General features: G+C 41.7%; 1 protein-coding gene, 1 long non-coding RNA gene and 1 pseudogene across 2 annotated transcripts; 1 reads left to right on the top strand and 2 right to left on the bottom strand.

The window, feature by feature from the left end:
• Positions 1 to 46,373: 46,373 nt before the first annotated feature.
• On the bottom strand, positions 46,374 to 75,460 carry LOC122460718. The gene is made up of 5 exons (XR_006282175.1): positions 75,449 to 75,460; positions 71,944 to 71,948; positions 66,062 to 66,211; positions 55,638 to 55,643; positions 46,374 to 46,383 (listed from the first exon to the last, which is right to left on the bottom strand). It is a non-coding gene; the product is annotated as an uncharacterized LOC122460718 (long non-coding RNA).
• A 1,949-nt stretch (positions 75,461 to 77,409) lies between these two features.
• On the bottom strand, positions 77,410 to 89,644 carry RERGL (RERG like). Its single transcript, XM_038368928.2, has 5 exons — positions 89,178 to 89,644; positions 88,629 to 88,685; positions 85,756 to 85,829; positions 81,636 to 81,784; positions 77,410 to 80,646 (listed from the first exon to the last, which is right to left on the bottom strand). The coding sequence occupies exons 1-5, from the start codon at positions 89,227 to 89,229 to the stop codon at positions 80,364 to 80,366; spliced, it is 615 nt and encodes a 204-aa protein (XP_038224856.1). The 5' UTR covers positions 89,230 to 89,644; the 3' UTR covers positions 77,410 to 80,363.
• Positions 89,645 to 104,070: 14,426 nt separating this feature from the next.
• On the top strand, positions 104,071 to 116,214 carry LOC119856144 (annotated as a pseudogene).
• Positions 116,215 to 122,821: the final 6,607 nt, after the last annotated feature.

Here is a 122,821-nt window from a genome sequence, read left to right as displayed (position 1 = left end):
GTGTGTGGATAGAATATAAAAATATAGATTGTGTATAATATATGTGTGTGTGTGTGGTATATATATATATGTGTGTATAATATGTGTGTGTGTGGGTATATAGATATGTGGATATATATGTGTGTATGTGTATATATTATAGTGTGGTATATATAGGGTGTATGTGATAGAGATATATGTGTGTAGAGATCTGTGGTGATGTGTGTATATATATGTGTGGGTATGTGGTATATGTATGTGGTGTATATATATATTTGTATATTATGTGGTGGGGTATATATGTGTGTGGTGTAGTGGGTATATAGATAGTTATATATATTTGTAATAAATGTGTGTGTTTCTGTATATAATGTGTAATATATGGTTTGTGTGTATGTGATATATAGTGGTATAATATATAGATATATATATGTATGTGTTGTGTTTTGTATATATATGTGAGTGTTTGTGTATATATATGTGTGTATATATATATGTGTGTTTGTGTATATATATATGCATTTGTGTGTATATATGTGTGTGTGTATATATGTGTGTGTATATGTATATATATGTGTGTATATATATATGTGTATATATATATATGTGTGTGTGTATATATGTGTGTGTGTATATGTGTGTATATGTATATATGTATGTATATATATGTGTGGGTATATATATTAGTGTGTATATATGTGTGTGTGTATATATATATGTGTATATATATGTTTGTGTGTGTGTGTGTGTGTATATGTGTGTGTGTATATCTGTGTTTGTATATATATATGTATATATATCATATCTGTATATATATAGATATATATAGATATATTATAGGGTGTGTATATGTGTATATATACACACATACATACAGGAGAACATTACAGATCAATATAGATTCCTAGGGAGCAGCAAACCAGAGTCCAAGGAGACACAATGAAAAGCAAGAATCTGCAAATGTGACTGTGGAGTAGACCAGGGTGAAATTTTTCAGTCAAATAGTTATTGCTGTAAAAAGAATTCAGGTGAATATGCAAATAGTTTGGCCAAAAAAAAATGAAGAAAAACAATTTGCAGAATGGAAACGGTTTGTTTTGACATTTTCAAAATGAAACATTATGACTTGTCATTTGAAACAGTCTTGTTTCAAAATTTAGATGGAAATGTATAAAAAAATTTAAAGGATTAAAAACCACCTATAAACATCAAAAACAAATAAAGAAAATAATTCATTTTGTGTGAAAAAATGTTTCATTCAATCAGATATGGTTTTTTTTCTATTTTTTGTTCAGAAAGAGAAACCAAAAGACTTCAGTTTTGGTTCAACCTAAAATAATTTTTTCAGATTTTTTCCATTCAGGCACCAAGCTGAAAAATTCATTATTGGCTTAACTCTGTTGTGGAGTGACTGAAGTACAGATAATGAAAATGCCTATAAAGTGAATATCTACTGGAGGTTAGGAGGAAGATTTCCCCCTCAACTTCTATTCTCTGGTTTGGGGAAAGGTCTGAAGTCTGTATTCTTTAACTGAACTGGTTTGCCAACCCTGGCTCTAAGGCATATGGTCCTCAAGAAACCTATCTACTCTACCTTTCATTCAGAAAGCCCTGTCAGTAAGTGTATCCTTAATAGCATGATTTCATTGCTGCTAGTGCTCTTGTACTGGTGACAAATACCACTGACCACTTTGTTGTTACACTGTACCTAGGAGCAATAATGTGTCTGGATGCATACCAGAGATGAGCCCACGCAGCAAATTTGACAGCTGAATTTGGATATGAATTTAACTAGGATGCGGAGTTTCTAACCAGGGTTTCGTTTGACCCTTTATAGAGATAGGATCTAGCCATGAAGTCCTAATTCACTTTAGGAGACAAACTCTCCAAGGTTTGAAGGATTTTGGTTTGCGTCTGTCTAGCACATTTGTAAGGTGCTTATCATTTTAGGCATTTTTCACAATATTTTCCCATACTGTGCATTGTGGTATTAAGCAGTATCTCAGGAGCATAAATGATGATTTTCATTACTGTATATCTTTTGCCAGGGGTGAATTGTTTGTCAAAGCAATGTCCAGTCATATCAATACTTCACCATAGCTAGAAAATTCTAAGGAAAAATAGCTATACAATATCAAGTGCCTCATTTCTCCTCTTGCACTGAGTGAGCCTATGAAAAGCCAGAAGATCTGCTGAGGATATAACAAGAGTTTGATGGCTTGCAGCAGGTGTTTCATATCAAAGCACTGAATATTCTGGCACTCCCTGTGCCCGACCAATTCCAGTAAATCAGTCCCTTGGGGCATTTGTTTCAAAGAGTGGAAAAATTGTATAGTGACTGCAGGATAAATTTTCAAAACTTTGCATTTCAGATGCATGTCTCAAATATACTATAAAACACAGTCTAAAACCTCTACTCAGACTGGGTTGCAGCTAAGAATGTAGATGGTTATATATTTTAATGGTCAACTATTTGTGTGGATTTTTCCTTTGGACTAGGCATTTTTTATATTATTTTGCACAAAAGGAGGTAGGGAGCGGGAGGATCTCTGTTGTGTCACCCATTGCAAGTTTTAATGGGAAAAGGGCAGCTTTCATTATACTTCAATGACTTTAGGTGAATTAAAGGGTCAGCCAAGTAATTATATTTAAGTGTATAAATCCAATGCATAAAAGCTTCCAGTCATCTACTTCAGAATTTCCAAGATTCTTATATAGGGTTTGGAATATATCAGAATTGCAATTCTAGGATCAGAAAGCAATACCCTGCAGGGGGGCAAATTTATACATAGAAATAGCCATTCCTTTTAAGGCCTGACAGATGGAAAGGGCTTTGATATGGATTGTACAAATACACCATTTTAACTCTCTGTATGGAAATTTGCTAAGTTGAACAGACGAGCCATGGTTGTCCTGCAACTAGAAAAAAGTGCATTGCCTGAAAAAGACCATAACAGTTTTAACTTTTTAAATGGCAATAGCTTATTCAAGTGGTCCTAAAAAGAAGTAATCACCATCTATTAAAGTGGAGCTCTGCTATGAAAAGTGACTATATACAAATGGCACCAATAAATCTCTGATTTGTTCAGAGAAATTTCTGCTAATTTAAGTGACTTACATAAATCTGTGCTACTACTTGCTTCTATTAGCCCAGCAGCAACAACACAGCTAAGAAAGTGTGTGCTGGATTCTGTCTTTTTTGTGTGCATCAGCAACAAAGATGGTTACTAAATTCCAGTCAGTTACACATGTACAAATAAGTAAAAGCAATGAGTTTGCACAGGTGTCATGGAAGGCATAGTTTGGCTAGTAGAAGCTCTATTACTTGTAATGATTATTATTATTCAACATTAATGTAGTAGAACCTAAACACCATAACCAAGTTGGATCCCAGGGTGATAGGTGCTGTAAAAACAAACAATTAATGACAATCCCTGCCCTAAAGAGCTCACAGTCTAAAAGACAAGATATAACAGGTGGGATGAGATAAATAAGCTGGCAAAGGTCGAAAAAGGGGAGACAGGAACAATATATGATGTATCAGAAGGAAAGACCCAGCTTGACTTTCAGATCTTACGTAGAGTATGTAGGCTGGCAAATAAATAACTATGTATCCGTTAACTGAGCAAATTTTATATGGAAACAGACAATAAATATGGACCCCCACAATGCCTTTGTCATAAAGCCACTTTTTCAGAATACCTGATTTTTTTGCTGCCTTGTATGTTTTCTATCCCTAGCAGGCCATTATCCCTTCTCTTCAAAGTGTGTATGCAGCCATAAGTGGAGGCTATGAGACAATTTGCGTAATATTCATCTGGCTCTTCTCTTCTAATCTCTGTCTTCAGAATCCTTGGTTTCCCAGTGCTTGACTAGTTAGGCATCTGGATGATAGTCATCTGACTTCAGCTCATTCAAGATAAAATGGTGTGATACTGGTGGGGAGGAATAAGAATTCTTAGGAAGTTGTGATGACCGCTCCATCCACTGAGCAGCTTTTGTCTCAGTTGCTTGCTGGGCTTCCTGCTGGGTTCTCAGCCAATGGCAGAGGCTCAAAGTTCCTTTTAACTTTCTTTGAGTCACTGGTCCAGAGATTGTGACCTTTCCTCTCTGATTCAAAACTTACCATTTATCCATCCTCCTGTCACCTCCAGCCTAGACTATTGTAATGAGCTCTAATGAAAACTATACCACTTAGAAGTTTCAGCTATAGCAGAAAGCAGCTGCTCATGTCACAGTGGGGCAGATGACTCCTTCACGACAAAACTCCAGGGCTCCATACTCTGTGCTAACTTCTACTTTGTTTCTATGTGCAGTTCAAGATGTTTGTTATCAACTACAAAGCCCTGAGTTGTTGGGGATGTGTCTGTCTTCAGGACTTGCTCTTCCCTGCTGTGTCAATTGCATTTTACTGGAAATTTCTTGGTATCTGTCTTCAGGGTGGAACTTCAGGATACAGGCAGCAGGGTATTTTCAGTGGAGAATAGCTCTGGAATTCATTTCCTCCTATGGTCCATCAGAATCCAAACATGGCTTTTGTCATAGCCATGTAAGAGGTGTTCGTTCACTGTCTTTTTTTGTAATTTAGGCTGTCAGCCATTTTCCCATTCAATGTTTGGGGATGGTAGAGGGTGGGATTCCACTATTTCTTTGCTGGTTTGGAGTTGATTGTTGGCAACATTTACTTTTATCTGAAATGCATCACAGGCCTGATTGAGCTTCCATTGAAGTCGGTGGGCATCTTCCATTGATTTTAATGGGCACTGAATCAGGTGACTGATACTCTATTGATGAGTACAGGGAAAATTAAAATCAGTCGGAGCCATGTTACCACCTGTCCTGTAGGATGACTTCCATTGAATAACAGACTTCCTTTTAAAATCCAACCCCCCACAAACAGAAATACTTGTTTCCTGCAGAACTGACAAGGCCCAAAGATCGCTGTGTAAATATCTGAGCTTCAATTTCAAATAAAAAATCATTATGAAAATAAGACTTTGGGTCTTTTTGAGCAGGACCAGCTTGAGCATTGCACCCACAGAAATCATGAAATCAAGGGTGCAAAAACAGGCCTGGGGCAAAGGGGATGCCCCAGGAAAGGGTAGGGGTGGAGTGTGAGCCCACCTCAGACTTACCCCCACAGTAGCAGTTCCTGTCACACTGGGCTAGGCCTGGCTCACCACTCTGGGCATTGCAACCTGGGGCATGGAGCTGTACCTGCATGACGGGGTGGTGGGTGCGCTGCAGGCGGTCAGTGCTGACTTGACAGTTCATTATAATGTCCTCATTGAATCAGGAAGCTACATCCACCCCCGCTTTTGAGGCGGGAATGTTGCCATAATATGGGCATGTACTTTGCATACACACTGCATAACAGTATTGAGCCATGATTGCTGATTGGAGGATGAAATTGCTACTGCAATGTAAATAGTAATATTTATTACTGAAGCTGGTTGTCATTTTTCACGAGAAGTTTTTATATTGAAAAATGATCTTTCTTCAAAGACTATATTTTGTGGGACATTATTGACATTATCGTATTTTTTTTAGAAATGCCTCATACTATTTTTACTGATTTTTTTTAAATCATTTTTAAAATCCTTATCAATTTTTTTTTTGTTCAGCAAGAGCCACATTTCATTAAGAAAACAAGTTTTAGGGTAAATGATACACTTCAAACATCATACGTAATATAAACTTCAGAAAAAAGTATAGAAGAGAATTTTGCGAGAAAATGGGTCCACTTCAAATCTTGTGAAACAAAGAACTTTGCAATCTTTCGTGAAATTGTTCCCCATTTTCCAGCCAGCTCTAATTACCTCCATTATTTAAGAACACACTATTTCAGTCCAAACATACACAAGTGTGATTCCAAATGTCCTAGAACTAGGGTAGGTTATTAAGGCAGTAGCATGCATGCTGGAACTGGGGCTGAGTTGTGCCCTGCCCAATTCAGAGCTTTGTGAAGCATTAGGAAAAAGTGTGGCATCTGTTACTACTGTGTGTTGCTTTTAAGACAGACCAGAACAGTAACAATCACTTATGTACAGTACTCATAGAGTACTCGTATCTCCCCTCTGTTGTGAGATCATCTATACCAGAGGAGCATCCCTCACTCTCCCAGCCCTCTCTTGGTGGTCTGGGTCTAGCTCTCTGTCCCTGGAGATGTCAGCTGGTAAGCTTCTCTTCTGCCTCCCCTCCCTCAGCCCTCTCCAGCCATCCAGCTCTGGCTCCAGGATATCAGCCAGCAAACCCCTCTTGCTGCTCTTCTGCCTTCAGTTTCCTACTGCATCCCAAACATATAGTCTCTGGAAGGTAGAAAGAAGATAAGCTGGGGCATAGAATGAGGACCACCTTGTTTTGATGAATAAACATATCGGGAGAAACAGAAATTACAGTGGTCATTTATCCAATCTTCTCTACAGAGGTTAGGGTTACTAAGAGAGCTGACTTCTAGAAAAAGAGGAAAAGGGAAATAGAATGCAAACATTCAAAAGGAAGGGGACCGCAGAGAGCCTACCCCGACTCCTTCTCAGGCACCTCTGAGTCACCAGGCCTCGCCCTGTCTGATTCTCCCTGATCCTGGATAGCACCCAGGTGCTGCCCCAACCTCTTACTTAGCCAAACAGGAGCTCCTGTCCTGGCACAGGAGAGCTGGACCTACTTCATTCACAAGGGCCAACCACCCCATGACAGACTGCATCCTAGGCATAAACACAGGGTACAGAATTAAGCATATATGTGAGCTGGAATGGGGAACCACTGCCCAGATCCTCAAAGGTATTTAGGTGCCTTTCAGGCACCTTGATTTTAATGGGAGTTAAGCACTACTTATCTTTTAAGGATCCGAGCCTGAGTGCTGAACGCCCTACAAATTATCGGCAGACTTTGCCATGAAAAAGAAGGAAAAAGAAGATTAATTATTTCCCTAGTTCCAGCAATCTCAACAGCCTCCTCTGCATTGTTCAACACAAAGAGGCACTACTTTCCAAAGATGGCTAAAACATGCAACTCCCCACCTAATAACTTTGTCAATGCAGTTATCCACTGATAATACAAAAATCTACAAGCATTGGAATCTAAAAATGACAAATTGTAAAAATAAACAGAATTTATTAAAAATAAATACATAAACAAACCTGAACTGAGTGCATTATTCATTTTTACATTCAATTCATTGAAATCCTCCTGCTTTCAATTCAAGTGGAGCTGCCACAGCATTCCAGTTTGTCACAGAGTTTAGCAGTGAAGTCTGCAGAAGCCTCATGCCTTAAGGTAGGTCCATCTTGCCAGAGATTCTATATGGGGCTACTTGCCTTAAAGGAATATTGTGAGGCTTAAGGCCCCAGACTTGCAAGATGCTATATGAGGAACCCCACTGAAGTGTATTGGGCTCAATGAAGGTGCAAGATCAATGTGCATTGATCTGTTTACAGGATTGGGGCCTCATTTGTTCATCTTTCTAAGGGGCTTGGAGACCATCTGGAGGAAGGTGCTGTCATTGTGCAAAGCAGGTATTTTTTTATTATAGATTCGGTACAACTGGCACATGATTTATTGATTCTACTCAATCATGTAACAGGCCTTCACACCAGTGAGCCTATAAAGAAAATAGTACTCTTGCATACACATGAGCCATTTAATGATTTAAAAAAAATGAGAACCATTGTTTCCAGATAATTTATACAGATATTGAAGTATTCTTTTTCTTTTTTTATTAATTGGATTCCTAAGAGACTTGTGAAAGTGTCTTTTGGGTCAAAGTCTAGTGGTTTACTCACTTAATCATTCATCCCTGGTTGATTAATAGACTTTTTAAACAGAGTCTCACATTAATAATGTAGGCTTTAACTGGGCATCTCAATCAAAGAGTAGATTTTAGAAGTTGATTGGTTTGTATCCTCTAGGCCTGTGATAAATGTCTGGAGATTTCACATAGTCATTTTTTCTTGTAGGTTTTTTTTTTCATTCTTGTATTCATTTCTCTCTCTAACATTGTCACATGAATATTTAAAACACAAAGTATAATCAGCTCAGTGCTTTTTCTCCAATGCCAGGATCAGAAAGAGAATAGCTGTCATTCAATGCAAAATCTCTTTATTCCAATATTTAAGGATTTTTTTCTCCTTTACCTGTTAAATAAAAAACTTTTCCTTACTGGCAAATGTGGGACAGAAATCTTCTTTGCCCAATAGTATTAAAATTTAAAAGTTGCTCCTTTGTTTAAACAAACTCAAACATAACATTACTGCAAAGATAATATAACAATACTGTACAGATAATAATCATACAAGAATATTGCATTTTAAACACACAATAACTTGCCAAATGGGCTAAACAAAATAATCATGTTCCTCATGGATTCCTCATGCTGAGCTCTTAAAACTCTGTGGGTTCTTACTTTAAGGAGCAGTTATTCAGATGAGTAATACCTCTCAAGTTGATTTTATTGGGACTATTTGCATAGGAGTAAGTGCTCACCAGTAGAAAGAAGAGTGTCACAACTTGGCACCTGCCTGGAAAGAGGGCACTTCTAATCCACAGTGTGGATCACTGCTCCAGCTTCAACATTTGTCCCACATACAAAACTTTTATAGATCTCAGTAGCATTTCCAAGCTATAATATCAGTGGTTGGACTAGGCCTGCTACATTCCTGTTCTCTTGCCACAGACAGATTCCTTGTTCAGATGGTGTTGGTGCAGGTCCCTAAGCAGTGGATCTTGAAGTCAACACACCCCACTGAGCTGCTCTCAAAACCATAATTTCAGGCTTTCTGCAGACTCTGGTAGACTATGCATCCTTTATAAATGGTTTGTATTTTCAAGATCTTCTTCACAGCCATCTTGTATATAAATGAAAGCTTAGATTCTGATGTAATCAGATTACTGCAGGAACTGGGGTCCTATGCACTGGCCTAAAGTGCCTATGTCTTAATCAGGCCCTCTCTAAATATCGGGATATATATGACAATATAGTTATGATATAAAGCCTTTATCAGCATGAATTTGGGATGATTATATTACTTCCTGATTTCTTTTTCATTTTAATTGTTTATACATAATGTGGCATGAATGCAGTTATTTCATTTAATTATGGTAGCTTGCACCGCTGCAAATATCGTTAGTGCTCATGAAGTTAGCCAGTTCTTTTTTACATCCATCCACAGATTTCTTGCGAGATGACTTCGAAGCCTGAATCCCACAGGCAGACTACAACATAAAGCTGGGGTTTCAACTGAATTGTGTTGGATGTCTTGGCATTTTAATAAGATGCTTTAATGAAAATGAAACTTGGGGAATGAAGAGCTAGAAATCAAGAAGTAAATTTCAGCTACGATTCCAGTAGCTCCTTTGTTTTGCTGTAACAACTGCTGCAATAGGAAAAAATATTTGCCAGTATCTGAATTTTGCTATGAATGGTTTTCCCAAATAAGCTGGGAGTCTCGAATTCCCTCCTCTGCCCTTTCTTCCTCTATAGCTGCTACCTCTATTTCTCTCCTGCCTACTCCCACAGCTGTTTCTTTTCCCCCAAATGACTCCCCCTTCTTGCTCTTCTCTCATCATCAGCGGCTGCTTCCTCCACTCTCCTGCCCGCCCACACAAAGGACTGTTATCTGTGTCCCATGCTGGTGTCTCTCTTGGTAGTAGCTCAGTGGTCCCCCTCCCAGGCTCCCTGCCAGCTACTTCTCTCTCTGAGCAGGAGCCAGCTCCCCTTTCCTTTTGTGAAACATCTGAGTGGTGGTGAGGAAGGATGTCCTGGAACCCTCTACTGAGAATGCAAGGCCCATGGGAGAGTAGTAGTGCAGAGAAAATGGAGCTTTTTCCCTCTGCTAAATCACTTGGGACATGGGCAGGCACAGGTTTTGAAAAGGCAGGCATGGGATTGTTGGTAGTTATGGTGGGCATTCGTAGCAGAAAAGGGCAGCACCGAAAGAATGTGTAGGCATAGCAAGTGTAACAGCAATAGCAGCACTGCAGAAACTACATTTCCTCTATCTCCTCTGAGTGTGAGTGTGAGAGCAGCAGCAGAATTACTAATCCAAGAACCAGTCCAAAAGATTCTTCTTGTCCCATTAACCCACCTCCCTCCCTCTAAGGTAGATGCTTTGCAGCTGCACTGCAAGAAAAACACAAGCCATTAAGATGGATGATATAGACATCTTCTGCTTTCTTAGGGATTATATCAAGCTGCCTTTCAAAGATCTGGAGTTAGCCCCAACTCTTGTGCTCATGCAGTCTTGTATGACTGAGAGGGTATTCTATGAGTGCTACAGGCACAGACTGTGGAGCGGTGAATTTTGAAAGCCAAGGGGGCAAAGCCGAAAGTTATCCCTCAGACCCACAGTAAGTGCCTTTGCCGCAGAAGAAACTGAAGACAATATTAAATAACTTCTCTTCACTGCTATCAAGTTAACAAAGTCTCCAGTAATAGTGGAGGCAACCTTAGGCAATGTGCATGAGAGAATACACAATGTGCTGGCTATTGTCCATTTGGGTTTTTTGGTTGCTATTGATGTTGAAGTTGCTGTTTAATCTGATAGCATTAGGATTTGTTTCAGAGACTGCTTGAAGCAATAGCATCAACACACAATTTCTTAAATTTAATGATGTTAACCTAAAGACCACAATTTTTGTTAAAGCTATGTCTTGTGGATGACCTACAGCTGCTACACACCTCAACAAGCAATAGTGAAGGTGATATGGCAGCTAGATTCTTATTTACATTGAGTTTGTCACATATCCCTCCAATCCCCTCACATGGTATGTGTGCATGTGCATGGAGTTCTATCAGTTTTACTTCTTTCCATCCACACACATAGGTGGCTCTTTGCCTCAACATGCCTGGAGCCTGAAGTCCTCTATGTATCCTCTAAAGATAGCCCACGCTACAGAGTGAGGTTCTGGAATCAACTTTCCCCTCTGTTTGGGGTGTTGACATACACAGCTAGATTCTTATTTACATTGAGTTTGTCACATATCCCTCCAATCCCCTCACATGGTATGTGTGCATGTGCATGGAGTTCTATCAGTTTTACTTCTTTCCATCCACACACATAGGTGGCTCTTTGCCTCAACATGCCTGGAGCCTGAAGTCCTCTATGTATCCTCTAAAGATAGCCCACGCTACAGAGTGAGGTTCTGGAATCAACTTTCCCCTCTGTTTGGGGTGTTGACATACACAGTTTCAATTGGAGTCTCTTGGGGCACCTGAGACACTGTCTCTGTCAAAAGAAATGAGAACAAACTCAGAGTAATGACAATTTACTTTCATTCCTGTTCTTTGTCATTATCAGCCGCTAATTTAATGGAATAGCTCTCCTCTGTAAGGGATCCATGGGACAGAAAAGTTTTTTCAGGGCCTCAGACTGCGTAGTACACATTTCAGTAAGGGACAGCAAAGTAGCAAGAACATTTCAGGCACTTCTCCTGCTGCGAAGAACAAATTCATTTTAAACATTCCCCATACCTGCTCACATTGGTCCACTGCAAAATGAGATCTATTTTATATAAAATATTTACATACTCACAACTCACTCTATCCTTGTTTCTTACTTCCTGACATAATGAGCTTCCTCTCTATGGTCCCATATCCTTCCCCCAGTCTAAAGCCCTCCTGATCTAGCTGTCTATGAGGAAACATACTATTCTATTTCTCATAGTTTTCTGATTTCCAGTTTCTCATTCACTTTTTCACTCAGTTTCTCAGCCTCTTTATTTTTGCACTCATCAAATATTCTCTTTTCTTCCCAATTCTATTTTATTTTATCTATATATAATATATAATCATACTAAGAATATTGGCTTGTTTTTTTTTTCAGATATGCTTAAAGCTAGAGCAAAATTCTACTCCTTGCTGCACTGAACAGTGGGAGATCAGACACTGGTCTGTTTGAAATGTTTCTGTGCCCCTATTACTCTTGGCATTGCTGTGGTAGGAATGCTACCTTTTGTGCACTGTGCTGTACAAACAGTGCCAGATGAGATCCGGTACTTTAAAAACAGTGAATTTACAGGCAAAGTATTCTGCTCGCATAAATCTTTATTTTTTTTTTAACCGCAGACAGCTAAGAATGCTATTTGAAGAACTTTGAAGCTTTTTCAAATTTCCTTAGTGGAGGTCTTGCTATTTAGATGGAAAGGAATCATATGGGTTTACCTATTAGACATGTATTCAGAAGCCTCTGGAGGAGAAGGAAAAAGCTTCAATATGAGCCTTGTCTTAAATGGTGATGTTCCCAATAAACAAAATTCTGCATGTATTTAAAAATGAGACTTGGGATGCTTTCTAAAGAGCCTCAGAAAAATGCTGAGTCTCATAGTGAAACTTCAAGGGCTTTTTCTTTGAATGGGAATGGAGAAGGTTCAAATTCACTCATATTTGGATGAACAAAGATTTTTTTATTAGATTGAATTACCCCTTTCTCTGTAGGGAGAGGCAGTATTTTTTGGGGGAGGGGGTTGGGGAGAGGATAAAATTCACATCCATCAATTGGGTGCAATAATGTAGGTTCAGCATTTTTCGGGTTAAAATATTTGTTTTGCTTTTTGGATAAAAATGGGCTGGGTTTATATAAAATGGAATACTTTCTCTAAAGGACTAAAAAAAGCTGAGGTAATATATTTTCTGGAGTGAACTGACATGCAGCATTATTTGCAACTAATTTTCAAACACTGTTTACAAGAAAGGGGAGAATGGAGGCTTTCGCAGTAGGAGCTTAAGTTGCCACTTTGCTGCTGTTGTGATTGGGTGGATCTGCAAACACCTGTTGAGAACAGCTGGTGTCTGATCTAAAACATACTGATGTCAACAGTCAGACTTCCACAGACTTTGGTGGCCTTTGGATCAGGTCCTTGAATTACCAACCAGCTGGCAACCAGCATACAGAAACTGAGCCATAGCCTTGTGCAAGAGGAGCAGGAAGATAACCTGGATAAGATTAGGAATTTTGTGAAACCTCAGGAAAAGAGGTAGGTTTAATCTAAAAAAACACAAAATAGAATGTTTCAGAAATAGTGCTGAACTTCAGAATAACTTTCCACAGAGAAAGCGTCCATGAACAGTAAATTAGGAAGTTTTGTTTTGTTTATCTCTTTCATTGGCCTTTACTCTCAGCTTCCTACCTGGATATCAAACTGCAGTCAAATGTGGGTATAATTTAATTGACCCCCCACTCTGTGTGTGTGTGCGCGTGCACGCAGGCGCACACAGGTCATATATGTATCATTTTAAGGATGTTTCACTCCGTTGAATGGGACTGATGTTTTGCACGCCACCAGTTATAAGGCCTTAGTTACCAAGAATCCAACTCTACAGGGATCCATAAAAACATTTTTAAAATTGTCTAAAATAGCTTTTCTATACCTAGGAATATCACCGTTGAAGTCCATTATCTCAGAACCTTCTTGGTATTATAGTGTGTCCGCAGGGATCCCATTGGAAAGCTGAGAACTTTGGTATCCAATGGAATGTAGCTCTGGTTTCTAGCCCTGCCTGGTCCAAAATATTTTAGAGTCAGTATAATAAAGCTGTCCTTGGTTCAGGACAGAAACTTGCTCAGTGAAATTATGGAGAGAGTGTATGTGATCGGTCTATACCAATACATCCCCAATTATTTAGGCTATGTCTACACTACAGCCTATGCTGGCATAATTTATGTCGCTCAGGGGTGTGAATACCCCCCCCAATGACATAAGTTACACCGACATAAGCGCTCATGTGCATAGAACGATGTCGACGGGAGAGCTTCAGGAGCTTTTTCCATCAACATAGCTTTTGCCATTCATGGAGGGCATTTTATTATGCCAAAGGGAGAGCTCTCTCCCCTTGGCATAGAGCGTCTTCACTAGACGCGTTGCAGAAGCGCAGCTGCATTGGTACAGCTGCAGTACTGTACATGTAGCCTTACCATTAGTTTTCATGGAGGATACGGAATGATTTTTGATGATCAATATTTCTTCTAATCAAGCTAACTTTCCATGTAATTAGCAGATACTGGGTGAGATTACCGTGTTTCAGATACCAGGATGTTTGTTACAACTGAAGTTAGAATAACTGAATGAACTATAAAAGTTTGTATGTGTACATAGTGGTTTGTGTGTGTGCTATATATAACACACATACATATATGTATGTACATAAAATCAATTGACTGCTGTTTGGTAGCCATTTGATAAATATTTCCTCACAATGCTACTGACAATGAGAGAACAAGACTTTTCAAATTAATTGGCATTTAATATAACACAGATGCTTGTTACTGAGCAACCAATTAATACAATTAATTTCCATATTCCTGTTGAGCTAGAAACTTAAAATATGGTGCATTCATTCATTAGGTGCTGATGAGAAAACAGGAAAAATAACCCAATTTGAACTTTCCATCAGAGGTCACCAAAAGGTCACAAGCAGTCTTTGTTTTCACATTTCAACCCTTCAAGTGCCTTTTGAGCTAGTATCTTGAAATAAGTACCCTTTTCAGCTATTATCCTGAAATCTGATGCACTCGTTCTTTATAGATCACTAATTACAGGAAAGAAATGAAAACATGACATTTCTGCCATAGGTCACCAAAAGCCTAACAATTTGCAATCATTATATTAATTTTGTCTGCAAGGTCATGCTGCTTGGTGTGAGGCCTCCTGTTTGTGGAAATGAAGATGATCCAAGATAACCGGTTCTGTTCTTTTGGAGCAGCGTCTAAGGCCTGGTCTACACTATAAATTTAGATTGACATGCCGAAGTCACACCCCTGAGCGAGATGGTGGAATGATGAAAGTCACACCCTAGAGTGACATAGCCATGTCGCTCTAAATTTTTAATGTAGACCAGGCCTCAGAAAAAATTCAAACCCCTTAGTGTAGTATCTATTCTGACCTAATGCTAGGTCAATGGAAGAATGTTTCTGCTCAGGGAGGTGGAGTTACTACAGGGACAAAAAAATATATCTGTCACTATAGGGTGTATCTACATTATGGGGATACAGTGGCATAGCTGTGGTACCACAACTGTGCTGCTGTCGCCCCATAGTGTAGTCAAGTCCTAAAACAAGTGAGCATTCTGCAGTCACAGCACGGATTAATATCTTCATCAAAAGGATGGATGGTTTTCAATTCGAACCAAAATATACATTGTATTTGACCCCTAAAGGCGTGTTACTGACCTCCAAACAGCAGAGGAAAATCTTTGGGATGGGTCATGGGGATATTCTGATGAACAGCTAAGTCCCTCCCTGAAGCAGCCAATCAAAAATCGGAAGGAATGGCAGCTGTTCAGGTAGGACAACTGCAGGCCCTGTGGTCTCAGTTAATTCAAATAGGAAAACAACAACAAGGGGGGAAAGAGGAGGGCAGAGAGCTGTTTTTCAGCCCGGTTGGAACCTAGTGATGCTCTGGAAAAGACAAAAAAATAAAAAACTAGGGGAAGCTGAGGTCTCATACAGGCCTCCAAAAGGAAGGCTTTTATTTGTTGGGGTGGGGGTGGTGGGGAGAGGGAGGTTTCAACAAGAAAGATCCCAGGAAAAGCAGTTTAAAAAGAAGTAACCACAATGCCACATGGAAGTAAGGGTCCTGTTCCCTTAAAGACTCCTAGTCACTTTAATATGGGTGAGGCTGATATGCTTGTATAGAAAATAGTCTATGGGAAACAAAGATAGAACCTATAAAAATACAGAGGTTAGATGTTTAGAAATCCTATTTCATTCAATAAATTTAAATATCTTCACTTTTTTTTTCTTGAAATCTCATTAATGGTATGAATGAAAAAAGTTTATTTTAGAAATGAGTGAATCTTTACAAATGTATGTAACATGAAATTGTCAGAAAGTAATACTGGAAAACATTCTTGAGATGTTTGCACAATTGTCCGATTTAAACTCAGGCTGGTTTACATGTAGGCCCAGGAGATGGAGCATATAAGTGAGCACTTCTTAGGATTTCTGAAACATAATTTGTTACATTAACTTCTTTGCACTCACAATTACTGCACAGGGAAAAAGAAAATTCCATCATCTAAAGTACTGGGAAAGGCAGGTCTAGGCCTGCCCAAAACGAAAAGTCTGCCCCTCAATTCAGAGGGAGGAACCACTGATCCCAGACTACAATTGATTTCTAGGGACAACAAAGGAGAAAACAGGAACAAGAGTGAGGTCAAAGGCTGAAAATTAGGGAACCAGAGGGTGGCACTGAACAGAGAATCCCAGACAGCACCTACCGCTCCTCAAAGACATCTAAAGAGTCAGTGGACACTACGCAGAGGTACACTGCCTGGAGATGTGATCGAACAAGGGAATGCAAATAAGCCCTACAGTCACAGAGCAATTCCCACCACTCCCAATCCAGCTTCCGCCTCCTGGAGTGTTGGATGGCCATCTTGACCAGTGTCAGGAAGAGATTAATGAGGAGGTCCCCCGGCTTTATGGTGTGCATAGATCAGGAGATGTGGGGGGAAAATACAGCCAGAACCTCAATAAAAGGTTACGGAAGAGCCAGAGGAGGGGGTTCCATCTGATGCACTCTACATAGATGTGATCCAGGGTCTCCCTCTCACCCCAAAAGGAACAAGTTACGGGGGGAGTTCGTGACCCATGCCAGGTATAAACTTATGCTTACGGCTCCGTGGAGGAGCTGCCAACTAATATCCTCTGTGGAGCCAGAGTGGAGTACAATCTGGCCTAACTGGGGTTCCTTGCCCTCCTCAGGTGACAGCAGGTCCTGCCAGTTGGGTCAGGAAGTGGATGGTGTGAAGCCAGGCTATGTACAGATGTTTTCTGAGCATGGCTCAGGCAGAGTGGCTGGTTGTCCTGCGGCCAGCTCAGGTGGCCAGTTGAGAGGCTTTGGGAGGGGTAGGGGGATTTAGGCCTGAAGGTGAGTTCCAGAGGATCAGGGCGGGGAGCACCCTCATACAGGGTCCACTTGAGGAAAGCGAGAGAAACAGGAGACAAAGCTGCCTCACTTTCTGAAGCACATGACAGGAGACGTGCAGGGTGGGCAGCCACATGCACTGGCCGAGCACCATGGGGTCCACCCAGTACCTCCAATCATCCTCCTACTCAGTGTCTGCTATGGATCTGGTCGCTGAGACTAGCTTCCAGGTCCTGAGAAGGTCTTGGTAAAAGAGAGGTCTTTGGGGAAACACCTTAGGTGGAGATACAAGAGTTGTCAGTCGTTAAGAAGTGGCGGAGGAAGGCATGCACTAGCACGCTTCATGCTGGACTATCTGCATTGTAAAAGAGTCTCTACAAGCTCTGAAGGCAGAAGGCATGGACCTTGGATGCAGATCAGGAAGACATGGAATCAGTGATATTTGGTGTGTTTCTTAAAGCCCAAGCTCCTGAAGACACGAGATTACTTGACAATCTCAGCTTTAATTTGTTTTAAAAGTATGTTTCTAGCCTTCCTGCTTGCAGAACAATGCATGAGGAAACCTAAAGCTTGAGACAACAGAAGATAAATTTAAGTCCCCAATTTATTTTTGTTAAAATCAGACAAGTTCTTTTTTTTTTTAATTTTGGGGGGGCCATGAATTTTGAATGCTTGAGGTTGGTGATAATACAGACCAAGCCTCTGAGGATTGGGCACTGATATCTGTGGTGGGAAGTGAAAAGAGAGAAGTTAAATCTGCCCCAGTGGTATTTCCTCAAGTTCTCTTCTTCCTCTGGAAACTGCTGGTGTGGTTAAGGAAATGACTTTTGTATCACTCCACTCCATCCAGAAACAGGCAGAATGCAGGGGTGTAGATGGCTGAACTTCCTGCCACTTCCAAAGGAAAATGTGCAGAGGGTCCATCAACCCAATGGGATTCTCCCAATGGACAACTCCCTGGTCCACATCCTCAATCAATGGAGTTATGTTGATTCACACCAGCTGAGAATCTAAAGCCATGACTAGGAACCGATTGAAAAGCGCTGTCACCTCTATAGATTGTGTTTGCATGGGGTCAATGTGGCCTTTGAATTGTACAGTTTGCCTTTTACCTACATAAAGTTCCCTTTTTTTAATGTTGTTCTTTAATTAAACACACTGCATTATAATTTTGAATGGTGGCTTTGTTAAATATCACAGAACATAAGAATGGCCATACTGGGTGAGACGAAAGGTCCATCTAGCCCAGTATCGTGTCTTCCAACAGTGGCCAATGCCAGGTGCCCCAGAGGGAAAGAACAGAACAGGTAATCATCAAATGATCCATCCCCTGTCACCTATCCCCAGCTTCACGGCAAAAATATATATGCATTTAAATGAAATGTATTGGTAGCTGCATTTGGCTAAAGGATGGATTGAGTTATATACTGTAAATGGGCTGTAATTGCAAACTCTTTAGTTCAGCACTCTCAGGGTATGCGTACACTGCAATAAAGGACCTGCAGCATGGCCACAGCTGGTGCAGGTCAGCTGACTCAGGCTTGCAAGCCTTTGGCTGTGGGGCTATAAAATTGCAGTGTAGATGTTTGGGCTTGGGCTGGCGCCTGGGTTCTGGAACCCTGCCGGGGGGGAGGGTCTTGGAATTCAGGCTCCAGCCCAAGCCTGAACATCTACATTGCTACTGTTAGATCTGCAGCCCAAGCCCTGTGAGCCTGAGCCTGAGTCTGCAGACCCGAGCTCTGAGACTCAATGCCATGGGTGTACAGATACCTTCAGTGACTTGAGAGAGAGGTCAGGATTGGGCCTGTAGTCTGTATTTTGTGTGAACACTTTGGGATCTTTCAATTAAAGATTCTGTACTAAATGGCAATTGCCTTTAGCATTGTTCATTTCTTATTATGAGTTTTGCTCAACAGGGCGATGCCTCGAAAAGTGGCATTCACTCTCCTAGATCTCAGGGACCCATGCTCTAGATACTAACATGAAAATAATAGGCTCACCTTGAAAACCACCATAGAATAGAAAAAAATGATCAAAGTCCCAGTGGTGACTCTTGGTGGCTCTCTATTGCTTTTTCCATTTCAAGGAGGGCAAGAGGAAATGGTGTAAATGACAGAATAAAGAGCAAAGATGCCTGGCCAGTGCTATTAATCATTCTAGGGGGCAAAAGAACAGATAAATCCTAATAATAATATATGTTCTCAAACTAAGTTCCCCCACCCCCTATTTTTAGACTTGTCTATTTTGTTCTGTCTATTGCAGATAAAAATCTGCCAGTCAACAATATCAATAGTTTTTATTACAGAAAGCAGATGTTATCTGCATCCTAGCTGTCCATTTAATTAGCACCTTAAGACATGTGGTATCGTCGTTAAGCTTAAGACTCCTAAAGGAAGAAAAAGAAAAACAATACATTTCAGAATTCTTAGAGATAAAGCATTAAAAAGGGGGGAAGGGGTGAATAATGTCATTTTTCTTTAGGGAATCACAGAAATTAAACACTCTTTTGAAATAATTATTGATGTTTAAGTCAACCAGTAATCCCAGAATTTCTCTGAGGGTTATTGAATTTTGTGTAATTGGGCTGCAGGAGAGGCTGAAGTGGCAAAATCATACTCATTACAAGGCCGGGGATGAGGGTTCTAGGGCCATGCAGTGGGATTACGTTGCTCTCCTTACCTCCCTTGGCAGAAAATCCTATTGAATGTAATAGAAAATGATAACCTTTCAATAAAGTACAGTTATCAGTATCAATACATTACGTTTTGAACCATCCTATAAAATTAAATAGAGAATGATTTATTCTATACGACTATTTAAAAAAAACCTGGAGAAAAGAGAAAATTCACTATTAAATTCTAAAGATTTTTAGTGCAGTTCCCTAAAACTAATATAATTTCTATAGAGCAGTACTGATTTCATTCCTATTTAATTCTAGGCACAGCTCCTAAGCTGGAGAACACTGCTGATTTCCATCAGCTGAGGATCTGGCCCTATTTTCACAAAGGTCTCCTGTAACTTTTACTTCCTCCTGTGGGATGTGATGACATTAGATTTGTGTAGTAGCAAGAACTGGTCAAAATATTTTGAATTTTTAAATTAAAAAAGTAGGATTATTTTTAACATCGATATTCCTACCTCACCTTCCTTTTTTTTCCACCACCTTTAATCATGATGGTTGCTGGGGTCCTATCTAGCCTCATTTTCAGTTCTGCCATCCAGTCTTGAAACAACTCTCTCTCCCACATTGTATAACTCTATTTCCACTCCATTAAAGCCCTAATCCTTCGAAGATGTGTCCACATGCCTACCTTAATGCACTGTGAGTAGTTCCAAATGGGTGTGCATCAGGGTGAATTTCACCCTTACTGAAATATGGTAAGTTTCACAGATTTTAAATTTTTCTCTCCCTCTGGCTTCATCAGCTACTCTATACTGGCTACTAAGAACATAAAGATTCTCTTTTGCCCTATTCTTTCTTCTCCCTCCCACACTATCATGGAAGTCCTTGGCATGCTGCAGGAACATGTCTGTTAAGCATGTCTGCAGTGTGGGGTGTAGAATTTTCCTGCAGCTGTACCTTAGTACTGTGTGTTTAAGAGGGAAAGGGGTAGCATAATTAAACCCCCAAAAACCTAGATTTTGTCTAGATCCAGGAGTGAAAATAGGCCAGTGCGGGCCGGTATGGCATACCAGTAGAAGCTGGTTCCAGCCCGTACACTGCAGCACTTTAACATCAACGGGGGGGAGGGGGCAAAAGGGGCAGCTGCCCCAGGGCCGGCAATTTAAAAGGGCACCTGGCTGCTGCCACCACCACTACCACAGCAGCAGCCGGAGCCCCGGGCCCTTTTAAATCGTTGCCGGAGCCAGGCAGCATGGATGGGCTGGCTGGGGGACGCTGACACCCAGCCTTGCCCCTTCCACTCGAGGCCCCGCCCCTTCTGGGGGCCCAGAGTGGGGCCCCTGTACTGGTAAGAGTTTTATATTACTTTGACCCCGTCTAGTTCCCAAAGAGAGATCATCCTACCTTGTTTTAGGTGTTTGTTGTTTTGTAGTTCTCTTTTGTATTGATTGTTTCCTGCAGTTTTCCTTTCTCTTAGTTGTATCATAGTGGTTTTATGTGCAGGTAGAAGTGATATCAATATTTTTAGTAGTTTATTTGGTTATAATTTTTATTCCAGCTGTAACATTTCTCTTTTAGCTTTCAATATTGTTGAAAGAACACTGGTAATTGCTTGGAACTGGTGTGTGTGCGTGTGCGTGTGCGTGTGCGTGTGCGTGTGAGAGAGAGAGAGAGAGAGAGAGAGAGTATTTAAAATACTGGTGAATTTACAATAATATAAATGAGTCGAGAATTCAAACGTCTGGTTTTTAGAACACATTGTAAATTCTTTCATTGCCTAAGGGACATAAAGAAAAAAGAACAGTCTGACACATTCTCCTTTTTGCTTTTAAGGCAGTTTGCTAAGTGAGTTAATTATGGAGTGTTTGCATGTATGCAATCATGAACTGTACACTGGGTCTGGCAATATAATTTGGCTTCTGATGTGGATTCCAATCTTGAAAACCCTTACTCCTGTAAGTAGTCCTACTGAAGTCAAGAACATAGTACCCTTGAGCGAAGATTATTCATTCTTTCTTCAGTAATGGTAATGTGAGTTTCTTTATTGAAATAATGGTGGAGCTATTGCAGGTACAACTGTTACACATGGTCTTCCAGCATATTTTTCTTAGTATGCGAGCTAATGTTCAGACTTGGAAACATATGAGTGAAATCCTGGCCCAGTCGGAGTTAGTGAGAGATTTGACATTGACTTCTCCAATGGGATCAAGATTTCACTCTGGTTGTGTTGGTGCTAGTTTTGTTCTGCAAGGTTCTGTGTAGAGGCAGAAGAGAGCACGGATTCATCAAGGGCAAGTCATGCCTGACTAATCTAATTGCCTTCTATGACAAGATAACTGGCTTTGTGGATGAGGGGAAAGCAGTGCACGTGTTGTTCCTTCACTTTAGCAAAGCTTTTGACACTGTCTCCCACAGTATTCTTGCCAGCAAGTTAAAGAAATATGGGCTGGATGAATGCATTATAAGATGGATAGAAAGTTGGCTAGATTGTCGGGCTCAACGGATAATGATCAATGGCTCCATGTCTAGTTGGCAGCTGGTATCAAGTGGAGTGCCCCAAGGGTCGGTCCTGGGGCCGGTTTTGTTCAATATCTTCATAAATGATCTGGAGCATGGTGTGGATTGCACCCTCAGCAAGTTTGCAGATGATGCTAAACTGGGAGGAGAGGTAGATACGCCGGAGATTAGGGATAGGATACAGAGGGCCCTAGACAAATTAGAGGATTGGGCCAAAAGAAATCTGATGAGGTTCAACAAGGACAAGTGCAGAGTCCTGCACTTAGAATGGAAGAATCCCATGCACCGCTACAGACTAGGGACCGAATGGCTTGGCAGCAGTTCTGCAGAAAAGGACCTAGGGGTTATAGTGGATGAGAAGCTGGATATGAGTCAACAGTGTGACCTTGTTGCCAAGAAGGCCAATGGCATTTTGGGCTGTATAAGTAGGGGCATTGCCAACAGATCGAGGGACGTGATCGTTCCCCTCTATTCGACATTAGTGAGGCCTCATCTGGAGTACTGTGTCCAGTTTTGGGCCCCACACTACAAGAAGGATGTGGAAAAATTGGAAAGAGTCCAGCGGAGGAAAACAAAAATGATTAGGGGACTGTGACACATGACTTAAGAGGAGAGGCTGAGGGAACTGGGATTGTATAGTCTGCGGAAGTGAAGAATGAGGGGGGATTTGATAGCTGCTTTCAACTGCCTGAAAGGGGGTACCAAAGAGGAAGGATCTAGACTGTTCTCAAGGGTAGCAGATGACAGAACAAGGAGTAATGGTCTCAAGTTGCAGTGGGGGAGGTTTAGGTTGGATATTAGGAAAAATGTTTTCATTAGGAGGGTGGTGAAACACTGGAATGCATTACCTAGGGAGGTGGTAGAATCTCCTTCCTTAGAAGTTTTTAAGGTCAGACTTGACAAAGCCCTGGCTGGGATGATTTAGTTGGGTATTGGTCCTGCTTTGAGCAGGGGGTTGGACTAGATGACCTCCTGAGGTCCCTTCCAACCCTGATATTCTATGATTCTATGAGAGGGAGCTGTGTGAGCAGCAGGAGAATTTGCTCTCTGCAATGGCCTCTGATGGGAGTCAATTCCAGAGGCAGAGTTGCTCTCTGGCAACCAAGCATTGGTGTTGGGCTGAGATTCCAGAAAGAACGGATTGCTCTCCATGCTGTTTGAACTCCTATGTTTCAGGATTGGCATATATGTGTAAATAAAAAATCTTACACTTAGACATTCAGCCTGACTCTTTGTCACTGGTTTCTCCTCCACACCTCGGGGCCCTGGCCATTGGCTACAGCTCAGCAGAGGAGCAGTAGCAAAAATAGGGTTGTATTTAACACATACCTCTCTCAGCATCAAGGCAGCAAACTATTCTTGGATATTCAGAACTAGCAATAAAGTACAGAGGTTAAATCATTGCTGATTCTTAGTAGGTTGAAAGGTACAGTTGTTTCCTGAGTCCACTCTGTTTAGTTACTTTCCTAAAAGAAACCATTTTGTTGGCTTATACTCCAGCTGTGGAATTCAGTCATGTGCAGGGGGCCGGCCAACAAAAGGCCTATGAACTTCAAAATACAACTTAAAGGGGACATAAGTGGTGCATTGAGTGTATTTCACAAGAAATAAGAGGAACTATTTGCTTTCTATATCCGACTTGCCTACATTATTTTTTGCGAAAGTTCCCCCATCCCTGCAGAATTTCTTTACAACATGTGTTTACATATACAAAGTTCATTTGTGTAGCTTCTGCACCCCATGAAATGCCCCAAGGAAGTCAGTGGGAGTTCTGTGTGTATAGTAGTGCTGACTGAGGGATGCTTTTTATTCCTGTGGAAAGTTTTTCAACAAAACCAAACAAAATTATTTAATCAGAATTTTTCTTTACAAGTTTTAGGTTTTTGTCAAAAACCAACAAAACAAAAAACAACAACAACCCTGGAAACCCTAATATTTTGTCTGAAAAGCAACATTTTTCAATTATTCTAAAATCAAAATATTTTCATTGTTTTGGCAAAAATCCCCACAATTTCTTTAAAAATGGACATTTTTCATGGAAATATCCTGTTGGACAAAAAAGCCATTTTGAATGAAAAAATTCAGCCTGCTCTAATGTATACTAGTGATGGAATATGGCCCTTGCTACATTAAACATACATTCTCTCCCAGCTTTTAATATTTAAAGAATATATAAATAAATTACATAAAATATATTTACTGTAAAAGTTCCTATGGATCCCACCTTTAGGTTTACTGAAAACTGCATTAATACAGGTTCCTTTAAGAGTCTATCTGAAAGCTATAAAAGTGAAGAAAATCTAGCCCGTGTAAAACTGCCACTCTATCCATAACTCATTCTGTTGTGCTAAGTATGAGCAGAGTTTTCAGAACAGTGTGTGATCCTGCATAACATATGTGTTGCGTGATATCTAAGCACGACGGGTGGTTTTTATAGCTGATGGCAAGAAAAAAGAAAAGCGGAGCAGAAGCTGTCAGTTTCCGTGTTTTATTTTAGAAAAATTACATTGCAGAAATCAAATGATTTGCTGCTTAGATGATGTCTCCCCTTTTTTTATTTCTAGTTTCATGTATACATGGGTGCCCAGTAGAATTAGAAAGCAGAATAACATCGGCAGTTCATTTCCATGGCCCAGAATTAACAAGCTTTTAAGTGATCATAGTCATTTTAAAATGTGTTTTGATCAAAATACTACTTTTAATTTTCAGTCTGAAAACCAAAACTGAACTCATCTGGCACGTCTTTGAAGGAATCAAACTGGCAAAAAAAAAAACAAAACCCACAGTATTTTCTGTTCTAACAGCAGAAATGGGACTAATTAGTGTAATAATGGCACTAGTTCTGTTGTGCTAATAAGATCTACTTCACAGTATTAATATCACAGGACAAGAGCAGAAAAATTTCAAAGAGCCCATGTCTTAGGCAAAATATATTTAGACACTTAAGAATGAATGTGTATCCCCACCTTCCCATTTAAGTGCTCTCTCATTTTCAATCTCTGTGTGTGTGTGTGTTTGTGTGTGTGTATATATATATAATAAAGTGAGACATTATTAGAAATAATTATTTTGTTGGGTCAGATCCACATCTGGGGAAAGGGAGTGTTTCAAAGACAGCTTTAAGGAATTTTTACGCCCCTTGTCATGAACTGAAGCTCACTCAGCCTGCAGCATAAGTTAGCACAGCTTGAAGGCTACTCAAACTTGCATTGGCAGCTTGTGATCCCAAGAGGCATTTCTGTCAGCCAGGACTCAGGGACCCTTTCCCCACAGCTTGTGCCAACTGTAAGTATGCCATGTTGAAAAACTGATTACATTGTATTTTCTGTCATCTAGCCAGTGTCTAGTGACTATATTTTACCTCACACCCAGAATACTTAGTTTCCTTGATGCACTCTTGTGAGGGACTTTGTCAAAAGCTTCCTGAAAGTCCAAATAAATTATGTCAACAGCTTCTTTACCACTGTTCTTCTGACATGCTCCTATGAGTCTAGTAGTTTTGAGAGGCATGGTTTTCTTTAACAGAAGCAGTGCTGGTTTGTCTTCATATTATGTTTTTAAGTATTTTTTTAACAGTCCCTCTCTCATGATCATTTCAACCAGTTTATCTGGTACTAAAGTAAGGGTCTCTGGACTGTCAGTCCCAGACATTCCTCTAGCACTATTTTTAAGTCTTTGGAATTTACATCCTTAGTCCCCAAGCCTGCAAAGACTTGTACACATGCTTAATTTTACATATGTCACTAAGATTGAAATCAGAGGGACCACTTAGATTTTTGTCCCCCCTCCCCTAAACCTAGGCACACTTAGTCTCCAGCATCCATTGAAGCAGCCTGAAGGCTGGCACTGATAGCCAGTGATCCTGGCAGAGCTTTAATGGCAGCCGGGGGGGGGAGGGGGAAGGGGTAATAAGTCTCTGGAGGATCATGACTCTAATTTTGTGTTCTGGTGCAATATTTGTTAGATGATGATAATTAGGTTAATGATCTAAATTGTATAATAAATGTATACACTTGTCCAATCTCCCCCCTCCAAATGCCATCAATGCTTTTATGACTTCATGGGTATTTTTTCTATTAATCCTAGAAATAATTCAGCGATATCTTGCATACCAATGTGTGCTCTGTAAGACATTTTAGTGAGTTTTGTCTACCGAAGTTGCTATCTCATTGACTATGCATACCTGTGTTTGTGTCTGTCACTACATCCATACATCAAAATGTTGCCATCTGAACACAATTTTGTAGTATTTTCAACATTAACAGGGGTATTAACATGCAGCTAATACAGAAAACAAATTCTGGGTTAGTTTCACATAATCCTTTGTTTAAAATACATCCTGCATGTCAGCAGAACAACAGATGAGCTATGAGCTAGTATATTCCGAATAAAGTATTACAGGTTTCGTCAATTTATAATTTTATTTATTTATTTGTTAATTACCTAAGTGCAACTCTGCTGGACAAGAAGTTGAGAGTTAGAGTATATTCTGTGAATGAAATTCATCTGTGGTGCATAGGGTCATGTAAGGATTTTTCTACTACTTAAGCCCGAGTTGAGACTGGGGAAAATGAGGGGTAGAGCAATAATTCGGAAAGCTATACAGTGATATGCTAGGCCAGTGGGGAGACCATGGGACTCAGTAAATGTAGATCCTGTGACTCAAACACTGTGCAAATTGTATGGAGTAACCACAACCGTGACTCTAAACAATGGGATACCAGCAGCAACCATATTGTGTGTGGGAAGGGAGTGCCTAGGTGTCAGTTTGGTGTGAATTTCACTTCCCCTACCCATATCCCACCTCTTGCACTTCTCCGTCTAAGGCTCAACTACTTGAGCTTTATGCTGGTGAAATTAATTTCACCCCGTCTGTGCAAATAACTCTCATTAATGTTGTGCTTGGAGTGGCAAGGCAGTATACCACAAAACCCTTGATTTGCTGCGTCAGTGATATTGTAGGGGATTGAGTTCCAGTATTTCTTGATTACTTAAAATTTTTCTGATTAAAACAATTTTTTGAGGCAAATGGAATCACTCCCACTTCATAATTCTTCTTAAGACATCCCTCCTATACAGGCAATAGGCTGCTTTTTATTCATTCATTTAACTTTCTACACTTTTCAGGACTATAGATCTAAGGCCTGGTCCACACCTAAAAATTAGATTGATCTACCTACATCACTCCAGGCTGTGGAAAAAATGTTGCACCCCCATTCAATATAGTTAGGTTGACCTAACCCCACACTGTATGAGGCTCGATCGACAGAATGATTCTTCTGTTGACCTAGCTACCACCTCTCGGAGAGTTTTCAGAGTAGCCACCGTGTTGGTCTGTATCTGCAAAAAGAACAGGAGTACTTGCGGCACCTTAGAAACTAATGCATGTATTTGAGCATAAGCTTTCGTGAGCTACAGCTCACTTCATTGGATGCAAGTGAGCTGTAGCTCACGAAAGCTTATGCTTAGATAAATTTGTTAGTCTCTTAGGGGCCACAAGTACTCCTCCTCTCGGAGAGGTGGACTAACTACATCAAAGGAAAAACTCCTTTCATCAGTGTAGGAAGCAGCTATATTCTGATACTATGGCAGCTCAGTTGCACCATTGTATCTGTGCTGCTGTAGTGTAAACATACACAAAACCAGAAAGAAATAGGGGAATTATTATATTACTTATTAGAGAAATCTGTGTTTATCAAAAAAAAAAACCCAAAAAACAGAACAAGACATGTTGCCTACCTCCTGGAGCTCAGACTAATGCTCTGATCCAGCAAGATACCCTCTGTGCAGGAGGCCCACCTGCATGCTTGTAGAGCCCCTTTGATTTCAGTGGCTCTCCCCAGGCATAGGGCTCCATCTATATGAAGTAACTTCCAGGATCTGGTCCTACAGAGGAATTTGTAGGACATGAGCAATATATGAAAATATAACTATATGTATCCATTAGGAATGACCTGAGCTATGGGTCCTGTGTCAGCTGGATCTGAGTTCAAATGCAAACTTCCCCAAAGACAACAGATTTAGATTTGGCAATCTGGATTGCACTCTTTAGCAAAACTAGGCCCAAACTGCAAAATTTGGATGGAAATTTGAATCCAAGCTTTCCCATTTCATTCTAAACTGGGTTTCTGTTTCAGGCCCATCTCTAATATAAATATATGCATAATAAGGAAGGGAAGAAACATGTTGGTAAATACAGAGGAACACATTAAACTAGGGTCAAGTCATCTGACCACAGCACAGACTAAGATTACCCTTTTTATTTTTATTTTTTTTTAATGACAGGATGAAACCCCAGCCCAACCAAAGTCAATGTTAAAACTACTATTAACATGAGTAGGGTCAGTATTTCACCTTAAGTTTCTGTCCCTTGTGATTGTGAGGAAAACTTTGAAAACATGACCCAAGAGTAACCAATGCAATGACATCTGTCTGAGTCATCAGACAGCCAGGAGTAATAGCTATGAAAGATGGGAATTGCCATGTGCATCTTAATTGAGTATTAACTCCAAGACCCAGTGTTCTGAAGGGAGCTTCTGAGGAGGCCCCATGCTACTGGTACTGCCTCTCTAGCATGGAAGAGCCCTCACCCCCACCACCAACTTTCCAATTGGGGAGGAGGGTCATGGACAGAGATGGAGCCATAGGATCTCCATGGCATGGCTAGGGCCCAGGACTGCCTGAATCCATCCCTCAACTGAACTCTAGAGTATCTCCAGTGAAGCTAATGGAGTTGCACCAGAGATGAATTTGGCCTGAGGTGATTATAAAAATATTTTCCCAGTGCATGCTGTAGTATTCATCTAAAATATTTGTATAATGAATTCTGAAAGGGCTACATGCCCATCAAACTAGATGTCAATGATACAGAACTTTCATTTGTGCTACAGTTCAGGGCCATGGTTATTGTTGCCACAGGTTATTTGTTATATACTAGAATATGAATTACATTGATGTACTTTTCATATCTCAAAAAATAGATTGGTTTACACATTTATTATTCTCTGTATGCAGCATTAGGACATACCAATTCTCTTCAATGTTTACAGAGTATTTCCTCAGTAGACACTTAGCTGTAGAGGTTATTGAAAACACTGTCTAAACATAAATCAGACAGAAGCAAAGAGGTCTGATGGCTTGGGAACAAAATTTAGAGGAGAGTTATGTCCTATGCTTATCCACATAACAGGCACAGCGATATAGTACAGGCTTCCCCTTGGTGTTTCTGAGCCCTGACTTGGAGGAGCCTTCTCTAGAAGTGGACAGTAGTTTAATCTTTGGTCCATGGGCAGGTCACCTGAACTTTCTGCCTGAGTTTTCCCATCTGTATAATGGGGGCTAATAGTACATGTTCACTTTCCTCATAGGGGGTGTTGTAAGACCTGAATTAGTCAACACAGTGCTTTGAGAATATAAAGCACTGTTCAGATGCATTTTTGTAGAATTCAGGTGTTCTGTAGTGGTATATTTTCTAGCAATTTCTCCAGGCTAGTTTTAAATGTGTCAAGGTATGGGCTCTTCTCCACTTCCCCCAATACACTATTCCAGCCTAACAAACCTGAAGAAGTTTCTCCTGATGGGGGAAAAAAATCCATCTCAAATTTTCTTCTCTTAATTCTCATCCCTTTATTATAGAATAGCTCTGGTATGGTTAAGGTTAAGACCAGCTGTTCTGTTAACTGTTGGGTTTGACTGTTCTAAGTGCTACACAGTTGAAATTTGATGTGGAGGTGCAGTCAGTGAACCAAATTTGGGGTCATTTGACCAAGGAGTTCCAGAGATACAACCGCAGAATAAAACAAACCAACATTTCATTACATTCACAAATTCCAGTAACTTTGATGTTGGAAATGCACCCTGGGCAGAAATCTGAGAATGAACTTAAACATTTGGATTTTTTTCCTATATTTTATTTTGGAGAAATGTCATCTGAGTACAGGAGAATATCCAGAAGGCAATTAAGCTATTTTTGAAAAAAAAAAAATTCACATGTGAATGCTAACTGGGAGGGGAGAGGTGATTAGGTGTACAAAAATAGGTGGTAATAGGGGAAGAGGGGCTTGAGTTTGCAGCAAGGAATGAGGTTATTATGGGGAGGGAGATAAATAGGAATGGGTAGTAGAGAAGGGAAGACGGGTTGGGAGAGTTCAGATGTGGGAAGGATTATGGGAAGTGGGAGGAGAGAAGATGTGAGGAGTTAGAATATGTGAGGGATATCAGAGAAAGTTGTGGGGGGGGCTTTCAGTCACGAATTCTCCCCTTCTCTGTGTGTGCTGGGGATCTAGGGGAGCCCTACCCCTCTGCAGGGATCTGAGCCCCTCTCCCTGCCTGCTGTGTGTTCTGGGATCTGGGAGGTTCTGCTCTTTTTGAGATATGTGAGCCCCTCTCTCTGCCTTTCCCTGTGTGCTGGGATCTGAGGTGGGAGGAATGAAAGTAACATAAATTTAAACATCTGAAATTCTGAAAATAAATAGCGAAGATACCCATCACACCTTTGTGGGGTAGACCAGAATGTGTCTGGGAGTGGCCTGGTTTGGATTGGGTGAACCTGGGACATCGCTGGGGAAGCCTGACTGAAGCTGGGGCAGGAGTCTCGGCTGGAGGTGGGAGTGCATAGCCCAGCTCAGTGTGCAGTTTAGGTTATATAATCAAGGTAGCATGCAACCCTCCAATAAGCTGATGGCTTACTAGGATGGGAAAGGGGGGAGTTGGAAATATTAGCGGGGGCTACATTTTGCTGGGAATGGTGGCGCAGTGCATGGAGAAGGAGAGAGAAACACCAATCTTCCCTTCCACATGTAAAGTTATGAAATAAACCATGTAATAAAACTGTTAAAGGTTTTGGGACATAGAAATTTAATCCACAGTCTTTACTGGCCCTGTTTACAAGTATGGTATTCTGCTACAGGAATCAGCTCAGTGTTTGAGTGTAGGGCAAGCGCAGGTAGTACCTGTCCATTACAGTAAAAAGGCTGAGTGAGCATCTCTGCATCATGGGTGTATTGGGGTATTACTCAAAGAGGGCAGAGTTAAGTTCATGTGAGCATTTACCTTAACTCTGTATCTCCTGGTTGCTGAATTTGACATTTTAGAAAGGCACAAGCTATCACTGGGCAACTTTAACTCTGCGTTAACAAAGCTTTTTGCCATTTAATATCGTAGGGTTCGAAGGGAGCCAGCATAGGAGGGAAACAGTAGCCACCATAGGGTATGGGAAGGGAACACTGGAGTGGATCAGCAGACTCCAAAAGGGGTGCGAGGAAAGCCACTAGAAAGTGAGGTAAACAGAACATAGAGTTCTACCACATTTCCAGTAGTATACTTCTAACCCTGCCCAACACCTTCAGTGTAATTAGCTCTACCAGCGTGATTGTGACATTCTGCTTTATCTTGTTCAAAGAGCTGCATTGAACTAGAGAGATCTGAGTGCACTTTTTTTACTGTTTGTTGTTGTTGTTGTTTAACAAATAATTAATAGGCCAGGAAATAAAATTAAAAGCTGTTATGTGAGATTATAGTTGAAACAACCATAAATTCCAAAAGGTCCACTGCTTGTGATATCATTTGAAAGGTACTAATTATTTCAAGCTGATTCCTCCTCCACCATCCAACATAAATGTTTATCTTTAATAGAACAAGCTTTTGAAGATGTTATTTCTTATGGATTTGCTTTTATTAAATTGTTCTCTAACAGAGCAGGAAGAGGCAATTGAGAAGCTGTAAGTTTTGCTGTATATTTTTCTGAACTACAGATACCTGACAGTGTAGATTTATTTTGGAAACCATTGCTTCAGTTTAACAAGACTTGTTCAATTTGAGCTGTTGATGGGACGACCTCAAAAAATAGTCAGTTGGCTATTGATCCCTTTTAGCCTCAGCATAGGCATAACTCCCACTGAAATCATTGAGAGCTGAGCATACTTTAGATCAGGGTTGAACTGGTCAACAAATCTGGACTGAAAATTTCACAAGACCAAGCTCTCTTTTGAGATGGCCAGTATTTTCTGCTCCTAGATGGGCAGGAAACACAGTGAGAGAAAGCCTTTCTGCACTTCTTTCTTTAGCCATACTCAAAAATGAAAAATAACAAGGAAGCAAGATTTCAAACTTATGAAAAAAATTGGTTCAGGGTTGGCTCTTGATCTTAACTGAACATATCTCTGAATTCAGACATACTCTTCTTTCACTCCTTGATCCACATTTACACTATTAATGTAGTTTCCAAGGTGAATAGTATACATACATAGAGACAGGCTTGATCTCCTGCTCAGTGTTTGAGCTTCATAGCTAGTCTCTGTTCTATAATGGGCCAAACCAAAACATCAGTTCTAGACACACTTGGTGGAAGATCAGCGCCATATTTTGTGGGCTTGTTCCGATCTGCAGAAGAAATGCATATGATCCTTCTACAGTTTGTAATGTTCTGTATGTAAAATTCTCTACATATTGTTCATATATTTAAAAATTCTTGATAAGGGGCTTGTTGGCCTACTTCAGAGTTCTTCACCATTGAGCCTGTATAATTATGTCCCAGGTAGGAGTTCTCTAAGAGCATTGGAAATGTTTGAGAAACTCTGAATATAAAGATTTCAGAGTAGCAGCCGTGTTAGTCTGTATCCACAAAAAGAAACGGAGGACTTAGACTCCAAGGTGCCACAAATCCTCCTTTTCTTTTTTCTGAATATAAAGATATTCACCCTACACCAGAAGTTAGGGAGATTATAGTCTATTTAGTCACCGTTAATTACTCTGTGAACTGGACCTGGAAATGTGTCTTGAATTAGTTTTTGCCTGCCTCAGAACATGACTTCCTGTTTCAAACTCTCTTTGCAATATCTCAGCAGCCACAATAGTTGTACTTCACCTCAGTGTAAAACACGCAATCACCAGCTCCAAGCAAAAAATAATTAAGAAAATCAGAGCTTTACAATACAGATTATTAAAACCTTTTTTAAACTAATGTTTACAGGTAGAAATGGGTGTTTGTGTGCATGCTAGAAACAGTCCTGGTTAGTACCTAGAGAGATCTCCATGGAATATCTAGGACGGTGTGGGAACTGGTGTTGATAATTCAGTATGTGACATTCTGCCCTCTGAATTGTTGTTGAATTCAGGCCTCAGTGCCATCCACCCTACAAATGGTTGCATTTACACACAGAGAAGTGATCCTTGTTTATAGATGGTAATTGATTTTGCAAAGTTTGTCAACCCTATTAGTATCATGGGATGAAAGGTGCTTTATTAATATGAATATAAATGTTAATATAATAAAGTCTGTAAATGAGCCCATCCAGGTTGATGACTTTAGGGGGTTTTCCGGCTGTGGTTTTCAACAGAGCCTAAAGGAAATTAGAGTTGGATGTCCCTTAGATACCTTTGAAAATCCCAGCCTCTGATGAGTAGGCTGCATTTATTTTGTGCCTGCATGGCAGTTTACTGAAGTGCTGAGTTCTGTAGGTCCTTCTGTGATAGCAGGAGCTAATGAAGCTGCTCTGTTTTAAAGAGCTTCTTAATCTATGTTAATACAGTGAAGATTATTATGGAAGCAATAATAATCACTGAGAAATTGATAATGACTAAAAATCAATCTCTGGCTTGTTAATTATAAAGCTTTTACTATAAAAAGAAATCATTTAACAACCGCAATTAACCAGTTAGGAAGAATTTTTATTAGAAACTCCATTTAATGGGTCTTGCAGTTTTTTAATGTAGTGGCTGGAACATAGTTATATTTTACTGTAAATCCCTTTTATATTTTGACAGTTGGAATCCAGGACCAAGTAAAGATTAACAGTTCTGAAATGTTCTGGTTCAGATTTCTGTTTAGTTTTAAAATAATTCAGTTTTGGTGCACAGCAGCATGCTAAGTCACATGGGAAGTTACTTGCCCCTCTCTGATTACTAGATGCCACCTAACAGCAGAGGTGAAGTGTTTTCCCTCTTATAGTACCTATTCTGAGGAGATCAGACCTCTTTGTGGCTCATCAGCCACTGAGAGGCAATGGCCTACTTAGTAGTGCTCAAGGGAGGCAAGATGGCATGTCATACTGCCGGTATCAGACTCAGCTAAGAGCACCAATCTCAGTCTAGTGGTGTACTCTATCATAAGATATGGCCAAGCCAGTAACAAATATGTGCTTCCAAAATACTGTACTAGTTATTGTGAACTCACAGACAGTCCCCTTCAGACCTTTTTAGCCCCTCATGCACCACCCAGACAAACGAGACTTCTTCTTCGAGTGGTGTCCCTGTTGGTGCTCCACTTTAGGTGTCATTGCACCTCTGCTTTCATGGTCAGAGGGTAGCAGTGCCCAGTTGGGTTGCACATGCGCAGTCCAGACACTTGGAACAAAAGATGGCAGACCAATTACCAGACCAATTACCAAACTCCTTAACGATTCTGACCTCCTACGTATACACAACAAAATAGGTGTTACAGCCAACAAGAGCAGAAACAGAGAACCTTGGGAGAGAGCAATCCACTCCCTTGACTATTACCACTCAGCCATCAACCTCTAGACAACAGATTTGAAGATCTGGGGCCAAGGGCCCAAGAACCCCATCTCTCTCAATGCTGGCACCACCTGCCACTGGCAAAATTTTTGGAGATTCTACTCAATCTGGCAGTTCATCACCATGGACGGATGGCTATTAGAAATCATCAGAACCGGTTACTCCATCCCCCTTACCTGCAAACCCCCTACCCACTCCCCTTTCCTGTCCCTCTTCAGGACCCCTCTCACAAACATCTACTGTGAGAAGAGGTGAACCATCTCATATCCCTAACAGTAGAACCCGTACCAACTGAGTACAGAGAGAAGAGGTTCTATTCCCACTATTTTCTCACCCAGAAAAAAACAGGAGGTTGGAGACCTATTCTCGACCTGTGGCAACTCAACAAGTTTGTAAAAACACAAAGTTTCAAAATGGTCACCCTAGGCACCATAATCTCGGCATTAGAGAGGGGAGACTGGTACTCAGCCCTCAACCTACAGGACATATATTTTCATATATCCATCCTTCGCATCGGAAATTTCTTCTGTTTACAATAGCACAGGACCACTTTCAGTACAAGGTTCTACCCTTCGGCCTTTCCACCTCACTGCAGGTGTTTTCCAAAGTACTCACCATAGTATCATATCACCTAGGCAGAGAGGGAATAATGATATTCCAATACCTGGATGACTGCCTCCTAAAAGCACCAACACTGCAGGCAGCCATAGATTCCAACCAATGTATGATACATCCATTTACCTCCTTAGGACTTCAAATAAACTTATAAAAGTCCACCCTAACACCTGTACAACATCTGAAATTCTTTGGAGTGGACCTCGATTCCCGCAAAGCAACTGCCTCCCTCCCAACAAAATGCTTTCTCACTGTAATTGCCTTAATCTTAACAGTGCGGAACAGCCCGCTGGTGTCTGCCAGAACTTGCTTACAACTAGTAGGCCACATGGCTGCCACAATCTTCATCATCCAACATGCAAAGCTACACATGTGGTGCCATCAAGCCTGGCTACGGACAAATTATGCCCCCACAGGCACAGCAAAAACAAACTCCTCACCATTCCCAATGCAGTCAAGGACTCCCTGCTATGGTGGACCAATCCAGAAAATATTTGCAAAGGCGTGCCTTTTCTACAGAATCCACCAGTGCTCACCATCACCACAGACGCATCCGTTCCTGGGGGGCACATCTACAGGTGCATTCTATACAGGCCTGCTGGTCTCCGGTGCAGTCCCAGCTTTATATCAACCTTCTGGAACTATGAGTGGTTCGAAGTGCCTGTTCCCATTTCCTACCACTAATCCAAAACAAAACTATACAAATCCTCATGGACAATGTAGCTACTATGTTCTACATAAACAGACAAGGGGGAGCATGGTCACACTCTCTATGTGCGGAATGGTGCATCAAACACAATGTCCATCTTATAGCTTCATACCTACCTGGCTGCCAGAACAACACAGCAGATGCCCTGAGCAGGAAGTTTTACCAAGACTACAAGTGGGAGCTGAACACACGGGTCATCCAAGATATTTTTCAGATGTGGCAGTTCCAAATGATAGACCCGTTCATCACCACAAAAAACTCCAAATGCCCCCAGTTCTGCTCCAGAGCAGGACTCAGTCAACCCTCTTTGGGCAACACCTTCCTCATCAAGTAGAATGCCCCCCTCCTGTACGCATTCCATCCCGCCCCACTCTTAGCCCGTGTACTCCACAAGATAAAACAAGATGGATCCAGAGTGATCCTCATAGATCCCACACGGACACAACAAATGTGCTACCTTTACCTTCTCCACATGTTGGTCTGTCCCCCACTCACGCTCCCGCCTTTGCCTTGGCTTCTATCACAGGATGCAGACCTCGTAGCCCATCGGGATCCCCAAAAACTTCATCTCAAAGCCTAGTTACTACATGGCTCTCGAGATCTGAAATGATATGCTCCACGGAAGTGCAAAACATATTATTAAACAGTCATAGGGCAACTACTTGACAGACATATGGACATAAGTGGAAACTATTTGAATTATGGTGCCACTGTAAACAGACTGCGCCTCAGTCTGTTGACTGATTCTCTATTTTCATACATCCCATCACTAAATGCTTCCTAAAGGGCCTCTCCAACTCCTATCTGGAAGTGAGAAGACCCGCTCCACCCTGGAACCTCAGCCTAGTTCTCCATGTCCTTATTGGGCCCCCTTTCGAGCCCATGGCTACAAGCACATTACTACAATAAATTACGTAGGGAAGTGGTGGAATCTCCAGCATTGGAGATTTTTAAGGTTGGATAAACACCTGCCAGGGATGGTCTAGATAATATTTAGTCCTGCCTTGAGTGCAGGGGACTGGACTATATGATCTCTCAAGGTCCCTTCCAGTTCTATGGTTCTACACCTCTCTATGAAGGTTGCGTTTCTGGTGGCCATCATATCTGCCAGATGGATTGGAGAACTAGCTGCTCTCATGACAGACCCAGCCTATGGGATTTTTTTTAAAAAAGATTAAAGTATCTCTCAGACCCCACCCCAAGTTTCTGCCTAAGATGGGTTCATCCTCCCACCTTAACCAACCTATATACTTACCTACATTTTTTCCAAAACCATATATTGACAGTAAACAATCCAGACTACATTCCTTGGACGTCCACAGGGCTCTCGCCTTTTATAGCAATAGAACAAAATATTTTCGCAAGTCTCCAAAATTATTTGTATCCATCACCGAACAATCTAAAGGGCACACCATTTCCAGACAACACCTATCCAAATGGATATCCAAATGTATCAAACTCTGTTACCTGCAGTACAAATGACAACCCGCTACGGGGAACCGTACACATTCTACTAAGAGACTCTCAACCTCCATAGCTTTTCTTAACAACATCCCTCTTGCAGAAATCTCTAGGACCACAACCTGGACCTCACCGCACACTTTTACACAACACTATGCTTTACAACAACAAGCATCTTCCAATGCCCTGTTTGGTTACACATACTTTCATCTGCTATGATTTCTACTCTGAAGTCCCCACCTTCCTCCAGAGGGCACTGCTCTGAAGTCACCTAAAGGGAGAAAGTTACTCACTTTGTGCAGTAACGGAGGTTTTTCCAGATGTGTGTCCCTGTGGTTGCTCCACTACCCTCCCTCCTCCCCTCTGCTTCAACGTTCTATTAAACACAGACTCTGCAGTAGAGAAGGAAGTGGGGGAGCATTAGTCGCACAATGCTAGTTAACTACCTGAAGCAGCACAAGACAGGGACTGCACATGTGCGACCCAACTGGGCACTGCCACCTTAAATCTCTGGCTATGAGTGCCGGGGCACAAGGACACCTAAAATGGAGCACCTGCAGGGACACACATCTCGAAGAACCTCCGTTACTGCACAAGGTGAGTAACTTTCTCTTCTGTGATAAATGATTATTCAAATCAGAAATCACATGTATTAGGGTCTTCCAGCTCCAGAGAGCCAGTCACTCACCCCAGGTGAGAGTGTACTTCAGCTCTTACCCAAAACCCACGCTGGTAGCCAATCCTTTAGTAAACTAAAACTAACAACTCTCTTCTCTTTTGTTTTATATTAATAAATTATTAAGAGGTTAAAATTAATCATATACATTACAATTGATTTCAGAGTTTGTAGATTGGGTTACCACCTTTAAAATGCAAAAAAAAAAAAAAAACAAGCACCCCTCCCACAAGGTAAGCCTTCCACAATCCCAACCACAAGACAACTCTTCAACCTCCCCGCACCTTCAACAGCCACTTACCGTATCTAGAGAGAGAACACATATAGATAAGGTTGATAACATCAGAGGTCTCCTCACTCCCGCGTGACTCTAACCCCCTCTCACAGACGCATGGTTTGCTTGTGTGTTGGTGCACAGACAGCTGCTGTATTTTCAACAGTTTTGATCTGTTATTGCTTAAACTGTGGAAGTGGGAACACTGCAGAATCTTTAGCTAGACACAGAAACTTTTAACATTAGATAGCCCAGTGTATTGTGATGATAATGCAAATCATTAGACCCACATAAAAAAAATTATAAAAAAAAAATGGCAGATTAAATTATTTTTCTGGCAACTGGCAAATCCATAAAAAACTGGCCAGACTGGTCAAATACTGGCAAGTGGTAACCTTATCTGTAGATAAGGATAATAGCAATGGTGTTAAATCTGCTAGCTTGTAATAAGTCTCTCTGGTTCATCCCAAATACTGAGATACTCAATGCATTGTTCAAAGCTTCCCTTTTGTTAGAAATCACAATCCAGAGATGTGGAGCAGAAAAGAGGCAAGGAGGTGATGTCTCTGTCTCAAATTTATACCTTCAGTCCATGTGCATAGAAGAATATTGGCTCAAACATGGAGCTATGCATCACATGGTCTACGTGCCCAGCTGAGTTACTCCGCCTCCATTGTCCATATGCTTTTAGGGGCATCTGGAGGGGCCCACTGGAAGAGTTGGTTCTCCTTAATGGCCCATCAACACATGGCTGACTGGTCCTGGTAAATCTGTCTTGTGGGTCTTACCCAGGAACACATGTTTAGTAACAAGCATACAATAAAATTTCATAACTTCGTATACAGTGATACACATTTCAACAGCATAATAATACTCAGCAGATTATTACTTTTCCAATGATACCTTACAAGTCATGCTTTGTACAAGATTTATCACAACTGTGTAACACTGGTGATAACACTAGTGCAGATCTCCTTTTTTATATAGCATCACAGGCAGCTTAGCCATCTGTGCCATTGAAAACATAGAGGAAGGATGAACAGGCCTCAGCAGAGAACAGGAAGGAATCAGGTTACCAGTCATCCCAGAAAACAACAAAAATATGACAGGTCCAAAGATTGGGTGTGCAGAGGCTCAGCTTGGGGGTCCAGTGTGTGTGGAAGCATGTGACTTAATAAGAGCACTGATATCAGTATAGCAGACGATTATTTTTAAAGCTCTGAAAAATGTTTGCAACAAAACATCAAAAGAATGAATTATTCATAGCATTATTATATATTTATTTATTTACTTACTTTGTTGTTACATAGATTCAACTGGATTCATTACAAATTCAAAGCTCAGTCCAGGTTCACTAAAGTGCATACTTTTTTTTTTTTGAATCACATCTCAGTTCATTTTCAAACTAAATTGTATTGATTTATAGCATTTATCTTGGAAAATTTGGGTTTTCACATGGAATTTGTGTAAAACAAGGTGAAACTCAATGATGATGACTTTGTGGGGGTTGATTAAAAACTCAGCCCCGGACAAAAAACTAAGCTGTGGGAGCCTAAGTGGATTTAAACCATAAAAAGGCCAGAATGGGAACTAAAACTGCTAAATTTCACATTGCTCTAATTATTTTGGATTAGAGATATGCAATGGGTGAGTGATTGGATCTTTATTTAGATATGGAACTGAATTTAAGTTTTGGTGATGTTTGGATATGAGGTTTTTGGGGTGTTCTAAATGGGTCAATGTGGACTTGCTGCAAAGAGATGAGAATTTGTTGGAGAGTTTGTATGCATACCTCCTCTTTCCCATATATTAGAGGTGAGGTATTCAGATCCAAGGTTTGGACCCACTGAGGTTTTAGGCTGCCGTGTTCTTAGATGGAAGCTGGCTTTATTGTACAGTAAATTTTTCTGAATAAGTTCTAGATTTGATTAGTGGCATACCCTCAACATTCCCAAAGTCCTTGGTCTAGCTACAAAGTTTCAGGGAATCCTAATTGGAATATACTCCTCTCTACATTCCAACGTGGTTGCAGGCTGCACTTTTCTGGTATCACCAGAGCAACTTCACAGTGCTGTGTCTGCAAAATCAGATGCCCAAGTTTGAAAGGCTGGAGTGCAGGCACTCTTGGATTCTGGCTTGAACTGTTCGCCCAGTTCTGCTACATATGTAATCTAGAATCTAGTAGTTAGTTTCTATTTTAAGACATTTGGGTGCTTTGGTGGTTCTTGTAACACTACTGAATTTTGCAGTTTAGGTCCTTGTCTAATTTCAAGTCTTAGAAATTCTGTGAAAATGTCAATGCAATAGTTGTTTAAATTAAGCCAGGAAAAATTGGACTGGGATTATTCTTCTCCGGGGCTTCACGCTTAATAGGGGAAGAGTTGTTGTATCACAGCACCTAGACAAAGAGGAATTCCACAATATGAAGCAAGAGCTCAATTCATAAAAAATCATGTGTACTTTATCTAAGATTTCCAGATGCTTTATGACTCATTAAATTTTTCTTTTGGAGCAGCTAGTCACTTTTATTTACCCAAGGGATCTGTGTAAGGAATTGGTGTAAGTGTCAGAATTTAGTTTACTGATAAAGAAATGGATGAGAGAATCTGAGATTCCTACAGAAAAAGAAATTGCAAAATGTGTGTAGGAATCTGATTAAGAAAGCTAAAGCTAATGCTAACTGGATTCTTGCTTATCTGTAGGAGCTATGTGAAATGTTTTCAGTGAAACAGGAAACTGCATTAAACATGCATAGGTTTAGGTTTCATTTACAGCATAAAATTCACATCAGGTCTGGCAAAAGGCTTATGAACCGCTCAAGTAAATCTAGGCCCATGTTATTTATAATGATTGATTAATTTTTTCTAGCAAAAAATCAAAGAACAAAATAACGCAATGAACAAGATATTTAAATACAACAATTATTACTGACTTCAAAACACAGGGATGCAAGTACATACATCTATTGCTGTGAACTTTTAATTTGTTTTGTTCTTTTTAAAAAGTATAGAAAAGTGGCAGTGAATGACTATGGATCTGGCTGTACTAGTTACAAAACTAACAGAAAAAATATTTTAATAATTAGATGCATGAGCGATGTTATACAAAGATTGTATTAATGCATCCATATTTCAATGTATTTTCCTGGAGTTAGAACACATTTCTGGATACAAAGATCTATTTCACTCCAAACTTAAAAATATTAAAATCAGTAGATGGATTAAATCTTCCAGGAAGCATTAAGAAACATGTATTTATGTGTCTGTTCACTAGGAAAATATTCAATACTCTGAAAATGGAAATGTACCAGTTTATTCAAAATGGCTGAAAGAATGAGAAACACAGATTTACTGAGACCACTTTCGAGCTAATCTGAGCTAGTTGGTGGTTTCATGGCATGTTTTTAGTTTCAGGTGGGTCTAATGTGAAATCAAATGCAACTTGATGGTTTTCTATTAGAATTTACAGTTTATTTGCGTCTGAAAATGGAGCCAACACAGAACAAAAGTTAAGACTGAGTTCACACAAAACACCTTAGAAATAAAAATACAGAGTTTCATATACAGCTCTACTCACTTTGTTCTAGTCTATATAACTTAGTGTATTGGATGCTGTATGAAATATAATCCTCATTTATACTGAAACTGCTCTCCTTTCAAGAATATGGTTCAGTTACTACATGGTGTCATGGCTTCTCTTTTACAGTCCTCCATAGTTATTAGTTTTCATTACTGTTACTCCATTGGGTACTGGATAGATTTGTACAATTATCAGTCTTAGACCACCCAGTATCTTGGGTAATTTACTCCAAATTGTGACTCGTTTGGTAGATCCTTATCTGGTGTAAATATGTTTTAATGGAGATACACTATTCAGACAAGGTGAGGATGTGGTCCTTTCAGCTGTCCTGCCCTTAGAATAATAGAAACTCTACTTGGATTAACAGATTCAAATCATTACCCTCAACCTCTTAGAGAGCCAGGACATTCTAGAAGTCCATAGGAAACTAATATAAGTACTTAGATATCACAGTTACAAGTGCCTGAGATAAATAATATAGTTAAACAAATACTAGCAATTGGCAAATCTCAAAAGTTTAAAAGGTTCTGTTAATATAAATATCCAGTAGTTCAGTGTAATGACAAAACTATTTGAACCTCTGCTTTACAAACTAGGAAGAAGTCTTATAAGAAAAGTTTTCTTCCTGCTGTTTCACCGCATCAGATTCTAGTTATCCATGATTTAAAAATATAAAAAAGTGAAAACACAGCAGTAAAGATGATACCTCTGATTGTCCTCTCATTTACAGCAGTTTTACACCATTATAATGGCATTGATTGTTACTCCTGATTTACACTAGTATGAGTGAGATGACACTAAAGCCCAATGTTTGTACATTTCTCCTCAGAATGATGCTCCAGAGTAAGCATTCAGACAGCATGGTGGTTGTGATGAATTTGGAGCTCCTCTGCGATCATTTGTCAATCACTTGGGTATTGGTATATTTACTGTATGAATATATTGGTTAAACTCAACAGGAATCTGTATGGAAAAACAGGCAAGAAGTAAATTATGGCTCAGGAGATGCACTTCTCATGAAACACTGGAGGAGCAGTAAAAGGACAATGCCAGCACTTACTAGCTTGGATTTTTGCCTCTCTCTCCAGCAGACGTATAAAAACAGTTTGGACCAAGATAGGAAAAGGCCCATGAACAGTGAAGAACAAAAAAACTCTAGCAGGATTAAAAACAGACCCTGTCTCCAAAGGGGGAAGGAATAGTTTGGGAGAACCAGACTGAGACAAAGGATCATGCTGGAGGTGTCTGAAGAGGTTAGGCCTGCCTATGCTACCGCCAGGGGAGGCTAAGCTTATAGGTAAGATAAAGATGCAGGAAGACTGTTTTTAAAATCCTTTTTTTCTTTAATCCCCCATTGCGAATGCAAAATAAACAGTATTTGGGTTTGAAGAGGCTGTTTTGTTACTCTATACCACCGGTCACACTTCCAAAGGGAAGAACTGAGGGTGCCTGAATTCTGACCCTGCTGGTCTGTCTGAACTGTGGATACTCAGGGTACAATATTCCAGGTCCTGGCCTAAGAGCAGGAGAACTATGAAATTCCAACCTGGGGTAGGAAAAGGCATGAAGCCTAGTACCTGAGGAGGGACTCTCAGAGAGATAAGGAAGGGAGCAAAGGTGCAGCTAGCCCAGCAATAGGGGATATGTCTACATTTGAGCTTGGACATGTGATTCCCAGCTCATGTAGACATAACTGTGCTGGCTCAGTTTAAGCTAATGTCTAAAAATAGCTGTGTCTGTAACAACGCAGGTGGCTTGGGCTAGTCACCCAAGTACTTACTCAGGAGGTCGAGCACGATTGTACTCTGAGTGACTAGCTGAAGCCACCATCCATGCCACTATGGACACACTGCCATTTTTAGGTGCTAGCTCAAACAGAGCCAGTGTGGATATGTTATGCAAGCTGGGAATCGCACCTCCCAGCTCAAATCTAGATATACCCTCAGAGTACTGAATGATCGTGTGTGAGAAAGAAGTTCACTATGCCTTGCAGCAAGGAATACTACCCTGTTAATGTGCTGGGGCAAGCCTGGGTGAATCCAACAGCCCATGCTTTGGAATGGTTCCTCTGGGGTAGATTTCACAGATGCCACAGTCAAGGAGAGGAAGCGAGAAAGGATGGTCCAACGGTTAAAATGCTAGCCTAGAAGACTCATGTTCAATTCCCTGCTCTACCACAGATTCTTGGGTGACCTCAGGCAAGTTTCTTAGGGACTGTGTACATGGGGAAATTTATTGGCATAGTTATACTGGTATAACTCTCCATGTGGATATTCCTATTCTGGTGTAATAGTGTCCACATCATGAGTTATATTAGTAAATTTCCCCTTATAGACAAGCACCTAGTCTCGCTTAGCTCCCATCTGTTCAATGGGAATAATAGCATTTCCCTATATCAGAGAGGTGTTGAGGATAAATACAACAAAGACTGTGAAGCACTCAGGTTCTACAGTCCTGGGGGCTAAGTACTTCTGATAGACAGGAGACGAAAACTTTCTCTGCCTCAACTACAGTCATGACACATGCCCCTCTGCTGTGTACATCGGCCAAGCTGGACAGTCCCTACATAAAAGGATAAATGGACACAAATCAGATATTAGGAATGGTGATATACAAAAACCTGTAGGAGAACACTTCAATCTCGCTGGACACACAATAGCAGACTCATAATCTAAGTCATGCAGAACGCAATGCCATTCACAGCCTCAGAAACAACCCTGATATTGTAATCAAAGAGTCTGATAAAGGAGGTGCTGTTGTCCTCATGAACAGATCTGACTACCAAAAGGAGACTGCCAGACAACTCTCCAATACCAAATTCTACAGGCCACTTTCCTCGGATCCCATTGAGGAATACACTAAGAAACTGCACCATCTACTCAGGACACTCCCTACACTAACACCGGAACACATCAACATACCCTTAGAGCCCTGACCGGGATTATTCTATCTACTACCCAAGATCCACAAACCCAGAAACCCTGGACGCCCCATCATCTCGGGCATTGGTACTCTCGCTGAAGGACTCTCCGGATATTTGGACTCTCTACTCAGACCCTACACCACCAGCACTCCCAGCTATCGCCATGACACCACTGTTTTCCTGAGAAAACTACAATGCATTGGTGATCTTCCAGAAAACACAGTCCTAGCCACCATGGATGGTGATGTAGAGGCTCTCTATACAAATGTCCCACACGCAGATGGAATACAAGCTGTCAGGAACAGCATCCCTGATGATGCCACAGCACAACTGGTTGCTGAGCTCTGTAACTTTATCCTCACGCAAAATTATTTCACATTTGGTGACAATATATACCTCCAGATCAGTGGCAATGCTAGGGGCACCCGCATGGCCCCACAATATGCCAACATTTTTATGGCTGACCTGGAACAACGCTTCCTCAGCACTCGTCCACTCATGCCCCTTCTCTACCTATGTTACATTGATGACAGCTTCATCATCTGGACCCATGGGAAGGAAACCCTGGAAGAATTCCACCATGATTTCAACAACTTCTACCCCACCATCAACCTCAGCCTGGACCAATCTATATGGGAAGTCCACTTCCTAGACACCACAGTGCAAATAAATGATGGTCATGTTAACACCACCCTGTACTCAAAAAGAAAAGGAGTACTTGTGGCACCTTAGAGACTAACAAATTTACCACCCTATACTGAAAACCCACCCATCGCTATGCCTACCTTCATGCCTCCAGCTTCTACCCTGGACACACCAGATGATCCATTGTCTACAGCCAAGCGCTGAGGTACAACCGCATTTGCTCCAACCCCTCAGACAGAGACCAACACCTACAAGATCATCACCAAGCATTCTCAAGACTACCATACCCACAAGAGGAAATAAGGAAACAGATCAACAGAGCCAGACGTGTACCCAGAAGCCTCCTGCTGCAAGACAAGCCCAAGAAAGAAACCAACAGAACTCCCCTGGCCATCACATACAGTCCTCAGTTAAAACCTCTCCAACGCATCATCCTGATCTACAACCCATCCTGGACAACAATCCCTCACTTTCACAGGCCTTGGGAGGCAGGCCAGTCCTCGGCCACAGACAACTTGCCAACCTGAAGCTTATTCTCACCAGCAACTACATACCGCACCATAGTAACTCTAACTCAGGAACCAATTCATGCAACAAACCTCGATGCCAACTCTGCCCATATATCTACACCATCACAGGACCTAACCGGATCAACCACACCATCACTGGTTCATTCACCTGCACGTTCACCAATGTAATATACGCTATCATGTGCCAGCAATGCCCCTCTGCTATGTACATTGGCCAAACTGGACAGTCCTTAGGTAAAAGGATAAATGGACACAAATCAGATATTAGGAATGGCAATATACAAAAACCTGTAGGACAACAATTCAATCTCGCTGGACACACAATAGCAGATTTAAAGATAGCCATCCTGCAGCAAACAAACTTCAGGACCAGACTTCAAAGAGAAACTGCTGAGCTTCAGTTAACTTGCAAATTTGACACCATCAGCTCAGGATTAAACAAAGACTGAATGGCTAGCCAACTACAAAAGCAGTTTCTCCTCCCTTGGTGTTCACACCTCAACTGCTAGAAGAGGGCCTCATCCTCCCTGATTGAACTAACCTCGTTATCCCTAGCCTGATTCTTGCTTGCATATTTATACCTACCTCTGGAAATTTCCACTACATGCACCCAACGAAGTGGGTATTCACCCACAAAAGCTCATGCTCCAATACATTTGTTAGTCTATAAGGTGCCACAGGACTCTTTGCCACTTTTATGATGCAATCAGTTGTTCTTGCATCAAATCTTCTGATACCAGTGCATTTCCCTACTCCCCCAGGTCATTTCATATGACTTGATCTGGATTGCTCCTTTTTTCACAGTTTTTGGTGCAGGGATGGTTTAGTCCCATCTCTATTTCCATGTAATACACAACAGTGGTGCTGGGTAGGGAGGGAGAGTATCCATAAGGAACAGACAAAAGAGGAGAATGCACTACAACAGAGGTATGTATTGGTAACTGAAAGTGTCTTCAGCAGTTTTAGATGTAGTTGTGGAAAGTTTCACAAAGGAACTCCAGTAATTGAAATTGCATATGTTCAGAAGAGATACCATAGACCACAGAGATAACACTGTATATCCCTGGGGCCCTGGCTGAACAGGCCACTAGCAAACAGATCCAAAAGATAGTGATTACCACCATTCTCGGATGAGGGCTCCTCTGACAGGAACAGTATTGAAAGAAAGGAAAGAGATTGCTTCCTTTTATGAGGTGAGACATCAGCTCAGAGCCTCTGCAGTTGAGGGGCAAGAGGGAGAAACAACAAGGAAAGTTAGAAGGAAAAAGGAAATGGACTGCAGCATAGAGAAAGGGACAGAGTCAGCTTATTAAACTTTCATGTAGAGTACTCCCAAAAACAAAGAGACGTTTTTTTATTTCTGTTTGCCAGGCCCCACTATGACTTCATAACTGATATTCATATGATTCACAATTTTCAACAGTTTTAAAGTTGGAGAGGTGAGTTCTGTGCAGGGCTGAGCAGGAGGTGGAAATCAGCTACAATCATGTTCCAGACAGCATCATGATTTTGGAGAAAACATTTGTATTGCAGTGTCCACTTGCATTGCATTATTGACATTATAATTTCACATCATGTATTCCAGAAGCCTGTCAGTAGCAAGCATGCATTTTGGGACACCATCTCTGGAGCATGTGTAGAAGGATTTTGGGTTCATATCTGCCAAACTTTGTGTTCAGCAGTAGAACTTTGAACTTATTTTTCCACCCATTCCTAGTTCTGTGATGGTGACTATTTCCAAGGTCTGAAATCAACTTTAGTAAATACTATTCACTAGCCACTAACCACTTGAAATCCAAAAATGTTAATCCTTGACTGGCAGTCCCTTAATATACACATTTATATGCCTTTTATGGATGATATTTCAGTCTTGCAAAGAAAGACAACCTACTGAAGCACCTTAAAGTGCAATTCAAGTTTGAAAAGTGAGTCTATAAAAATGGCATTGTGACAATTCCATTTTTGTTCCAGTGATGCCAGAGAAAATTTGTACTGTTGACAATGAAAATATTTTTTTTTCTAACTGCCAACTTTGCAAACTCAGCCTGGGATTGGAATGTGAAGGTGGGTTCTTTCTGGCTCATGCATCATCACCACTAATAAAGATTCTGCTGTTCACATTTTATACTGTTATTCCTGTGCAACACCGTTGTTTTCCAATTGTGATATCAGTTACATCTCGCATTGGGGTTGCCCACATTAATTGCAAGGAGACTTGGCCTTGTACTTTATGTTGACAACATAAAGGTAACTTCCTGCTGTAAAAGACATTGTCATAATTTTCACATCTGTGCAAATTTTGAGACCATCACCAGATTTTCTCCTAATTTTAATGTTTAGGACTTTACTAAAATCATTTTCTTTTTTTCAAATAAATATTTATATTGGAGCAAAATGAATATGAGGTCAACCAAGTGTTTGGGTGGACCTCAGTTTTTGAAGTCGAGGCTAGATTCAGATAAGCATCCAAAAATGCAAATGCTTATACTAACTATTAGAACTTTCTTAGGGCAGTTTGTACATGTGTTGGTCAGTACTTACCGATATGAGCAGACCCATTTACTTCATTAGGAGTACTCATGTGAGTAAGTGCTAGCCAATGTGAAGGGCCTGGATAATCAGACCTTTAATCTTCAAAATTGGGTATCCCATATCTGGGAGAGAGGAACACGTGAGGAAGATGATCAAGCAAGTGTATGGCTATAATGCTGCAGCCCAGATCTGAAACAGGGAGGAGAGATTAGGAGGGGAATGGGAAAGCAGGGGATCTTCTCTAATGGTATAATCCAGATCAGTGTTGCAGGGCAGAGGAAGGAGATGGAAAAGCAGCATCCACATGCTGTAGAACAGGTCCAAATGCCCTTCAATTAACTGTTCTTTCCCTCCTTTCTTCAAATTTTTTATTTAGTTCCTTCATAATCTATTACTTTGGAGCAGGACTTTCTCTGCACATTTCTCTATAATGCACCAAATATATTTTAAGAACTGTATAAATAATGTGTCTTCTCTTTGCCTCGCTATTTTTATTGTTTCTATAAAAATGAAAATTCCATTTAAATTCAGTACTATGCTGGAACTCACCCCCTGCTGGGGAAACTGAGAGCTAGGGCTGACAGCTCCTGCTCATGTTGAGCTCTGCATATAATCTCTTTAAATAGAGATATGGAGAAGTGGACTTATTTCTAAACTGTTTCAGAGACAGACAGAGAGAGGAAAAGCATCTTGAAATGTTAATGATGGAAACTGTGGCACAGATTAGATGGAGGAAGATTTGAATTTCCCTCTTTTTCTTTTGACCCGATGAAATACTATCATACGCTGTAGCAGAGTTTATTTTGTTTATTTAGGAGTATTAGCCCTAGCATTCTGGCCAAGTGGGAAGTTACAATCTACCTCACAATCTATCTCACAAGTTACAGCAAAATTGTGGCATTTAGGCATAGTGTTGGATAAAGGGCACTACTGAGCAGAACTGTCCCAGTGAGACCAAGAGACAGCATGATCCCAAAGTTGCCCAGGACACACAGAATGCCCACTATTACATCCCTCTGGGATTTCTCTTGCATATTCGAGTGGATATGGTATTTCTTTTTTCAGCTATAAACTGTTGCATAATGTTGTTGTGCATTGTTAAATGGCTTCCAATTTCCACATAACTGCATTACAGGACAAGGGGAAGTGTTTTCAATGTATGCAGTTCATGAAAAGTTTCATTGTTAATTTCAAGATCCCAAGCTAATCTATAAAAGTGCCAGTCAAATTTATATAATTTTCTATCTATATTATAAATGCCAGTTTGGTTAATTATAAGAGGTTGTTTTAAGAATGTACATTTATATTTAGATTGTAATTTGTGTGTATACTGAAAACACACAATTAGTACAAAAAATGTCCTAAGCTTTATTTTTATATACTGTAGCATTTGTTTCACTGGCACTCGTTTTTTCAGTGTGCTCATAAATAACTTTTGTCCTGTTACAACATATTATATGCAACTGTACATTAGAAAAATAGACAGATTGCGGTGAAGTATTAACTCTGGAATTCCAAGAGTTACCATCCATGAACATGTTTGTTTGTTTAAAATCAATATTTTTATTTTGATCAAACACTGAAGAAATTCTTTGCCCTTACTATAATGCTGAGGATGGGAAATTTTGAGCTAAACTAAGCCCTGAATGCTTTTTAAAGACACACTATTCCATATTTAGGTATGAGGGAGAGGTTGTTTTGAAATTATTATGGTCAGCATTTTATATACACTGAATATGGATTCTAAAAATATCTCACTCCTCCTTTCCCCTTGTTAAAGTTTCAATGGGTTTATAACCATCTGTTTTTAAGACAATAAGAAAATAAGAGATGCATTTTTGTAGTGGTCTGGAAAAACCAACTCTCAATTATTTTAATTACTCTCCTTCACAGGCTGAAGATCTGTGCAATAAAAATATTCATTTCATTTACCAAAGTAAAGCTAAGATTTCTCTCCATTTTAACAGGATAGAATTGCTAAAGCACTGGACAGTCTGTAGCAATAATATGGTGATCCACTAGGGGGCATGGGAGGTCTTAATTTAACACAAAACCTGAGAATAAAGACACAAGAGAATTTTGTATTTTTAATAAAATAAAACTTTTCTTTGTAGATTTACTTCCCATTTAAATGAAGCACTTAGCTGTGAACTTCTGGAAAAGGGTAAAAGCTCTTAATATAGTGACTCTGGGGAAACACAATAATCATAATTGATTCATATGGTAAAGATGGACAAACTGATCTAGATGAACTAGGAACTGGCTCAGACCTTTTCCCAAAACTCATTCTAAAAGCAGACACAACTATTTCTGTAAGTTTGAAATGATTGGGTGGTGGTGTTATGCTGTTGTGATATACAGGAATAATGATAATAGACCAAATTTTATTTTTTGGTCCCTGCCACCTGGTATGTGTCAGGATTACAAAAGTTTATGCCATTCCAGTGGCTGTGATTACAAGTGTAACTTTATTTGTTGCATGCTTATTGTATTCGACACCCAGTTTCCAGGGAAATACCCAAATAAGTTGAAAGATGCAATTTGTGCTACTTTTCCAGCCCAACTGGAATTAGTAAGTGCTGAGTAGAAATACACTCAGATGAAGACCCTCTGAAATTTGGGGACAGGGAGTTGAAATCTGGATGTGAATTTTGCAGCTCAAGCCCATCTCTGAGCTTGAGATTTTCCTAAATGGTGTTTATATGAAATTTGCAGCCCAGAACATTGAAAAGGTTTGGATTAGACCAGTACAGAACTCAGAATTTTCGTTTTGCAGGGCTTAGGGGCTGATCCAAAGCCTATTGACTGAAATCAGTGGAAGCCTTTCATTTTTCATACCAATGGGATTCTTTCCATTTACTTCAATGGACTTTCTATCAGGTCCAGTGCGAACATTTTTCTGTCCATTTTGGTTTGCATGGTGAGTTTTGGTTTCCACGGGTTTGTGCCCCTAGGTTTCCATTTAAATTTGGGATTCAAATGGACCCAAACCTCAGAGCAAAACTCAAGCTCCAGTCAACAAGTTGTGCATGCTGCTAAGCCGCAACCAGGCAAGACCACAGAGTTTCCCAAGGTGACTTCAATCTAAAGCCACAGTCTCAGGGTTTATTTGAAACTCAGTCCAATGTGGAAAAGACCACAATTTACAGAAAAGAGATGACTTTGGATCCAAACCCCACTGAAGTCAATTTAAAACCTTCCAATGATTTAAATGAATCAGTGCTTAAATTATCTTCAGTGACTGATATTTTTCAATCATTAACACTTATTGTATCAGTGGATAATTAATGTATTATTGAATTAGTCAAATGGTTTGTTCTGTTATCCCCAAAGAGCAACAGGTATATCTCTTTATCAAGTTTTATTGTAATATAGCAAATAAATGCATCCCAGGCTCGATGAAAGCTTACAGTATAAAGCATGAAGTAAAATGTTCTTAGTATGATGTAGTTTGTAGATATCCAGATGTGTCATTGTGTACCAGATATTGTTTCATTTCTTTTATATCACAGCATGATTGAAAATGTAAATTCTAGGGAAGGGAAAATTTTAAGCAAAGCCAATATAAATATTGGACCAGTATGTAGGAAGCCAGAATGTCTAGAGAGTAAAAAGGTCATTTTGAAGAAAATGTGCAATATTTTCAGTTAATTCTACCAAAAGATGTGAATATTTTTAATTTTTAGAAGCACCTTTTTCTCTGTCTCACTTTGCTGTGGGAATGCTTTGCCACAATTAGTATATATGAGACAGAGGGAGCTGACACTGCCAATATAAAACATCTTTAGCAAAAAAGAAACATTCTGTTCTATCAGTGATGACATCACTTACTAAACCTGAAATTAAAAATCCAAGCAATGATTTCCAAAGAAGCCTAAGGGAGTTATGTGCACAACTACCATTGAAAGTCAGATCCATATACCAGGTATTTTGCATCCATTAACAGAGTCCTGTCAACTAGATTTAGATTCCAAATTTAGACTGAAAGCCAGTAGGAATTGGGTGCCTAATTCTGCTATATCCCTTTGAAAATTACAGCTCTAACCACTTCACTATCAACTGTTTATGCTGCTTGCTTACTCCTGCATTTCACTCTGTTGGGAAAATGGTAATTTATCTGTCAGTTTCACATTTGTTTCTAGCTGGTCTTATGTTCTCCTTCTTGTTCTCTTGTTTGTGGGTTGCAAACACGATAGGAAAATATTTAAATTCAAGAAACTTTCTTTTAATTGAATTTGGGTTGGTTTGTTTAAGTTAACATATGTATTCATATTAACTTTTTAAGGCGTTTCTTTTTAAACAAAATCTAAAATTAGAGCCCCAAATCAGTTAAAGTATCAGACATAGGCAATTGGTGATTTTTTTCTGTTTGTAAGATGTTTTATTTGTTCGAGTGTTCTGAAAAACAAACAGCCCCTATGAACTGTACCAAGAGTACAAGTTGTGTAACTAGCATATTCCAACCTCCAAATGCCTTTCATGTCAATATGAGAGATACCATCAGGCACTTTCAAAGCACCAACCTATTTATAAAGATACCATCAAAACCTGCCTGATGCAGCTGACTTATGAATCAATTATCTGGATTGCACCAAATGATATATCTGTTCTGAATTTTAGAGCCATATGTTTAGAGCAAAACCATAGCCAGATAGGCTATTCAGCATCACGACAAGGTTCTTATCTTCATGTATAGACCTGTCAAAAATAAAAATGAAAAAAAAAAAAAAACAACCCAAACCCTGACTGTAGGGCTTTTTCCCCAGAAACTACTGTTGTTTTTTAAGTTCATGACTATCCAGTTATTTATAGCTTGAGATAAAAGGAAAAAAGATCAATCAGTAACATACCTGGGATCAATGTTGATAGTGAACAGTAAATTTAATGTGGTTGAAAGCCGATGAAGGAGTTCAGTGAGGTTTGTATATGGGAAAACTTGGTGCCCTAAATGTTTGCATCATTTAACAACAACAAAAAAACCCCACTCTTTTGGTATAGAATTTACAAAGCCATTACGTGACGGCATAAACACATCTCTTTCGGATGTGGTATGAAACTTGAAGATTGTTGTGGACATTAAGGGCTGGTCTACAATGGGAACTTAGATTGGCATAGCTATGTCTCACAGGGGCATGAAAAATCCACACCCCTGTATGGTGTAGCTAGGCCAACCCTAACCCCCAGAAATAGACAGAGGAATTCTTCCACCTAGATACTGCTTCTTGGGGAGGTGAATTAACTATAGAAACAGGACAACCCCTTCTGTCATTGTAGAGAGCATCTCCACTGAAGTGCTACCATGGCACAGATGCTGTGCTGCAGCTGTGCCACTGAAGAATTTTAATTGTAGACATACCCTGAGATCCCATGGAACTTTTCACAGGAGTAGGTGTGTAACTGTCAAATCCTGCCTGTTCCAGATCAGGCAATTACATGCCTTTTACCCAAAATTCCCCCTGCAGTTCTAAGTGGATATGGCCCTGGTCTTCCATTCTCATCCTGTGTGACTGTGCTCTGGGAAGTAGCAGCTCTTTAATATAACACAAGAAGAGGCGGGTTTTCAGATGTAAATGAAGGACATTTGTAAAGCCCTTCAAGGTGGGTGTTATGTCAATTATTGTTTTTTGAATTGCAGTAGTGCCTACAGGCCCCAACCACGCCTGGGGTCCAGTTGTGCTAAGTGCTATATAAACCCACTGCAAGAGGTGGTTCCTGCCCTGAAGACTTGTCAGTCTAGACTGACAAGGTTGGGAACAAAAACTTGGGCACAGAGAGACTAAGTGATGTGCCTTGCCCAAGGTCTCACTGCCTCCGTTTCAATTTAATTTGTTTACTTCTCTGAGGAGATTGTGTTGAGCTATTGAATTAAGTATGAACATTTCCTGCACTCTCCTGGGTAGTCTAAGTTGTAACACAATGGCAACTAGAAAAGACAAACCTGGCACATCTTTCCAGCCCACAGGATACCACTCCTGTTACTTTCTAATAGCACAGAAGACGCATCTTGGCACCATATTTAATCAGTCAGAAAAACTGTCACTTTGCACAACATTACCAGTGCTCTTTTCTGGCATACAGATCACCTTGGAGGAAAACAAGAGATTGGCATAAATTGTTCACAACAGAAGCTGAAAACCTGCAAAGCTTTGTTTCATTGCAAACCCCTTTTGTCTAGTGTCACAGAGCTAGGCTGGAGTTCTCGTATATGGCAATGTAAATTCTCCAAAGTGAGAAGTAGTTCTGGGTGGATCAATTTTAGGGAGCCTGACCTGAGATACCTAAAAGTTCCAGACTTTCAGAGGGCAGATATTCAGTATTTTGAAAATAAGGTCCTTTTTAAAGGTGTTTCAAGTCTCAAGCTGGGTACCAAAACTCACAATCACTAGTCTTTCTGAAAACTTGGACTACAGAGTAGCTTTAGCTGGCTATCTGAATAGTTTGGTTATTGCCTCAAAGCGTTTGATTTTTATGAAAAAAGAAAAGGAGTACCGGTGGCACCTTAGAGACTAACAAATAGTGAGCTGTAGCTCACGAAAGCTTATGCTCTAATAAATTTGTTAGTCTCTAAGGTGCCACCGGTACTCCTTTTCTTTTTGCGAATACAGACTAACACGGCTGCTACTCTGAAACCTGTGATTTTTATGACTATCCATAGTATTTGGGGCAGAGGAGAGAGACTAACTGGCAGCAACCTGTAAATCCTAATGCTTTCTGCCGTTTTAATACACTACTGTTTATTTATCGTAAGATGGGACCCAGAAGTGTGAGGTTGTTGAAGTTGGGGTTTTGGGGTTGTTGAAATTGGATTAAAATGTGTGGCTTTGGCCTTCCTATCCTATATTATTTACTCAGTGCTCTTAATATACTTAAAACTGTATAAAATGCAGAGGAAGACACACTAAGCGACCCAGAGAGCTTGCAAACTAAGTCACACATGCAAGCCAGTCACTGTTTCTCATCTAATTTTGTCATTTCCTAGAAGCACCACTTTCAAGGGTGATTTTCTGGGGGAGAAAAAGCAACCTGAATTTGCTCACCCCAGGCAGGAACAGACTGCTGAGATTTGGAGGGATCTGTATTTATCCAAATCTGTTTTCCTCTATTAATCTGATCAATACACTTCTCAACCATGGGACATATAATTTCTGTTGGGGTGAAATTCAATCCTACCCAGAAGGAGTATCACAAAGTCTATGAACACTGCGGGCTTAAGCATAATTTCAAAACAGACCGGAAGTGGTGAATAGGTCTTGTACTGGGCCCTCTGTGCACAGGTTAATTCCAACCTTTGAGTAACTTGGTATCACTATGTGTCATAAAGGACAGGGATGTGGTACTGAATAGGTTTAATGCTTGATTTTCACAAGCCACTAAGTATCCAGAGCTCCTGTTGAGTCCATGGGAGCTCTGAGTGCTCAACAACTCCTCTGAAGTCTAGGCCCTTACGCATTACTGGATTTAAAGTATTAAATAGCATCAAGTGTAACAAATATTGACCTTGCCTCACCAAATATTTACCGTCTCATCTATTGCTGTATGCCTTCTTCATTAGGGTGATGTTAGCAGCTAGGATTTGCTAGTTGCACTAATTTTATAAATTGATACACTCAGCTATTTGTGTAAAGGCCTCCTTGGATTGATTTCTAGATGCTTATTTCACTCATTGTAAAAGTTTCTGTCTCCCTGTTAAAATGTCACTTTAGTTTTAGGTATTTCTAGTTTTGTGGTATGGTTTTGAGCCATGTTTATTTTATATGAACTCCTTGTCAAATCTGTAAGTCGTAATAATAAATATTTTCATACGCATGGCACTTTTCCTCTGAAAATGTCAAAGCTCTTTTTATAGATGGATATGTATTATTGTGCTCATTTTCCAGATAGTTCACTAAGGCACAGGAAGGTAAGGGACTTAGGGTTACATATTCAAAAGTGCCTAAGTGATTTGGGAGCCTACATCCCATTTTCAAAAGTGATTTAGATACATAGGGGCATTAGTCACTTTTGAAAATGGTACTTAGGCCCCCTAGGGCAAGATTCCCAGCTGACTTAGGCATTGCAATTCCTAACTTTTCGGCACCCTGCCAACCAGTGGAATTCACAACTCCAGGTGAGGCATTCAGATACCCTATACTATGCATGGGGAGAATTAAGCACCTAAAACAGGATTCACAGAAGTCGGCATGCTGGAGTGGGGAGCTGCCTATTCTAACCAGTAGGAAATAGAGAAAAAGGGTGTGGCCTAAGCCCTGTCTCTCAAAGGGAGTTAGGTGGCCTATCTCCACGATGGATTCATGACCATGAACCCCTTCTTGAATGTTGGTACCTAAGCCAGGTCAGTCCTTTCTCATGAAGATTGGTGATGGTGGTGCCCCATCTCCAATACATAAGAGCCCACTGGCTAGAACACTCACCTGGGAAGTGGGAGAGCATGGTTCAAATCCCCACTCTACTTGATTTGAAGCAGGGATTTGAACCCAGGTGAGTGCCCTAATCACAAGGCTATAAAATATTCTGGGTTGGGTCTCCCTGAGTCTCTCATGTTTAAGATGTTCCACTTTGTATTGAATACAAAGAGAGTCCTTGGAACAGGACTTAGGTAAAATTGCCAAAAGTACCTATGGCAGAGATGGAAGTAAAATTCAGGTTCTGACTTCCCAAACAGTAGTACCTGTTGTGCTATTGTAATGTATTGATGAGCATGTACTTCCCAGCTCCCTTCTCCCTCAACTTGCTAGAGCACCTAAAAAGCTGCCTTTAAATACATATTCCTTGGAATTTATTCACATAGCTTGAAACTATGAGTAAATTTATGGAAATAGCTTCTTTAACCTATACAGACCAGTGTTTGGTTTTAAACTAAAATGAAAATTCATAATTTAATATTCTCACTGTTTGTATCTGTGCCATGTATAAGACTCAGAGGGAGAAGGTGAAAAGAATTATGAAGAAATGATCAGACACACACACAGGCTAGCCTGACCAACTGAATACTTCCTTTCTTTGACTTGACTTCTCCTAAATAAACAAAAAAAAAATCCCACTATACGTGCAATATAGGTCTTTATTAAGTTGAGCATATGCTCAGTTCCATCCTTATTAAACAAAGAAAAACCCATTGTTCAGTGTGTTCCCTATATTCAGTGTGTTCCCCGGTTTCTGAATCACAAAGATGAGTCTGTTGCATCCCTAGCCACAGAGCCTGGCTCTTTAATTCAAGCTGTAAAGACTTATGCTTCTAGTTTTGGAGGTTCTCCTTTGCTTTGGCCAAAATGGCAACTGTTTAATTGGGATGGACTAAGCACATGCTTAAGTATCATACTAAATCATGGTCATATTTACCAAAATAAGACTTATTTTTTTAAATATGAAAAACATTTAGATGTCTCTCCCACTCACAACTTGGCCCAACTCCACAGCCTCCACACGTCAGCAGCCTCCTGGCAAATTTCTGTTTTCTTTCAAAGAGAAGTGTTTCATCAGGCAAAAGCATTAAAAAGAGTGTTCATTAATTATCCACCAGAGAGAGAGAGAGAATAAAGCACAAGTTGGTACACAGTGTAATTACAGCGAGCACATGTTTTAATGGTGATAGTCTATTAAATTTTATAATCTGAAATCAGTGACATTTGCAATAATTATTAATAGCCCAGTTTCTTGCTATTTATATTTAAATAGCGCTTTGTGGCTTAACTAAAATAATTAACCTGAAATGGTGTATTATATTAACCTAAACCAAAGAACAGTTAGTTCTGAAAGAATGTCTCAGATAGCTGTTTTGGAAGTATTTACTATACTGCAATTAAGGCAAAAATAGTTCTAAACATTATAGCTATAACTTGCCATCAGGCCACACATGAAAATTTTCATTGAAGTGAGTATAGTTTTCCATAAAATAAAATGACAGCATATAGCCCTCTGATACCCCTAGTCTGAACATGGGGTTATACAAATGGATCCAACACCCATTGAAGTCAATGAAAAGACCTTCACTTGGATCAAGTCCGTATCTGTATATTTATCACCCATATCTTGCACGACACATACTCATGTTGTATTATGTAGTTCAGGCTTCATTCTAAAAACACATTCAAAACAAAAACCATGAAGTTGCCCCCACTTATACCAACACTAAATTTGGCCCAATGCTCTTTAGAATGTTCCTATAGAAATTAGTGGTGGACAATTTTTTCTGCTTCATGTTTAATGAACTTCAGAATTGTACATAATTTGAGGCTGTCTAAGTCCCCCATGTAGGCTCTTCCAAAGTTGTATTGGCCGGTATGCATTGTAGATGCACTGGGAGCAGTTCTTCTAAGTAGACTGTAATCATACTTCTATCATGGATTTTGTTTCAGAAAACGTTTTGTTTCTTGATGCCTTTGTGCTACAGACAACAACATCCAATCTCTTTAAATGGCAGCTGGACTCAAAAGTTGGAGCCAAAATACAATGTGGGATTTTTAACATACATATTAAAATATATATTAGATCCCAAACAACAACAACATTCTCCTCAAAGTGCTTTGTGATTGTGACAGAAGTGAGAAATAATCTCTTCAAAGAGAAGAAAAGAACCTCTTGTAACAATACAGAGTTTAAATTCTTAATTATAAATTATTTTAACTCTTCGAAGCCAAATTTGCTTAAACTAATATCCAGCAGCCTACATGAGAATATATTATTTTTGGCACCGTTCTTAACCTGGCATCTTTACTAACTCGCTTGGGGTTGCACCATTATTAATTTAACCAAAGTGCATCAGGAACTTATGAAAATCTATCCTCAATCAAGCCATTGATGCTCATATTTTCAGAATCTCCAGCTGATGGTCTGGTCTCAAAAAATGGATCACATATTATTAAAATCAATCTGAGTATAAGGTCGTCACCAGTAAAAGTCTGCATTTTCCCAAAACACAGAACAGTTACCATAAGAAGTATAAGGGGGGAAAAAAGATCTCTCAGATACTATTGTATGGGCAAAAGCTGACCTTTCTAAATGGTAACTAGCATTATAGGAGTCTGAATTCATTCTCTATACCCATGCCAAGATTGTCATCAGTGCTAGCTGTTGTGTGTTGCAACATCTGACAGTAGTTGAAAGCCTTCCCTGCCACACCTAATGGTCTATAAATTATATGGTACAGAAAACAGGTGAAGAGAGACAAGATTGCAAGGAGGTGGTGGAGAGGAATACCGGATCTGGTGTTAAGACAGTTTTCCACTACGGGAACATCGGTAATAATTGGTGTTCCTGTGATAAGATTGTTTTAGCACTTGTAAGGTTCACTCATTTAACACTTTTTATTATGGACTCCTTCAGCTTGCACTGCAGGTATAATGGAACTCATTATAAATATCCATGCTTTACAGCAGAAGTACACTTTAACAAAGGAAGATCTTGACTGTTTAGCACATACTCCTGCAATAGTGACATACCTACAGTGGTTGCCCTTAGTGATTTGCCAATTGCCTTAGATAATAAAGCCTGTGCAGTTACCTGAGCTCATTATTTGCAGAATTCCAGTACACTATAGCCCATATAATTAGGGGGAACGATAAAAGAATACTACAGATATGAAGGCAATTTAAATTTAGTCGTCTTATGAAGGCAAGTTATAAAGGGCTACCACTGTATTATGCACAAAATCTGCTACAGGCTTACTGTGTGACCTTGAGCAAGTTACTTAACAGTGTGGTTAACACACACTTTTTTTTCAAAACGCTCTTTAAATTTGGCAGCTTGGAGCTATCTCTACTTTTAAGCTTTGCCCATCACTGTTCTGCTAACAAAAATACAAGCATCAAATGATGATCATTTTGCATTTATCAAAGAAAGGGAAAAGGGGCAAAGCTGACAACTTAATATTACATAATTGGAAAAATTACCATCAACAACTGGTTATTTCAGGGGAACTAACAACTATTTTTACTGCTAAGTGCATTATTGATTCAGGGTGTATTTTTTCTCTGCCTTTTGAAAGTGTAGAACCTTTACATGATTCGAGTTTTCCCTTATTCCTCAGTATTGCAGCAAATAACTGCCTTTAGAATTCCTAATGGCTAAATTACAATTATTATGCAAAGACCTACAATAGACAGTTATATAGATTGTTAAATGATTTTGCCTTTTTTACAAACCATAATCACTTTCCTTTATTAGCTGAAGGATTTCATAATTTAAGGACGATGAGAACCTATAAGTCACACTTTCAAATAAGGAACATGGATATTGCAAACATTAAATTCTCTCATAAAAATGTTAAGGCATCATTAACCTAGGATCAGATTAATACAATTCAGTCAACTCTAGATAGATATATCCTGTAATAGGCTGAAACAATACCTAGTGATATAGGATGTATAAGATTTTACTACAACCAATTTATTAACCTATAAAACATACAGGTATCACTCAAAGCCACCAGTAACAGTGCATGCCTTGTATTAAATCATGAGAGTTTAGTAGGGAAAAAGAAAGTTCCATCCCTTATTTTGTCTCCCTTCTCTATTGTTAGCTGTCATCACAGCATCTTACTGCCACCATAAGTCAGATGAGATGTTTTTTTCTGGTACAGCTTGATCTGAGAATGTTTGATTTATCCATCTGTTTACATATCTGAAAGATTTTAAAAAGAATTTCCAGGGCCTATTTTTGCTCAAACTTTACAATAGTTAACTCCAGAGTAACTCCAGTCTGTTCACTGGAGTCACTCTGGATTTATACGTGTATAACAGTTAGCAGGATTTGAGAGAGAGAGAGAGAGAGACACACACACACACACACACACACACACACACACGCCCCCCGCCCCCATTGAGTCAAACATTAGAAGCCAAGGCTTGCATCTCACTATCAGTTCTGGTGGCAGAGGGGAGATATGGTAGGGTTAATACAAGGGAGGAGGGACAACTGACTTTGCAATCTTTTCTATCTGTAGCTGTCTTTTCCATAGATAAATTATAGCTAGAGCTATGCACATATTTGATTTTTTGTTTGAAAAATCATTTCAGGTTTACCCAAAATAAAAAAAAATGGGTAAAAAATAAATTAGCACATTTTGAAACAAAATGTGCTTTTGAAATTTAAAAAATTGAAATGTTTCATTTTGAAAATAGTTTTAAAAATCTTTTTTTTCAGTTGAAACCATTCACCGAATTTGACATGAAATTCAGTTTCAATCAATGTGGTGAATAAAATATTAGTCAGAAGCATTTCACCCAGCTCTAACTCTACTTCTGTGGGTCTGGATAAGCAATACTTGCATAAGGAAGGGGGGCAAGATTAGAAGGATGACCGCCTGGGATGGGATGCATACCTCACATCAGGCTTGAGTAGAGACAAAGAAGCCAATTAGAGCTGTAACAGGCTGCACCTGTGGGAGTCAGTGTTGGCAAGCTTTTAGTTGATGATAAAGCCTTGCGGGGCAAGGGACAAGCTAAGCTGCTATAAAACTAGGAAGCACAGAGTAAGAAGGGGGCTATAGTAGAGAAGGCCTGAAGTCACTCTCTGGGCATAGAGAGGGAAAAAGAGGAAACCAGGGGGAGAACAGAAGCCATGGTATCCTGGCCCTGAAGGAAGGGTGTACCCAGAGGAGAGTGGAGAAGGAGCCTGATAGAGGCAAAGTTGGAAACAGCCCAGGAAAACAGCAGCAAGGTTTTGGACAGTGCAGACCTTGGCCGCTGGTTTGAGCGTCCCTGGGCTGGAGCCTGGAGTAGTGAGCAGGCCCAGTCTCCCCTAGCAGCAACTGGGGAAGCAGCACAGATGGAGCAGTGGACCAGAAGACTGCCTGAGATGATCATCTAATGGGACTTTGATACTCTGACAGGGAAGGACTTTAGTGACCTGGGCAGAGGGCCAAGCCACAAAGAGGGAGTAACCTAACCCCAGAAGGTCGGGGAGAAGAGATACAGGGCAAGCAACTAAAGGAGAGGGTGTCAGACTGGTTGAGACCTATCCCCACACACAGCCACAAGGATGTGCCGCAGCAATGAGTAGAGCACTCAGTGACACCACCCTTCACGGTATCTGCCTTCACAACCCATAAGTATATTGCAATGTAGAATAATACTGTCTTTGCCAGTGGTAATGGACTAAACAGCTTTTTACTTCTAAGCTGCTAATTCAAATCCAGCCCAGCTCATTAGTGACTAGAAAATGGTGTCATCTGATATTCAGTGACCTATGTGAAATGCAATTGGTTCCATGCCACAACTATACACAGCCACATTTGGCAGTAATTTTGTCTCAGCAATGTAACTCATCAGAACAATCAGTGATTGAGTGGGATGATGGATTGAAATGAACTACCCTCATTTTTGGATGTGGATCCTTCCATGTCAGGGTTGAGAACCATGAGCTGGCTGGGTAGAGTGAGGGTGCTGGTCACCATGATGTAGTTCTTGATATACACAGAGGGCTTGATTCTCCAGGGATGTTTTTTTTACTAGCCCCAGATATTCTCTCTCATTTTATTTATAGAAAAATCTGGTGTTTGGGAATTTGTTTGGAAATCTGTGATTAAAATGTAAACATACATAAGGAGATTTCAAATGTTAAAAAAGGTAAGTGTAAATTAGTTCACTTATAAAAACTTTACAGTTTTGCCTAAGTAGGTGATTCGGCTCAAAACTTGCAAGTATTTCATATAGTTAGTATGGGGAATTCCTAAGGGAATACTGAATGAGTTATCTAAAGCAACTGATTTTTAAGGGTGGCAGATGAATTTATGTGTATTATATTTGCTAAAAATATTGATACTTATTAATTTAAAATGGCACCCATTTAGCTCAGCCCAACAACTAGATTGCTGCAAAAATGTATACACAAGTAGCTTTACATGTGTAAATAGTCCTAGACTGGAAGTAGAGTAGTGAGACTACTATTTGGGTGCCTTGGGTAACGGTGGTTCTTCCCCCTTTGACTCAGTGGGACACCACTCTGCCTCACTATGTGAATGGGTGTCCCCCACTGTCAAGGAATTAGCCAAGTCTGGCATGAAGATCCAGGGCCCCGGAGGCAGGGTGGAGCAGACTCTCAGTCTTAAGGGGCTCTGGCTTTCAGGCTGGGCAGGCTATAGTCAGTCTCTGTACTACGGCCCCAGGCAGGATGGGGGTACCAAACAGTCTAAGAAGCTCAGGCCCTCAGGCAGGGCAGAGCTGTGGATAGTTCTGGGGCCCAAGCCCTCAGGCTGGGCAGAGCAATGAATAGTCTAGTGTCCTGGTGGACAGTTGGCTAATACAGGCCTTTTGGCCGAGGGTGGGGTGTCAGGGGGATCTGGGCCCAACCAGCTCCACCAGATCCCAGCCCAGGGCCCTAACAGTGGCAGACTTCTGCCAATGGGTCCACGGGGAATCCAGTCACAACACCATTTCAGGCAGAAATGCAACCAGACTGGCGACGGCTGTCCCTGGGCTACTTCCACCCTCCCCTCGGGGTGTACCTGGATCCATGGGTGTCCTACATCTCCCTGGGGTAGGTAGCTGGGGCTGTCCCAGCAACTCCTCAGTGTCTTGGTTGGCTGGTGGCTTCAGCTGCTCTAGCCAGTCCTCAGCTTGGTGATGTTCCACTATAGTTTGCAGGCTCAGGAAAAGACAGAAAACATCTGTTTACTCCAGCAGTTGCCACACAACTAAACTATAGGACCCACCCTTTATACTTCCTGTCCCACCTCCTAACTTCCAATGGGAGGGGCGGGCATGGCCTGGTTCTGCCCATCTGGGATCAGAGAATGGGTCCTCCCCCTCTGACTCAGTGGGAGGCCACTCTACCTCATTACAGGTGCATAAAAGTTTGGAGCTTTGGGCCTCAACGTGTACCAGCTCAGATATGTTTACCACAATCCATTTTTAATTTACATTTAAGATTCATTAAAATTAACATTTCAGATTTTAGCACCGCATGTAATCGTCTTGCTGCAAAGTGAAGTATTGCTATTCTGTAATGCTAGAGAGAGTCTTATGAAGTGGACTTTAAACCAGTTTCCATCCTACTTTTAGTAAGAATAAAAAATAGTTGGATACCATGTTTTAATTATATATTTTGTGTAAGCATTACAGTTTTGTGAAATGTATCCCTGTGCAGAGAGCCAGAGCAAGGTCTGTGCATCACCTGAGTATAAGTAAGAACTTAAGTGGTGTGTAGACATTGGGCTGGTCATCTGCATAGTGATAAGCTTCATTGTGACAGTTAAATTGCTATTAAAGATGAAAAGTAGGTCAAGTTCTTTGTAATGCTTCTGCATGGGTCACAGGGTTCCTAAGAGAGGAGATGGTCCAGTGAGTAAGACTTTGGAAAAAGGGGTTTGAGTCTCTGCTCTGGCACATATTTCCTGAGGGACCTTGGGCAAGTCATTTAGACCCAGACCCGCAAAGATCATTAGATGCCTGTGTACCTTTTAGGCACCATTAACATTTTCAAAACCACCACTCTGCTGCTGCCTAACTGCATAGGCACCCAGGGGATAAGTTTCAACCAGTCAGCAGTCTCATAGTTGCGAAAGCCCTGATGCCACCCTACAGCTAGCAAGAAGCTCAGAGCCTAGAAGGGTGATGGCTAAGGGCCATTCTTGGACTCATTCCACTAGGCCACACTGTCTCTCATAATAGAGAAACAGTGTCACTTCAGCAAAATGTCCCCACCAAAAAGCTTAGAAATGTCAATTGTAAAGGAAGAAAAACCTTAAAGAGTTTCCGTTTTATTAGTTGAGGCGATTGGATTGTTAGCCTGTAAAACATTTATGTTGTTGAGACGAACAATGCTGATTGTTATCCCTTAACATCTGACTGAAGGAGGAATTTTATCTTTATGTTGTGACCAATCTCTTTGAGGTTTTTATAGCTGATGTTTTAACTCAAATAGAAACAATATGTTCAAAATCTTACTGAACAAGTGAGCTGTGAGCAATGAGCCACAAGAGGGCACTGTTGGAAGCACTAAAGTTTACAAACTTTTCTTCTGAAGTAGCTGCTTGTTTTTAAATGGCAGTTACCTAGAGGATGTAAGAATTTAGGATCACAACATCTTTAAAATGATGTGTTTCCTGGCAGTGAATTCACCTAAAGATTTGTCAAATACTTTTAAAGTTTGGTCTATTAAAAATGAACTGTTAATTAGGATAATGAAGTACCTTTTTTAATGTTTCAGTATTTAGATTTCTGCTTTACTATTTTTAAAAAAAGAAAGTGAACAATATAGAATAATACGGTACCATTACTTTGTTTCAGAATAGATGCAACTTTATCTACTTGACTCATTTACAGTAAATATTTCCCTTTATTTATATAGCATTTCACAGAAGGACCTCAGGGTGTTTTTGCAAAGTTCAGTAGAGATCATATATATGTGTGTGTGTGTGTGTGTGTGTGTGTGTGTGTGTGTGAGTGTGGCCTTCATATACATTTAAGGGTTCATATTTAAGACCTCATGTTATATGACCTTTTAAACAATTTTATGCTTGGTCTACACTACCAAGATAGTTCAATGCAAGCCAACTTGCATCCACCTACTTATGCATAAAGAAAAGGAGTACTTGTGGCACCTTAGAGACTAACAAATTTATTAGAGCATAAGCTTTCGTGAGCTACAGGTTGCATTTGGTGGAAAAAACAGAGGGGAGATTGAGACCATAGATGCTGGAACTAGAGGTGGTGGGGGTGTTGCCGCACCCCTTGGCTTGAAGTGATTTCCATTATATACAGGGTTTACAGTTTGGTTCAATGGCTCTCAGCACCCCCCACTATATCAATTGTTCCTGCACCCCTGCATGGGACTACACTAAAACTTGTCTCCCCTCATGTAAGCACCCTATTATGGTGACACAGCATTGAGCTATGGTTGATGTATTGAGGTCGATGTGGTGCAAGTGTAGATACTACATTATCTATGTTGACCCTAAGAATCCTCCAGCAGCTGTCCCACAATGCCTGACACTGACCACTCTGTTTACAGTTGTGAACTCCACAACCCAGTGGTCATGGAGACCAGAAGCCCAACTCTCCCTTTAAAACCCTGCAGATTTTGGAAATGCCTTCTCCTGATTATTTGGCTTCACAAGCACACCTAGCAGATGCCCTGGTGGGTGGAGCTTCCCAGTCAATTGTGCTGACCACGTGCTCCAGACACACTCCAGTGTGGGATAGATAGGAGATATTGGATCGCCTGGGCCTGATGGGGGAAGAGGCTGTGCAGACATAGCTACAGACCAGCCATAGAAATGTGGACATCTATGAGCACGGATTGCATTGCAGGGGATGCAGGAGAAGGGGTACCACAGGGAGCAGCAGCAGCAGTACTTAGTGGAAGCGAAGGAACTTTATCACCAGAAGGCCCAAGAGGCCAACAGTCCATCTGGTGCTGAGCCATAGACCATGTTGCTTATACAAAGCACTGCAAGCCATTTTTGGTGGAAACCCCACCACTCCCCGGAGACCATTGTGGATACCTCTGATGAGCCCAAGACACAGACCATTGGTGGAGGAGGAAGAAGATGGGGGATATGCTATTGGGTATTCCAGCTATGCTGCATGCCAGGACCTCTTTGAGACTCTACCGCAATCCAGTCAGTCAAGCACGGGCAAGCCTGATGGAGGGAAAGAAACCTCAGGTAAGTGCTTAAATGTTTTTCCAATTACAATGATTGTGCCCCCAACTTTTCAGGACATAAGCTATTGACCATTCATTAATTTACTTGTAGTAGAAGTAGCAATACAACAGAAAAAGAGAGAGCTATCTGCTTTTTATTTCCCCTGTAGAGTTGGGGACAGCACATGTGGAGCAGTTTGGTTGTGAACATAGGGATGTCCCTTGAATCTTCCTGAGAGATCTTGATGAAATTTTCATGGAGGTATCTGCAATCCTCTACCTAACGTTTGTAGGGATTGCAACCTTATTTTTCCCTCTGCAGTAGGACACTTTCACATGCCAGTTGGCAATAACTTCAACAGGCACCATTGCAGTACAAAGGCTAGCAATATATGTGCCCAAGCAGCTTTGGGATGCCAGCAGCAGCAGCGGTGCAATCTATGTCTTTGTTACCCTCAGGAATGAGAGAGCAGCCACAATCATCACCACCTGGGGGAAATGGCGCCAGTATTCAGTGCCAGTGCTCTTTACTCATAGGTTCATGCAAGCAAGCAATTTGCTCCTCCTTTCCCTCACCCCCCAGAGGGCCATATTCGCCATGGCTGGAGCTGTGAGCAGGGCCGTGCACAAGCATACCAAAGCAGAAGTGTCAGTAAGCATGTCTTGTTTAAGACTTTAGGAAGGCAAAGGAAAGGAGTTCTGAATCTTAAGTTTCGCTTTCCATTGTGAATATGCTGACAATGGTACCTCTGTGTTTTATCTGAGGCTGCTGCTGCTGTTGTGACCTTGAAGGGTTTCCCCTCCACACCCATGGAATGCCTGAGCCAGATAAGTTGGAGAAAGAAGTGTCGGTCCCAAGGGGCGGGGGCTCGGATACACTCAGTTATGTGGGCCAGTTGGTCAACGGCAGCATTCCAATGATGCTCCTGGGTACGATTCTGGTGGGCATCTACATGAAACACATAAATCAAAAGGTTCTGCAGAACAGAATACAATTCCTGCCAAATAGGGGCTTGCTGTGGATGGCCCAATCCTGAGCTCTCCAGCGGCCCATCCAGGTGGCCAGTCCCTGAGACACTGCCCAAGAGTAAGTGTACAGGCTTACCTCAGGATCCCCAAGGGCAAGCACCCACCTCACTGCCAGCAATACAGCATAAAGCTCAGCATATTAGCTGGAGGCTCCCTGTCCCATGGTGGTCTCATGAAACCGGCTAACAGGATGTAAGTCAATAGCTCTCCAGCACTGCGTATTACAAACATACCTAGCCGAGCCATCAGTAAACCAGGTATAGGGACACACGGCGGCACTCAAACTATCAAATGAGGCACCCCATTGCACAGTGAGGGCTTCGGGCGGGGGCTGGGCTGCAGCGGGGGGGCTGCCCCACCCTCCTCCTGCTGACTATGCCAAGAGTCGGTCCCAAGGGGGGGCTCAGATACACTCAGTGAAGCCACTCCACGTGCATAAGTATAACTGGTTTTATTGCCAAAGTATAATAAGCCTGCCAACCTTCACACATTACTAAATATGTGCTTTCCAGTAAGCAAGCCAACAAGAATCAATGCTTACACCCCTTCTGCTATGGACAGTCCCAGACCCTCCTGCCTTGTCCATGAGGGCCTGTAGCAGGCGCTGCTCCAGCGTGGGGAATTCCTGGGCACCCACAAGGCCAGGGTCCACAGGTGAGACTGTTTGTCTAAGGCAATTCACATAGCTGCTTTTATCATCATCTCCTTCTAAGGGGGGGGCATATTCACCCACAAGCAGGCTCTAGCAGGAAACACTATTGCTTCCTATTCTCACACTTCACAGTCTGGTCCTCGCTTATCTCTTCACTTGTTTACCCAGTCAAGTGGCTACAAGCCAGCACAGCCGGTCAAAGCCAGTTCACTACTAGCTCCCCTGAACTATGCTGTAACAACAGCCCGAAGTCACTTGCGGTCAGCCCCAACAAGAAGGCAGCTCAGGATGACATGTTCAGCAAGATCCTGCAAGCCCATCTTGCATCAGACCATGAGCAGAGAGGGCCTGGAGGGTGAATATTGCAGTCTGTATGGAGAAGGAAAGAGTGGACTAGAGAGAGGCCCAGGAGTCCCAGCTGGAAAAGGAGAGGGACATGCACCAGGACATAATGGGGCTTCTCTTGCAGCAAACACAGATCTGCAGACTGTTGCGGGCTTACAGTTCAACAATCATGGGCTTGTCCATGGAGAACTCTAGAGAACATCCCTACAGCCTCTCCTCTATATTCCACTTGGCATCAGAGGCAACATCCCAACCCCTACCACTCCACACTTTGGGACATTAAGTACAACCACAGCTTCACCTACACTGACCTGAGAGAGCCACAGTTGCTGAATGTGTAGCCAAAGGACATGAATGTTTTTTTCCCTTGTTAATAAATTAATGGAACAGAACTTAAGTTTTAATGTATTTGCTTGTTTGTTACTAACCTTCTATTTTTTTGGGAAATAATTCATTTTTATTAGTTCCTAACATATGTTGCAGAATGCCTAGCAGTACTGAAAACACTCACTTACTGGTTATGTACAGTGTTACACAACTCACAGAATCAGTGACAAACACAATGTAATAATCATAAATGTACATCAAGCTCCACAAAATTAAGAGGTGCTTTGACAGTGCTATATTCATACATGTACACCAAGCACCACACAATTCCTAACAGGCCCCAAAACTACAGGGCCAGGTAGAGCACAGTACACCACAACACATTACTATGCTCACTGTTAAAATGCTCACTGGTCTGTATAGCTCTGCACTGAATTCTTCTAATAGCCCTTGTACCTAGCTGTTCAAACTCAGCAGAAAGCCGCTCACCCTCTGCCACAGCAGCAAATTTTCCCCCTTTGCCTGACAGATATTATGCAAGACACAGCAGGCAACTATAGCCATTGGGATATTTTTTTTTATAGAGATCCAATCTTGTGAGTAAATAATGCCAACATCCTTTCAGTTTACCAAGAGCACTGTTCAACTGCCATTCTACACCTGCTGAGCTGGAAATTGAATCTTTCCTTGGTGTTGTCAAGGTGGCCAATGGCCAGGGGAGTAATGCGTAGGCTGGGTGCCCCAAGATCACTATGGGCATTTCAATATTTCTAATGGTAATGGGTTGGTCAGGAAAAAAAGTCCCTGCTTGCAGCTGTCTGAACAGTCCTGTGTTCATAAAGATGCGAGTATCATACAAACTTCCCTGAGCAGCCAACTTTGATGTCAGTGAAGCATCCCTGGTGATTCACCAACACTTGCATAACCATAGAAAAGTAGCCTTTCTGTTGACATACTCTGGGGCAGTTGGGCTGGTTCCAAAATTGAGATGTGTGTGTCATCTATTCCTCGACTGCAGTTTGCACACCTTATTGCTGCAGATCCATCCACTGTGACCTGCACATTGTGGAGTCTGTCTTGTGTAGCAGGAGATGGTTAATGTCCTGCACACTTGCATTACAACTTTCCAGCTCCAGAATGATTTCCCACTGACCGTTAGCAATCTGGCTACAAGTTTCCAAGTGCGATCACTACTGAGTTCTCCAGTCTCATTGCCACTTATTCTGGTGTTCTTGCACTGGAGGGCTGGGGGGTGAGCTTGTCCAGAAACAGATCCAGAAACAAGGCCTTGCACATCTGTAAGTTCTGCAGCCACTGCTTGTTGTCCCAAACCTACATTACAATGCGATCCCACCAGTCAGCACTTGTTTTCAGGCCCAGAGATGGCGCTCCACTATCATCATGTTTCCCACTGATTTGATTTTTCTTGAGCCTTTGCAAATACCAGAGGATTGTGTGTCCTGTGCTTGCAACGCTCATGACGACAATAGTGCAGTGCTGTGCAGGTTTCATGCTTTTGTCAGAATTGGTGGATAGCAAGGATGGCCACGCAAATTTGTGGGATTTTTTTAAAAAGGTGTGAAAACAATGGGTTAGGGATGACATTATGGAAAGGAGAAAAATGCATGCTGGTAAGTTGACCCCTTGCTCCCAGTCACCTGTGTGCAACTTGTTTCTGCCCCACAATGAATTGCCAAAACTTCCCAAAAGACTGCACTGGATGGTAGCAAGTTGCACACTGGGTTTCCTATCCAGGATGCACTGCATTGTGTATCGACACAAGTGCTCTTGGTGACTACACGCAGCACCAACACAAGGAGCCAAATGTGCATAAGCGATATACTGTGTCAGCTTTATGCTGATGTAACTTGCGTCAGCCAAAGTTTGTAGTATAGACATTGCCTTAGAAGATAAATTTAGTTTTAAATGGACCAACTGTTAAGTTAAATTTGTAGGAATTTCAGGTTACATATTAATTGTTTAACTATAGAGACTCTATTTATTTTGTAAAGTAATTAAAAATAGACCTAGAAAGATGACCAAAATTTACAGTCTCTTCCTGGGAAAGAGTCACATCAGTTTAAAAATAACTTACCCAGAATAGCTTTCCTGTCTCAGATAATATCAACCCTGGAGAAGAAAATAAGGCCAAGATTTAAAACAACCTGAGTCTACAGTTAGTCTCCCAAATCCATATTTAGGCACCTAAGTAAATGGCTTGATTTTCAAAAGGGCTGGATAGTTAGCTAAAAATGCAGTTTCCAGAATAGATGGGGTAGAAGCTCTCTCTTCTTCACTGCCTTCCATGGGCAGTTTAGAGCTACCCAAGGAAAGGTGAAGGTTTTTGTGATTTCATGCTACAACGGAAGGTTAATCTAGTTACTCTGTATGAATAGAATACCGTTTTTTCCCTTTCTTTTTCAGGAACAGGTGGGAAAAGCCTCCCTTAAATATTGGAATTGGAGTTTGTTCCTGTTCCTTTACGCAAGCCAGACCCCCAGGGGAATCTGATTAAGCTAGGGAGCCTGGCTGAACAGGTTCAGATAGGCAAAGAAGCTAACCTGCGCAGAACGGGACCTGGGAGTGCTGGTGGAAAGCAATTATTTGGTTGGATGCTTATTACATTCTGGTTCGGTCTTAAATAATAATTTGTAAATTCTGCCCCCCCTCGGGAATACTTGAGTCATCCAGCTTTCTAACTTTCATAGTTTACTCTTGTTTCTAATGGGAAATAATATATTAAGTCAGGTTTGTATTCATCTTCCTTCCCAAACTCTGTGTGCTGCTGGGTGGAATGTCAGCGTCAGACATGCTCAAGTGTTTGTGATTGTATTGCGCTCTAGTGCATTCAGCCTACAGCTGTACCCTACAAATGATATAAGCCCTAAGTACTGAGGGTGGAGGGGGGAGAAAGGAGGAGAAGGATCATATTGCCCACACATTGTCATCTAGATGTATTGATATTTCATTGCTTACCCCCAAGTTCAGATGCAGGCTTCTCTTACAAGCTGGAAAACTCTCTGTAGCTCATAGAGTCTCCAAAGTACATCATCTCTGATAAAAAATTACAGATTCACCTCCTTATTCACCTCCTGATTAGACTCAAATACAATCCATCTGCTTTCTGCACTTCAGTGCAGTGGCTTCATCTGCTTGGTTATGTGTCTATTTAATATCTCTGCTCAGTTCTCTCAGGTTGCTGCACAGTTCTATATATTTTGTAATTCCTTTAGTTCTGAGTAGTCTGCAAATGAACTGTGGTTGGATTTACCAGATAAAGGCCCAATGGGGACAGACAGGGAGTAACTGCAATAGGAGAGTGGAGAAGGTTTTTGTTTGTTTTTTCGCTTCAGCCACTAAAAGACTTATAGCTTCTTCAACAGCGTGATAGATATAGCTCCCGAGCCCACTGGAAGTCTTCCATGAACCAGCTTTTGGGAACCTATTTAATATCTCTTCCTTTTACTCACTGTTATTTCATTGGTATGTAGTTTTATGATTAGAAGTGGATGATGCTTTTCATGGCATTGTCTTCAGTCCTTCCACTGTGAGAATCAACGTGGGCAGCAGTATCAAATCATCAGTATCAAATCCTGGTTCAGGCAAATTGCCACTGAAGCTTATGAAAGACTTTATGAGGTAACACTAAGAATTTTTGACTCCTGTGTAGTAATTCTGAAGACCTTACAGAGTGTTGGCAGGCTCATGCAATGGAAGGTAAATTGTTCTGCTCATGACACCTAGTGCACGTTAAGCTGACCTGGGTGAGCGTCAAGTGGGAAAATAAATCATCTGGATTTTGACTCAAGCAAGTTGTTGATGGGCTTTTAACATTAAAATCAGCCTTCTTCCTGTTTCATGGTGCCCTTGCTGAAACAACACAACCCCCAAAACAAATAACAAAAAAAAATCCCACTATACTGTAATAATTCATAACAATGATCTGAACATTACAGCATCAACTATTAAAAAATTCTGGGCCCAACTCTCGTGTATACTGGCATAAAATGGGAGTAACTCCATTAAAGTAAATGGAATTACACTGATGGAAAAATCAGCATAACAAAGCAGACTCAGGCCCCCAGAGTATTGTGCCATTGCTGTAATATAAGGTGGGTGTGATGTTTTGTTCAGGATGTGCAATCAGCACAGGAGACTGGATCAACTGCAGTTTGCATCCCAGTCCAAAAATTCTGGGTACATGTTTTTGTAATTTTAAAAAGCTTTTTTTTTCCAGATGCAGGTTTGGAGAAAGCAAGAAGCTACTTCACAGCAATGTGTCACTCTTTTGCAGCCTCCAGATCTTTTGCAGCCTTCAGATGCCCTTTATTTGAGACTGCTGTTTATAGAGACTAAGAGAAGAAACAGCAGATGATCCGGTAAGAAGGGAGGAATGATTGTGAACTAAAACATGAGCTGCTATACTGAACACTTATCTCATTGTTATATACAGTAGAACCTCAGAGTTACAAACTGAACCGCCAAGCACACACCTCATTTGGAACCGGAAGTAAACCATCAGGCAGCAGCAGAGAGCACCTCCCCCCCCCAAAAAAACAAACAAACCCCCAAACGTGTTAAATATAAACTACTTTTACAAAAGGGAAAGCAGCATTTTTTTTCTGCGTAGCCAAGTTTCAAATCTGTATGAAGTCAATGTTCAGTTGTACACTTTTGAAAGAACAGCTATAACGTTTTGCTCAGAGTTGTGAACATTTCAGGGTTATGAACAACCTCCATTCCCGACGTATTTGTAATTGAGGTTCTACTGTATCTAGGTGTCAAAAACCTGTGGTTGAGTTATTCTAATACTTAACATTTGCACAGCATATAGTTATACATGTATGAAACATCTTTTATTACGAAGGAACCTGAAGTGCCTCTCTCTCTCTCAACATACAAGAATCAATTCACCAGTGAAGAACATCAGCTTCTGGGCTGGATAGTGGTAGGCTGTACTTGGTCTTTAAAGTTCAGACTCGGGTAACCCCATGCAATGAGAAATGAAATCCCTTACTTCTGTATGTGCCACTGGAATGTATTCAGGCTGCGTAGGAGGGTAAGAAGCACTTGGGTTTGATTAGGTGGCACACATTACTCTGCTAACTGGATTGAGACCTGTAATCCACTGAGTTCCCAGGGTTGTGGTTAAGGGATCACAGGAGAGGCCGTGGGAAGGAAATTTACCAAAAGAGTCTTGTCTTGGGAACATATACCTAGTCATGAGTCATAAAAATAGCCATTCTGGGTCAGACCATCTAGCCCAGTATTCTGTCTTCTGACATTGGCCAACGCCAGGTGCTTCAGAGGGAACGAACAGAACAGATAATCCCTGCTGCCCATTCCCAGTTTCTGGCAAGTCATTTAGCACTTCTGCCATTTCCACATTTTCTGTTATTGTACCTCCCACCCCCAACTGAGTAATGGGCCTACCCTGTCTTTGGTTTTCCTCTTGCTTTTAATATATTCATAGAATGTTTTCTTGTTACCCTTTGTTTCTAGGTACTGTGACAGGGTTGGGCCAGATGGCTACAGGAGAGTGATAGAAGGCAGATATATTAGCCCCAGGTTAAGTAGGTCCCTTTTCCCTGGGTAAGATAACAGGGAAGGTTCCAGAACAATCAGGAACCTTCTGGAGACAATTAAGACAGACAGGCTGATTAGAACACCTGCAGGCAATCAAGAAGAATCAATTAAGGCAGGCTAATCAGGGCACCTAGGTTTAAAAAGGAGCTCACTTCAGTTTGTGGTGTGTGTGAGGAGCTGGGAGCAAGAGGCACTAGGAGCTGAGAGTGGGAACGTGGACTGTTGGAGGACTGCGGAGTACAAGCATTATCAGACACCAGGAGGAAGGTCCTATGGTGAGAATAAAGAAGGTGTTGGGAGGAGGCCATGGGGAAGTAGCCCAGGGAGTTGTCGATCTCACACAGCTGTTCCAGGAGGCACTCTAGACAGCTGCATTGCACAGGGCCCTGGGCTGGAACCAGGAGTAGAGGGTGGGCCCGGGTTCCCCCCAAACCTCCCAACTCCTGGTCAGACACAGGAGGACTCAACCTGGACTGTGGGTTCAGAAAAACAGCCAAGCTGAGGGCTGCCGTGAAGCTCCAAGGAGAGCAAATCCACCAATAAGCACAAGATCCACCAAGGTAGAGGAGAAACTTTGTCACAATAGTTTAATCTTTTTTGTTCCTGGGCCTTTCTAAGTATTTGCCCCCATACTTGTATTATTTTTTTATATTTATCCTTTCTAATTAGACCTAGTTTCCACTTTTTGTAGGACTCTTTTTTGAGTTTAGGATCATTGAAGATCTCCTGTTAAACCAGGGTAGTCTTGCCATATTTCCTATCATTCTTGCACGGTGGGATAGTTTTCTCTTGTGCCCTTAACCGTGTCTCTCTGAAAAATTCCGAGGTCTCTCAAACTGCTTTTCCCCTTAGACTTCCTTCCCCTGGGATCTTACCTACCAACTCTCTGAGTTTGCTAAAGTCTGCCTTCTTGAAACCCATTTTTTTTATTGTTGTGTTTTCCCTCCTATCATTCCTTAGAATCATGAACACTTTCGCCCAAGCTGCCTTTCGCTTTCCAATTCTCAATCAGTTCTTCCCTATTTGTCAGAATCAAATCTAGAACAGCCTCTCCCCCGCTGGCTTTCTCCGCCTTCTAAAATAAAAAATCGTCTCCAATACATTCCAAGAACTTGTTGGATAATCTGTACCCTGCTGTGTTATTTTCCCAACTGATGTCATTAGTTGAAGACTGTGTCACTTAGGATGGAAGAATCCCATGCACCGCTACAGACTAGGGACTGAATGGCTAGGCAGCAGTTCTGCAGAAAAGGACCTAGCTGGATATGCGTCAGTGTGCCCTTGTTGCCAAGAAGGCCAATTGCATTTTGGGCTGTATAAATAGAGGCATTGCCAGCAAATCGAGGGACGTGATCGTTCCCCTCTATTCGACATTGGTGTGGCCTCATCTGGAGTACTGTGTCCAGTTTTGGACCCCACACTACAAGAAGGATGTGGAAAAATTAGAAAACATCCAGTAGAGGGCAACAAAAATGATTAGGGGACAGGAACACATGACTTGTGAGGAGAGGCTGAAGGAATTGGGATTGTTTAGTCTGTGGAAGAGAAGAATGAAGCGGGATTTGATAGCTGCTTTCAACTACCTGAAAGGGGGTTCCAAAGAGGATGGATCTAGACTGTTCTCAGTAGTAGCAGATGACAGAACAAGGAGTAATGGTCTCAAGTTGCAGTGGGGGAGGTTTAGGTGGGATATTAGGAAAATCTTTTTCACTAGGATGGTGGTGAAACACTGGAATGTGTTACCTAGGGAGGTGGTGGAATCTCCTTCCTTAGAAGTTTTTTAACGTCAGGCTTGACAAAGCCCTAGCTGAGATGATTTAGTGAGGGATTGGTCCTGCTTTGAGCAGGGAGTTGGACTAATGACCTCCTGAGGTCCCTTCCAATCCTGATATTCTATGATTTTAAGTCCCCCATCACCACCAATTCTGTACTTTGGATGATTTTGTTAGTTGTTTATAAAAAGCTTCATGCACCTCCTCTTCCTCGTTAAGTGGTCTGTAGTAAACCCCTGTCATGACATCACCTTTATTTTTTTTAACTCCTTATCCAGCGACTCTCAACAAGTCCGTCTCCTATTTCCATCTCAATCTCAGACAAAGTGTATACACTTTTGATATATAAGGCAACACCTTATGCAGAGACTCATTGGTCTTTCCCCACAAACAGCTTCATCCATTGCAAGGAAGGTCCTTAACTGTATTTTGGACTTCTCTCAAACTCAGAGCTGAAGGCAGGAGGCCCTCCTCATGGCTACCACCATAGAGACAAAACAAGTGATTGGATCAGTGGTATCCAGAAAGGCCTGCAATGATATTCTGGCCAGCAGCTGACCATTGGCAATGATTGCCTGAAATTATTCCCTTTGCTCTGTTCTCAATAAAGGAATTGAACTTTGAAGAGTTAGTAGGGCTGTATTTTGCCATGAGGGTTTTGTAGTTGGCAATCCCAAATTGTAGAATAGCCAATGAATATGACTTATGACCACATAAGTGAAGCTGCTTTTTTAAATCTTTGATGCCATGTGACAGTTTAGTTTGAAGCTGTCTTCCACATTCATTTACTACATAGACCAAAAGGGAGTTGGGGGAGGGATGTGAAAATAAAAATTCCAAGTCCTGGAGAAAAGCATTTGTGTGCGCACTCTTAGAAACAGGTGATATTGTCACTGGAGTTTGCCAAATTATTGTTGCAGGGTCTAGCAGAGCCTCATTAATAGGCAGCAGTATGCAGGCAGATGATGATCTATGCAGGATGTTAATGCTGTGACCCAACCTCCTCAAGTGGAATTTTCAGAATCTGCTATCCTTTATTTCTTATGTTCTGTAAAAAAATTTCTATGAAGAACAGTAGTTAGTCTCCTAGCAACCTTAACCAAGTATGTTCTGTTTTTGTAAAGTATTAAGAATAAAAAAATGCTAGGAGCTCTACAATTAATTGTGTCAAGATGCATGCATGATTCTTCAGTGCGTGTATGAAAGTCATAATCCTCCTCTTGTTAAAGTACCTAGCATTTGAATCTACTATTTGAGGCTGCATGGGCTTCATTTGTACAATAGCAAAAGTTGTTGGTGTTTTTTAAATCTTAGACCATTGTAAAAAGTGTAAACGTTTCTCTCTTGTAACGTTCAAGTTGGTTTAATGTCATAACAGTAAATAGTTTTCAAATCTGGTTAGTAAGCTGTACACAGGTTGACAGGACTACAAAAAAGCTGCCTACTAAAGAGTTTGGAAGAGTGTTGTTTGCGTTATTTAATAGATTAGTATACATTAGTGCTTTAAAATTCACTCTCTCTGATTCCAATATATACCCTTATATAAATCACCCTTGATGTGATAGGTAAGGTCTGCTTGGAGGTAAGCTAGTGAAAAGCCTGCCAACATTCTGAGAACTTCCATGATTTGCAATTTTAAAAGCTATAACTATGTGAAATAAGATGACCTTTTCAACAAGTGATGATCTTTAGTCAGTGTTTTTAGCACATACAAATAAACTTATTTATATTTCATTAAAATGATACAGCTTTCTACTTATTTGCATGGAATTATCAAAATTACTCAGCATTGACCTAACTCTGCTCGTTGACTTCAATGGGACCAGAGTTAGGCCACAATGCTGAGGGTTTGTTTTCTGGGTTTTTTTTTTTTGGAAATTGCACCTTTGGGTTTGACCACACAGCAGCTGGGAGCAAACCTCACAGCCTGAGTAGACAGACTCTTGCTCATGTGGCTCAAACAAATAGCAGCATGAAATTTGCAGCTCCAGTAGAGACTCAAGATAGCCCCCTTAACTTGACCACAGGGGGTTGGATGGGCTTGAGAACCCTAGCTGCAGCCCAAGCCACAACATCCACCCTGCTATTTTCAGTGCACAAGTTCAAGCCCCACTAACCCATGTCTGTCTACTTGTGCTGGGAGGCTGGTAGACCTATCTTTAGGGTCTGTTGGAACCAGTATGGGAGAAAGTCAGTCATCTTCAGACCACTTACCTTTCCCTTTATAATTTTTGTACAATCAGAAACATTGACATGGGTACCTAAGTATGCAATAAGGAGCCTGATTTTCTGTTGCTTAAATATTTAGACTCCAGTGCCTAATATTCAGCACCTGTGGGTATAAAAAATAATAAAGCACTTCTATAGCACTACCTATACAAATCAAAGTGCTTTACAAAAGGTATTTAATTACCATGGTGAAGAATATATGTTTTAAAATGAGTATGGCAGTTAGGACCACAAGTCCATTGAAAGTCTGACTTTGAATCCCAGTCAGACATGTGCTCCTTACTGAGGGACTTTTCAAATCCTACTCCTAAATAAAATAGATAGGCAATTATTATACCCATATTGCTGATAAAACTGAGGCATGGCAGGTGAAGTCACCCCTGTGCAGAGGGCCAAATTAAGGGTAAAGATCCATGGGAGTCAGGTGCCTAAATACTTTTGAAAATCAGGGCCTGAGTTCTTAAATTTGATTTCAGTGCTACATTGGCTGCACTGGCCATCTGCATAGGAATGGAAGATGGTGTAAGGGATTAGCTTCCACCTCTGAAGCTTGAAATCATGGATTCAAATACCCACATGGCCAGGGAAGATAAAATTGATGTAAATTTTAGGAGTAAATTTCTCCCAATAAGACCTTGTCTTAGGTCACACAGCAAGTCATCAGCAGAGCCAAAGTGAGCCCAAGGTTCATGATTCCCATTCCAGTTTCCTATCCACTGGACCATGCTTCCTCCCATCATGCTCCAGCAGTAATACTGAAATGGGAGACAGATGACCTCATTTATCTGATTCCCTACTCATGGCACCTTTTCAGGGGAAGGAAGCCCTGAAAGTCAGGCATTAAGTATCCTTCACTTATTTACTTAAAAGTGCAATATCACAAAGTTTCAATTAGTGTCAATTCCAATCCTGGTTTCAATTAGTGCAATTGCTGTTACAGATAAATCTTGGAATTGTGAAGTTGGACTATTGTTCAGCAAGGCACAGAGAGGTTGAGTTCATTGGAAAAAAAAATTACAGTAACACCTAGAAACTACAACCAAGATTAAGGCCCCGTTCTTTGTAGGCACTCTACACACACCGAGTAGTAAAAGACAGTCCTTCTAAGCTTACAATCTAAATAGACAAGACCCAGGTTGAGAGGGGAAACAGAGGCTCAGATGAAGAGACTTGCCAAGGTCCATGGTAGTGCTGTAAATAGAACCCAGGTCTTCTGAATCCCAGTGCAGTACTCCATCTACTGGCCCATACTGCCAGTCATCTTTGGTTTGTACTGACATATCCCTTCAGATGGAGACCTTTTAACACATGCACTCATTGGCTGAGTCCAAGCATTGCATATGGCCTACTGCTGCAACGTTCCAGTGTATCATCGTTCAATGGTTTCCATGAGCCTGGACATCCACTACACAGACTTCCTCCTCTTCCCAAACATGTTGTTGATTAGTTTGGCCATTGACTTTGACCCACTGGGTCGTCTCTTTTCCTTCACTTTGAAGTTTGTGGTGATAGTTCTCAGGACTTTCGTGAACATGGTCACCACTTCCTGACAATGTTCGGCTGCAGACAGTTCACAGAACTGGCATTTGTTATCCATCGCCAGCTTTTGTCCTTCATCCCAGCCTACTTCTCTCATATGGCATAGATCCTGCTTGTTACCAACTAAGAATACAGCTGAATCTACCACTCTGAAATAAAAAAGTTTTTGATTAGACAAAAAGCCTTACAAAAATGCTATAGGATACCTGCTCTTGTATGCTGCATATCCAAAGGAAACTGACAGGTTTTTTTTATTATAATATTAATGTAGACCATTAAATGCTATCTAGGATCTCAGATTGCTATAAAGCCTCCTAACCCATCTGTGAGGCAAATGACAACCTCATTTTAGTTGTTTTTTTAAGACTAAAAAAAAGTTGACTACATTTTCCCCCTTAAATATTAAAAAGAGTATGAAAAATATACGCACCAAGGGATTAAGGTTGAGACAGTATATGGTGAAAGGGGTTGAAAATATAATTTAAATGATTTCCCAATTGAAGAGGATTTTATTCTCAAGTCATGTTTTATTTAGGCAAAAGCCTCAGCAGGTTATGCATTCCTAGGTCAACTGTTATGAATACCAATACTTAGCACTCAGTTTTTAAACATTTAACTAGTTCACTAATTAATTTATGCCACTGACCTCTGAACTAATTTAAATTATGTGCCCAAGGACATAAAGGGAGTTGATGTCACTGCTGAGGACAGAGTTTCAGAGGAGTTCTTGGTGCCAAATCCTCCCTGATTGGGTCTATAGTAGTATTATCTTCCAACTTCCCACTGGTGCATCTCCCCTGTGGTGAGAGCAATGGGAGGAGCTGCAGCATAGGCTAACTACCAGCATTTTAACCTGCACATTGTCTAATCTTGATCAGAGCAGTTAGTCTTATATCGCCTAGCTTGACAGTATGATTTACGTCTGAAACAATGAAAAAGCCTATAGTATACTGGGTTTTGGGTGGAATGGGTTACATTTTGCTGCTGAATTGACCAGCTAGTATATTACTATCGTTATGTTGCTGGGTACTATTGCTGTGCAGTGTCATTTTCATGGCTGTGAGGGTACCTAGAGCTCACACACATCTCTTTTTGTGTGTTAGTCTGAAAGAAATGTAATATTTATAATACAACTTACCTTTTGCAAGCTGCCAGGTGGGAATCTCGTATCCTGTATAGCAATGCCTTTGCAAAGGCAAAGGAAGCTCTGTCACTGATGTCATACACAATGACAAATCCATCAGCCCAGTGGAGTTCATCAATGAGGGACAGCTTCCCCTGTCGTGGCTGAAGGCAATGAAATGCATACAACAATAGAAAGAATCCATTACTGTTATCATTGTACAATAATTTTCTTTCTAAGAATGTAAGGAAACATACACGTTTGTACAGTGCACAGCACAATGGGGCCCTGAACTGGAACTGGTACTCCAAAGAGCTACAGATAAGCCACCACCATCACTGGAGATAATGGTTACAATGAATGTATAACCATTGTTTCAGAACTTAAACCCCCCTTGATAGGTCTTAATTATCAGTAAAGTTAAATTAAATCTTACAGCCAGACTCTGGTCCCTTGATTGTAATGGAGTGCCTCTGAATTTACCCCAGGGTAACTGAGCACAAAACGGTGGCCATCAGTATTTGTTTAACCCTTTTATATAAAGACACGATGGAATGGATTGCACCCTCAGCAAGTTCACGGATGACACTAAGGTGGGGGGGAGAGGTAGATACGCTGGAGGGTAGGGATAAGGTCCAGAGTGACCTAGACAAATTGGAGGATTGGACCAAAAGAAATCTGATGAGATTCAACAGGGACAAGTGCAGAGTCCTGCACTTAGGATGGAAGAATCACATGTACTGCTACAGGCTGGGGACCGATTAGCTAAGTGGCAGTTCTGCAGAAAAGGACCTGAGGATTACAGTGGACGAGAAGCTGGATATGAGTCATCAGTGTGCCCTTGTTGCCAAGAAGGCTAACAGCATATTGGGATGCATTAGTAGGAGCATTGCTAGCAGATCGAGGGAACTGATTATTCCCCTCTATTTGGCACTGGTGAGGCCACATCTGGAGTATAGTGTCCAGTTTTGAACCCCCCCAGTACAGAAAGGATGTGACAAATTGGAGGGAGTCCAGCAGAGGGCAATGAAAATGATTACGGGGCTGGAGTACATGATCTGAGAGGAGAAGCTGAGGGAACAAGACTTATTTGGCTGCAGAAGAGAAGAGTGAGGGGGGATTTGATAGCAGCCCTCAACTACTTGAAGGGGGGGTTCCAAAGAGGATGGAGCTAGGCTGTTCTCAATAGTGGCAGAACAAGAAGTAATGGTCTCAAGTTGCAGTGGGGCAGGTCTAGGTTGCATATTAGGAAACACTATTTCATAAGAGGGTGGTGAAGCACTAGAAATGGGTTACCTAGGGAGGTGGTGGAATCTCCATCCTTAGAAGTTTTTAAGGCCTGGCTTGACAAAGCCCTGAGTGGGATGATTTAGGTGGGGTTGGTCCTGCTTTGAGCAGTGGATTGGACTAGATGACCTCCTGAGGTCTCTTCCAACCCTAATCTATGATTCTATAGTATGGTGTTGCCACTCTTGATCCTAGTAAAATGAATATGGGGAGTTTGCTGACTTTATTTGTTGTTTGTTGTTCCCACACAATTCCCTCTACAAAAGCAACTCTGGTGTTTTTAACCTGTTCCTTCACTAGGAAGTTATTTTAGTGAATCATTTACCCTCCTAGCCATTCCACCTCCGGCCCCAGTCTCTGAAAAGACTTGGAGAGTATGTAAATCCTTCAGCAGGACATGAAATCACCACACAGACTTTGGTGGGGGCAGTTTGTTAATATGAGTGACGGGAAGTTAGAACAGGACAGTGAAAGTGAAAGCAGAGGGAGAAGGGATGAAAGATAGGGTTTCATATTTACTTTGAAAGCCTAGATGGAGAAAGGATGTGGCCAATTAAAAACAAAGGCATCAAAGATGGCTGACAAATCAATAGGTGAAAAACTGCAAAAGCAGAAGATGGTGGCAGATGAGCTGGATGGGAGCAGAGAGTTAAGAGATCTATGAAATAGTTGGGAGCAAGTCCACAGACAGTTTAATAAAATAAATAAAGGTTTTTTGGCTATATTCTGAAATCAGTAATGAGGCACTGAGGAAAGTTAAGACAAAGCCATTAGTCTTCTTGGTCCAGACCTGAAGGCACCTTGAAAACCGCTGAAAGAACTGTACAGAAGGATAACATCAGTGTAGGTGATAATTAATGTCAAAGGGAGAAAAGAAGACCGCATAATTTTCCATTATTTTTATATGTTTTAAAGATGTTCAAACCCATGAAGAAGAGACTGTAGATTATAGATAGAAAACCTTTCTAACTAGCCCTCTTTTTCCCAAATGCCTCAGCACACTTCTGTAACAATCTACGCTACTCCACCATAACACCAAATGCTGTTTGTGACAGCTTGCAATTCAATGGAAATAGTACAGATTTTTGTTTATATTCAGGGTATTCGGTAGCTGGTTATATTATATTTTATAAATGGGTGCTGTGCTATACAAACCTAGTACGGCAAGTTCCCTGCCCAGAAAGTCTCCAATCGAAATGCCAAATTTGTCACTGTCTTGATTTCAATCTGTTGCAATGTGTGCTGATCTGTGTACTTTGCAACTAAAACAAATCATTTAAGGGAGACTGGGCAGCTTAGATATGGGATAGAGCCTTTCATACCCAGAGCTGTCTACGCTGGGAAAATTCACCTAAAAATGACTGACTAGTTCAGCAGAATCATTGTTGAAACTGGTGAGAGCCACAATGTAGGCAAGGCTTTAGTGCCCTCCACCATCATTTTAGATAGACCAGTTGAAATTCAAGTCTAATTGAAATGGGGATGAAGGGGTTCTGACTGCAGGAGATTTGCCCTTACTATTGCTTGCCCCTAGTTCAGCTGCACTGTGGGAATTTTTTGGTAAGTTTGCTGCCCCCAACAAGGTCTACGTTAGGGTTCACGTGCAGCTCAGATTTGCAATGACCAAAAATGGTTCTTCTCCGAGATGCCAGTGGGACTGAGTTGGTCTTAGTTCTGTTCAGGGGGGGTAGGTGCCTCTATCACAGAAAATACCACCAAGCTTGATGCACAAGGTAGTCTGAGGGTGGAGGAGAGAACTCCAAAGGGTCCCCTCAAGGAGTTTCCCTAGATCATTCTGAACCCAGATCCAGGGAGTTGCAGAGGGCCAGAGCTATCTGCTCAGAGGTCCTGTGCCTACTCCCTAATGGTGGGCTACCCTGCTCCAACTCCTGGCCAACATGGTTCTAGCTGAGTCAAGCTGTCAAGGTCCACCCTGGATGCCACTGCCCCAGTTCCCACTAATGGGGGAGGGAATCCCATAACGCACAGAAAGGCAGCAGCAGGAACGTCAACGTCAAGCATCAACATTCATTGAGATCCTCTCCAGGGTTTGAGGAGAGGGGAATGATGCAGGATCATCTGGCCTGCTCCTTCATTTCTATGCTATGGCCTTAGATCCTTTGGCTACGTGGATGATGGCTCTTTGCAGGACCTAGTACCGTAGTGTTGAGCAGAGAGGCAGATCCGTTTTGGGTAATACTGTGGGGAATGAGCTGGCTTATCTGGATATGTTTTGACACATCCGTCACCATAGCATCTTTATTAACCCTTTCAGCAGAGAAGGAAGGAATTGAATGACCATGAAGGCCGAATTCCCTTAGAAGTGTTTTATTCAGGTCAGAGTTAAGCCCAGTTCTTAACATGGGAAAGTCTGTATTGTCAATATCATTGGATCTATTCTGGGAATACAGGACTTCAGTTTCCAGGGCTGTCCATTTGGCCATTGTCACAGGTAAATGAAATTTAGTTAGATGTTTTTAAATTAGCCATTTAAAAGGATATTTGAGGAAACTATATAAATAGTGATTGCAACCTTTTTGCCCCTCCTATGAATTTAAAGATTCATGTAATTTTACTGTACAATGTTATATTTGGTTGCCACTAGTAGCTTTCAAAATGGAAAAGCATTGACCAGATATAGCTGTCCAATGCAGGGCTCATTCTATAAAGTTGGAAAATGCTCAGTACAGAGAGAGTCCTGACAGCTACATGTTATAGCTACGGGAATTTCGATCTTCTGTGTCAGTTGCTAAAAGTGCAAAGTGAGAGTTAGCTTTTCTCCTCTCTCCTCCCTGCCACCTCACTCTTAGAAGGACCTTTGGGAGCAGCCTTTATAAGTTGCACTTACCTGTGAACAAGGGTCATAAATTTCCATGTTAATGTTCCTCCCATCCAGACACAAATGTTTAGTGTAGACGCACTCTACAAGACACATAGCATTAAAATCAATATCAGAGTTAACAAGCGGGGGGGGGGGGGGGAGGCTTTAATTGCTATACTGCCAATGAAGAAACACAAGATTTGCTGTAGTGAATTAGCCCTTGGACCATCAAGTCTCATATCAATCCTCTGGCAGAACCTGATGTGTTACTGGAAAGTGAACCCACCCCCTCAGATATGCCCATAGTGAATTGTGCAACGCTTAATTGTGTCCCTCAGCTCATGGCTGGCCAGGTCCTATTCCACTGTGATGCCCAAACAGGTGCCAATGTGCGAGGGAACATTGTTAGAACATAGTGCTAGCCATTTGAGACAGCATATAAGCATGCTTAGGTAAATGCTCATGCTTTTAGGATAGTGAGTAATTTCCCAAAAGTCTCTTTACAAATATTATGAAAGTTTTAGGATATCTAGGACACGATAGCAACCTGTATGTTGAGAAGTGATGGGAGCAGGAGCTGGCTATGATTTCAGGGTCGAGGGAAGGTAAACTTGGAATCAGTTAAGTTCTGATGACCCACTTATTCTATTATGCATGATCTTGCACGATTATGCAAAGTTTTTTCCTCGAGGTAAAATAGAACCATAGGGGTAACTCATTTTATTAGTTTTTTTTCAAATAGGCTGGGTGGGTATGAGCTTTCCTCACATAAGCAGTGTTGGTTTGACCCTGTCAAGTTATAATTATGCTGGTATTATACAAGCCTGAACTTGGGTGCTGATCCTGAAAAAGCTGGTACCAGGAGTAACACTTGAGCACTAGCATTGTAGTTAAATGGAAAACCTCACAGTAGCAAACATTTCCCTCAGTAGCATTTGCAGGATTGAGTCCTTAAGCTGTATTCTTAGAATCTGAAACATGCACTCAGTGTCACAATGCCTCACTGATATAGGGGCCTCAGCCTGATTTTCAAAAATGATTCAGGCACTTAGGAGCCAAAATCCCTTTTAAAAATTGGACTCAGACATTGTAATGCTGAGCACAATTCCTAAATACCTTTAAAAATCTGGACCTAAATCTCATTTTCAAAAGCGATTTAGGCATTTTGGAGCCAAAATCCAATTGATGGGATTTAGATTAAGTGCCTAAAATTTAGGCTCCTAAATCAGTTAGGTCTTGCAATGCTGACCATAGCAAAACCCAAAAGCCTTTTAAAATCTGGGGCATAATCTACATATCGAAATATTTTGAAAATCTCCAACAGTTGCTATTAATAGTGGGACAAGGTGTCGCCACTATTCTAAGCACCATGTTGCTCTGAGCAAATCTAATCAGCACACTATTTCAAACAGCACTGGCAATTTACTGTCTAGGGCTGCCAATGTTGCCAACCCTGGGGGAGCTGAACTGGTGTTTACAATGGTGTAAACAGTTCAAAAAATTCCTGGTGCAGACAGGGTCCAGATAAAGTTCACCATTGCTGGGATTCCCCTTGACTCCCTATCAGCACCATGTTAGTCTTTAGGTAGAGCTGCAGTTCTGAATAACTGGCCTATCCTCAGCTACCTTCTTCAGAACCCTCAAGTGAATATTTGGGATGGGAAAATTAGAAGGATAAATCTGCAGCACACTCAAACATTGTGGCATCCATAATTAAGTAAGAACATAAAACTTTTGAAATCCAATCTCTGATTCTACTACGAAATGTTCTGGGCTGATTTGTGGATTGCTTTTTATTTTATTCACCTGCTAACTGTAGAAGCAGGTCAAAAATTATTTTCGAACAGTGTTTGTAAAGAGAAGCTTGGGCTGTACAAATACATGGGTTTGTTAAAAATTTTCCTTGAAAAAACAGCAGGGAGTTTTTGTATGTGAAACTCACAGTACTAGCTAGTTCCCCTGTCCTGCTGAGTCCAGCTGATTTAGGAGATTCTCAGAGGCAAAGATTAGATTTGGATTGTCAATCCTTTGTGGCACAGATTTTCTTTTTGTTCTGTATGTACAGCACCTAGCACAACAGAGCACTGGTCCATGACTGGGGTTCCTAAGCACTACTGCAATACAAATAATGAAAAGGGAATGGGAGTTGGGTGGGTAACTGCTCTTTGTGCCTCTGGAAGTCTCCCTCTTACTGCATTCTCTTTTCTCCAGGTGCTCCATAGCTTATCTATGGAAAATGCAAGTCTCTTAAGGCCAAATTTTGACTTTTCCTGAAAAAGACCTCTTGGAACAAGAAGTTTGTTTGCAGAGAAGGTAAAAACATTATTTTTTGTACTTCTTCACTATCTTCTTTAATTGTCTTCTCTCCACTTTATGGTGTACAGAGTTTACCAGCCTTTGTGTGTCTGATCTAGTCAAGTTTTTTTTAGCACTTTGCCCTTTTCATTTCTGATTAGTACTTCACCTGGCACAGCGTGTGCCGAGTTTTACATGTTCATTTTTATACGTCTGCTTTCTACATGAGTTATGTTTCTATTCTTCATATTTTCATCAGAAACTCAAAGTAACAAACTAAACAAATTCAATCACCATTTTAAAAGACTGTTCAGTTTCCATTTTAAAGATACTTTCTGAAACAATAATAAACCTACTTCTCTGAGATCAAACAGCTCATCATCCACTATTACCCTTGGAAAATCATTTCAGTGAATGTATATAACCCAAAAACCACTTTGATTAGATGTTAGGAAACACTTCTAAACAGAACTGAGAATTTAAAAAGTAAATTCAGGTACGTATTTGGTAGGAAATTAAAAATTGACATTTCCTCTTTCCCTGGCTTTAGTGCTCGGTAGAGGTATGATTTACAAAACGCAGAAAGGTTGCGAGTGGGAGCTTACCAGAATTAGAGGCATATTCTCCAATGAAACGCCTGGTTAAGAATCGCACTGTGAGGGCTGCAATACAAAACAAACTCCAGCTGAGCACATGCCTGCTTCAGTGACGGTTAACTTCATACAACTTTTGATCTTACTTGATGCGCAAAAATCCCCAACATTTAAAAATCAGTCGTGTTCTCTCCCCGGCTGCACCCCGATTGCCAAGGGGGAGCGTTGCAAACGGAGATTGGAGGACGAACAGTTGCGTGATCAATAATGCAAAAGTCCGGGGGGGGGGGGGGAGATCCGGGGCGCCTCGGAGTAGCACAATGGAAGAGCCAGTGTAAAGCTGGAATGGACAAATCTTTAAACGGTGCCGCTGCTTCCTACGTTGTCTTGGTGCAGAAAAACCGCTGGCCATTGATTCCCCGGCTCAGTGGATTACTAAAAAGTCAAGTGGCCCGAGTCGCAACCACCCTGACAAAACTTGGGGGGGGGGGCCGGGTAACGCTGAAATCCCTCTTGTTCAATTCTCAGCCCCCCACCCACAAAGTTAACTTGTAAGTTTACCAGACTTGCCGGCTCCTCTGCTGCCCAGCACAGCGAGCTTCAGCTCGTTCATCCTGAGCCGGCCCAGCGCCTGGCTGAGCTCTTCAAAAAGCGGATTGAGTGCGGAGCCAGCTGTGCGGCAAGCCCGCGCCGCGCCGCCACCCCCGGACAAGCTCTCGACACCTGCCCGCAGGGGCTCCGGGCGGGTTCCCACAGGCAGCGCTCGCCGAGCCGCTTCCCCTCCCCGCCACGTCTTTCTAACCGCCTGGGCCGGGGACGTCAAGGGGGGGCCGTCGTCGAGCTCTTTGTCCCTCTGCGGACCGCCCACGCGGTGGTGCCTGCAAGGAGCGGTCAGACTGGGAGTTGCCCAAGCGCCTCTTCCTGCACCCTGGCTGCGATCATCCCCAGGGATCCCCTCCCCGGAGGTTTCTAGTTACCGCTCAGAGCAAAGGGCAAGGGAGGGGCGCTGAGCGGTTGCTTTGGTTTTGAATCTGTTAGTCTCTAAGGTGCCACCAGTCCTCCTTTTCTTTTTGCTTTGCTTTTGTTTTCCCAAGTGAGGCAGTCACTTCCTTTAAGAAAAGGAGGACGTGGGGCACCTTAGAGACTAACACATTTATTAGAGCAGAAGCTTTCGTGGGCTACAGCCCACTTCAGCCGATGCATTCTGTAGCTCACGAAAGCTTCTGCTCTAATAAATGTGTTAGTCTCTAAGGTGCCCCACGTCCTCCTTTTCTTTTTGCGAATACGGACTAACACGGCTGCTGCTCTGAAACCTGTCGGGTCCTTTAGCGATTCTCACGCACGTGCATTTTGCAGGAGGATGGGAAAGTGACCCCCCTCAGATTTGCCGTTAGCAACATTGTGATGAAACCTGGAAACGGCACAAAGGTCCTCTGGCAAATCCCATCTTTCTGACTGTAAACATTTACTCCGAGCTGAAACGTAGCGTAATAAACTTGTTTGCAAATTGCTGACAACCGCCCCCATATTTTTCCTCACTTTTTGCCCACCATACAAACAGGAGCTTGAGTCTTTTTAAAGCCAGGTGTAAAGCTTAGTAGTTGTAGCTGTTCTAAAATTCATAAAAAAGTGTTTTAAGTCGTTTGCAGAAAATTTGTCTTTTGGACCAAGGGCTTTGAATGTTGGTCCCGAGGACATTAAAATAGACAATTGCACATGTATGAAAAAGGTGGCTCTAGCAATGTAAAGTAACTTTTACTAGAAACAGAACTTTAAAAAACGATTTTGATCTTCAAATCACTTTACAGTCACTATGGCCCTGATCCTGCAAACACTGAGGCCCAGGTGTGACTTTGTCCATGTAACAGTGATATTGATTTCAGTAAAGCTACGCAGTTGCAAAGAGTCCAAGATGGTAGTGCAAGGGGACTGTTGCCCCCTTACTAACATTCAGTGGGGGTGTTTTAGTTGCTAGCTCCCAGTACTAAAAAGGGGTCTATGGGGAATCAGGACCCTGAGACTGACAGCCCCCAGGAACAATGGGGAGAGGCTGAATGACAGGGCGGGCAGGCTAATCAGGGAGTTAGGAGGCCAGGGAGGTCGTGTCCTCTGTGTGAGCTGGATTTGCCTGGGTCAGACAGAGTGGGGCCGAGCTAAGGAGAAAGCCAGGGCCTGAGCTGAACCGACCCAGGGAGCAGAGCCGTGCCAGATCCAGAGAGAGCAGCCCCTGTCCTGGGAGCAGAGCTGCAGCCCCAAAGCCAGAGGCACAGCCCAGTGAGAGCGGTCTTGCCCTGGGAGGGAGAGCTGCAGCATCCAGAGCCAGAGGGGCCAGAAAAGCAGCCCAGTGCTGGGAGCAGAGTCACAGAAGCAGCCTGCAGAGCAGACCTGTCCTGGGAGCAGAGCTGCAGCCCCAAAGCCAGAGGCACAGCCCGAGAGACCAGACTTGCCCTGGGAGTGGAGCTGCAGCAACCAGAGCCAGAGGGACCAAAGAAGCAGCCCAGGGAGCTGGAGGCAGAGCAGCAGCAGCGCTGAGACCGAGTGGTGGAGCTGGGGTGACTGAGGGGGACCCTGGGCAACGGGCCCAGTACAGGGAGACACCTCAGCCAAGGGGCTCTGCACGCCAGGCTTGGATCGTAATCCCGACAGGGCAGGGGTGACACTGGGAAGAAGGATCCTACCACTTAGAGCCTGAGAGCATGTGGCCACCACCAGAGCAAGTGTCCGACCCACAGCATCCCTGCAGCACAGCCAGGGTCTGAGAGGAAGGCCTGGGACTTACAAGGAACAGAGTGAACTGCCCTGACATTCCAGAGACACTGTTTGTGATGTTCCCTGCCACAGAGCGGGGTGATGTGTTTCTTTTAACCTTTCCCATTTTTCCTTATTCTTTTTAAAATTAATTGTTGATTAAATAACTTGCATTTGCTTTAACTTGTATGTAATGGTCAGTGGGTCAGAGAAGTGCCCAGTGCAGAGAGAGTACCCCAGAGTGGGGACACCCTAGCCCCTGTCGTAGGTGACCACAGCAGGGTTGGGGGTCAAGGCCCTCAGGAATCCTGGGCCCAGCCTTGTTGGGGTTACGAGGACTCTGGCAGACAGGAGAGTGGAAGGGGAGTCCTCAAGGGCAGGGAGGCCACTGGGTAAAGGAAGTGGGAGCGAGGACTCAGATCCTTTCGCTAGCCCACTTTACCGGGGTAGTGCAGAAGCCAGGAGAGTTCCTTACAGTAGTGGGACTATTCCCCCCCCCCCCGCTTACAGTAGCCTAATTAAGGCTCACAGCACTGTGAAGCATAAAACCATGAGAGATGGGGAAAACTAATGAATAAAAAGGGTGTCATTTGGCCAAGTTCACACAGTCAAGTCAGTGGCTAAACTAAGAATAGAACTTTTAATACTGTGAGTTAAGTGCATTGTTCCATCTCCATATAGAGGCAGAAGTTGGTTCAATAAAAGTTTTAATAGCATATATGCTTGCAAAAGCTAATTTGTAATCTCATGTACTTGAATACTCATGAGAACAAATCTTAAATTCTCATTGTGTAAACATTCACACAGAAAACTCCATTGTAAAAGTTATTAATCCATCAGGGAACAGAAGTAATGCCTTAAGATTTATGTGATCACTGACATTCACAGGTAAATAACAGTCCGCATTTCAAGTAGCAATCCACATACAATTTGTTCAAACTATGTAGATTTACTTTCAATAATAGTACATTAAAGAGATACAAGCTGGGTGAGGTAATATCTTTTATTGGACCAACTTCTGTTGGTGAGAGACAAGCTTTCCAGCTTACCCAGGGCTCTTCTTTGGGTCTGGGAAGCTAGTTCAGCCCTGGTCTACTCTACCATTAGGTCTATGTAAGGCATCTTACATGGACCTCATTCTGTAAGTGTAAGTGTCTATACTAAGGTTATGTCTACACCAGCATTTTTGTCACTATAACTTATGTCGCTCAGGGGTGTGAAAAAAATCCCTCTGAGCGACATTAGTTACACTGAGAGAAGCGCTGATGTAGACAACACTATGTCAGTGAGAGACAGTCTCCCTCCAACATAGCTACCGTTGCTTGTTGGGGGTGGTTTAATTACGTCGATGAGAGAGCTCTCTCCCATTGGTATAGAGCAGCGTAACTGATGTTGCTTGGGCAGGTGGCTTTTTCACAAGCCTGAACGACAAGTTATACCACAGTCAGACTTTCTCTCCGCAGGTGCTTTTGTTGGAGAAACTTATGTTGCTCGGGGGTGTGAAAAAACCACACACCCCCAACTGACAAAAGTTTCACCAACAAAAGCGCTGGTGGGGACAGCGTTAGGTCCGGAGGAGACGCTCTCCTGCCCACATAGCTACTGCCACTCGTTGGGGGTGGTTTAATGATGCCAGTGGGAGAGAGCTCTCCTGCCAGCAGAGAATGGCTACATGGGAGACCTTACAGTGGTACAGCTGTGCTGTCCGTAGACATGGCCTTTTTTGTGTCACTGCTAAATACCAGGTGGAACAGAATGTTCAGCATAAGTAGTTAACACATTTCAAGGGATCATTCAAGATGTAGTGGCCCGTTAACACCCTTGCAGTCATAGGGGTGGAAAGGTAGGTAGGGCGGGGACAAGCAGCTGGGGGAAGGAGGGGTTATATCGCTACTGGGTGTGAAAAAGCCACCCCCCTAAGTAACGTAAATTACACCATTCTAAGCGCCAGTGTGGACAGTGCTATGTTGGCGGAAGAGTTTCTCCTGCCAACATAACTACCGCTGCTCGCAGGGCTGGAGTAATTAAGCCGATGGGACAGCTCTCCTATCAGCTTAGAGCAGTTATATTAGCACGTACAGGCAGCGGCATAGCCGCATCACTGCAGTTCCACTACTGTAAACTCTCTAATGTAGTCGTAGCCCGAGTTAGTTTCCCAGATGTGAAGAAGAGCTCTGTGTAAGCTCAAAAGCTAGTCTCTCTCACCAACAGATGTTGGTCTAATAAAAGACATTACCTCACCCCTTTCCCCCCGGGTCTCTCTAATATCCTGGGACCAACACAGCTACAACAACACTGCATAGTTCATTTAAAGACAAGCATGATCTGTTAGCAGAAATTTTGCTAAGTAAATGAGGCAGCATTCATAAAACATAATGTGAATTATTTGCTTGGCTCTAGTGTTAAGAATAAAGAACACCATTCACTATTGCCCTGTACAGTCATCTACTCAATGCAAAGTAAGTGTTAAATGAACCCATTCTGAATTGGATTTGTTTTCCCACTCACTCTCCACTGGTGTGTATGACAAGGAACAGGGCAACAGTGAACTGGGTCCAAACTGTTCCGTGTATTCAGTATCACATTTTCCCATAGGTAACTCAGAATCCCTGATACATTTCCAAATGCTATGGGATCATAGACAGAGGCACCGACTTTCCATGTGCTAGGGGTGCTCAACCCCTGACTCTGCCTGAGACCTTGCCCCCACTCCACCCTTACCTCAAAATCCCCACCCCACCTCTTCCCCACCCCATTTTGCTCCTCCCTTGAGCACGCCACGTCCTCACTCCAGAGCCTCCTGCAAACGGCAAAACAGCTGATCACGATAGGTGGGAGGCACAGGTAGGGATGGGGAAGTGCTGATTGGCTGGGCCCACCAGTAGCAAGCCCACCAGCTGATAGGATTCAGGATTATTTTGTCCAGAAATTGAAATTCCATCACATTTAGCGTGAAAAACCATGTTCTGTAGCAGAAATAACTGATTTGATCTAGGATGAAATGTCGCTAATACTCAAATTTTTGTTTAATATTTATTTTAATGTTGGATGTGAAAAATAAGCCCTTATAGTTTTGAACAGATTTACCAGCATTGTAAATGCTCTCTTTCCTTTTATCATGGAGGATTTTGCAATCTCCTGTCATCCGTCCTAACTGACAACCATTGAGGGACAAAGACATTATGACAGTATTAGTTCTATTACAACGGCAGTTGCTTCAGATCCACGCATTGCAATGCATATAAATGGCCAAACAGTTGTAGATTTCTCTTTGAAAATAAACCAGAGATGCCATGTAATGAAATAATACTTTATGGCCAAAGTTTTCAAATCTGGGAACCAAACTTTAGGTACGTAAGTCTGAAAATTTTATCCTACATTGTACATCATCTGTCTCTCAATTTTTTTTTTAAAGTGTGTTCAAACCCTTTCCAAAGACTGCGGTTGGGTGATTAATTTAAATTTTTCCTTTCAGTTTTGGAAACCTCACCAACAGCAGTGCAAGTGAAACTGGCAAGTAGAGTTTCAATATCTAACCTGAGTACAAATGGCCAAAAGTAATTTAGGCTCCAATTCTGCAATGTGAAGTGAGTTGCAATATAGATTGTAAGCTCCAAGGGTGAGGTAGTGTCTTTAAATTTCATGTTTAAAGAGTGACGAGTAGTTCCTGATTGAGGCCTTTAAGTACTGCTGCAATGGAGATATTAAAAAGGGTCCATCCGTGCAGCTCAGATTGCAGAATTGGGACTTTAAGATTGAATTTTCCAGCTCTGGTTGCAGATAGGTGAATCGTATAGAAGAGAATTTCATTGAAAAATAAATTTAAAACTTTTCTGTGAAGTAAATGCTCAAGTTAATAGTAAAAGTTCAGCAAATTATGAAAACCAAGACTAAATGGGTATACTGTGTATATACACACCAAAGCACAAGGGAAACAGCTTGTATCTGATTTATTTTTAGTGACAGTGGAATGTTAACTCTTTTTTTTTTTTTAGCTCCAGTGTTTATAGCACAGTATTAAAACAGATTTCTAACTATGGTAATTCATTGGGAATCTAACATGTTACCTTTACTTTAAGAAGCCGAGCATTGCGATCCTCGGTACAAAGGAAGCATTTCATAAACTGAAAGGGAAAAGTGGCTCGGAACACGTTTTTAAAGTACTTAACATTACTTTGAATGACAGTCATGAAGGACAACCTCTGAATGCTGCTGTACAGTGTAGTTTAAGGGACAAATTCTGGGTTTGTTACTCATATGCAGGAACAGCCAAGGCCAGGAACAGAGCTGCAAAATAGAAATATTCTGTTCCAGTTCTCATTCATGGTCAGACCTGTTGAAATCCCATTCCACAGTTCCTCCATGGCTCCAGCTCTAGGTGTTAGAGCTCTGATCCAGACATTTCAACATGCACGTCCCATTCATCTTTTTGCCCTGGGGTGCAATTGTTCAGCTGAAAGGAGATGATATTCTGTGTACTGATTACTTCTCCTTTAGAGGAAGAGTCTCCCTGCCTGTGGCTGACAGCTGCCATTTTGTGTTTCAGTTCAACAGAATGATAGAATGATTGACTACAGTCTCATTTTTCGTTCAGATTTCATCTGTTCCTTCATTATTTGTTTTGGTTTTTTTTTTTTTAAAAAAAAGCAGATTGGTCATTAATTATTTATTTTTAATGCCACATAATTTACGTCACATGCTTGTTCCCTTATTAATCATTTTTTACTTCCAGTGCTCTCCTTGGCTATCATCTTTCCACCTGATCAGCTTCTGAGGTCCTAAGTTGATGGAAATGTGCTAGCACCCTCCTTCCACTGCTTCACTTGATGAAAACACCCTGATAGTGGTACTCTCTGGCTTCTGGGAGCACTTGGATAAGGAAGTCTCGTCTACCTGATATTTGAAATACTGATTTCCCAAGGAGCTATCTCAGACTTTCATGACCTGCAAACTAAGCACATGGCTTTAATAAACTTGGTATGAATGCCTTGACCAGCACCGTCCTATCAGGAACCAACAATACCACCATTGCTGAAGTCTGGATTTTGTCAACACTGCTGCTGGGAGGTATAATTCCCAGCTCAGGTAGGATGTGTTAATTCTTCTTGAACTAGCATGCTCAAAATAGCAGTGTTGTCATGGCAGCAGCTCATGCCAGTCACTCCAAGTATTATCCCATTCCAGAACCTAGGTATATTCTCGGGCAGCTAGCCCACGCCACTGGAGCCATACTGCCATCTTTAGATGCTAGCTCAACCAAAGCTAGCATGTGTATGTCTATACATACACTATAACTACACTTCCCAGCCACAATGTAGATCACATACCCTGTGTCTGGGGCTTGGTTTCAGTCCTGACTGGCAGGTGGGTTACAAATCCTACTTTTGGAGGATGTTGGGAGGTTGCTAGTAGGTAGGGCAGGATGCTGGTCAAAGTATTTCGTGTGAGAGGGAGAGTTCAAACAGCTTTGTTGTTTGACTTGTCTGAAATAAATTACATAGACTGCAGAATACATGCGTTTCTCTGTGGAAAAACAGAGGACCTGACTGTCCATTCACTTGCACCTTACCTTGTATGGGCATTTACACATCAGAATAAATGCATTTTGCATCTTGTAGTGAGGCAACCATTCACCAGTGCGGCACCTCCCGCTGGTCATCCTGGGAATTAGCTCTCCAGCCTCCAGGGCACCCTCTGCAGGCCAGTGTCTCACCTATTGCTGGCCCCCATGTCCCTCCTGGACCCCAGTACCCCTTTATCTTGGGTGCTGCCCCCTGGCAGTACACCTTCTCTCTGGGTCTCCCCACCCAGGGGAACCTTCAACCCTTTATCCCCACTTCACTTCAGTCTATGGCTGCTGCAGGTCACCATCTAGCCCCCGCTCACTGGGGCAGACTGCAGAATACAAGCCATTCATCATTGGCAAAGGGGGGTTTGGACATGCTGCCTTTGCCTTCCCTGGGCTGCACCTCTGCAACCCCAATACCTTTCCCAGCCTTTAACAAGGCCTGTAGCCTTGGGGGTTTCCAGGCTGGCGCTCCCCCAGCCCTGATCCACTCTAGGTACCTTACTCAGCTCTCAAGCAACCAGACCCATTTCTCTCCACAACTAGAGAGAGACTGCCTGAGCACTTTGCTCACAGTCTTTTATAGGTCCAGCTGTGGCCTGATTGGGGTGTGGCCCCAGCTGAGGCTGCCTTCCCCATCAGCCTAGCCTTTAGCTCACCGCTCCAGCCTTCTCCCAGGGCTGGTTGTAACCCTTTCAGGCCCGGAGTGGGTGACCACCCTGCTACACATCTCCTTTGCACATTTGTACAGTATATGGATACACAAGGTGCAAGTCATTATCCTCCTCTTTACACCGTTACTTCTGTACCTTTTGGGTTAATCTGTTAGGGTGGTTATGGGCAGGCACAATATTGATGAAGTATTTCTGATGAACATGCTCAGAATATGTGGGGAGTATGTATATTTATATACTGTACTTTTATAAATGGCTACACAAGGTAAGCGCAAGTGTGTGTGCACACACATATATATACACACACGTCTATTTTATATGTATACACACACATACACATACATCTTATTTCAGTGAATATCATATTTTCCCTTGAGGTAAATATGGACTTCTGAAGTTCACCTTCAATCAGGATTCACCTTGAGAATCAATACCTCTTGTTAATTACCTCCCTGAAAGAAGTATCTGCTAAAATAATTGTAAAGAAAAAGCACAGAGGTTAATAGTGGGTGAATGTGAAAGTGTGTGTAGGAGCAATGGGATGGTGGAAGGTAGTAGGTTTTTGAATTTGATAAAATGAAATACATTTTTCACAAAAAAATGTTGATGAAAATCCGGTCTTGTGGGGATGCTGCAAAATCTAGCTGTTTGAGTAGGCAGTGAAGGAGACCTGAAGCAGAGGCCAGACTTTCGCAGTGGGAGCTTTCAGCTATATGGGTCTCATAGCTTTTGAACAGCTCTAGTTAGGACAATGGCTCTATCTCTCTAGTGATAGTGTTACTTGACTTGTTACAGAATTCATGCCGAAGGAGGTCTCAAAATGTTTGCTTCCTGGATATAACATGGAATTAAAAAGGGAAAAACTGCAAACCCTTTTGAAACTTAATCTTGTAGGAAATTTCGCAGAAATACAGAGAATGTTTAAACAGCTTCTGCTATTTCTGAATTTATACAATAGCTGCAGAGTCAGAGGAAAAGCCACATAAGTTTAAAATTTCATTTTCCTACATTTGGAGGGGAAAACAGCATTTCCGGTTCATAACATTCAACTTTGAGAAACAGATTGGAAGAAATCACATCTGGATGTGCTTTTTATCCCCAATAAATAATATATGAAGATATCAGTTCTTTCTTTGTGTCCCACAGCAACAACGTGAGGAGATATTCCGATATATAAGGGAGGTTGAAAGTAAGGGAAATATGTATGAGTTTGGAAAATTAGTTGATTCTCTGATAAAGAAGATGATGATTTGGTATTCATAACCTCAGTTTGGAGGAATTAACATTAACTAAAACGGTAGATAGCTGCAAAAAGTTTCATCACAAATTTTCAAAAGAAACAAACAATCTTTCCATTTTTGTTGAAATTTGGAATTGCAACAAAAAATAATTGAAATTTTAAATTTTGGACAAAAAAAATAAAACCCAGAAAAATATCAGACACAGTATTTTCCTGTCCCTACTGAAAATTTGTAAAATGTGAATCCATTCTTATAACTGTAACCCTTCTGCCAGGTTGAGTCAGGTTCAATGTCTAGGATTTCGATTAACAACACAAAACAGAATTGGCTGAAGCTCCCACCAGTAATCTGGGAAAACTAAACACCACCTCAGGCGCTTCTCAGAGGCAATATTTCCCTGTCACAAGCACTGAGTCTGTAACAAAATCAAACTTTTATTAAAGGGGGAGGGGGATGACACAATGTTACTTTGGGAAAACACCACAACCATAGTTCAAAAGCTTGTGACCACAGTGTTTTGATCGGTGTCCTTTGCCTCAGTTTCTCACCTTGCAGCTTGAAAGTCTGAGAAGCCAATGTCCCTTAACATATCACTCCTCTCTCCCTCTGCTGTACCCCACTCACAGTCGGCTGTCCTTGGTTAGCAAAGACCCAGAGTTCAGAGGTACGTTCACAGGGTTTCACCTCCAACCCCCGGGGGGGGGGCAGAGCAATGCCTCTGCTACTACTTCCTCTGCAACTGGCTCACAGCTGCTGTTGTCTCTCTGCTGCCACTCTCTGTGACGTCACATTCTGAGGTTTCACCACTTAACCCAGCTCTCCGTGGTTTCAGCAAGTAGTGGGGAACCTCACTGCCCGTGCAGTTTTTGGGTTGTCTTTCACTGCAGCACTGTCCCCATGCAAGGTTTAAGGCTCAGCAGTGATGTCAGTTCCAGGAATCACCAACCAGAAGCAAGGACTCTCCACTAAGTCTAATCCACTCTATCTTTAAACACTGGAGAGGGGTGGGTAAATGGTATCTGGGATTGTTTAGGCATGGTCCACCCCATCAGGCAGAAACACCTGCCCAGAGCCACTCTCATCTTCACTAGGATTTGATATCCCTAGCCCCTGCTTAGCAAGTGAGTTTCAGTTTAGGATGACTCCCCCTTAATCAGGGTATGCTAAGTACAGTGCCCTTTACTCATACAATAAGGATAACAACATTTCATTACCACTGCATTTGAATACTAGAGTTATTTGTAACCTAAAACCAGCCAAAATTGATCATTTTAACAAAGCAGCTGCATCTGCTGCTCCCGCTGGAAGAGTAGACATGTCTATGAAAACACGGTCTGCTCCTGAAGTCTTTTCCCTCCCTCATTAGTAGATGTCAGGGGAGAGCTCAGACAGACCCTGCTTACATAACAAATAAAACCATCATAAAACCTAATAAAAGGAGCAAGTGGGTGTCTCAAAAAATTGTTTCTAGGAAGAAGCTATTTCATAAAATTCTGGAAACAGTGTGCTGTAAATTAAGGGAAAAGCCAAACTCTGTGGAAGATGTAGTACTAAACAATCTAGAAGCAAACATTCTGCATGTCCAAAGCCTTCAGAAACTGTAAACAATCCATTTTTCTACAAGCAAAGGAAATACTGTGGTGTGCATACAATGTCCTAATGCTACAAATGCAGCATTAGATGTAATGTTTTTATTGGAATAATGTTCAATGTCAATACAAGAGAAAATAAAGAATGTAAAGTAACTTTGAAACTGAATGAAGAATATATCACAATTTAAGCTTAGAAGAGGAAACCAAGCCACTATACTGCCTGAAAAGGTATACCAGTAATTGAGGATAATTCTAACACAATAGCTTAACATCCTTGGCAAGTGCCAGAAAGAATCTTTTGAAAAGTATTGGCTGGCCTCTTTTTACTTAGAAGGCAAACAGTTTTTAGTGATTGACTTATATTCAAGCCACTTTTTGCTGAATTTACTGCTGAGTCAACATCTCCAGGATACTGTCTGCATATTTCTGGGCAGAACATTAGGTGTTGCTTTTGAACTCTAAAGCCCTATAAAGCTTGGACCCTGCTTGCCTGAGAAATCACCTGCTTCCCAGAGCTACTGCTGCTGTAATCAGCACAGGCACTTGGGCTTGATCCTTTCATTATAAAAGGGGAAGGCGGCTCTGTCAGAGCATTCTCTATAAGGAAACCTTTCCTTTTAGAATTCAGTCCCCTTAGTCAAGATCCATAATGGCCTGTGAGTAGCATAAACTGAAATGAAAGTATAGAATATACAGAACCCAGGTTTGCGTTCTAAGCAACAATCAGCCCAAAAAAGCCATCCTCTGGTGGGGGCCTTTTTAGAGCCAGCGCCACAAATCCTAGCACTGTATCAATGAGATACCAGCAACAGAAAGAGAGATCCTCCTCCACCTAGTTACAAACCTTGAAGCACATGTAATCTTGCTTAAGGAGATGTACTCTACCCCTGACATTCAACTTTCAGTTCCAGACTACGCAGTTGTGGCTCATCACCATCATTAGTAGTATGGGATGGTATCTTATGTTAGAGAAGAAGATGGTATCTTATGTTATGTCCACTGGCACTGTATTAGCAGCTAGTCCATATAACGTCATAGAATGGCAGACCTTAAGGGGGAAAGAGCTTATGATGATTAATGTCTACGAGGCACGACCAGTTAACTGGTCAACCCCCACTCTGCTGGTCTTTCCATCTACTGTGGCAACTTCAGTTCCTGCTATGTCAGTTGGGGTTACCCTGACAACAATGCAGACGGAGAAAGCTTAATGAAGTGGGCATCAGTTGCTATAACATGACCCAATGCAAATGCCAAGCTTTCAAAGTAACAGATGGGCAACAAGCTCTTCACCCAACGTCACTTTTTTATCTTCTGGGCAACTGCTGCCAGTGGTCATAGAGTGGAAGGTGCTTGACACTTTCCCAAAGTCTCAGCATCAGCTATCTTTAATCACTACAGGCCCCTGGGTATCATCAACAAACAGCTTACAGAAGGCTGGGTGGAAACTTCATAAAATTCAGTGGGAGGTCTTTCAAGCAGAACTAGAGATATCTGTCAGTGAACTGGCTTGGACTTGATATGTCCAATAATATAAATGACTCTTACCAACCTTTCTGCAAATTAGTTCAGGCAGCTGCTAAGAAATTGCTTCCCAGAGGCTGCCACTGACAGTATATCCCTGAATGGTTGTCAGATGCAATTAAGCTCTACCATGAATTCAAATCTTCTGGTAACAAACAGGAGGTCTCTAGTAAGAGCAGGGACCTCAGTCAACTGTTGGATCAGGTGCTATCAATGGAGAGGGACCGTCACAATGATGGACTTTACTCATTCTAGCTGGAAATCGTGGCAAACCGTCAAAAGATTTTCTGGAGACTCCAGGCTTGGCAAAAAAGAGTTTCCAGTCACAGCAGATGCTGTCATATTCCAGCTAGTGGCTAATGGCCATACACAGAACTTTCAGCCATATGGTCAAAATTGAGGTTACAGAGAGGTGGCAGGTTGGTAGTATAGATTCAAGTTTGATGGCTCCTTTTTCAAACACAGAGCTGGGCCAGGCCATAAAGCTTCTGAAAATAGGAAAGGCTGTAGTTCTGGATTATATCCATATGGAGTTACTACTTCACCTAGGCTCAAAAACGAAAAGGTGGCTGCTTTGATTCCTTAACTGATGTCTCCAGGACACCTACATCCCAAAAGTCTGGCACAGAATAAAGTTAATAGCCATTCCAAATCAAGGAATACCACTGGAAGAGCTCAAGATCTATCGACTCATCTCTCTCCTCTGAATCATATACATGCTTATGGGGAGACTGATTCTGATGCCCATCAATGAGGTTATCAACCCATAACTGCCCTTTGCTCATGCTGGCTTCGGAGGAGGATGGGGTACCCAAGATCAAGTCATTCACCTATGATAAGATATCAAAGATGCCTTTGAGAAGTGCAAGAAAGTTTGTGCCATTCTGGTGGATCTGTCAACTGCATGTATTGTTTGGCAAGTTGTTGCAGATTATTCCCTATTTGCCCAGGGTGTGGTTTATCATGGAAATGGTAACAAATCAGAGCTTTATTTTGCAAGCTGGAAACAAAGTCAGCTGGCACAGGTGTTGCTGTAACAGACTCCCACAAGTATCTGTTCTAATTCCTCTCCTTTTCAAAGTATATACTTATGATCTACCAACAACTAGGACTGACAAGTACATATATGCAGATGACATCTTTCTCGCTGATGTAGGTAACGATCTACGCAATACTGAAGGGTCCCTCAATCAGGACATGAATGCCCTGGCCACTTAGCTTCATCAGTGGAGACTTACATTAAGTGAGTCTAAGGACGGTGGCCACAACTTTGCATCTGAACAATCATTTGTCCAGTCACCCCCTTCGTCTGTGTTGAGGCTCATCCACACCCTTTCCAGCCAATTGTCACTTATTTAGGAGTAAAACTGGACTGTAGTCTCACATACTGGTCCCATCTAGACCACTTAATGAAAAAGATCACTTCCTGCATTGCCCTGATCCAGAAGCTAGCAGGAACCTCTGGGGGAGCAGAGGCAAATGCTCTACGAACCTCAGTCCCGGTACTGGTACTGCTTCAGCAGAATATTGTGCTGCAGTTTGGGGTGGAAGTCAGCATACACATCTCATTGATTCAGAGCTGAACACAGTCACCCATATCATCAGTGATTGTCTTAGCCACAGTAACGTCTAATTTATATGTGTTGAATTATATAGCTCCCTCAAAACTTGGATGAGATGCCACTACCCTTAAAACTAAATGAAGTGGTATGACAGATGAAAACTTGCTTCATATGAGGCTGATTGGTTCCAATAAGTGTAAATAAGCAATGTACACTCCCTGTAAGAAGATCTGCCCTCCTCCAGAAGAAAACACCTACACCTGCAGCTCCTGCTGACTTGCCATGCCTGACTCCACAGCATCTTTTTGCAGTGGTTGTTCATGCACTCATGTCTGATGCTGCTGGCCCATTGCCAGTCTCAGAAGAACAATAGCATATCAGGGCTGACAGCTGTGTTTTTGCCGAGTGGCAACAACTCTGGGATTGAAAGACAGGCATGCTGACAAATTTCGGAAGGTCTAACTTTCATCCATCCATTTGCAATGTGGGATGCAGATTCTGGACTCGGCTTAACAGGCTACTGACTGGAACGGCCACAGAGGCTGCCACAATGCAAAAATTTGGCTTAGACCAATCTTCACAGTGTGACTGCGGGGCGGTGATAAAGATGAACAAACATGCGGTGGAGGAGTGCATAATTAGAAGAGTGAACTGTGACAACTTGATACCATTCAGCAATTATATGGCTGAACAAGCTAGATATCAACTTGTAATGCATATGAAAGAAGAAGAATACACTTATACAGTACTTTTGTTCCCAGTACTACAGGGGACTGTTTAAAGAGAAACATTTAATTACTTTTTATTTAAATTCATGAAAACAAAAATATTTTTAAAGATTAAATTCAGTAAACATCTTTTTTTTTATTTTAATTTGGGACTAGTGTAGTTGAATGTCCCTTTAAATACATGCCCATTTTGGCTATAATAAAAAAAAACACTTTGAAAAGCTCTGTGAAAATTGATACTTTTAAAGGATCAAGGCCTTGTGGCTGCTTAGCTTCCTCCAGGAAGATGCTGAAGATCCTCAACTCCACATGGCAGGATCAGGCCCTAACTAAATTGCCAAAAGAAAACTCATAAGAACATAAGAATGGCCATACTGGGTCAAACCAAAGATCCATCCAGCCCAGAATAACTCAATACTGAGCTAAATCCAGGAATATATGCTGAATACAACCAGGGTCAGATCTCAGGCTCCCTTCCGTCTACACATAAATTGCACTAACCCAGCCTGGCTCAGGTTCAGGGTCCCAGGACCACACAGGGGAGGAGGGTCCAAGCCTTAGTCAAAATGGGACCCAGTGTTCAAGCCCTTATGATTGCAGTCTAGATTCAGCTCCCCTGGACTTGTGCTCTGGGAGTTCATCAAAAGTATCCCACAATCTGATGGCTTGACTTTCTTTGTGCTCTGGACAGTCAAGTTTGGTGAACAGCCAAGTTTTCCCACTCTGCATTACGAACAAAAGGCTAGGGCGGACACATTTTGGGACCCAGGATTCAACAGTTCCTAACCTGGGGTTACAAATGAGTGTAGACACTCAAGCCTTAGGATAACAAACCAAGGGTCTGCTAACTTGAGTTCTACTAATCATGGGCTTACATTGCAGTGTAGACATACTCTCAGTTTTGCCCAAAACTCAATCTTAAATTTCCTTTTCGATAGCTCCAATCAAATATACTAACAAGTAACTTCAGTTATGTTGTCCTGAGCTAGCAGATTCCCTGCCACAAATTTCTTTAAACGCACAATATCCGGTTAGAAATTATATATTTTAAACAAACTTTCTTGAATATATTATGGCTTGTCTATGTACGACCCGGGACGAAAGAAACAAAAGTGTTTTTAATTCTCATCTTTAGTTATTTCAACAGAAATCCATGTGTGAACAGTCTCATATAGAATTGTGGCCTTCTTAGGTTTAACTAAAGTCAGTTTTTCACCAATTTAAGTTAAATCAAAATAGGATAGTTATAATCTGAAATGAGTGTTCATAGCCAGCTGTGTATTGAAATAATTAAAGATGAGAATTAAGACCATTTTAATTATTTAATTTTCAGTTTGCGTGAAGATAACCCTCATTTGTTAAGAGAGATTTTTTATATCCAAATTACTATTAACTATTATGTTTACTTTTAGAATTTCTTTCAGCTTGACCATGGAAACCACTTTCAGTTTTGTTTTAATACGGTCAGTGTTATTTTCAGCTTTTCTTTGTATTTTGCAGGGAAGTTGTAGGAACTACAGGGCTGTGTTTATTCATTTAGAAGCATTCATTTCCACTTGAAATTAAAAATATATATATTGTTATTGGTCTGAGATTTGTAAGAGCTGCTCTAAGTCAAATTTGAGTTGATAGTGTCCATTTACAGGAGCCTACTAATAAGGAGAGATTTTCCAAGTTCTGTTATGGAAGGAGCCACGTTCATTAAAACTTACTCCGCAGAAATGAACTGACAAATGCGCTTAATATTTTGTACAGAACAGGAGATCTTGAATCTCTCTGGCTTAGAAATTGAAAGTGGAGCACATGGTATGTCCCCAGAAAGATTTTCTTCTTGAGGGCAATGTGTAAATTTATTATCAAGACATATCTTGGAAGTCTTTGTTTTACCATGAAAAGTTCTCACACATGGAATCTCATGAGGAATTTACAAATGATTTTATTCTCATGCATGTAGGAAGGATAAAAACTTTTAAATCAAAAGTAAATCTAGGATTGGAATTCAGAAATAGAAAGACGCCTCAGGTATATACCACCACAGAGCATGTTGCAGAGACAGTAATGGAACTTATCACTGTAAAGGAAAAATGCTGCAGGATTTAGCATCCAAGTTTTGCATTTGTTATAGATGCTCCATGTGCCCACAGCTGTTGCCCCTGCTGCTGAAAGAAGCAAGAGAGGGAGAAATAATGGGAACATGTGCAACAGCAGGTGTCAGCATCAAGTAAATACTTAGTCACAGCCAATTTGTTTTATCATTACATAATTTTTTTAATGAGTTCAGGTTGTATATTAAGCTTTAATTAGTATATAGGAAAATCTGTGGTTGCTGTGGTAACTGTTTAGAAGTGAACAGAGCCATTGGGTATAATGATGAGAGCCCAGCCTTTGGGATAAAAGTAGGAACCTCTTGGTTTCTCATCTGAGCTGAACAACTTTGGGGAAGTTATTTGAGTTCCTTGAGCTCCAGTCAACTGAACTGGAAGATCTGATAAATTGAAGGAGCCAAACTGAAGAAGATACAGCATCTATGCTGGGTTTTCCTGGGCAGATAAATTGGAAGGATAACGAGGCATCAATCAGTCTAGGCATGTTGTGCTGGGAGCCATTTTCTGTAGCAGGACATTACAGGCTATGTACTGTGTTTCATATTGTGATACTGCCATGGGTATTAATGGCTTCTTTAAATTCCCTGCTGTTATCTATTTTCCAGTCAGAGCTTATTGGTCTCTAAGAATTGCAGAGTCTGTCACGGCCTGATGCTGGAATTTCATTAATAACAAAATTTTAGTCCCTGTGCAGCTTGTATAAGTACACGTATAATGCTGTTCCATTTTGAAGAGGTCAGGGGAGTATTTTCAGTACTAGATAGCAGAATTGGAGAGGAGATATAGGCTGAATTTGAGAGAGAGGCAGAGAGTACTATGACTGTATCAGCCCATTTAGAAGCTGACCAGGAATAGTCCCAGCACAGAGATGAAGCAAAATAACTCCTCTTTCTCCCACATGCATTCACACAAACATCATGGCATTCCCTGACTGGCAAATAACAGCCTTGCCAAAACCATGAGTTCAAAAATCAGGAGGCAAACCAAAATTAGCGCCATGTGATATATTATCAACTGGGAAGGCACATTAAACTCAATCTCCTGCATTGCAGCCCTGGCACATGGAGCATCACATTCTAAAAAGGGAAGAAAACTGCTAGAACATTAGCCAGAAGCAGGAATGGTTGATGCTATGTTCCCTGTTTGCCACTAAAAAAGTGCTGTTTCCAACTTACCTGCATAACCTCTTCCCCGTCTCAGGATTCTCTGCTTTTTTATGCCAGCGTAACTCTACTCAGTTGAATTGAAAGCTTGGTTCTCCCACTTTAGCTTGTCTGAATTTGTTAAATGGAACCAGGATAAATTACACTTTGGGGTCCTATTCTGTGATACTGAAGTGAATTTCAAATTTCCCATTGACTATCAAGGTTATTTTGACCTTTAAATTAATACTATAACAGTTGTTTCTAGATAACGGGTTAAATCTTTTAAAAAGGACCTAAGTTACTTTGGAGCTTAAGTCCCATTTTCAAATGTGACTTAGATACTTAGAAGCCTAGGTCCCATTGACTTTCATGATACATGGGCTCCTAAGTCACTTAGGCACTTTTGCAAATGTTACCCGATAGGACTTGCTTTAAGGATTCTATTTTATTAAAAAATTCGGACAAACCCCACCCGCTGCTGTCTGATGCACTCAAAACAAAATAGATGCAGGCCAACTATGACCTAAGATGGGTCTGGAAGACACTTGCTTCCAGTGCAAATCATGGTCAGACTTTTAAAAATGATCATTTTTGTGCCATAAGATCATCATAAATGAGTGTTATCAGGAGTCATATATTTCTCCTATTGAAGGCAATGTGTGTTTTACTGTTGGCTTGCAACTGATGTCCCAAGTGGAAGAGCTGTTGAAAGTTTAGTTTTAAAGTAGGGTTGTAGTCAGAAAAGTCGCCCTGTCAAACTGATATGCTGGGAGCAAAAAGAAAAGGAATACTTGTGGCACCTTAGAGACTAACAAATTTATTAGAGCATAAGCTTTCGTGAACTACAGCTCACTTCATCGGATGCATCTGATGAAGTGAGCTGTAGCTCACGAAAGCTTATGCTCTAATAAATTTGTTAGTCTCTAAGGTGCCACAAGTACTCCTTTTCTTTTTGCGAATACAGACTAATACGGCTGCTACTCTGAAATGCTGGGAGCAGCACATTTATATTTTTCTCAGAGCTTCCAGATCAGTTCTGCTCAGTTTACAAGTCAAACATTCTTTTCTCACTTCCAGAACTGCAAAGTTAGCTATAGTCTGAAAAATCAAAATGGTTATTTCTGCCTCTTGCGTAATCACCACTAGTAAAAATTCTACATTTAGAACCTAGTTGACATCTTGATGAAGTATGATGGAATCCAGCTTGCCTTTCATGACTGTTTTGGCACTACATTGCCAATGGTAACATAGTTACAAATTATTTGCCAATAAACAGATATGACTTGCAGATACAAGGAGATATAGTGAGAAAGTAAGTGCTTTTTTTTACATATCATTCTGACTACCCACTTTTTACCCCTTAGAAGCCTTGTAATGACACTATGGGGTGAAGGAAAAAAATCTGTTTTTAAAAAGTTGTTTAGTTTAATCTGGGACCACAAACACTGAAATGTACTTGAATTGTAAAGTAAAATTTTCCAAAGCACCTAATTGATTGAAATTCTGTTTGCTCATTGAAAATCAATAGGACTTGGCACCTAAGTAGCTAAATCACTTCTGAAAATGGGACCTAGACTCCTAAATCCCTTAGGCACTTTGGGAAATTTTCTCCGTAAGTCATTGCCTGTTGTCACTTCAGGCCAGAATTAAGGCTGTGTGCATTTTCATACCTTAAGTGTTAGGATTTCTTTTAAGTTAAGATTAAACTCTCTATATTCTAGCTAGATAATGTGGTTTGGGAATAATTACCCAGTTCCCCTGAAATGTATTCTGCCCTAAATTACTGGTATGTCCTTTCTGTCTTAACTCTGTTTCAGTGTAGTTCCTTTCTGGGACTAGGGAGAATTTATGATTCTTTGGAAGATATGTATTGTTCCCCATGTGGTAATGGGGAGCTGGAGCTTCTCATACAAATGCTATGATAATACAGCTGCAGACTGCTGCCTGTGCCAGTGTGTGTTGTAGAATGTTAATTTGGGCTTTCAATTGTCCCTGCATATTGTGTGTGTGTGTGTGTGTGTTCTGTTACCAAAGCTTTTGTCTATGTCCGGGGTCTCAAAGTTCTGGCCCGCGGGCCGTCTGCGGCCTGAGAACCTCCTCACTGAGGCTAGGGTGACCAGACAGCAAATGTGAAAAATCAGGAGAGGGGGTGGGGGGTAATAGGAGCCTATATAAGAAAAAGACCCCAAAATCGGGACTATCCCTATAAAATCAGGACATCTGGTCACCCTACCTGCCGCCCGCAGAGGACAGACACAGGCAGACACGCTGCCTGATGTCTGCTGCAGGTGCCGCCCCTTGCAGCTCCCATTGGCTGGGGGAGGGACAGAGATACAATCGCTAGTTGCCAGGCAGAGTAAGCCATGGAGACAGCATCATTAGTTGCCGGGCCGAGTCAGCCATGGAAGCAGCATCATTTTTTTCCACAATGAATATAAACAACTCAAAATACCAAACCCAACTATCTGATGCCCACCTTGCTGCAATCCTGAAGGTTTCAACTGCTCAGTCACTGAGGCCAAACATCAACAAACCGACAGAACTGAAGCGTTGTCAGGTGTCTGGCAAACACTAAAAGCTCTCTGGCAGGCGAAGAATTGTATAAAGTTGTATGACAGTTTTATTATTTCTAAGAAATTTAAAATAAAAAATACAATATAAACGTTTTCTTTTCTGAACACCATTTTCAGTGACATTATTGACCCGCTGGGAGGATTTGAGGACTGGCACTGGCCCTAAGGTAAATTGAGTTTGAGACCCCTGGTCTATGTCGAGTGAGTGTGATGTTGATAATCACCAGTGCGATAGGTAAAATGGCAGCATATACCATGATATTTAGAAATGATTTTTCTATTTGAGGGAGTAGGGCTTGGAGGAAGCAGTCAATTTGATGTAGATTTAAATTGTTGCAGAGCCTGGCAGTCTCAGATCTTGTTACTTTTGCTGCCCCATTTAGATCCACAAGATCTTTTCAGAAGTCAGCAAAGTAGGGGAGAACGAAAGTATTTGAGATGAGGCCCTGTTTCAGCAAGGTAATTAAACACGTGCCTGACTAAGCATATGCGTAATCAGTGGGATTACTTGCTTGCCTAAAGTTAGGCATGTGATTCAGGGAAGGATTTAGGCAGTCTAAGGTCATAGACTTAAGAGGATAAACCCCTTTTGGTCCTGTCCCCCCTCGCGGACACAGCCTGTCCTTAATGGTGGTCCTACCTTCTGGTTGTATGTGTAACCGAAAATGCATCGACTCCACTGGTGTGCATTTGGTGACCTTTTATTTCAAGTTCCCACCATCAATACTACTGCAGTCTCCATGCAACAGTCTCTTTACAATATCTACAATGCTTTTGGCCCTGTCCTCAGGATCTAAGGGGAACAGCGGTCTCCTTTCTGTGAGGAAAGGACAAGAGAATGAGGACGACTGGGTGTGGAAGCTGTGTGATGTACATTATGCTTCGTTTGTATGAAGTGCCGCCTTATAGAGCTGATGGAAGAGAATATCTAAGGTTCGGAAATGCAGGTAGAAACTGTGGTTGAGTTTTGAAGGGGATGTGAGCAGATGATGGAGGGAAGGCAAGAGGAGGCTGAAGGGAAAAGTCAAGACTCGCATATGCAAGCTGGCCTATATTTTCCTGGATGTGTGATAGCTGACAGATTTCTTCAACAAATAGTCGCCGAACCTAAAAGAGGTGATGCCATTTTAAATTTGGTATTGGTGAGTAGTGAGGACCTCATAGAAGAACTGGTTGTAGGGGACAACCTTGGTTCGAGTGATCATGAGCTAATTCAGTTTAAACAAAATGGAAGGATAAACAAAAACAGATCTGCAACTAGGACAAACTTAAAAAAATAAGGGAATTAGGGAAGAGGACTGGGCTGAGGAACTCAAAGATCTGAATGTGGAGGAGGTTTGGAAATACTTTAAGTCAAAGTTGCAGAAACTATCTGAAATCTGCATCCAAAGCCAGGGGAAACAATTCGTAGGGAAGGGTTACAGACCAAGCTGGATGAGCAAGCTTCTCAAAGAGGTGATTAAGAGAAAGCAAAAAGCCTACAAGGAATGGAAGAGGGTAAAGATCAGCAAGGAAAGCTACCTTTTGGAGGTCAAAAAGTGATAAAGTGAAAATTTCCCAAAGCCAAGCAGAGTTGGACCTTATAAAGTAAATTAAAACCAATAGTAAAAGTTTCATAGTCATATAGATAAAAATAAAAAAGGAAAGAAGTGGAACCACTAAGCAGTGAGGATGGAATGGATATTTATAGATAATCTAGGCATGGCCCAACACCTAAACAAATACTTTTCCTCAGTTTTTAATAAGAGTAATGAGATCTTATGGGTAGTGACAGGGTGGCTAATGGAAATGAGGATATGGAAGTAGAAATTACCACATCCAAGATGGAAATCAAACTCAAACAATTTTATGGGACTAAATCACGGGTCTGGATAATCCGCATCCAAGAATATTAAAGGAACTGGCACATGAAATTGCAAGTCCTATAACAAGGATTTTTAATTCGGCTATAAGCTCAGGAATCATATCCTACCTACTTTTAAGAAAGGGGGGAAGTGATCCCAGAAACTATAGGCCTGTTAGTTTTGACCTCAATTGTATGCAAAGGCTTAGAACAAATTTTGAAAGAGAAAGTAGTTAAGAATATGGAGGTAGACGGGAATTTGGATAAAATACAACATGGTTTCACAAAAGGTAGATCATGCCCGACCAACTTGAGCTCTTTCTTTGAGAAGATAGGTGATTTTTTTAGACAAAGGAAATGCTGTAGAACTAATCTATCTGGATTTCAGTAAAGCATTTAATACAGTTCCACATGGGATATTATTAGTTAAATTGAAGAAGATGAGAATTAATATGAGAATTGAGAGATGAATAAGGAACCAGTTAAAGGGGAGACTATAACGAGCCATACTGAATGGTGAATTTTCAGGCTTGGGAGCCTGATCAGATAATTACCCCAATTGGCTTCCACTGGGAAACTAGTAAGCATCTGAGTGCAGGCTCACATGTTCACTATCTGCATTCTGTCACACATCTCCTCCCCTTGACTACCAGCCAAGTTTCTCTTTCTACACACCCTCCCTTCTTTAAAGGAGGTGCTGGACTCCTTCTGCTCATGCTTACCTCCAAGGTGGTTGTCCCTCTTCTATGTTCAGAAGTCATACTTCACGGGAGCAAGTCACCCCCATAACTCTATTTCTACTCACAGGTCCTCACCAGTGTCCCCTCTAATTTTTCCCACCCATGTGCGGAATTAATTTTGTTATGTTCACCAATATGCAGGTTATATATGACACATCACCTCCATATTGGTGCACATAACAAAATTTGTGTGGTAGGGGTGGGATCGAGGTTGTTCGGAGTTTTGGAGGAGGCTCAGGCCTGGGGCAGAGGGTTGGGGTGCGGAGGGGTGAGAGCTCTGGCTTGGTGTGTGGGCTCAGGGGTGGGGCCGGGGATGAGGGGTTTGGGTGCAGGCTGCCCCAGGGCTGCAATGGAGAGAGAGGATCCCTCCCGCAGCTCTCTTTCCATGCAGCAGCACTTGGGCTGCGGGAGAGAGAGGTGCCTTTCCCATGGCTGTGGCAGGTCCGGGCCAGACTGGGTTGGGTTGGGTCTGGGGCTGGAGGAGAAGAATCTCTCCCCGCCCCAGCTCTGAGTACCTGCCTGGCGCTTAATTGGCTGCTGTGTGGCCACGGAGCTTAGAGGGAACTTAGGTCCTCGCACTACTAGCAGCCTGTTTCCTCACTCTCTTTGCTCTCTCTTTCTTTGGTTTGGGGCAGTGCCTGTTGCTATCCCTCTTTTTTCTCCTCCACTAGGGACTCTGGTTTCCCTACCCCCACAAACTGTTCCTGGGATTCCTCCTCCCACTGTTTTTGTGGTGGGTTCCCTGTCCACCTTCGCCTGCAAGCTAGGGGTAATATCTTCCTCTACTCCTTCTTCTAGGTTGTCCTTCCTTCCCTTCTCTAGGGCAGTCCTATTTTCCTCCATCCTTGTGTCCAGGGTTCTTTGATTTTTCTACATCAAGTCCTTTTGTCCCATGCTTTATTCTTCTTCCTGCCATGAAGGACCTTTATTTTCCTCTTTTAAGGGAAGGGGCTCCAGTTTGTCCCTATAATGACTGCATGAAGCAGTCCATCTCTATCTGCTTCCACTTAAACCTCCCTTTAAACTCTGGGGATATTTCTGCCATTGGTCAGAGTCTCTTCTCGCCATAGATACATTTTCAGGCTCCCACCTGGCAGCATCCAATGGGGCTTCACCAAATTCCTCTGGACCAGTGTGCAATGTGTCCACCAGTCCCTTCTGATGCCTCCTCCCCACTGTTACAGGGACGGTAGGCATTTTCTTTTTCTGCCCATTGCCTATAGTTTTAGTCCACTCACAAAATCCTGTGAATTAGGCTACAATTATGTCACGGAGGTCATGGAATCCATGACTTCCAGAGACCTCTGTGACATTTTCAGCTTCAGCTATGGGGCAGCTCTCAACTGCTGCTCATGGCAGGCACCCCTGCAGCTCCCAGCTGCCACAGGCACTACCTCACAGCTCCCAGCTGTGAGGGGGTGGGGGGGCCCAGAGCTCCCAGCTGTTGGGCAGCAGGAGGACCCTGCAGGGCTCAGCCTGTACAGGTGGTGTGGGGATCCCAGACCTCTCTGCCACTGTGGGCAATGCCTTCCCACCCCAAGCTTCCAGTTGCCAGTCCTGAGGTGGTCCCAGACCCCTCAGCTACTGCGTGTGGTGGGGGACCCTGCAGCTCCCAGCCTCTGCAGGTGTCAGAGGGACCTCAGACCTCTCTGCTGCCATGGCCAGTGAGAAAATCCCACATCTTCCCAGCCACCACAGGCAGCGAGGATCCTCCACCCCCCGCTGCTGCCTGGGCAGCAGAGGGGTCCCGGAGTTCTCAGCTACCAGTCCATGGTGGGAGGGGCCCAGATCCCTTAGCTTCTGCGGGTGGCGGGGAACCCCGGAGCTCCCAGCTGCTGCAGGGCTGGACCCTTCTCCCTCCCCATTTTGTCAGGGATATTTTTAGCAAATTTCATGTGCTCCCTCCTTGCCATCATGAAATTGGATGGAAAATGAGCGAAGAATACAGAACACAGAAAAAAAATCCATGTGAAGATCAAAGAAGACTATGAAGACTTTAGAAAGAAGAAATTGAGAGAGGTGGCTGAAAAGAACAAGAGTCTGAAGAAGGTAGAAAGAGATGTTAGGCTGAAACAGGTTATCCCAGCAGCACAGAAATATGAAAATGGTGAAAGGACATCGGAAAGGAGCAAGATGAACAAAATATGTACAAAATTCTACAATAATCTCCTTGCATGTCAATGTCCAGCATACAGTGTCAAGGCAGCAGCCTACAGCAGAAATTCCCAACGTTATGTGGGAAGACATTGAATACTCTGTTCATAACATAAAGATAGGGAAGAGCCCGGGAGTGGATGATATTTGGCTGGAAGATACTCTCTTCAAAGTGTTGGCACAATGGTTCACCAGCTACATCAATAGCAAGCGTGTTCCAGATGAATGAAAGAAATCAAAAACAATACAATTGATGAAGAAAGGCAATCCAGAAGAATTGAACAACTACCGTCCGATCACACTCCTCTCACAAGTGTATAAGGTCTTCACCCGTGTCATTCTCAATTAGATTAAGAAGGATCTTGAAATGCATGAAAGCACTCAGTTCGTCAGCTCATCAAAAAATGAAAGGAATACGAAGTACCATTGTGTCTTGCATTTGTTGACAACAAAAAGGCATTCGACTCAGTGGAGATTAACGCTGAACTCAATGCGCTCAAAAAGCGGAATTGACCTGAGGTACATCGATCTGCTGGAAGAAATTAACTGCAATTGTTCGACAGAGATAACGCTATTTAATATCCCGTACATTATTATTACACGTAGAGGAGTCAGACAAGGCGACGTGATCTCACCAAAGCTGTTTGCAGCAGTATTGGAGTCGCTGTTCAAAAAATTGAACTGGGAAGAAAGAATCAGAATTGACGGAGAACAGTTAACACATCTTCTCTTCGCTGTTGACTGTATAATATTGGCAAAGGATACAGTAGAACTGGAGAACAAATTGCAGCAACTGCAGACGTTTTCACATATCGGGTTGGAAGTGAATACATTGAAGATGAAGTGGATGCAGAATGAGAATTGTGCAGCAGGAATCCTTACTGTAAATGGGAAAGTAAGTGAGGAGGTCGACAAATATATTTACCTAGGTCAGCCGCTGAACAGAGACAACTCATTCAAAGGAGAATGCAGTAGGAGGAGAAAGGCAGGGTGGGCAAGTTTCAACAAAATAAAGACGTCTCTAACAGACGATGAACTTCACATGAAAAAAAGGAAAGAATTGTTTAACTCCACTGTTCTGCCAGCAATGATATACAGAGCGGAAGGCTGGTCAACGATGAAAGTGGAGGAAGAAAAATTTGCTGTCACCCAGAGAGCAATGGAAACACGAATGAGTAAGAAATTGCTCCGTGGAGGAGGAGATGAGAAAGCATACAGAGGTAACCAATATAGTGCAGGTGATGTACGATGCAGAGAGGAGATGGGCGGGTCATGTTGTCTGCAGGCAAGACAATAGGTGGACAACTTGCATCAGTGACTGGATCCCCAGAGACCACAAGCGGCCACTGGGAAGACTGAAAATGCACGGGACCGATCCCATGACAAAACTCTTTGGCCACAAATAGAAAAAGCGTGCTCACAACAAAACAGAATGGTGTGGCGTCGACTTGTGTTCATGGAAGGAGGGACGAGGACATGTCGGACAAAAGTGACAAAGGTGATTTTTAGTAAAAGTCATGGACAGGTCACAGACAATAACAAAAAAATCACAGAAGTCTGTGAATTCTTTCCTGGGAAAGTCTGCATCCACAAACTCCTTTGCAAGCTTTACCGCTTCCTCCAGGGTTGTTGACTATTGCCTCTCATCCCAAATACTAGCATTTTAGGGAGGCTTTGGAGAAATTGCACCAATATTATCATATCTGTTGTTTCCCCTGCACTTTGGGTATCTGGCCTTAGCTCAGCGAGTTGTCCAGTCAGTTCACTTTTGTGTGAATGACCCTGGTCATATATCTCCAGTACATCTTGTGGCCCGAAATTTCTGTCGGTATTTTCTGACTGAAAGGCCAACCCTATCCAGGATGTCCGCCTTTAGCCTATGATGAGCTGTTCCTTGCTCATGGCCATGGGCTTCCCCTGACAAATATAGGACTAATTGGTGGACCCACAATTCCTTATCTCATCCAGCTCCCATCACTAACTTCTCAAAAGTTAGTAGAAATGTACCAAGGTCATCTGTTGGGCCCTTCTTACACAGGCTCACTCCCTATGTCCTACTGCTGTTTCCTGTCACAAGACTCATCAGACCCTGGATCAATTGCTGCTACACCTGCAATTGTTTCTTTGTGAACTCCTGCAGAGTCGCTGCTGCTCAGCCTGACACTCAAGAAGGGACTGTCGTTTTGCCTTTTAGGCTTCCTGGAATGAATGCATAGCCTTCTGCATCTCTTTTTGTTGCTCCAGCAGCCATTGTAGGGTCTGCTCCATTGCCTGAATGCTGACTTCTTGCACCAGCTTCCCTCATCCAGTCATCTGTCACCACCGATGGAGAAATTGCAATCCCGGACAAGCCCCCCATTTGTAACAGGGCATGGCTTCACTCCTATCTTCTTCCCCACAGAAACTGCACCGACTCCACCAGATGTGCATTCAGTGACCTTTTATTTCAAGTTCCCTCCACCAGTACTAATACAGTCCCTGTGCAACAGTCTATTTACAATATCTACAGTGATTTGGCCCTCTCCTCAGGACCTGAGAGGGAAAAAAGATCTCCCATTTCTCAGGCCTCTGTGTGACTGGATTTAGCTAGCCCTGTTTGCTTGTCCATCCCCAGCACTTCCTTCCTGTGCCTCTTTCTCAGACTTGGGCTGATGGACTAGTTGAATCTTTATCCCACCCAGCATCAGCCTGATTAGATAATTACACCAATCAGCTTCCTCTGGGGGGCAAATTAGCATCTAAATGATCAAAGTGCAGGTTCATCTATTCATGCCCTGCATTCTGTCAAAATGTGGCAATGGCAAGAGTGTCTCACACTCTTCCCAGAGAAGCAGTAAAAGTGGAATGGGGGCCCCAGACTACCAAGGAGCAATAGCAGGGATCCCATGCTCTCAGGAATCGTAAGGACAATAGTAACCCTTGCCTCCCGCCCAACTCAGAGCATCAGGAAGGGTGCCTCAGCACCTACCCCAAGGGATGGGCTGTATCTGAATAGGTTATTAGGCCAGGCCCACTGCACTCCCTTCCTACCACACAGTCTTTTGCTGGGGTGGCTTTGGCAAGGAATAGTTCTTGATGTTAACAACCCATTAAGAGGCAAAATGCACACCTCTCTGAGCCATTGTTTCATACTCTCTGTATACTTGGGAAAACATCACTGCATCAGTAATATTTGGTTCCTGTTGTAAAACTTTTTTTAAAATGAAAGTTGAGCTTGAGCTCGTCACATGATTTTAAGAACTGGGTAGTAGCCTATGATACCTGTGCCTTAATCTGACCATGACATGCTTCACTACATTTCTAAATGGGATCCTGAGGGGCCACAGAACAGCATTTCCTCTTAACTGTGTGATTGATTTAGTTATGGTTTAAGTCAGATGTCCACTGTAAGCTCAAATATGTCATCCCCTCCAACTGTATCAAAAGCAAACCAACTCACCTGAAAAGTCATATGACATACAATAGCCCAGAACAGAATATTTTGTTTTTAACATTTGGGATTAATCAGAGTAGCACTGAAGGAGGTAGGTTACCTATACTGGAAATTATGTTCTTAGGGTCTTGGAGTTAAGGCAGGTCACCAGGAGGCTACATCTTCCTTTCAAGGCAACAAGATTCCTTCAAGCAGGAAGTGACAGACAGCTATCTCCCATCTGGCCATTTGTGCATTGTGTATTGTATGTGTCACACTGTATGCCTATTTGCATACTTAGCCAGGGGTTAAATAAAGTGTTTCATCCTGTGTATTTCCTTTCTTATAGATTTCACAAACAGTGAGGGGTAGCAGGGTGGCCTGTTTATAAATAAAGACAAAGGATTGTTCTGGTATATCTTGGTGTGCAAGGAAATACAACATCCATCACCTCAGATGCAACTGACAGCATGCTTGTCTCAGGAAAGGAGTGTCACAACCTAAGTTCCCTGTAAGCTGCACGGCCATGTGGCAGGCTATCAAGGGCTGCACAGCGTGGGAGAGGCACCCCTCTCCTGGCCCAACCCAGCCCAGGCCCACCGGAGCTGCTGGGGAGAAGAGCCCCTCCCCCGGCCCAGCTCAGCCCCACCAGAACTGCCAAGGCATGGAAGAGGCACCTCTCCCTCCAGCCCAGCCCAGCCGGAGCTGCCGCGGCCGGGGAGAGGTGCCTCTCACCTGGCTCCAAGCTGCTGTGGCGAGGGAGGGTTGAAAGGAGTCCTCTCTCCCCACTGCAGCCCCTGGGCAGCCTGCACCCCAAAGCCCTTATCCCCATAAATGTGAATGTGATCTAAACTATAAACGTAAGTGCTGTGTGTTAAGCAGAGCAGTGATCCGAGGTGGAACTGGTAAGCTGGGGTGCATTGTTCTTTGGAAGCAGTGAGTCTGTGAATACTGCAAGCATCCAGTGGAACAGGAGCTGGACACTCCGGGGAATTGCTCAGGGGGCTCAAGGTTGGGGTGTGCCAATTGCTGACCTGTAGAGTGATAGCAGGGCCTGCAAGGTCCACAGAGAAGTGCTTGTGTTGCCCATGGCTGGTGGAGTTGGGGAGCTGACCCACAGCAGGCACAGACAAAGCTTCCTCAAGCCAAGGGCAGGTGGTAGTGAGGTGCCGCACAACCTGGGTACCCAAAGAAGCATCACAACATCCACTCTTTGTGTCTTGTAATATCTCCAAACATGTTGGACTAGAAGTTCCAGACTTGCTTTATTCTGTTGGTTCTATCAAGGAGTGGCACCTTGGGCTAGTTCATAATTTTTCGTGAGTGTGTTTCGGTGTGACTCAATATTATCTGAGTTTTTCTTATATTTAATGTGCATGGCAGATGCACATATTTAAAGCATGCACCAAGCCCTAGCATACTTTATTATAGCATGTTTCATGGTGGTTAATGCTTTATAAAGCATTCATCTTGTTGGTGGACATTTTGCAGAGTGGCCAACACTTCATAAGTGTTGTGAAAAATGGGCATGGTCCAATTCAACTCTGCATGGTGCTACACATACTAGATAAATTCTTCATGTGACTGGGGGGATGTGGGGAATGGCAAGGAAGGAACTGCATCATAGGCAGGTTTATCCAGTCTCTGAGGAATGGGAAAGGGAAAGCCACATGGGAGGAAGAAGTCTGAAATAGGGAAATAGGAGATAGGAAGCAACACGGGAGGCAGGAAGCCGTCTGGAAAGGAATTGCAAGATGGGCTAGCTCCTCTGCAGGGCCGGAAAAAATCTCAAGGGACTCCAATCACTGAGCAATTCTTAGTTTTCTGGTTATTTAAAAAAATCTTTTCATTAGCCTTAGTTAAGTTCAAATGAAACAATTAAATTTTATTAATTAAGATTACCTGATTTATCCATTTACTGGAACTAATGTGGGACAACAGATTCAAAAGTTATACTAAACTTTAGATATTCAAAGTTAAGTCTCCACTTAAAAAAAGTGTAAAAAATGGAATGTACAGAAATGCTCAATTAAGGCATCCAAAATAACCTTAACCCTGCCTCTGTGTTGCTCTGCACTAGAACAACCAGAAATTCAGAGATGGCCTTTTTTCCAAGAACGCAAATTCAGTGTGGCAGTGACCCCAACAACTGAGAACTGTTCATAATATAATCTTTTACTCTCAAACATATAGGTCCTGGTTTTGCCACCTGTCTGCAGAGAAAGATAAGAGATGGTTATGTGCAAGAAATTATATTAACATGGAAAGGTCTTATCGAAATAACTCCCTTTGCATTGTTGTAAAAGTGGGTAAGTCCTAGGAAACCATCTTTTGTAAACAGAAATGTATTCATTATTTAATTTGTCTTGCAAATTATCATATTTTTGGTGCTTTTTAGTGATCCAGCAAAGACAAATGCTACTTAATCCTACATACCACATTTAATCCTGTTATGCTTGCCACCAAATTATTTGTTATGCTAAATGCAATTATGCTAATAAGGTCTCATAGCTTCCTTCAAAATTCTCCATTTATGACCAGATCAGTGCATAGAGAAAAATGCACTTTATCGTCACAGTTAGCAGTAAAGAGGATGGTCTCAAATGGTCTCCAGAAAGATAGTTAAAGGCTTAGAAGGCCAAACTGTTTTTCCAGGAATGGCATCCCGCTCCTTCCCCTCAACACATACTCATATCATGGAATTTGGGGATGGGCTGCTCTCCAAATAAGTATGAAAATCAAAACCCCATTCATCGAACATAATTGAATATTACACATGACTTGGTATGTTACTGTAATTTTGAACTGTGTGGGGTTTGGCTGTGGGAAGGAAATCTGCCTTTCAAGCATCTTCTGAGCAAGTTTTTCTTTACCTTACACTGGCCATAATTTTCAAACCGGGGTATGACAAGTTACGCTCCTAAATAGTTAATTGGGCACCTATGTACAAGTGGTCTGACTTTCAAAGGCACTGAGAATCTCTGACTAGTTCCCACTGACTTCTATGGAATAGTGGGTGCTTAGCAGCTTGGAAAGTCAGGCCACTTGTACATAAGGATGTAAGAGCCTAATTCTACAAGAGTCACCCAAATGCCTTCCTAATGTGTAAGCTACTTGAATTATTCAGGCTGGGTTGAATATTCAGGCATTGACCCTAATTATGTTATGTAATGTACCTGGAAATACCCTGTACAGAAGATGCACAATGATGAGTTAACATTGGTGTTGGAACCTTGACAGTTTCATTTTCTGGACTTATGCTTTTAACCTATGTCACATTAATGTGTATTAACTAAAAAGTCTCATTTAATAGTGATAATATGTCTGAATATAGTCGTTTATTTAATTTCTGCTTCAGTTTTAGTGTCATGATTTTTAAAACATTTGTCATTAACAAAGGCTTTTATGAAAGCTTGTATTCCAGCAGAAAGTGTCTTTTTTCTTATAAAAATGTATGATAGCTCGTTTATAAAAAATCATCAAATTAACAAATGTATAATGTATTACTTGTGCGGGAAACCTGGTCCCATTGAAATCAATGGCAAAACTTCCATTGAGTTCAGTGGGGCCAGGGCTTCATCTTTAGTGAGGTGCTGAGTGCCTTCAACTTCCATTGAAGTCCATTTGAGTTGAGGGTGCTCAGTATCTTAGTGTATCAAGTTTTCAGTGTCATTATTTGTATGCACTGAATATAATGTGACTAGATACATATTTTATACATCTTCTTCAAAACTGAAATTTACCTTTGTGCAGATGATTAGAACAAAGACTAAGTGGTGCATAGGCATGGACCTTGTGAATTTCATTCATTAAAAATACTTGCATTAATAATCCACATTTTAAAATCATTTGAGATTCTTGAATGAAAGGCACATCATAAGTGAAAGGAATTATTATTATATATTTAATTAAGAAATTACATTCCTACTACTGGCATTCCATTGACATATTAACTTCCGAACAAGCTCTTAATACTCCTAAATCAAAAAGCAGCAGGAATTCAATAGATTTATTAAATCTGAATAAAATAGGAAATAAACATTAGCAATAGGGCAAGTAGCCAAAATTTTTATTACGTCAATGTTACACTAAGCAAAGTGATCTGGCAAACCTTTAAAGAATAACTTTCCTCCTAAATGATGACAATAAAAAGAATTTAGAAAAATAAAGTCTATTTCTCTCTAGAAATAGGATTTGGGGTCAGATTGCAGATGGGGGAAATGGTGGTAATTTACTCAAGTACAGGCCGCAAACCCAGAATAGTTGAATGTTTCTGCATAAATGACCAGTGCCAAAGTAGTTAAAGATTCACAAACACAATATTACATTAGGACAGAATGAAGGTTGTAAATATAGAAAGGAATACAGACCTTGTAGGTAAAGCAGTGGACTAAGATTTTGGACATTTGGGTTAAATATCTGTCCTAGTGACAGGCAATTCACTTATGGTAAAATTTTCAAAAACACCTATGAGACCAAGAGCCAGATTCTCAAAGGTTTTATGTACCAAAAGATGCAGATAAGGACCGAGTAGGGCTTTCAAAAATACCTAAGCAAGTTAGGAGCCTAACTCCCTTGATTTCAGTGGGAGTCAAGCACCT

This window comes from Dermochelys coriacea, chromosome 1 (assembly GCF_009764565.3).
Source record: "Dermochelys coriacea isolate rDerCor1 chromosome 1, rDerCor1.pri.v4, whole genome shotgun sequence".
Classification (NCBI taxonomy): domain Eukaryota; kingdom Metazoa; phylum Chordata; order Testudines; family Dermochelyidae; genus Dermochelys; species Dermochelys coriacea.
This window is presented reverse-complemented; position numbering and strand designations above follow the sequence as displayed.

Bases quoted from the DNA above. Each gene is read 5' to 3' on its own strand.
- RERGL (XM_038368928.2), bottom strand. From the start codon at position 89,229: ATGAACGAGCTGAAGCTCGCTGTGCTGGGCAGCAGAGGAGCCGGCAAG. The intron at 81,785-85,755 runs GTAAGTGCAACT...CATTGCCTTCAG, and splicing joins TTTATGACCCTTGTTCACAG to CCACGACAGGGGAAGCTGTC. The intron at 80,647-81,635 runs GTAAGTTGTATT...TTTTTATTTCAG, and splicing joins CACCTGGCAGCTTGCAAAAG to AGTGGTAGATTCAGCTGTAT.